This window comes from Bacillus rossius, chromosome 5 (genome assembly GCF_032445375.1).
Source record: "Bacillus rossius redtenbacheri isolate Brsri chromosome 5, Brsri_v3, whole genome shotgun sequence".
Classification (NCBI taxonomy): domain Eukaryota; kingdom Metazoa; phylum Arthropoda; class Insecta; order Phasmatodea; family Bacillidae; genus Bacillus; species Bacillus rossius.
Genome location: NC_086333.1, coordinates 56,620,356 through 56,755,607, shown reverse-complemented (window position 1 = coordinate 56,755,607; position 135,252 = coordinate 56,620,356). Strand labels below are relative to the sequence as shown.

At 38.4% G+C, this 135,252-nt stretch overlaps 2 protein-coding genes across 2 annotated transcripts; both read right to left on the bottom strand.

Moving 5' to 3' along the window:
• Window positions 1–7,959: 7,959 nt before the first annotated feature.
• Window positions 7,960–60,816, bottom strand: LOC134531824 (MFS-type transporter SLC18B1-like). The gene is made up of 11 exons (XM_063367785.1): window positions 60,703–60,816; window positions 45,019–45,114; window positions 39,563–39,636; window positions 37,250–37,397; window positions 34,742–34,810; window positions 31,711–31,828; window positions 29,654–29,775; window positions 21,732–21,922; window positions 19,208–19,303; window positions 16,343–16,511; window positions 7,960–12,309 (listed from the first exon to the last, which is right to left on the bottom strand). Exons 1-11 carry the CDS (start codon window positions 60,814–60,816, stop codon window positions 11,971–11,973), a joined length of 1,536 nt encoding a protein of 511 aa, XP_063223855.1. The 3' UTR covers window positions 7,960–11,970.
• A 28,359-nt stretch (window positions 60,817–89,175) lies between these two features.
• Window positions 89,176–130,069, bottom strand: LOC134532380 (uncharacterized). Its single transcript, XM_063368817.1, has 6 exons — window positions 129,982–130,069; window positions 109,877–109,969; window positions 104,654–104,801; window positions 99,989–100,122; window positions 95,374–95,523; window positions 89,176–94,297 (listed from the first exon to the last, which is right to left on the bottom strand). Exons 1-6 carry the CDS (start codon window positions 130,061–130,063, stop codon window positions 94,143–94,145), a joined length of 762 nt encoding a protein of 253 aa, XP_063224887.1. The 5' UTR covers window positions 130,064–130,069; the 3' UTR covers window positions 89,176–94,142.
• Window positions 130,070–135,252: the final 5,183 nt, after the last annotated feature.

Here is a 135,252-nt window from a genome sequence, read left to right as displayed (position 1 = left end):
TAGAGTGTATAAAATTCGTAAATGAAAAATAAAACTGCAGGAGAAAAAGTTTCTTTGTTAATACAACAGGTTGCGTTGGCGTCAGGGCTGTCAAGATGGAGTGAAAAAAAAAGGGCGGAGGGTCTGAATCCCTGGGACCTGGGCAACAGAAGATTCCCGGGGGGGGGGGGGGGTTGGTTAATATTCGAGATTTGTGATAATGTTTGGGTCTACTATGATAGGACAAAAATACAATTCAATTGTTTAAATAATTCATAGGAACCTTACAAATAATGCAATACATGCAAATCACTAACCTTTATAGTCTTTAGATTTCTTTTTAGGATCGTGGTTTTTGAAAAGTTGTACAATAAATAATAGAGATGGAGACAAAAATTTTTATTTTGCTCCTGATCCTTGGTTTTTCTCGACGGCCTGGCTTAGAGTCTAAATAATTTGGATATCTTTTCATGGCTAGTTTATCACTGAAAATTAAAGAAATTTTTTGTCAAAGCTTCATCTGTAAAGAACACATCCTTGCTGTTCGGAATCAACTCGTGTGTTCGAATCTGCACTGTAAAATATTTTCCGGTACTTTTTACAAGGGAAATCCTTGAAAACTCAGTTGCCAGCGATATCATTTGTAAAAATACAAGGCAGAGCTTTGTAAAATTGCAAATGATACAAAGTTCTGCCTTACAATTTTACGAGTAATATAGTTGGCAATTGAGTTTCTAAGTACTATTTTTGTGAAAGTACCAAAAAAAAATTAACCATGTGACCACTTTTAAGGGGGTGATTAGGTTTCGCACATGAATTTCCGAAGCACATTCTAGGCGAATGGCGTTAGCTCTTTCCATGTTTGTAATGCACTTCCAGTAACATAAACAATGTTTGAGTCACACATTTGCCTCTGAGCATAGAAGAGCAATAATTACAGGTAAAGTTGGTGATTAGACAAAGGAAACAAAAAAAAAAAAAAAAGCGGGAAACATTTACCCCAAAATCTTCTTCCGAAAACACTCGGCGGCTACCAGCGAATACCTTATGAATCTTTTATGACAACGAAACCGGTTCAGATTCAAGTCGTAGTAATTATACAAATTTCTCTAAAACTAGGCAATAACTGCGCGCAGGATGTTATTTTGTAGGGCAAAAATTACAGTCCCTCTCTGTTTCCGATGTCGATTTCCTAAGATATATATCATTTTAAATTGGTGGAAAGCGGAATGCAGACCCTATTTAATCGCGCTACTATTTTGAGTTGATTCTGTTGGTTCGCGCACGAGGTTAGAAAATAAGAAGGGACTTTACTTACTTTAAAAGAAAAATGTTAAAAAAACCTATATACTTTCAACTGATGTTTTAGCTGTTAAAATATCATTTTACGTAGTCTGTTTAATAGCTAAAAAATAACCATTAATCTTTTTTAATGGAAGCTTAATTCTGATAGGTCTAAAGAAATATACTCTTCGATACAAGGTAACATATGTCCACGTGAGTTTATCTCCCAAAATTGACTTTATTATATCAAAATTTCAAAATTTTTAGGTCTCATTTCTGAAAATGAACCTACAAACTTCGAGTTCAAAAGAATTATACAGTACGTAATATCTTAATGATCAATTATTTGAATAAGCCAAAGGTTTAGGAACAGAATAACTCATAAAATATGTAGTTCCTTTGAAATGACTGATCAAAATAGCTCGTGTTGAATTTTTATTTGTGTTAATTGTCGTAAGTTCTCACGTGATAATGAGACATGCTCCATCTCAAAATGAGGGGGTGGGAAAATGCCTGGAAGTATTAAATTTAATTTATTTTTTCTTTATTTTTTTTAAAGGTTGTGTGAAAATCATCAAAATTAGGCTATCGAATATATTCATGCACCCACACAGATATTTAGAATACCTGCAGTTGTGTGATATGTGTGTGTGTGTGTGTGTGTGTGAGTTCGCACGTGCGATTGCATTCAAGGATGAGGGAGTACAATTCTCGATCTCGCACCCCCGAGTTATTTCATTTCCTTGTCATTACTATTGTTTGAGGGATTTTCCTGCAAATAAATTCCCACAGCTCTCTTGCATTTTTGTCGGGGCACATCTTTCTCATCAGATATTTAATAAATTTTATTTTGAGCTGTAAAATGTCATGCTGTTGATATATCAACACTATTATACACAGAGTTGTTTTTATAAATGGAACATAAATATTTATGTAATATTAGAGGTATTTGTAAATTTGAACATTTACATGAAAACAACTGTGTTACTACAAAATATTTTTCACGGTAATACTGGGTTCGGATTCTTACCCGGGCATTTATGCTTTGTGTTGTCTCAGTACATCCAATATTTAAAGTTATTTGTAAACTTTTTCCCGAATAGTTTTCCAGTATTAACTGCGCACACAATCATGATACAACAAAATAAAGTACAATTATGGAATATTCGATTATCTTTAACTTGGTTTAAATATTTTTTTTGCTTGAATGAAACATCCGTTAAAATATGAAATAATACGAAAATTTTTGTAAGAAATACTCTGTATTATCTCGATAAACGTATTTAATATATGCAAAAAATAACCACAAACATGTGTTGTACAACGTTACAATATATTTATTGTAGTGTTGCAAACTATATCTTGGCAACTGTTATAAAAGTAAACACAATGTTTGTTTGTGTATGGTGTTTAATATACAAATCTTATATATATATAATATGACTTAATGTGTGACTGGGGCAGTGGCTGGCATAAAAAAAGGCAGTGCAATAATAACCCGACTTGGACTTTCAAACACGACTGTGGGCACTTGGGTTTATGACGAAGTTGAACCTATCTATCGTAATAATAGTTACAGGAAGAGCACTCCAATAACAGTGACGAGCAGAAATTCAAACAACGAACTCGGCGGGTGAGATCGAGCCTGGGCGAGGTAGCCACTGGTTGACTGGTTGAGAGGCTTCGCCGGTCCTTGACCCTAACTTATAGGCCCGAGTGCAGCTGTGCGGCGGCGATCTTCGTCGCGGGAGAGATGTCGGGCCATCTTTCCTCTGGGGCTTTCTTCCAGCCGCTATTCTCACTCCTCCTCCTCCTCCTCTACTTGGTTCCGTGGAAAGTCTTGGAACCGGTCGTCGAACACACAAACCTCCTTCAGCGCCGAGCAGGCTGGCGGGACCCCGTAGGCCTGCATTCAGCTCACACGCGCAGCATCCATTCCGTCCGCGTAGGAAGGAAAAAAAAAAAAAGGTGATGCGGGAAAATTGCTCGAAAGTGCTAAATTGCTCTTCGGCAGCTGCTGCAGGGAGAACAGAGAAGTAGCGCAAAGAAGGAAAAACTTAGCATTTTTTGCAATCGTAAGCGTAAAGTAAGGGGGCAAACGTCTTAACGAACTGTATGTGCGTGGGTAAAGAGCTTGAGATTTACGGGAGAAGTACCGTGCGTAATTTTGCTTCTGATGTTCAGGGAAGTAACTAGACTAAATTCCACCCGAGGCAAGATCTCATATTGGCAACACCCCTCCCCCATTTTTTTTTCTTAAACCAAACTAAACAAAACTTTTCCCGATTTCCCGACTAAACCTCATATCCCACAACATATTCATTTCCACTGTTCAATATTATATATTTGTGATTCAACTTAGATGGTATATGAGTAGTATTTATTTGCGGTCATTTTATTTTTAATGCATCGCAAGTTGGAAAGTACATGAAAAATACTAGTTTTAAAATATTTGACGATGTAAATGTATGTATCTTTCAATACAAATAATTCAGTTCATTTTCCCTTCCAACATTTTTTGTGTTCTAACACTAAGATATTCAGTAAATATCTATAGCAAAAATAACTTGACCAGTTTAGTTACCCACTAAATGCTACGCCCGAGGCACAAGCCCCTTCTACCCCCCCCCCCCCTTTTTATATTTACGTCCCTGCAAATGTTTCGTTATTTAGCACATATTTTTAAGTAACTTCAATACAACATTAAATGGCTTATAACGGCTTTTATTACTAAACAAGTCCTTATTTAATAGTTTTAGTAAGTACTTAGGGTAAATCTTTGTCAATGCTAGCATTTAATGAAAGCTTGAAAACACATAGTTTAAAATTTTGGATCAGACGTTTGCATGTGGCCTTAGTATAAAACTCTTTATATTTTAGTATATTATTTATAAATAGATAAAAAATTATCTATTCCACAAACCCGGATATACTCAGATTTCTATGGGTATTCATAACAAGCAAACATTAACAATTACCATTTTCTTGCACAAGCTATAATACAGCATCTGCTCCCAATTGAAATTCGTTACAATAATTGAAGCGTTACTAAACATACGTAAACTCTAAGAAAATCCCCACCTCTGGGTGGCTTTATTGTGCCCCCCCCCCCTCCAGAAGGGTAAAAAGAGGAAGGGTTGATTAGAGCGAACACTAGAACAGCATTGTGAGAAACACGGGAAAAGTTATTTTCGATTTTTACAAAGACAAATAAACGACCACTCATGGATTCTTGAAGATAAGTACAGGTGCATGCGATTATCGGGAGTACTCCACAAACCTTAACTATAAACAAAGAAATGTCAAAGTTAACAGAAAGTTTAGCTTTACAATGGATACAAAAACAATTATCGAACCAATTATAAAATTAAAACTTCTATTGGCTCTTCATCGTAAAAGTGAGACGATTGTTATTGCAACAGTGAAGCAAAAAACTCAAATAATACAATAGTAAAAAAATACAAGTTACCTATATAATGTCGTAATGGAGCCTTAAAGAAACTCGGTGAACATGGCTCTGAGACAAGTATTTACACTATAAAATTACTCATAAGACAAATACAATTAACCTAAATACAAAATTAATCATTTATGAAACATTAAAATCCTGCACTTTCATTACACCTAACACTTGTTATGATCCATCTTTAATCAAATTAGCTCGTATTAGATCTTTTTTGACGTGAAAACGAAAATGATACGAAGGTAAACCCATCGGGTCAGCGGGCGATGACTCGTTGGACACTCGTCTTAGAGATGGTTGAAAGTAAGGGTCCACTGCATGGCCTAACTGCAGCGAGTCGTCTCGTACTCACGGCGCCTGCCATGTAGCGCCCTCCTCCCCAACGACGTTCAACACGGAATTCGGCGGCACGGTCCAAGTGCGGAACACCAAATTCCAAAGATGACTTCCGCAGCCGGGTGAAAGAGCAAACACACCCCGCTCTCCACGAACTGTCGGCACTCGTGACCTATCACACTCGCAATGGAGAGTTGCCTCAGTGCAAACACCTACACATTTTTCCCGTCCCAAAGCTCCGACAGTGACATAAACTCGTCACACTTCACCAGTTTCAACTTCGTCGAAATCCCAAGTCCACAATAGTGTTTGAAAGTCAAAAATCGGGTTATTATTGCTCTGCGCTTTTAGGTCAACCACTGCCCCAGTCACACATTAAGTACTCTTTATAGCCTCCGGCGACACGTGCCCTTCTAGCATAAATAAACTCTTACGCTCGCTCACTCGAACTCGCTCGACGAGTAAAAAAAACGGCAATGTCGTCGGTAAGTATTTACGTACCTTGGTGGAATCTTGCCCTTACCCAAAAGTCGCAATTCCACCGAGTGGTTTTTCAGTAATAACTCACTCAGCGAGTAGCAACTCGCTCTGTGAGTCGCGTCGACGAGTCTCTGGACGAGTGACCATCAGGTACCGCCATTTCCTGTTGGCACTTCGACACTGATGGGCTGAGTGCGAACTCACTTGCAAAAAAAGTTGAAGTCCATCTCACATACTTCTGAGGCTAAGTCCAACATGCAGCTCTGTGTAGCGTCGGCCAGAGTGGCGTTCCTGGTTGACGTGGCGATGGGCAGTCTGACGGCAGGTTGACGTAGACGGGTATGAGAGCTTTCTCTTCCGTCGCTCCGAAGACTCTGAAGACTGCAGGCCAACCCTGGCCTTCACATACTCCTTTGGATGTTATCCACTTCGTTGTCGAACCATCCAGAAGCATGGAGTTACTTTCCCACCTCCAGCGGTGGAAGGAGGGGTGATGAGGTCAGGTGACAAATCACGTGGTTTCCCCTCCACCCACATGGCTCGGGCGAGCCTTGATGTAGCTGTAAACAATGCATGCCAGAGTGGTAGGCCACCAGAGATACCTCGCTGTTCTACCGGCAGTGTCACGTTCAGGGGCCTAACTTCCAAAACATCGTCAAAAAAAAGATTACGATGTGGACGGTGAAAAACATCCGCAACAATGGCTAAGAAAGAAAGTCTTTATGTATCTACCAGGATTGAGAGTTTATACTCTGACGAGAAATGAAAAGTCTACAAGAAACGAGTGCAACAGCAAAATTGCAACAGTCATAGAATACAGTTCATGATATATCTAAACACCAATAAAGTTACAAGCAGCTTAACAAATCACAAGAGACACTTACGGGTGGGAAAAATAATTTTTCATTCATTTAAAGTAAACTTACCTTATAAGAGAAGTACCAAAATATTTTGTTTGGAAGGTATTTTTATAATAATATTAATAATTAGCTCAAAGGGTTGAAAAAATAGGGGTTGAAGGACACAAAATATATAATTCCCTTAGTAAACCCGATATTAAATCTATTAAACATTACTGTGTCCCCTCTATTATCATGTAACATTTTTATCTTAAAAAAATCTTTGTACGATTAAAACTAGGTAACTAAACCAAAACTTAATCAACCCCTTAGCAGACACAATATTTACCCCGATCCAAATTGTTATAATCATTCTAAATATAATCTAAATATTATTCCTGAATCTTATTTATGATAACTGGAAGTGGCAGATAAATTTTTTAGTACTTAATTTAATGAGTTTGTTATTTTCATGGGAGTTTTCTAGCTGCAAAACACAAAACATATCTACCTGCACTGGCCTGTACGCTGATCAGATAAGGATTATTTTTAAATTTGTGTGGTGGATTTATTGCATATACTACTCTAACGATTTCGATTATATTTACAAAATACTTATTTTCGGGAGTAGGTAATCACATTATTTAGCCTACAGGTATAGGAAAAATCTGGTTTACTATACATTTACATATACGTTACAGTAAAAAATTTACAGATTAGTAATAATTATGTATATCTTGAAGACATTTAGATCAAAGAAAAACTAAAACTACACCATGGTCGTGCGAGTATAATGGATCTCACTTTAACCACAGCAACTATTGAAATATAGCTAATTTTCTCAGTGTAACCTTAAACATAGAGTAATTATTGAAATACAACTATATGTTTAAATGGAACATGTATTCACGTATGTAGTATTTATCATGGTGTAATATGTGTTTACTATTATTGATTGGTGAGAAAAATGCGTAAAGTTGTATGATGTAACAATATATCTATTTTTTATAAATAACATTATCATCTGAATAAAATCACCTGAAACCTTAATCGCCAAAGAAAATAATTTTCTGGTGTTTTCTCGTTTTTATTTTTTATTTTTATCGTCATCACACTAAAATAGTAAATGTCTCACACTCTTGATACAGATGCTTATTAACTTTCTCCTTATGAACAAAAAAACGTTTAAAATGTATACCTTATGTTTCAACGGGAGAAAATTTTACACTCGCTTAGTTTTTTTTATGTTACTACTACCTTTCACTCGTTTCGTAGGAATAAAACTCATAATACAGCCAAAACCAAACTGTCTTTACAAGCTAATGACAACTTACGGTGTTGGCACTTTTTAAGTTTATATTTACTTAAACAAGTTATGTTGGAACAAATAGTTCATTTACATGTACACTTGTAAAATAACAGTTAGTCTTAAATTCAGCTATACATTTTATTTATGTACATCGTATGTGATGTAGAAATATAATTCGGTTCTTCCACGCAAAACTAGATCATAAGATATTAATTAATATACTACAATTAGCTAGAGGAGTCGAAAAAGGTTAAGAAAAACGAATGCGGTAAAAAATAAACATTATAATTGAAAATATTTACAAAGGATTTTACAACATTATTCATAATTAAAAACAATCATTTACAATGAATCTGGCATTGAATAAAAAACCTACGTGTCTTAACAAACCTGCAAGGAATCCAAACTAGAATACCCACTCATATTAATATCGAAAGAGAACTAGCACTATATTTTTGTGTTATTAAGAAGCCAGTGTTTGTATGAATTCAGTAGGAATCGTGGCTTAGTTCCAACAAATTGTTTCCATTGTGTATTTACTTAGCCAGTCTGTAATATATTTTCAACGTTTTATTTAATTGGTGTTTCAATAATTTTTAGTAAAACAATTATTGACGGGACAAACATATTTCCCTGTAATAACATTTACTGTAATTGTACCATTTTAATTCGTGATATTTCAATTTCACATTTTTTTCACTTTGAAATGTGTTCTATAGTTCATTATATGAACATTGGTATGTCCGTTTTAAAATTATAATATAAGTTATGGAATACAATTATAATAAACAAAAATAAAAACTTAAAAGTTTGTAAACTTTAAAACTTTGTAAACTCTGTTACCTTGGTTTCGTAAATTTGCACCTATGCACCTTTTAAATTTATTTTTGCAAATATTCAAATTTTACTAAGAGTGAACAAATTCACGGACAATAAATGTTAATTTCTAAAAACAAGGGAGTTAATGTCATGTTGATGGAATGTTATTATTGAATATATATAAGTTGCATTTTCAATGCCAGGCTGAGCTGTGATTTTTTTAAGTGAAACTATTTTGCTGATGGGGCTACAATTTTCGAGCGTTACGAATATTCCTATCGCGCGAGGGGAATAGTTAGATACGTGGTGGGGAAATTGGTAGAGGAGGTTAATGCGTCAGCGACGACGCCACTCCAACGCACGCATTAGCAGTCGAATGGGAATACGTCAAGGGGAGGGGAGTTGGGTACGTAGCGTAGCATGCTGTATGCCAGTGGCATAGAACGGGAGACGGCAGGGGAGATGTAGAAATGACGCAGCAGTGATGCTACGGAATTCTCGTAACGCTGCTTGTGTTTGTCTACTCCTTAGTTTATGTAACGGCTAAAGATTGACACTACCATATTTCTTTTATTTAATTTAAAGTATCTAAATTTTATTTATTCGTCAGGAAAATAGTTACTGTTTTGTACAATTGGCTTTATAAGTATCATTCACTTTTAAGTGAATAGTATGGTTGAAAATGAAAATAATTTTTCTTTATTCATAACTAATATGCAAGAAGTTTCACTTCTTTCACGCGTGGGCTCCAAACACACCCATTTTTATATTGAGGCAGATGTAGTTTTAAAAATAACTGACTTGTTGTGCATCATCAGAAGAGGTTCTTAAGCAACAGCACAACATTTGTAGCTCACTTTTGCACACATTGAAAAACATTGTAACAGATTTTACTTGTTTCTTGAGAGGTTAAAAGGCACCATATAATGATGACTGCTATAGTCTTCCCTCTGTGGGAATGTAAATCAGTACGGAGAGTCCATTGCGATGCAATGAAGTATTTACGCAATGTTATTACTTCACCGCCACGTTGAAACATGTAACAAAGTTAAGGCCAGGACAGTCAAATTATTGTTTAAGATGTAGTCTAGATAGAATACTTAGTTGACCATTTGAAAATATTTGTGTGAAAATTAGGCGTAGATGTTTAGGCATATTCATTTTAAATCCAGGAAAAAAATAAATAATTTTTTTGGATAGTGACTACATACGAATGGTTGAAATTATGACACCAACTAAATTGTTCTAGAATGTGTTGATTGTAGGATTTTGTTATGTTGCGTGGCGAAAATAAGAGAGAGAATTAAAAAATATATATTTCTTAGCATATAGAATTAATTATTTCAGTAATGTATAAATGTGAAACAATTCAAAAATTAGTTTTGTAGAATGTTCAAGTTTCATGGGGATGTGGAAATATTACGGCAAGATAAACACGCGTGGAAAGTTATTTTACTTAATTTTATTTTACTTATTGGAATGATAACTAAAGGTACAATAATTTTGCGGATTAACTTCGTCGCAAGTAAGAATGCAAACCTGCATACTCTTACACAGTATTCATGATTGGGCCGCAGCTCAGGAGAACACCCATCAAAAACAGACTCAAAACAGCAACTGGAGACACTTCACCTGTGCATGGACAGCTAGATTTGGAGGTAAGAATCGGCATTGGACATTAGCATAGGCTTTTCTTGTTGCTGATATCACTGACTAGGTAATCCTAGGAGTGGACATCATGAATCTATACGGTTTCGTTATTGACATGGAAGGACATGGAAGGACAGGTACTGGACATTAAAGATGAAGAGGTGGCCTTTTTTAACCCCGACCAATTGGAAGCTCCTGTAATACAAGTGGTTGTTAACGAACCTGTTTCAATTCCAATAAAACATGAGAATATTATAGCGGCTTGGATAAGAGGAGACCCTAGGGTAAAAATGAACTATCTGATTAAGGTAGATATGACATTAGTATTAAATAAGTACCTGGTCACTCGAAACATTGGAAAGGTTTCTTTCTCAACAGGGCGTGGGCTGTTCTAGTTCACTGTGTTATCATTCGGGTTATTTAATGCTCCTGCAACGTTTGAGAGATTGATGGAACATTTTCTGCATGGCTTGACTTGGAAAACATGCCTAATATACCTGGATGACATAATTGTGGTGGAACATAAAGTGAAGGAACTTTTGCGAAATCTCCATTATGTGTTAGACAGACTTTGCCATACACAATTTAAGACCTAAGAAGTACTTCTTGTTCCAGCATGAGGTAACATTCCTGGGACATATTGTATCGCAGGATGGAGTGCAAACAGATCTTGAGAAGATCCTGTTTGTTAAGGAACGGCCTCAACCTTAGTATAAGCTTGATGTAAGGATATTCTTGGGACTCTGTGCCTAATATAAGTGGTTTCTGCCTGAGTTTTTAGCAGTCACAAAACCACTGCATCAGTTGACCGAGGACCAGAGACAATTTCTATGGACTTCAGCATTTGAAACTGCCTCGCAAGAACTCAAGTAATCCCTGTGCACTAGTTTCATACTTGCCTACCCCCGTCAACACTGAGAGTATATTCTCGACACAGATGCAAGCGGAGATGCTTTGCGTGCTGTGCTTTGCCAGGTGGGTTTGGATTCTTGTCTTATTTGTAAACCGTTCCCTGAATAGCTTCCCAGTATTAATTGCACACATTAATAAGCATAGTAAAACAAAACAAGATCAAATTTTCGAGTATTCAATTATCTTTTCCATAATTAAAAAAACATTATGCTTGAATGACACATCAATATAAAATATCCGCTAATTTTCGTAAGAAATACTCAGTAATATCTCGAAAAACCTATTTCATATATGCAGAAATAATCATAGCCATGTGTTGTACAAATTTGCAAGATCTCTTGTAGTATTACTAGAGACCTGAAAAATTCGCGGATTCATTTCGTGAAATGCTACAATTCAAATAATTATACCTTAGTGCTGCTTCTGCCGTTGGTTCACTATTAATCTGGAGTAAATAGGGCCAATTAGAGACTCTCACTCATGGAAGTGTTGAATCACAGGCTACCAAGTCGAGACGACTCACAAGTCAACAGCCAATGAAGAGTTGGCATTTGCCAGAGTGTGTAGAGGATAGTTGAGTCTATCCTGGAGGTCATTGAACCCGCGAATTTTTCCGGTCTCTAAGTATTACAAAACTATTTCTTGGAAAATTGTCTCCGAAACGTACAGAAAATATTTTTTTTTCTGTGTAGTCTCCACGCGTGCTGCTAGATGCGACAGGCTTGACCGGAGCTTGCAACAAGCATGAATCCAGCTCGACACGGTAACACTTTGCACAAAAAAAAGTCCTTATTCCAGTCTTTTTTTTTCCTTGAAGTTGACCGCGAGCCCAAAAGAGCTACGAGCAGCGCTAGCAGGTCGGTGGTGGTCCGGGGAAGACCCGACTGACGGAGCCGCCATCACGCCACCGTCTCCAGGAACCCGCGCGACTCCAGGCTGCCGTAGCTCGCGCTGTACGGCCCGATGACCACCGTGCCGCTGTCGCGCCGCCGCCACATGCCGTGCCGGTTTTTGTAGCTGGAGGCGGCGATGTAGCCGTTCGCGCCCGGGGGTCGCTCGGCGGCGGCGACGAGCACGGGGGCGGCGGCGGCGGCGGCGCGCCCGTTGGGGCGGACCCCCTGGAGGAACTCGGGCTGGTCGGAGGAGCCCGACACCCCGAGCAGGTACTCGTCGGCGCTGACCTCCTTGAAGGAGCGCGGTCGCCGCGCGAACAGCACGAACAGCAGCACCAGCGCCATCTGGGGACGAACAAACAACACAAGGTGCCAACTAGGGAAATGCCGGCACTTTCGATATGGTGAGAGAACTGGGATTTTAAAATCGATTCCCGGTTCTTCGATACTTTCCGGACTGGACATCGACAGCGTAAAATTTCGTTTTTGATTTCGCGCTAAGGTTGCTTTCATTTGGTGCTCTCCTCCGGCGCGACGATCGGTGCGGGCGGGGTGAGGGGACACCGTCACACGGTTTCCGGACTGCTGTGTGTGCCGGTGCCTGTGGTTGTTGCGCCAATATTCTTTAAATAGCCATATTTGTTTTTTAGTTTGTTATGAAAACAATAAATGTTATTTTAAGTTGAACATTCTGTGCTTTTTGCATGCGTTAAAACGATTATTTATTTAACTTTGGAAGGAAAAAAAAAATTAAAGATATAAGAGTAAGGCTGAGAATAAAGTTATTTTTTTCAAGTTAGTAGATAATTTTGGCAGTAAACAAAAATTTAACACAAATGTTTTTCTTTTTGCATTTGGTCTTTAAAACTTACTTAATCGTTCAAAACTAATTATTATAAATTTCTACCTCCAACTGCTGTACCATTAAAAAAAATTACCTAGTACTTAAAGTACCGGGATTTTTCGTTTCCGTTGAAGACTGGTATCGAAATCCCCGGTTCAGAAAATCGGTTCCGGTTCCGAATACCCTAGTAACAATCTTAAGGCATAATACACATCCTGATCGTAGGCTTTTGTGGCCAAAGTTTTAAGCTACTTATTTGGCTTCTTTTGGGTTAATATCACGTCCAATGACATAATAAAGTGCTTGTCGTCGTATTAACCCAAAATAAGCCAATAACTTGAATACAAGAGGGGATTGCCATAGTATATTTCCGTGAGCGAAGTTTGTATGATTTACCTATAAGTGATTTTTACTGACTTGTGACATTTAAACCCAGATCCATAGTGAAGTCACGAACTTATCAGTCAGTGACAACTTGTTGGCGTAATTATAAGTTGCTAGTACCTATAAGTTTTCACAGCCGACGAAAACCGGTCTATAACATATGTTTAGTCTGTGAAACACAGATGAATTTTAAACAATTCAGTGGACAAAGGTCATTGCTGTTTTTATACTCTACATCGTGGGAAAACCTCAAGAATGGTAACAAAAATTAAATACATAAACACACTGAGAATAAGCCAAAATCATCTGATGTCAAATATGTGTTGAGGTATTCATTTTTGTTAACCCATTCTAAAGGTGTTTCTATGACAATGCAAGAATCACTCAAAGGACCAGGGGGTGGCCATATCCACAATAGAAGTGAAGTAGTTTAAATCTCTTGCCACGAAAGCCTTCTATCAAGATTCAAAATATCCTAAAGCGGTAAGCATAGTCGCTGATCCCAGATAACTGGATAAACTGAGATTATGCTCAGCAGAATCCTGGTTGACCAGACCGCCGATCCCGGCTACTCACAGGGATCAATTACACCTCGGATGTAACTGGCCCTATATAAATATTTTACCAGAAGACCAGGTCTTCAGTTCTTCATAGTACTTAAGGATAGCTGCGTCATGGCAATTCAAAACGTTGGGCACTTAATTATTTCATCGGACGTGGTGTCAACCCGAAAGAAGCCAAGAAGTAGTTTAAAATAATACATCTATCACCATCTCTGGTTCGTTCTTTGCAGGCAGTTAGGGATTGCCTATAGACGGCGTTCTGCACCTTATTTGATGCCACACATTGACCTCGCCCTTGCCTTACTGTAAGGTCAAAAATATTGCGGATATGTTGCTTGTCCACTTCTGACGATGGTTAGTACGTAAGAATTAGAATATCCTTCGTTGATCGCGGTCACTTCCATTGAATGCAGTCATTTAAAACTGTTTCTGCAATGCAAACATTACACTTGAACCAATGTTTGGGGCGTCTAACCAACTTGGCGCAGGGCATGCGCTGATAAAGAAAAAGGCTTCACTTGGTTACCGAGTAATAATGCAGATGGCCACCCACGGGCTCTTAGAATGATTATTTCAACGGACAGACTTAACCATAGATGGTTATGGATACTAGGTTTATTTGCTTTAAACACAAACGAACAAGAATCATCTCGAAGTATTTAATAACACCTTCAAAAACTGTCAAATCTACAAAAAATCTCTCTTCTTCCGGAGATACAGTATTCTGGAACTACGAAAAACCCTTTGTTTATTTGAGGTTCACTCTTCATAAAATAGTTCTTAAATTTACTGTAATTTTTAACAGTGCACGGGGTTACGATATTTGAATGATAAGAGCACCAATTGACTATAAAATTACGTTTCATAAAGTCAGGAGTGCTTGACTAACCATGCGAGGTCTATTGTGTAGTGCTCGTTAAGAAGCAACATGGCTGTAACCATACTAAAGTAAAACCGTAAAATTACAGGAATAAAGTTTACCGTTGCGTGATGGCCTTTACTCGTCATAATTTTAGAGCCAGGTTTTTTTAACTATGAAAGAAGTGCAAGAAGGAACTAAGAGCTAGACGCAGAAAGTATAAAAAGGCATTTTAAAATAACCATTTATACATTACGCAGAATTCCAAGAACAAAGGCCAGCTATCAACTTTTTTTTTTTCGGTTTGCATTTACGCTTTCTATATCTGCAGAGAAGTGTTCCGAAAACTTTTAAAGATGGAGAGGTTTTTGTGTTATAGAAGGTTACGGTTTACTTTCTATCACATGCATCACGTTTTCAAGTATGTATTAAACTATCGCAAAGTGAAAACAAATGACGCTTAAAAGCAAGTTAAGAATTTCACACGTTTTCGTAAAAAATAGTAATGAAATGAATCCCAAAGAACTTTTTATCAGGTTGAAGGGTTGGTTATGTCTTGCATCATGAGTGTTTTTTTAAACTACTTCAGATTTATAGAGTTAGTTTCATGTTGCGTGTTTACGCTCTTTCGTTTCTTGCGAAGTTTATAAAACCAGCCTTTACCCTCCTAAGACCACCAAAACAATACATAAACGATGCCGCAAGTCGACTCTTGTTCTCTGCGTATAGAGCCATCATTGAGTCACGATTTCCCTACTAAGCCAATTCTTTAGCTCATTTATTACATGGATGTGTGCGGGGTGCAGGATCTCCATAAAAATCTATAATCAAATCTCCCTGACATTTTCCTGAATTTCACTTACCTAAATTTTAAATTTCCCGGATATTAAAAAAAATATATGTACCTATTTATCACTATTTTTAAGAAAAAATACAAAGAATTTCTACCTTCAACCATCTACATTGCTGACATAGTTATCTATCCACTTTTTAAATTTCAAACAGAACTATGCTACGTCATTTTTTAGTGTGTTTGACTATACAATAAAACACCACATGGGGAAAAATATTCTTTAAGAGTTTGGTTAATGCCATCCAGGTGCATACATTTCACCGTCAAATATTTATTACAGGGGAATTTCCATGATTTTTCCAGGAAAACAGGTAAATTCCCCAACTTTCCCTAGCCATTTCCCACTTCCCTGATTTTCCTAAGATTTTCACTGACTTTCTGGAATGTGGACATCCTGCTCATGAAGATAAAGATATCAAGAATGGGATGGGGGTGGAGGATGGAAGGGAAGAGGACAATAAGAAAGAGCGTGTGGGAAGGGGAGGTATTGCGCAGTGGTTAGGAGGAGAGAGAAAATGTTACAAGGGCCCGGGAAGGGAAGGGAGATACAGTTTACAGAGAGTGGGAGGTGAAGAGAAGAGACAGGGGTTGGGGAAGGGACAGGACAGGGTTTAGGAGGAGGGTTAGGCCGGGAAGGGGAGGGAGATACGGTTAAGAGAGAGAGAGGGAATGGTAAAGATAAAGAGCAGGGGATATGTACACTCAAGGCCTACAAGCCCTTGCTCCTGTAACTCCCTGGGTTCCTAATCCCGCTAGAGCACACCCGAAAAGGAAATGGATGGATCTCTGACATGTCCCAAGATTGGGAGAACCAAATGTTGGGCATGGGTTCCGAGAGCTGGGATAGAGAGCTGGAGGTGTAAATGGGGGCTCACCACCAAGGCGTTCAGCGCAACCACGAACATGGTGGCGTGCCGGAAGCCCACGGTGTCGAAGAGGATGCCGGCCATGGACGGCCCGATGAAGGCGCCCAGCGCGAAGGTGGACGTCCACAGGCCCGAGATAAGCCCGTACGTCTCCAGGTTGTTCGGGAAGCCGTAGTCTCTGCGAACACCGCAGCAGGAACCACCTCGCACTCGGACGCCTTGAATTTTCATGCCGTTTGTATTATTCGGGGCCCTTTCCCATTAATTCATCACGATAGCGCACTTGTATGTTACGTTTAGTCTCAAATTTTCTCGACAGATACTTACTAAATGTTACCTGAAAACAGTATACTACAGTAACGCAAGAGTTAACATTTAAGATCTCTTGCGTGACCTTTTACAGCTCCGAAATAACGTTCAAATAATAACTGGTGAGAACTTTTGTGACCCAGAAACATGTGCAAGGGAGCTATCGGAATAAATTTGCAGGAAAATTCCTAAGTCAATAGAAATGACAAGACAATGATATAGGCTAAGCAACTTTTCGCGTGAGATAGAGGCTTGCTAAACAGTTACTACAAAACAACTGTTATAGGTACTGCATCACCGTTTGTTTTCCACAATGGCTCGGTCTCACAAGCCGAGTTGATTATTTCATTTTGTAGTCTTTTTTATCTAGGAAAAATTTCTACGAACGTTGCATCATACAACCATTTGATCTTGTGATTTGAAAAAAAAAAAAAATTGTCGTCTTTTGCGTGCTAAATGTATCTGAGTGTTTGTTTACAAGTAAACCAGCTAATATGAAAATTTTAACCTTTTTCTTAATTCCGTCACGGTTTTTCACTTAAGGTTCGTTTCCGAAATTCGTAAAAAACAAAACTTATAAAAATAATTTTTTTAACATGGCGGGTGAAGTAGTTTTTAGAGCCTCGGCTGAGCGAAGATTCACGCGGTAAAACTTACCGACAGTTATTTATAAACGGAGAAAAAAAATATATGTCAAATTCCCGTTTTTAACATGTTTTTTTCTAGAAAATATGTCTTAATATTATGTTGTTTTATTTTCAGATAATTATTTTACCAATTATTAAAAAAAAAATAAAGGTGGATGCTTTCTTGCTTGAACTGAACATACGAGGGCTGTTTTTTAAACCTCCATGTGCAATAAAAAAAAAAAATACATTACATAAAAATTATACTACCAAAAGTTCAACATGGTCTTAATTATTTTTCTACATAATGCATAAATTTTCGCCAAAACGATCGAGACGTTTGTCATATCGTAACACAAGCTTCTCGATGCCTTCTTAGAAGGAGTTAGCCGCCAATGAATAAAGATACAAGGCCAGCGCTTGGATCCCCCTCTCCCTCACGACGCCGCTGTGAGGCGGGTGGACTAATCACGCGGCGCACTGGCTCCCAGTGAAGACTTACAGCAAGAGATTGGATTAATGGGGCAGAAGGCCAATCTTCAGCTTCATTTTGTGGGAAGGCAGAATACTACCGAGGAAAGAATTTACTGACGCACCAAACGATAGTGCATTACGTATTCAAGACGTCACCTATTGACAAAGTTCTAAACTAAACTGTTATTAGCACCTTTAAATCACTAGTAGCAGCGAGCTTCTCTAAGCGGATGGGTTTCGCCAAGGAGAAGGATAGGAAGTTGCCAGACTTTACTATATGACTGTAGCGAACATAGAGAAATAATACAAACTCACTGTTTGTGTATCTATTAACAACCTCCTATGATTTTCTATTATAAAACATAATTTACCCACTTTTTCACTCTTTGAGGTATCGTTTTTCATAATTATATGTAGTCTATTTCACTCCCCGGCTCATAAACTACCGATGTACATGAAAAGAACCATGTCGATCCGTTGCTTTGTTGCAGCGTGAAAGAAGTACAAACAGACAAAAACACTTTGACATTTATAACATTATTAGGGATTTTACATTCATGAATTTTTTCAATTACAAACAGCGCAAGCAAAACAGAAATGGCGCATGTCCGATAACTCATATAAAACTAGCTGCAAGTACCCGGCGTTTTCCTGGGCTGAACACAGGGTGATGTATCGTCCGCGAGGCAAAATGGATAGCGCTATTGGACATAGAGAAATGACAACACAATTACTGTTTGCATGTCCACGACACTCTGATTTATCTGTTTACCGATAGGCGATCGGTTTGAACGGTGCAGAAGCTGATGCGCAGCAGCGCCAGCTAGCGGTTGGGTTAGAAAAACAAAATGGATGGCATAAAAAACCTTCTCCATGAAAAAAAAAACACTTCGATGTGCCATCATTCACAGCGATCGGTCAAACGGTGTCGGAGTTTATCAACGTCATACATACCAACATAATTTATATATATATATAATATGTTGACATATATATTAAAGTCATCAGTCGGGAAACCATCGGTGCTATTCATTTTCTCTTCGGTACATTATACAGCATTGTAATAAATTTTCACTGAATTTTTTTTTTATTTGCCATTACTGTAAATGGGAGATGTGGCTTAATTTTTTTTTCCATTAGTATAGCCGTGCGAAGCCGGGTCGGGCAGCTAGTTGATTATATAATATAGCATATAGCCTTCCTCGATAAATGTACTATCCAACACTGAAAGGATTTTTCAAATCGGACCAGTGGTTCCTGAGATTAGCGCGTTCAAACAAACAAACAAACAAACAAACAAACTCTTTAGCTTTATAATATTAGTATAGATTAAAGTATCCAGTTTCCTCCACAGTGCAGTGCAGTGCAGGGACGGGTTCGTGGGCTGCGATGGACTCCGGCGAGGGAGGAGGGGGGGAGCGGGGATTGGCGTCGTGACGCACGGGGCGTCGCGTGGGGGACTCACATGGACGTCCTCAGGGCGTCGGTGAAGGACGCCACTAGCTGCGCCGCGATGCCCAGGCCGTGGCACACCAGTCCCGTGATCACCACCGACAGCTCTCTGCAACTCGCACGTCCGACGCAACATCATCTCTACGTTCCTTAAATGATTCGTGCAACGGAACAACCTGATCTAATACATTATTTTTTTTCTTGACATGCTTCATTGCAGTTTTTGCACTGTTTGTCATGGAAAAAAATTTCAAGGATTCAAAAATATGAATTGAAAAATTACTAAATTCCTTCCACTGAATTCTTTTGCTGTCTGATATTAAAAATTTTTAAATGTGTTTTTTTGTCCATGCTGTCGTCATTGTTTTGTATTTACTTCCTGTTTAGTTTCGTCATTAGGTACATCTGTTAGACATCAACTTGTTCTCTGTTAATTTATGTTTAATTTATTTTATTTCTTATTTTGTATTTTTGATTTTTTTTTGCCATGACTAACAGTGGAAAAATTGTATAAAATTAACTCTAATTTTGCTTGAAAAAAGGTTCGCTTAAAGTTTAAGACGTCCGACTTACAGGTTTGTTTTTATGTTAGTGAGGCGGGATGATAATGTCGACGCTAGCTGGTGCTTCTGGTGCGATGTCGCATCTATGCGCTAAGCCGTTAACGGGTACATAGGACAACTATGGAATTTGAGCAGTAATTTTTACATAATTATAATGGAGAAATGAAGACTCTCTTATGAATGTTTAATGCTTATCTAGTCTACTCTGGTAAATATCGAAAAGTTTGCAGGGCTCTACTGATTAGTAAAAGTAAAATTGCACTTTCACTTGCAAAAAACAAAATTAAGGATAAATAACGATTTTGTTGTCAACACAAAATATTTTACGGTACCTTCATACTGTCAAATTATTTTGTAGTGGCCGAAAAAGGTTCAAGATATTGGAATTTGCACAAATTTAGCACAAAGTTATTCACGTCATGCAAAAGAGTAAAGAATTTTATATTTTGTGGCCCACTGCAAATAGACATGTTTGATCCAATGGTAGTCAATATCTATGACTATTGGGTGACAAGTCTCGGGGGAATATTCTCCAGCTGGGTCAGGATCGTCTACTTTTGGGAAATTTCCTCCACGAGTTAAGGGAAAGATATAGGAATTCAGAGACGAAATTTTATTTTCAACAGTTTTTATGTCATGACATATTTTTATTAAATAATATCGAATTTTTGGCTTCGTTAAAGCACGTTACACAATTTTAAGCAATTCCTGAAGTAAAAAGTGGTTCAGTCAGTGTAATAAAAATATTTTTTCCCCCTGAAGACTAGGTTAAGTTAGGTTTGATCATCATAACTAACTTAAATGAAAGGTTGGTAAGGATTTATATATTTATTACGGTCGTAGGTTATTTTAAATAACGCTAAACTAATATAACCAACCTTTCATTTTAGTTATGATAATCTAACCTAATCTATTTTTTCGAAAAAAACAAACTATTATTTAATACAATGACCAAAACTAACCTAACCTAATCTTTTAGGAACTTCGGTAAACTTCGGAACTGTTAAAGGTTGGAGTGTGAACTGTAGGCTATCAGTCCGGCATTCAACTGTACGGTACAGTATGTCCATAAAAGAATGTCCCAGTATTAAATTTTAACACTATCAACTGTAAGCGTTTTAGAGTTTTGGTGCAAGATCAGAAGTAAAGAGCATCTCAAACAGTTTTAGATAAGCGCATGCGCGAGATCTGCTTTGTTTTTTTTTTTCTCGCTTGCAGCGCCACCAACTCAAAATGACTACTCCTGTGTTCTGCAATTCGCTAGGACTGAATACGCAATTTCAGTCCTCCCCATATGAATCTCTTTGCACGAGAATTGGTTTGAACGTCTAAGTCCCTGACCGTCGGATCGGTCGTAACGGTCGAGACGGCAGAAAGCTTTTTGTCGCCGATCTCCACATTCACCTGAAATAACGCCAAACGATATATATTTTATTCCTTTGGGTTTTTTTTATAAGAGATCGTGTCTACGCTCCGCCGCTTCCTAATGATTTGCCCGAGTTGAGATACGGAATTTGGCTTAAGGTTGGATGTGTTGTCGTATAACTAAAGGTGCGCATATTGGACATTTGTAAGAAAAAAACAGGTTAGTTTACATCTGTGGCGGACCCAAGGGGGGGGGGGGGGCACCAGGGGGAAGTGCCTCCCCCCTCCCTCCCGAAAAACCAGTTGTCTGATACATTAATATTGCCGACAAAAATTATTGTTTCTGAAACCAATAAAATATTTTAATATAATTAATGAATTTCTTGTAGAATCATAAAATCTGGTGGTTGGATGTCACGTGTAGTGTGAATAGATTAAACAAAAATTTAGTAATTTTAAGACATTTTTTTCTCTGGCTATTCTGAAATCCTAGAGTGCCCCCTCCGAGGTGAACCTCTGGATCCGCCACTGGTTTACACTCAATCTGATGTATGATCTGTGGTAGTAAGTATTACAAAACGGGACGTTGTTTTGACGGACAGCACTCACGGTTCGAAGGCGAGGAAGGGCGCCGGACCGACCAGGCTGAAGCCCAGGATGATGAGCACGCAGCCGGCGATGGTGACCAGCTTGGGGCGCACCTTGGAGTCGCACAGCCAGCCGAAGCAAGGCGCCGTCAGCGCGTACGTGCCGCCGTTCACGACGAACATGACTCCCAGCACCACCGGGCTCAGGTTGAACTGCGCAGCCGTGTTCCCCACCCGTCATGGCACTCGGCGGGAGTGGCAGCTTCGTGAAGGGAACGTACATGCGCAAAGGCGGGAACTCCTGCGCAGCACTGCTAAATTTCATACCGCCTTCCGCCGGAGTCATATCTGATGGCGCACGCTGGTACTCGAGTCACCGTATCTCGGTAACTGTTTGTCACAGAGCAGTGTGAGATACACCGTTTTAAAAGCTCAAATCTCAAGGAATTGATTTTGTTTAACTTATGTTTTGTTATATTTGCGGTACTTTTTAAACATATGGATAGTTTTTTTTTCTTCATAAATTCCATGATTTTCGGAGAATTGTCAATGTTCGATCTATAAAATTTTTACTTAAAGTATGTATTTTTTTTACTGTGTCTGCTTATATATAACATTGGTGTAGTCCAGTGGTTAATTTGAATCGATCCCTGTGGATGTCAGTTGATGCAAATAGTTTTCGGATGTACCTTTGTGTCCTTGTGTCATTTAGGGGCACTTACGACATTATTGCACGAAAAAAATTATGACGCCGACATGGGAAAGTAGGGGAATTTCAGTATGTTGTTCAGCAAGGTGTTTAGTATCAATGACCAAATTTTCAGATTTACCTTTTTTTTTTTCGAACTTTCTTTAAATATTAACCTAAAACTCCTGGGCTATAAGATGGATTGTGGTGGAACTGTTCGCCACGATGCGTCAGCTTTACGCGTGCGGCCACACCGCATTCGCACTCGAAACACGGTCGAAGCTCGGAGGAAAGTTTACTGTTCACATTTGGCAACACGAGAAACCGTCAGTACTTGAAAATATACGAGAAAGTTGGTTTCATCGTGTTGGAATGTACTCGGAATGCCTCGTCGTTAACGATTGGATCTTTAAAAAAAAACCTTCTATTGCCCTAATTTGGAAAATCAGTGTTTTTTGAACATTGCAGTAGAATATCTTTATCTTCAACTTATTTTAAAAATAAATAAAGCAACAACGAACCGCGCTCACTCGTCCTTTTAACCACCATGACAGGAAGATGACTGACGTTTTAAAAAATCATCTATGTGTCAGCCGTGCTGCGTCAGACGTTGCATATGAATCGCACCTTAACCACGGTGCTGCCATCTTTATTGGATAGCGCGAATATATGTTAACAAAACCAAAAGGAAACTTTATAGTATTAACTGTTTAATGAGTTGTAATAAGAGGGGCAGTATTTCAATAAAATTTCTTGTCGAAAATCAGGTCCAAAGCAAGGCGTTAGAATTTTTTTCAATTATCTTTTTAACTTTTACTGGGGCCGTTTCATTATATAGTTTAAAATTTTGGTCTGCTAATCATATGATTCAATAGCAACGAAGCTGCTCCAGCAGTGAATTCTAGCGGCGGGTGCGGAAACTACTTGAGATTTAGCGTTCAGAAATGTAGATGAAAACACAGTTTGCGTGAGTGGAGTGTCGCATCGCTGGAAATTTCGAGTTTAGTGGACGCATGTGAGAGTGCATCGCCATCCCTTGTGAGAATTCTGAAGCGAAGCAAAGATGGCCGCGTCTATTACGATGCACTTTTAGTGGCTCTCTGAGCTGAGGCATTTACTAGGCTAGCCTTCGGATTCAGCGATGGTTTAGCAAATTTTAAAACAAATATTTAATAATTTGATTAGCTACGTAATGAAACGGCTCCAATAAAAGCAAAGGCCTGAAAAAATTAATAAACCCCGTCTTTTAACCGGATTTTCGACAAGGAATTATTTATTAAAATGCTGTTCTTTTTGTCACAATTCATTGAACAGTTAAAAATATAGTTTCCCTTTGGCTTTGTGAACCCTGGTTCGCGCCATCAGCCACAGATGGCAGCACCGTGGATACACATGTCCGTTCTTTGACTACCGTCGCATTCACGAAATTACTCCCACCAAATGCTGTATACCGAGAGCTAAGAAAAAGACTAACTTAAGATTAGCATGCAAATAATTAATACAAATAATAAAATAATAATTATTGGAGTGACATTATAAATACGGTTGGTAAAGTATAAATTCTATCAAACTAAAAAAAAATTAAATAAATACTCAGTATTCAAAATTAATATAAACACATGTATAAATTTAATGATAAAATATTGTTTAATAATAGAGATAAATATGAATTATAAAGTAAAAATTACGAAATATGATGTATATTAGTTCTAATTTAATAGTTTTAAATATTAATTATATAATAATGTAATAGTTTATAGTTTAAAATGCAAATAAATTAACATACGAGAAAAAGTATATAATAATACTTCAAAATACACTTGAAAATGTTTATGAACACAATTTATATCCCTAATATTCACAATAAGTAAATGTTTTTAATTATATGGATCAGTATTCAGTATCAATCAATAAAGTACTATATGATTTCAAACACAAATATAATTTTTACATGTATGTATCTTATTTTCCTTCATCCTGTCAATTTTTTTTTTGTGTTGCATGCTGCGAGCGCATCTTAAAAATTCACTCTCATCAATTTTTCTTTCCATAACGCGCCTAAAGAAGTATAAGTTCCCTCTCCTTGAAGGGAAGAGGGAAAGAGCAGCTCGCCAATGCCGTGACTGTGGAAGGGAAGTGGGGGGTGGTGGCCAACTGACCGTCCTCCTGAGGTGAGCCTCCAAGGCGGCCTGCATGAAGCCTGTATCAGGACTGAGGGATGGTTGAGTGGCTGGTTGGCAGTGGGGGGAGGTGGCCAACTGACCGTCCTCCTGAGGTGAGCCTCCAAGGCGGCCTGCAGGAAGCCTGTATCAGGACTGAGGGATGGTTGAGTGGCTGGTTGGCAGTGGGGGGGAGGTGGCCAACTGACCGTCCTCCTGAGGTGAGCCTCCAAGGTGGCCTGCAGGAAGCCTAAATCAGGACTGAGGGATGGTTGAGTGGCTGGTTGGCAGTGGGGGGAGGTGGCCAACTGACCGTCCTCCTGAGGCGAGGCTCCAAGGTGGCCTGCAGGAAGCCTGTATCAGGACTGAGGGATGGTTGAGTGGCAGGTTGGCAGTGGGGGGAGGTGGCCAACTGACCGTCCTCCTGAGGTGAGGCTCCAGGGTGGCCTGCAGGAAGCCTGTATCAGGACTGAGGGCTGGTTGGGTGGCTGGTTGGTGGTGAGGGGAGGTGGCCAACTGACCGTCCTCCTGAGGTGAGGCTCCAAGGTGGCCTGCAGGAAGCCTGTATCAGGACTGAGGGCTGGTTGGGTGGCTGGTTGGTGGTGAGGGGAGGTGGCCAACTGACCGTCCTCCTGAGGTGAGGCCCCAAGGTGGCCTGCAGGAAGCCTGTATCAGGACTGAGGGCTGGTTGGGTGGCTGGTTGGTGGTGAGGGGAGGTGGCCAACTGACCGTCCTCCTGAGGTGAGGCCCCAAGGTGGCCTGCAGGAAGCCTGTATCAGGACTGAGGGCTGGTTGGGTGGCTGATTGGTGGTGAGGGGAAATGGCCAACTGTCCGTCCTCCTGAGGTGAGGCACCAAGGTGGCCTGCAGGAAGCCTGTATCAGGACTGAGGGCTGGTTGGGTGGCTGGTTGGTGGTGAGGGGAGGTGGCCAACTGACCGTCCTCCTGAGGTGAGGCTCCAAGGTGGCCTGCAGGAAGCCTGTATCAGGACTGAGGGATGGTTGAGTGGCTGGTTGGCAGTGGGGGGAGGTGGCCAACTGTCCGTCCTCCTGAGGTGAGGCCCCAAGGTGGCCTGCAGGAAGCCTGTATCAGGACTGAGGGCTGGTTGGGTGGCTGGTTGGTGGTGAGGGGAGGTGGCCAACTGACCGTCCTCCTGAGGTGAGGCCCCAAGGTGGCCTGCAGGAAGCCTGTATCAGGACTGAGGGCTGGTTGGGTGGCTGGTTGGTGGTGAGGGGAGGTGGCCAACTGACAGTCCACCTGAGGTGAGGCCCCAAGGTGGCCTGCAGGAAGCCTGTATCAGGACTGAGGGATGGTTGAGTGGCTGGTTGGCAGTGGGGGGAGGTGGCCAACTGTCCGTCCTCCTGAGGTGAGGCCCCAAGGTGGCCTGCAGGAAGCCTGTATCAGGACTGAGGGCTGGTTGGGTGTTTGGTTGGTGGTGAGGGGAGGTGGCCAACTGACCGTCCTCCTGAGGTGAGGCCCCAAGGTGGCCTGCAGGAAGCCTGTATCAGGACTGAGGGCTGGTTGGGTGGCTGGTTGGTGGTGAGGGGAGGTGGCCAACTGACCGTCCTCCTGAGGTGCGGCTCCAAGGTGGCCTGCAGGAAGCCGGTATCGGGACTGAGGGATGGTTGGGAGGCTGGTTGGTGGTGAGGGGAGGTGGCGAACTGTCCGTCCTCCTGAGGTGAGGCTCCAAGGTGGCCTGCAGGAAGCCTGTATCAGGACTGAGGGCTGGTTGGGTGGCTGGTTGGTGGTGAGGGGAGGTGGCCAACTGACCGTCCTTCTGAGGTGAGGCTCCAAGGTGGCCTGCAGGAAGCCTGTATCAGGACTGAGGGATGGTTGAGTGGCTGGTTGGCAGTGGGGGGAGGTGGCCAACTGTCCGTCCTCCTGAGGTGAGGCTCCAAGGTGGCCTGCAGGAAGCCTGTATCAGGACTGAGGGCTGGTTGGGTGGCTGGTTGGCAGGGGGGGGAGGTGGCCAACTGACCGTCCTCCTGAGGTGAGCCTCCAAGGCGGCCTGCAGGAAGCCTGTATCAGGACTGAGGGATGGTTGAGTGGCTGGTTGGCAGTGGGGGGAGGTGGCCAACTGTCCGTCCTCCTGAGGTGAGGCTCCAAGGTGGCCTGCAGGAAGCCTGTATCAGGACTGAGGGCTGGTTGGGTGGCTGGTTGGTGGTGAGGGGAGGTGGCCAACTGACCGTCCTCCTGAAGTGAGGCCCCAAGGTGGCCTGCAGGAAGCCTGTATCAGGACTGAGGGCTGGTTGGGTGGCTGGTTGGTGGTGAGGGGAGGTGGCCAACTGTCCGTCCTCCTGAGGTGAGGCTCCAAGGTGGCCTGCAGGAAGCCTGTATCAGGACTGAGGGATGGTTGAGTGGCTGGTTGGCAGTGGGGGGAGGTGGCGAACTGTCCGTCCTCCTGAGGTGAGGCTCCAAGGTGGCCTGCAGGAAGCCTGTATCAGGACTGAGGGCTGGTTGGGTGGCTGGTTGGTGGTGAGGGGAGGTGGCCAACTGACCGTCCTCCTGAGGTGAGGCCCCAAGGTGGCCTGCAGGAAGCCTGTATCAGGACTGAGGGCTGGTTGGGTGGCTGGTTGGTGGTGAGGGGAGGTGGCCAACTGACCGTCCTCCTGAGGTGAGGCTCCAAGGTGGCCTGCAGGAAGCCTGTATCAGGACTGAGGGATGGTTGGGAGGCTGGTTGGCAGTGGGGGGAGGTGGCCAACTGACCGTCCTCCTGAGGTGAGGCTCCAAGGTGGCCTGCAGGAAGCCTGTATCAGGACTGAGGGCTGGTTGGGTGGCTGGTTGGGGGTGAGGGGAGGTGGCCAACTGACCGTCCTCCTGAGGTGAGACTCCAAGGTGGCCTGCAGGAAGCCTGTATCAGGACTGAGGGCTGTTTGGGTGGCTGGTTGGTGGTGAGGGGAGGTGGCCAACTGACCGTCCTCCTGAGGTGAGGCTCCAAGGTGGCCTGCAGGAAGCCTGTATCAGGACTGAGGGATGGTTGGGAGGCTGGTTGGCAGTGGGGGGAGGTGGCCAACTGACCGTCCTCCTGAGGTGAGGCTCCAAGGTGGCCTGCAGGAAGCCTGTATCAGGACTGAGGGATGGTTGAGTGGCTGGTTGGCAGTGGGGGGAGGTGGCCAACTGACCGTCCTCCTGAGGTGAGGCTCCAAGGTGGCCTGCAGGAAGCCTGTATCAGGACTGAGGGATGGTTGAGTGGCTGGTTGGCAGTGGGGGGAGGTGGCCAACTGACCGTCCTCCTGAGGTGAGGCTCCAAGGTGGCCTGCAGGAAGCCTGTATCAGGACTGAGGGATGGTTGAGTGGCTGGTTGGCAGTGGGGGGAGGTGGCCAACTGACCGTCCTCCTGAGGTGAGGCTCCAAGGTGGCCTGCAGGAAGCCTGTATCAGGACTGAGGGCTGGTTGGGTGGCTGGTTGGTGGTGAGGGGAGGTGGCCAACTGACCGTCCACCTGAGGTGAGGCTCCAAGGTGGCCTGCAGGAAGCCTGTATCAGGACTGAGGGATGGTTGGGAGGCTGGTTGGTGGTGAGGGGAGGTGGCCAACTGACCGTCCTCCTGAGGTGAGGCTCCAAGGTGGCCTGCAGGAAGCCTGTATCAGGACTGAGGGATGGTTGGGAGGCTGGTTGGTGGTGAGGGGAGGTGGCCAACTGACCGTCCTCCTGAGGTGAGGCTCCAAGGTGGCCTGCAGGAAGCCTGTTTCAGGACTGAGGGATGGTTGGGAGGCTGGTTGGTGGTGAGGGGAGGTGGCCAACTGACCGTCCTCCTGAGGTGAGGCTCCAAGGTGGCCTGCAGGAAGCCGGTATCGGGACTGAGGGATGGTTGGGAGGCTGGTTGGTGGTGAGGGGAGGTGGCCAACTGACCGTCCTCCTGAGGTGAGGCTCCAAGGTGGCCTGCAGGAAGCCGGTATCGGGACTGAGGGATGGTTGGGAGGCTGGTTGGTGGTGAGGGGAGGTGGCCAACTGACCGTCCTCCTGAGGTGCGGCTCCAAGGTGGCCTGCAGGAAGCCGGTATCGGGACTGAGGGATGGTTGGGAGGCTGGTTGGTGGTGAGGGGAGGTGGCCAACTGACCGTCTTCCTGAGGTGAGGCTCCAAGGTGGCCTGCAGGAAGCCGGTATCGGGACTGAGGGATGGTTGGGAGGCTGGTTGGTGGTGAGGGGAGGTGGCCAACTGACCGTCCTCCTGAGGTGCGGCTCCAAGGTGGCCTGCAGGAAGCCGGTATCGGGACTGAGGGATGGTTGGGAGGCTGGTTGGTGGTGAGGGGAGGTGGCCAACTGACCGTCCTCCTGAGGTGAGGCTCCAGGGTGGCCTGCAGGAAGCCTGTATCAGGACTGAGGGATGGTTGGGAGGCTGGTTGGTGGTGAGGGGAGGTGGCCAACTGACCGTCCTCCTGAGGTGAGGCTCCAGGGTGGCCTGCAGGAAGCCTGTATCAGGACTGAGGGATGGTTGGGAGGCTGGTTGGTGGTGAGGGGAGGTGGCCAACTGTCCGTCCTCCTGAGGTGAGGCTCCAGGGTGGCCTCTAGGAAGCCTGTATCAGGACTGAGGGATGGTTGGGAGGCTGGTTGGTGGTGAGGGGAGGTGGCCAACTGACCGTCCTCCTGAGGTGAGGCTCCAGGGTGGCCTGCAGGAAGCCTGTATCAGGACTGAGGGATGGTTGGGAGGCTGGTTGGTGGTGAGGGGAGGTGGCCAACTGACCGTCCTCCTGAGGTGAGGCTCCAGGGTGGCCTGCAGGAAGCCTGTATCAGGACTGAGGGATGGTTGGGAGGCTGGTTGGTGGTGAGGGGAGGTGGCCAACTGACCGTCCTCCTGAGGTGAGGCTCCAGGGTGGCCTGCAGGAAGCCTGTATCAGGACTGAGGGATGGTTGGGAGGCTGGTTGGTGGTGAGGGGAGGTGGCCAACTGACCGTCCTCCTGAGGTGAGGCTCCAGGGTGGCCTGCAGGAAGCCTGTATCAGGACTGAGGGATGGTTGGGAGGCTGGTTGGTGGTGAGGGGAGGTGGCCAACTGACCATCCTCCTGAGGTGAGGCTCCAAGGTGGCCTGCAGGAAGCCTGTATCAGGAATGAGGGATGGTTGGGAGGCTGGTTGGTGGTGGGGGGAGGTGGCCAACTGACCGTCCTCCTGAGGTGAGGCTCCAAGGTGGCCTGCAGGAAGCCGATGCTCGTGGACGTGACGATGATGCTGGCGGCGGCCAGCAGCACTCCCGGGATCCTCAGCACCTGCAGAAGGCTGGAGGCTGCGTGAACAGACATCGACACGCGCATGCAGTTGGCTGTCATTCATGAAATAAATTACAGATGTTCGTCAGTTTGTACACTTTCTTAAAAATACGGGATTCGTATTCTTAACCCGCTCGTTTATGCCTTGTGTTGTCCCAGCACCTCCAAATTGTTAAAAGTTCTTTGCAAACTGTCCCCTTAATAACTTTCCAGGTTTGACAATATAAAGTCCCATTATCTTTCCTATGGTAAAAAAATTATGCTTAAAAGAAGTATTAAATAAAATATAAATTTAGGCTCCAATTTGTTTAAAATAAATGATCAATATTGCATCTAAACACGTTTTTTCATAAATGCAAACCATAGCCATATGTCGTGCAAAGTTACACTATGTTTCTCGTGGTATTACGAACTATTTATTTGCAAATGGTTATCAAAGACAATGGAATCATAATTCGTCTTCTTATGAAGCCATCATTTTTTTCTATTTGATAACATAAGTGTCAAGTTGAGCCTATTTAGAAACTTACACATACGACTGTTGTTACCATGTTGGTAACTGCTTAAACCGTGTGTTATTACTTACTAGTCACTATATCTAATTGTTCTATATTTAATTAATTTCTTTTTATATTTAATTAATTTTCTTTTCTTTTTGGTACTTAATTGGTAAATTTAATTCCTTGAACTATTCTGAAATTGCACTGTCGAGCTAGCAAGTGTTAAGTTGGTACACTATACTGCACGCTTTCGGTAATGTTCGGGCCGAGCCGAAGATTTCCGAGTGGAATGCTCCGAGTGAAGGCCGCGAGGTGCGAGGACAGCTCGATGTGACGCCGGAGTGGAGGGACCGCAAGGGACGAGTGCCTGCGCTGAACGAGCGTGGAGGTTTGGCCGGCCGGGGCGCGTTGGAGAGACGCGAGGCGATGGACATCGCTGGTGCCCCGGGGTGGTCAAGTGCCGCGGCAGCGGCGGACTTGCTGCGACTCTGAAAGTAAGACTAGAGACCCTTATTTATTTTCTGGTGATGGTTTGCCTGGACGGAAGGTGGAGAAAAAAAAAATCACAATTTGACTTATTGCTACGTGAAACGATCGTGACGTGACGTGACGATCTAATCATGTGCTAACGTGATTAATACTATCAACAACTTATAATTACTTCTGAATAAACGTGCTTGATATAGCTCGATATATTAGTGCAAAAACAATATGGAAAATACCGTTTGGTAAAAATGGCCATGTAGACTTTTTGTTAGAATTTTCATAATAATAGTTTCTCTTTTTAGTAAATCCAAGCGCATGGTGCTGTTGCTATTATATACCCTGTATGACTTATTAATTTTTCATGTCAGTGCTAAATGTATGTCATCGTTGTACGGCGTCATCACTCGCGGTGATAGTATAGCATTAAATTCATACACCGTACTTCTGTGTGCGCCTTACTTTACGTAGAGAGACCCATCGAACCCCCTTCAATTTGTTTCTTATAGAATTTTTTTTTGAATCCCATACACACAAGACGGGGAAAGGGAACATATAAGTAATTTTGCTCCTTTTTTTTTTTACTTCCCTGCGGCGGTGTGTGTGGGAAGTTTTTTTTGTAGACTCCGGTAGCGATCAAGGTCATTTAAGATTGCTGAAGGCTGGGGTTAGACTGTATACATTTGGTATTCAAGCACACCAGAGCTTTAGCTCAAATCATCAAACGTACAACGGAATTTAAATTTTTTGTTTACTAGACACGAAGTGTCGAAAATTTTTCCACATTAACATTATGACGTGAAAAATTGTTAGAATATTTTTATTTTATTTTTAAACTACGATAATTTGCCAACTGGTCGTGCCGGGACACGTGTTAATAAAAATTTACATTGGCGATGAAGTTTCATTCAGTGGCAAAATCAGGGAGGCACACGCGGGTGCCGAGAACCCGAGGAGAAGCCGACTCACTTCCTTGGTGGGCGATCTCGTCCGCCTGGTCGTGCGAGGGCAGCACGAAGGCCGTCATCACCGCGGACAGGAACAGGATCGAGCCCATGATGGCGAACGGCGTGGTGTAACCGCCGAGCTGGAAGCAAAACGGCCCGCCGAGAATGAAACGAGTGAACAAACTTCGTTGTTATCCCTACTAATATTATAAATTGTGAATGTAAGTTTGTTTGTTACGCTTTCACGCGAAAAAATACTTAACCGATCATCATGAAACTTTGTACACATTTTCTTGGAGGCATTAGAAGTAACAAAGGATACTTTTTATTGAAAAAAAAATAATATTTTTTTACGAAAGATAAAAAAACCCTACTATATAATGTTATAAATGTGAATGTAAGTTTGTTTGTTACGCTTTCACGTGAAAAACTACTTAACCGATCATCATGAAACTTTGTTCACATTTTCTTGGAGGTATACTTTTTATTTTTAAAAAATAATTTTTTTTACGAAAGATAAAAAAAATGTTTGTCAAAAAATCTCAAAAATCTAGCTACTTTAACGCCATCTAGCATTCCAGTTATGAAGTTCCAACCCTGAGTACCTACTGTAATACCGTTGCACTGTATTATCGACGGTCAAAATTCGAAATACAAGATTATTCATTTTTGTTACAGAGAAATATATTTTATTGATTCATTTCTATTGTAATGATCTCTGATACTTATTTAATGGATTCAATGCGAGCGAAGCCGCGGGTAAAAGCTAGTATACAAGTGTGGTTGGAACATTCGCCTTCCACCAAGGTGACCGGGGTTCGATTACCCGGCTGGTTTCAGACACGCTTTTTCGTAAGTAGGAAACGGTGGCCGCGGTCAGTGGGTTTTCTCTGGGTACTCCCTTTTCCCCCACCAATTCATTCCGTAGCTGCTCCACACCCCATCTCATCTCCCCTCACGCATTCTCCCCCGGGTAGGGCAGCCGGCTCCTGTGAGTGTCAGCCCCGATCCATCCATGCAGACCCTGCCTCAGGCGGGAAACTACATGTAGATATATATATATATTTAATATGTATATAAAAGGAAGGCTATTCATAAACTAAGCTCCATTTGGTCATTAAAAAAAAATGAACTTGCGAGACAGTTTTAGTTACTACAGAACTACTTTACATTTTCACGTCAGTTCCAAGCACTTTCCGCAACGCTGCACCAGTTTTTTTTTAAACTCTCTGAAATTTAAGTTTGTCGCCTGGAAGTTAAAACAGTTGACAATCGTAATTTTGTAATTTTTTTCTGAAATTGTATACCCACGTTTAACATTTAACCAACCAAAATGACGCCAAACGGCGGCTATCTTTTTTTAGAACTCGAATACGGAGATTGCTTAAATGTTTTCCGGAGATGTTTACTAAGCGCCTGTACTTAGGCTACACGCATTGCGTATTCGAAGTCCATGATGCCTATGGCCAAGGCGTCCTTTCCATTTTCAAGCGGCGAGATTTTGTGCAAAGGGGGTCAAAGAAACTGGTGCAGCGTTATGAAAAGTGTTTGGAACAGAATGGCCATTATGTGAAAATGTGAAGTAATTATGTAGTAAACTAAAACTGTGAATTTTTTCTCACCAGTATACTTTTTAATGACCAAACGGAGCGTACTTAACGAATAGCCTTCGTATGCATAAATCAATATATTATAAATATATAAAAATGGATTAAATTAAAAAAAACTTAAAAAAGGGCAGAAGTGAACAGATACGAACCAAAATAAGTCATCTTGGTTGGATAAGTTTTTTCTTCCATAACAATTCTACGTCGTTGGATTTTCAGAACTTGGATTGTTAAACCACAATTAAGAAAATTGTGACCGGCTGATATACATAGTTTTCCATTAAATTTATGACAAAAATTAATTTTGAATGGTCGTGTAGTTGAATATAGGCAGGAGTTGTAATAAAACAATAATAAATAAATGTTACGTGAAAATGAGCCGTAAGTTTCAGATTTGGAAACATATTTGCCCCGGAACCCCCAACCCCCCCAAAAAAAAATTGGTTGCCCTAAAGAATTTTGTACCTGCTTAGATATACACACACATACACATATATACACACACATCGGTGCTCGAAATATGCAGAGAAAACATTGAAAATATAATTGTGTACTTCCACTTTCCTAATGACCGATTCAAAACGGTTTTTATCTATTTTACAATTTGTTTTAGTTAACGTTGGTCCCTTTAATTTACAGCACGATTCATCGTTGTAAGTTAAGAACCAGTTTGTAAAAGTATTTTCCAATCACAAGAAATAGAAATAAGTTTATTAACATCATCCTGGATTCAACAGGTTAAGGGCACATAAGTAAGGTTACGTACATTAGTATTATATTTATTTTTATAATTAAATGCTTATTTTATGACTTTTCTGCTGCACCTAACATTTCGACACCCTTATACGTCCAGATAACCAGTACCGATTATACCGTGAATGCCAAAAAGTGGCCTACCCATCAGGCGCGACTTGTATAGGTACCGGATATTTTATATTTTACTACAGGCAACAAAAAATAATAAAATGTTACTTTAAATAGTTGTGCACTTGCATAAGAATACATTTTTTAAAAAGTTTTATGCTCTTAGGGCTATTTAAGAAACACCTTGTTCAGTTGAGTGATGGGTAATGAAATTTAAAATGACTCAAATCACACATTTTATTAAATATTATAAATATTTAACGTATTTCTTTGGTGAACGTTTATTCAAGTCTATTGTACTTATTGGTCTAGTACATGAGTGATGCTACAGGATAGGTGAAATTTAAACAAATATGTAAATAAATAAACGAATTCTTGGTGGACGGCTGTGGCTATCGAATCTCTCTAGACAAACTCGAACCTCATTAAGTAAGCTGAGTTTTTTTATTCATTGGAACGTACAGAGTACGTACAGAGAGCTACAAAATACATTGGTAAATGGTGACTTGAAAGGATGGGGATGTGAGAAATATTTATACCCACAATGAGAGTATGAGGTGTATAGATAACAGCTATGAGTACCTCATACAGCGCTCCTCCTACAGTCGGACCGACTATGAGTCCAAGCCCGAAAAACGTCTCCAAAGAAGCCTGAAACACATGACCATATACCAGCGGGAACAAGACATAAACTATCAGTATAACGAGTACACACATATTCTTTAAAATAATTATGTTTATCAAATTTTGCAGCTGTTTCGTGTAATTGTTTCACAAAAATCACGCATTCATCTACTTGTGTTAAATATTTAAAAAATAAATAATATTCTCAAACTTATCTAAGAAAATTAATTTAAATGGTCAATGCGTATCATTCAAAGCTGCAGAATATTCTTATTCAAGAAGTTATGTGTTACGCGTTATTTTTCTTTCTTTGTACGAAAAAAAGTCAGCTCAAAATTATATTTTTTGAGAGATTATGTGGTAATTTTACAATTCTAAAAAAAAAGACCACGAAAATGTTTGGAGGTGTATACTATAACTGATTCAGTAACATGTAACATATGAAATGTCTCAAAACATACATAACACACAAACATACTTTACATAGTTTTAATTTTTGCTCCACACGTCCAGTGTATAGTAGTCAAGTGATTATCTGAAGTTCTGAAGTTTAAGACTGCAAATTCGACCGAAAAGTGGGAGACTAATCATTAAACATTGACGTCGAAATAATCTACAAGTGAAGCAATTCAATCGGTGGCTGCAAATGCATGCGAAATCTTATTAAATATAATTTACATTAATGTTATGTACAATTATCTAAGCAAGATAAATTATAATCATATTTAATTGAAAACTAGGTTGTTGAATTTACATCCATAGTATGGACTTACTATTTATTTTTATTTGCATATTCCTATTTTCTGTACATATGTCATAAAACTACGTAGGTACCATTTTGTAAATTCTGTGACATACAAAGCAAGCGTGGAAATTGAGTGGCCAGTGTGCTTAGCAGCTAAATTGTCTTATGAATACGGCACTCTGCTGTATCATTATCTGAATATTATACTCACGCCAGAAAATTTACTTCAAATTCATGAAAAGTTCATTGATTTGGACGTGAATATATTATTCATTGGCGATTCAAGATACGGGAAATCACTGAGTGATGGAAATTGCTGTCTGATAACATACGAAAATAATTTATTTATGCATTCACTTCTCGCAAACACAGATCACGCACACGGTATCCGTAGTTCATGAACTTTACTCTGGTGGGTTTGATCAAAGTTCAACAAGTTATCTTTTTAAATAATTGAAAACATATATCAAGCTAAGTTCTTGTGGTTTATAGGTTACAGTAGCTACGTTACAACTTACTGAGGAATTCAAGCGTGTAGTTTTTAGTATGTAAGTATACAAGTTTAATGCAGAATTTATAAACTACGCAAGGAACATAACGATTTAACACGCAAGCAACGTAAGGTGATCACAGTCGTTTAAAAGCACGTGTCTCCAGATGTCATTGACAAACACAGGTGAAAACAAAAGTCTACCCCGGATGTCTTTTGATAATTCAAATTTTTCATGAAAAATAAATAAATTTTCAATAATTCGATTTAAAATGGTTAATTTATTTCACTGTGTGAAAGTTTAACAAGTGTAAACATGATGCATATGATAAAAAGAAACAGTGGGCCTTTATGCACTAAACGTCTGAGTATTTAACAGTTTTCAGAACACTTCTCTTCAAATATGGCCGTCGGAAACGCAAGCCAAACCGCATGAAAGTTGGAAGTTAACAATACTTACGTTGCGTAGTTCATGAACCGAAAGTTAACAATAATTGCGTCTCGCCTATAAAATGTGATTGCTGAACATTTTGCGTTCTGCTACAGGCTGTCCGGTATTATGGTATCCAGTGTGTTCGAACGAGCTGTCTTGTCTTGCCCGAGGTACGTTCCCGGACCACGGTGGTTCCAAATCCCAAAATGGCTGGCCAAAAATCGAAAAAAATGAAATTTAAACTTAAGAAATTCTAACTTTGGACCGGGTAGAGTGGTATTTCTGGCGTCCCTTCCAAGGGAAATAATAATAAAAAAATTAACCAAATTTCGTAGCGATTGATTAAAGTTTGTAGGAAATGGTAAACGGTTTTTTTAGGCCGCCATCTTGATTTTATAAAATTGGATCTCAGATTCGTTTTCAGCGACCTCAGAAACCCCCCGAGTACCAACTTTCTTAGCGATCGGCAGAGACCTGCAAAATTTCCCGGATTCATTCGGTGATGGGCTAGAATTCAAACACATATACTTCTTAGATAATTTTGCTATTGGCTTACCGTTCGTCTGGACGAATCTCAACCAGTTATAAACCCTCGACCGAAGAAGGATTCTAATCACAGACAAAACCAGCTGGGACGACTTACAAGTCGGCGGCCCATGAACTTGCGTTATTCGCCCCGAGTGTACATGGGGTGTGTGCAGTCTATCCCGAAGGCCATCGAAACCGCGAATTTTGCAGGTCTCTAGCGGTTGGGATTCGGAGCCACCTCGCGCAGCTCCGCGGGAGGCCTCCACTCACGAACGTGGTCGCCACGTTGTCCGGGAACTCCTTGGCTATCATGGCGAAGCTGGCGGTGAGGAAGGCCGCGTTGCCCATGGCCTCTACGATCCTGATGAGGAAGGACAGCGCTATGAAGGGGTAGTGCTCGTTCACCCTGTCCAGCAACCTGCGGGGGAGAACAGACAGCGGCGGTGTGGGATCACCTCTCCCTTTTCGCTAGGAGCACGATACATCGATATATATATATATGTGACAACATCGATACTTTCGAATAGATATTTTCAATAATGTTTAGAGCCACGGAATTTTCGCGCGTTCATTTAGTCGCAAGCTAGAATGCAAACCTCCACACTGTCGCGCTGTGTTCATGATTGGACCGCAGTTATCTGGACACGCCCCCTCTACGACCGTGAGCCAACGATGTCCAGCTAGGAGAGAAGTAAGCGAATCAGGTAGTGCCAAATAACAAGGATAAAAATGTTCTCGCTAGGAAATCAACCAATGGGAAAGTTAACATGGGTCGAGCATACCTATAACTTTGAATTCTATCCTGAGGCCAGAGGAATCCGCGAAATTCCGGGACTCTAATAATGTTATTCTGTCCCAATAATATCGAACTGATATAAAATAATATTTTCACCATACAATATATATATAATCACATGTTGATTGTACACCATTACTAGTAGTATAAGTACTCCATAATAAGACCCGATAATGACATATTAACTCAAGTCTCAAGAGCATCTTTTAAGAATTTTTGTTTACTTTTTTTTTACCTTTCATTGCTATAACTATTTGGTAAATTTTGGCAGGTAAAAACCAACTTGGCTTTTGCAAGAATGGGTTAAATATTTATTTTTTTAGGTATTTTCATTTTAAATGTTCAGATATGCCAAGAACTAAATGTTAATCTACTGATACATTAATTTTAATTTCATAATAAGCAAATCAAGGGCAAAAGTTTGGATTTTAGAATCCGTGATTTATCGATATCATCCTGAAGATATATCGAAAGACCGATATATAGATATGAGTAAAAATTTCGCCGTTCATACTCCGGGCACTCTTTCTTATAAGCGATAGAGAGACCAGTGTTGCCAACAACATTCTGTGAATTTCCCGCATTTAAAATGTAAAATTTCCTTACCGACTCCAAAATTTCCGTACATTCACACCTTAAGTTGGACACATTACACGAACTGTCAATGTACATGAAAATTGTTATCTCTGCTATATTTTTTGCAAGCTTACTTCACTTATTAAAATTTAAGTTAATAATAATTGTTTTAGTGGCAATATTTCCACGATTAAAACTAAGCAAGAAGATCAAGTGCCTGTAAAACTGTCTTAACAGAAAACGAAAATGTAAAGAAGTGGCTAAAATAAAACAAACCGTGTGAACCAACTAAAGAAATTTTTATTTATTTCATTAATACTGCCAAACTGATAGTTACAAGATGATACACACTTCCCATTGAAGGTGTTCACCAATCACTCATTATAATTGTAAACGACATTTTTTTTTAAATTTTTTTTTAACAGAGCAACAGATGGAAGGGAGGAAACAACACTTGAGAGAAATGACAGAAAAAAAAGAAAAAAAAGGTGAGTGTGTCTTTTAGTACTAGCCAGAGATGTGTAACATAATCACGGTTACGAGCAAAATCATACGTCTTTATGTTTGAAAGCTCATGTTGCAAATAAGTTTATAATACGAAACTAGGGACACAAAATTTAACGTAGAATTCTTAAAAAATAATACAGAGATTATAAATATACACAAATTGTGTTTTTAAATAAATTTTTAACGCGAATCAAACGCAGGTTCCACACCTGCTGGACCTAAATTTTTAACTTTATAACCAAACGGCTCCGATAAAAGCGAAAAAGACATGAAAAAAAAACAAATTCTTGCTTTGGACCTGAACTTTCCACAAATAATTTTATTAAAATACTGCCCATTTTGTAAAAATTCATTACACCGTTAATATTATAAAGTTTACATTTAGCTTTTTAACTTTGTTTTCCACCATCCGCCACAGATGGCAGCACCGTGGTTGCACTTTTCCGTTCCATGCGACAGAAGTTACATTCATAAATTTACTTCTACCAAATGACGTGTGCAAGGGGATAAGATGTTTAACACCAAAAACAACATGGCGCTTGAGTGCGAGTTTCAAAGCAAAAACTAGTTCGATTATAAGTCAATCTGCAAAGCCTACTGCAAACCGAAATGCTGCACGGGAAAAGAGCACATTTTTATGGGATGATCAAAAATGAAAACCCTCCAACCAGACAATGCACGTTAGTAAAGTGGACCACGCTTACCCAAAGAGTATGGCGCAAGTCCCGACTGTGAATATCCCAGCGTTGAAGAGGAACTTCGGCCCGAGCCTGTTCAGCTGGAAATGAAGAACAAACATCGTTATGGACAATACTGAGATAACAACTGTGCAAGCACGTCTACGGACAATACAGCGCCCGCTGGTCACAAAGCCACGAGGTTTTCACCTTCTTCCTCTACTGGAGTGGGCGAGCACACAGTTGATCATTCCCTCGGTGACAGTTCGAACCCCGACAGGAATGAAAATTTCAACTTATTCTAAATTTTGCTTGAAAAAATCTTATTATTCTTCCTTAATCTTTCAGTTAGTTTACTATTTATTTTTCATTCCGATTTTTAATGTCACTGGACTTATTTAAAAGAAAAATTGATTGAACAATTACAGATGATAAGCTAACAGAAAAAAAAAAAATAATGTGAGCGACTCATTCAGTACATGCCAGAAATCTGTAAAATATAACCTCGGTAACGAGCAAATTAATGGCTTCTCACGTTGCAAATACACTTATACTTATTACGAAATTCGGGCACGAAGTTTAATGTAGAGTTATTAAAAACTAGCTGTGCCCGCGACTTCGTCCGCGTGGAATAATGTCTTTGGGTAGCATTTTTAATTATTTAAGCTTATTATTTTACAAATAAGACACACACGTATAAATACTTTAATGAGCTATTTTCAGTGTTTCACTGCAAAGAGCTTATTAAATTATTTAAGTATATAAGTACATAAGGTATGCTGCTTTTAAGGGAAACTGCACTCTTTTAAATTGAAATGGCAAATCAGTCAAAATTATTGGAATACGGGGTGTCAACACATTTTCTCCTTTTGCGTTTTCTAGGCATATTAGAATAAAAACAACGTAATTAAACATAAAAAATCTGCTATCTAACGTACACGAATAAAAATGTTAACATCTTGATTAGAAAAGTATTATTATTAATACAAATTAACAATATACCTATAACTATTTACACTTTATTTCACTTTTGTCCGTAAACACAGAAAACAAAAGTTCCTATTACGAAAATTACTTATTTACATTTATTCAATTTTATAAGAACCTAAATTATATTTAAGAACCTAAATGAATTAGTATTCAACTACTTTTATTGACCCAAATAAACAAAACCTCTATACTATAACTTTTTACACTTAACGTAAGAACATAATCAAAGCAAAATAAACCTACTTATTTTTTTTAAGAACATAAAGAACGCAAAAGATTATGAAAAATTCGTAATACGAAAATACATAAGCAAACCAACTACAAATTTAATGACAACAATGGTATTTTATGTATGATTCACAAAAACCAACAAAAATCTTATGAAAAAAAAATTGTACTGAGATTGTTCGTTATTACAAAATAAACGAAAGGAGTTACCGTTCTCAGGTACCTAGCGAATATCCAAATATACAACAAATAATAATGACGTAATAACATCTAACTAAAATCGAAAGTAATCTACTTTTGACGAATTAAATAAACAAAACAATGACCCAACTAAAGAAAAAAAAATATTTAATAACCTAACCCAAAAACTTAAAGTTATTTGTATTTCACGACGAACATTAATTAAATAAACAAAAAATCCTGTAAGCAAATCGAATTGTAATCAATTTGCAGTGGATAATAATGACTATGCACCGGAAAAAATCAGTATTCGCATGCGTGTGGCACAGTAGTCTGCCCTCACGTGTTTGCCCGTTCGGGTAAGCACACTAAGGCATATTTCCCCACCTACACCGCGCCGTACCACGCCGCGCTCGCCCCCCCCCCCCACCCCCCCGCGTGGACGCAACAGCGCTCATTGTGTACGGCGTGGTGCTTGGCAAGTTTATTACTCGCGTTAACTTCAGTTTCACGTTTTGTAATGACTCCGTAAATGTTACATCAGAATAGCTCTAATATTTTGTCTCTTGTCGCAAACTTATAAAACATTCACATAAACCATACATATTTCCATACAAACTTTCATCCCCTATTCCCTATTGTTATTTTACACCCTTCATGGTAAAACTTTTACAAACTTTGATGTCATATTTATTTATATCGAATCAACAGCCTAAAAAATAAGTTTCAAGCTTCTAGCTCTCTAAAAATGACGATACTTCCATCCTTTCCACCCCTTACAACCGTTTTTTCGCATTAAAAAGTAGCCTATGTCCTTTCTCAGGCTCTAGACTATCTGTGTACCAAATTTCATTTAAATCGGTTCAGTAGTTTTGGCGTGAAAGCGCGACAGAGAGACAGACAGAGTTACTTTCGCATTTATAATATTAGTGAGGATAATACCGAGTGTGATACATAATACGTTAATTGTTTCAACTACATTCATGTAGGCGAATCACACGTAGAATCCGTTGCCGGCGCAGCTACGTCGACTATCGAATCATTCGATTTAGAGAGCAAAATTTTAAATTATATAATTAATCTTTGGTTCGTGCCATCGGCCACAGATGGCAGCACCGTGATAACACATTTCCGTTCCATGCGACTTTTTTTTTAAGACTTCCGTTACGTTCACGAAATTACTCATAACAAATGCCGTACACCGAGAGCTAAGATGTTTGCACATAAAACATCTGCACGTCAGTTCGTTTCATACTTTGTGTGTGAAAGCAGAACAGTCGTATGTATGATGCAAGATTCTGTGTCACCCGTAGAACGTCGCTGCTAACTACGAGAGGTGACTCGAGGTTAAAAAAGTACACTTTTCATTTGAGAAAGGGCGGTTTTGTTCTATTGTTTCACAAAAGCAAATACCTGAACAATTAACAGAAAAAAAGCAATTAGTTTTCGCGCTCAAAGCACCAAAATATTTAAATAGAAACGTTTGTTACCATTTAAATAATTGTTTTATGCTTACTAGGTTTTAATTCGTTGGCAATAAAATCTAAAAGAAAAAAAACCTAAAAAATTACAATTTCTCGGTTTTTGTAATTTACAAATATAAATACATACTAAAATGCCTGCTTAAATTAACATTTCGACTGAAATATATTTCTTCAATATATTTGTATATACGACTGAATATTCTAATATTTGTAATCAAAAATGTTATAGTAAACTGTAGACACATAGGCAATAAAAAGGAATACAGAGTTAGAGTATATTTAATATTTTTTTGTTACTAATCGTAAGTTTAATTAGCCAACTGTAAAAAGTAAGCAAATAAATACACATAAATTTAATAAAAATTGAATACTAATAGGTAAATCTAATACTTTCTAGCAGTGGGTGTGGAAACTACGTGTGATTCGCGTTCAGAAATTTACTTGAAAACCAAATTTTCGTATATATATATATTTATTATCTGAAAGAATTATACGTTAAATTTTATGTCAAAGTTTCGTATTATAAGTGTATTTGCAACATTCAAAACACATAAATTTGCTCGTTACCGAGGTTATATGCTACACATTCTGGCGAATACTAAAAGACTCGAATCATTTTTTTTTGTTTCACGCCTTCTTCTGATTGACTAGTCCTAGGTTATCGCAAGAGACATGGTTTGGGGTTAACGGAATTAGAGATGTCCGTAGTACTGCGTCACCGACAGTCAGAAAAGCAATTGGCCTTTGCTTTCTGTCGTCGCCGTTTCTGTTCCGAGGCGCCGGGAGTGGACCTTGAGCAGATAAAAGATGCCTTATTTTTAGTTACCAGCCGCTAAGCGATACGATAAAAAAGTTAATTATAATCTGCGTAGAGTATTATTTTCTCACGTAACACCCAGATAAATTTTAATACATTGAATAATTTTCAACATTAAAATCAATTGAATTGATATTTTAAAAAAGAAAACAGATGTATTATACAGTATGTAGAATACAATTTTTGTATGTAGTATTCCTCCATATTTTTTTAATTTTTAATATACCTTTCTTCTCCGCCTGTCGACAACAATAAACTGAAACTACAGTAGTTATGTTTATCCAGCGGAGAAAGCGGATTTTTTAAAAATAGACTGTTGTACCCGTGTTGAGACACAGATACACGCCCCAGCATCGTCCAGATGATCTATGTTTATAGGACAGTGGGTTTGTAACCGGGCCGTGTAGCGCCCCTGCCTACTGGGGGAGGGTCAGTGAGACATACGAGCTCCTAGTAGCATAGCCTTTGCCAGTAGAGACCTGCAAAATTCGCGGATTCATTGACCTCTAGGATAGACTCCACAGTCCTTTAAATACTCGCGGAAATGACACCTGTTCATTGGCTACTGACGCGTGAGATGTCTTAACTAGGCTGTCCGTAATTCGGCACTTTCTTGGTTTAGTGTTTCCCGTTGGCTCACAGTTCCCCGGATAAAATGTGGGCCAATCGCGGAAGCGGTACGAAGGTATAGTTGTTTTGACGCTAGCCTATCGCTAAATGAATCAGCGAATTTTGCATGTCTCTAGATAGGGGAAGCTGAGCTTGGCGCCGTGCAACGAGAGAGCCATGTAGCTGGAGGACTGGGTCCATGTCTGTCAGGAAGAGATGGTCCGTGAATTACCCTCGTCCTGGTACCGATGTCTTACAACACACAAATGCGCAAGCTTTCGACGTTTTGCCGGGAACTGCCCGCCTGAAAAAAACTCACATTCATATGGCTTTGGGAAAACCATAATTTTTTTATCAGTTTGTGAATTATATTATTTAAAAAACATAATAACACGAAGGGTACGTCCCTGCGGTTAATCTAAAATTGCATGGTTTCATGCTTTCATTACATGTTAGGACCGACTTTTAATAATTTGGCATTGTTCATATAAAAAACCATTAAATAAGGATTTATTTAGTAGGTAAAAGCCTTTTATAAACAATTACAAATGGTTATATAATGTTTTATTAAATTATGAGCTAAAACACGATATTTTAGAAGCATAGTTAATAAGTATACTAAAGACTTAAGGGGAATCAGGCCCGTCCATCTTGCTATTATTATTTTGACGTTTGCATTTAAGCTTCCGCGATAAAAAAATATATATTTTGGTCTGATATGACATGGGACTTAGCTTCGGCTACATGTTGAAGTAAATACGTGTGAACTGGTGTGATTATCATGACGGCTAATAAGTTATTTCCTCGCGGCGTTTACAGACTATAAGAGCCTGTTGATAAATATGTGGTTGCAACCAGGTACCTATAGAAGGTCTGGGAGATATGAGTTATGCCTCGAAATGCCAAAAAAAAAATTGGGATAAATATTTGAAAATTAGAATTGTGTGGTAAAAAAAGATGAAAAAAAAAATCCAAGGTGGCGGGGCACAATCTCCCTTAAGTTCATATAAAAAAAAACTTTCAAAAACCACTTATTTAGCTGAAAAAACCTTTGATGTAAATAAAATATGGTTTAATTTATTAAAATTTATGAGCAGAATCATGAAATCTAACAAGCAGAATAATTTAGTTAGGGGGTAGTTAGGGGGTAGTTAGGGGGTGGCGGCGGTACTCACGTGCTGGCCGTACAGCGGGCTGACGAGGAACACCACGAGCTCGAACACCCCGAACACCAGGCCGTACTCCGTCGCCTTGGCGCCCTTGCTCTCCGCCTGTCCAACACAGCCACAGCGCGGTCCAGAGCACCTGTGAGTACACCAGTGCGCCACCGTCCACGAGCCAGCTGGCCTTCCGGGCACCACCTTTGAATATATATACTGTATAGAAGTCGCGAGTGGATAGGATTTACTCTACGTTTTTCAGAAGCGTATGATGAGCAGCTTGGGAACTTCACCGCTGCAGTGCGCTGCCGTAACGCCCTGTATCGTCTTAGTTGTTATTTACACGTTAGAGCGCAGAACTGTCGCCCGCTGTCATTCCCCGCACCCCCCACCTATCATTAACTGCAGCTCAAGGTTGTTCAACGGGAGGGGGAAGGGGTGTTTGAAGAGTTCGACACTTGTCCGCTAGGGACCACCACAAGTCGATGCCCTAGAGATGGTGGCGATTGCGGCGGTGAATTAACCAACTACCTCAAAACCGTATTAGAAATTTTAACTTGGGCTGGCGACTTCTATACAGTATACATATTCAAAGGCACCACGGACTTCTCCAGGGGATGTGTCGTGGAGAGTGATTCATGCACTGTTACAACACGGAGTTTCAAATTACAGTCAAAGTTTAACTACGTAGCTCTGTAGTTGTTTTGTGCAATTATTGTTTTTTGACGTGACCACGTCTAATAAATCGATGAACGCCAGCTGCACGCACGAAAAAAGTGTCCCGTTACGCACATCGTCCCGTATAGCGGTGTACCGTTACGCTCATGGTACGCTTGCGCCGCATCTATCTCTCTTCCACTCGATTGGAACAACCATCGATTTGAATTTTTTCGAGGCACATTAAACTTTGAAACACTCCCATTCGTTTCCTACTTTTCCTATCATCGTCCTATACTTAACAGAATAACACAGATTGGAAGAAGTTAAATAGCAAATATGTATAAAAGTTATAGTTAAAATAATCTCTTCGTTTAAGTAATAAACATATTTGAATTAATGAATGCAAATAAAAGTAAATTTATCAATAATTAAATTGTAGATTTCATTTCACTCCTGACGTTGTCACGTTAAACTATCGTCCGTAAACCGACTTTACAGACAACCAATTTTTTTGCATTGGAAGTTTATTCTTAACCCTCAATCAGAGAGAACATATCGAATCAATTTCATGAGTAAATTAAATTTGATATTTGATTTAAATACATATACTTGTTAGTAATTTGTATTTCCAATGAGTTGCATGCGATGCTTGAATAATTTGACGGACTTCGCGTCACAATAATTACGATTTAGAATTGAACGCCGATTAAGTACTAGGAGATTGAAAACTGTGCTATATTGTCTCTTCTAATACGAAAAATTCTTGAATGAGGTTCACTTTCGGTGAGGTTGCGGAGTGGAGAATATATATTCTTCTGAGAGGCTTCAATAGTAAACTACATTTTATTTTTGTCTGCTGAGCAACGAACTGAGGTCTAGTACTTGGAGATGTTATTTCTTCCCAAATTCTGGAAATGAAATTGTTGCTGTGATACTCCTGAAAAAGATGGATCATATACAATAGGTGTTTTTTGTACTAAACATTCTAACTGATCTGCATCTAGGTCCATACTGAGGAAAACTCAATTAAAATACTTTGTAAGTGAATATTTACTCAAATAAAGTAATAATGAATAAGTCTTTAACTAGTAAGCTACAAACATACTACAGCATGTTTTTTTTGACAATTTTTTTTACACTCGCGCATGCGCAGAACACTGAAGCCATCGTGAGACCTAAGATGCACATAAAGTTCTGCCATTCCCGATTACACCCGAACAATTCACCTTCGGCCAACTTCGGGATTTGTTTTATTTTTGCGCAGGAAAAATTAATTCAATTATTAAAAGTGGTCGGTTAGGTTAGCTACATTAAAACACTTTAAAACACTATGGACGGTTAGTTAGGTTAGTATAGCTACATTAAAATAAACAGAGAAATATAAATATATATAAATAAACCCGAGGTTGGCCGAAGGTGAATACTCGGGCGTGTTCGGACAGGGACAGAACTTGATGGACATCTTAGGCTTCCCGAAGCCATCAGACAGTTTTCTCGCGACGAAGTCGGAGCAGACATTCGAAGTTGTCGCCTCGTGTCTGATCGCGATAAGTACGATCCTGTGGGCATTTCAACTACTTATGTGAGAACACGGTAGGCAACAAATTGTCGCGTCGGTTCGTTTCGTGTCTCATTCCGCGCGTGCCCGGCCTTAGGCCCGTTCTGCAATGACACGTAAACGGAGACTGATCTCAAGTAACGGAGTTTCTGCGACAGCACGGACTAGCTCGGCAATGCTAATGTAAGCTCCAACCGTTTACGTTACTCCGTGCGACCGATAGAAGCCGAGTACATACATGGCTGCGGTGGTAGACATGTTGGTTAATGTTCTAAATATGTTAAAAATTCTTTGAAGCAGAATATTACCTAGTGTTCTATTATTACTTTGTCGTTAATTTTTTATTATAAAGGAAAATTTTATCCGTTATAAGTAGAGACCCGGAAATTTCGCGGATTCTTGTGGTCTCAGGATAGAATTCTAAGTTATTGGTGTGCTCGACCCATGTTTACTTCCCCATTGGTTGATTTCTTAGCGAGAACATTTTTATCCTTGTTATTTGGCACTAAGTGATTCGCTTACTTCTCTTCTAGCTGGACATCATTGGCTCACGGCCGTACAGGGGCGTGTCCAGATAACTGCGGTCCAATCATGAACACAGTGCGACAGTGTGGAGGTTTGCATTCTAGCTTGCGACTAAATGAATCCGCGAAATTTCTGGGTCTCTAGTTATAAGAACTCCAAGCTTAATATATATATATATATATATTTAAAATTTTGATGAATATTTCGTAACGTTGAAATGCAATGGAAGTAGTCGCCATTTGCCACTGTTTCCGTGCGCTGTGAGAGCAGCAGGCGCGACTGCAGGCCGGGCCTTGGGGCGCCCGACAGACGGCACGAGGCTCAAGGCCAGGGGACGACTCCGCCGCAGTCGGTCAAGGCTCGGGGTAGCCGGTGACCCGTGCCTATCTCCCCGATGCACCTACCACTCACCCCGAAGAATCTGCGTTTAGCATATATTCGGACTTTTTTTTTTCAAGCCACGTGTCCTTAGTTACACCGAGGGGGAAAATTTTTGACGTGACAACGTCTAATAAATCGATGAACGCCGGCTACACGCACGAAAAAGGATGACTCATTGTCCCGTTACGCTTTGTCCCGTTACGCTCATTGTACGCTTGCGCCGCATCGATCTCTCTTACACTCGATTGGAAAAAACCATCGATTTGACTTTTCCGAGGCACATTAAACTTGAAACACTCCCATTCGTTTCCTACTTTTCCTATCATCGTCCTATCCTTAACAGAAGAACAATTATTGGAATAAGTTAAATAGCAAACATGTATAGAAGTTATAGTTAAAATAATCTCTTCGTTAAAGTAATAAACATATTTGAATTAATGAGTGCAAATAAAAGTAAATTTATCAATTAAATTGTAAATTTCATTTCACTCCTTCTTTGTATCCATACAAAATAGTGATAATTCAATAAAAATGATTTAATTTGTTTCATAAAACTATGCAATAATTTCATCAATGTTTTGTTATGACGTCACGTTAAACTATCGTCCGTAAACCGACTTTACAGACAACTAATTTTTTGTAGTGTATGTGTTCTTGGTAACAATGCTAGAAGTAAACTTAGATTTACACGGTTCAACTTAGAATTTTCGTAGTTTGTTGGGTAAAGTCCGAAAAATCACTGAAATAAATTTGGATTCGGCGTTTATCCGTTTACTCTTAGGTCTATCCAACGCTGACTCGTCAATGTTAGAAAACCCAAATGTTTTTTTAACTTCAGTTTCATTAAATGAATTTAACTTTTGATAACTTAACTTAACATGCCTATTTAAATTATTTCGAGTGAGAAAATTCGTAGTGAAATGTAATCGAAATTGTAATTATGACAATACCTTGTTAATTGCAAATGCTCTTCGTTATTTAAGTAAAGTAAATTCGATACATTCACAGGCAATAACTTTGGAAAAGTTTTATGATAACGCTGACGGAACACCGCAAGTGCTCTCTATTCGGCCGCCATTCTGTCCCTGAGCGGCGCGGGGAAGGTCGGCGTTCGCGCGTTCCATGCCACGTGCTCAGGAATGACGCAACACCTAACATTACTCAGTCAACGTTGGATGGACCAAGGTGTACACGGGTAGACGCCGAATCCAAAGTGATCTTAGTAACTTTTCGGACTTTACCCAACAAACTTAGAATGCTAAGTTAACCCGGTTAAACCTAGGTTTACTTCTTCTTCTAGCATTACCCGTAACATACATATGCACGAAATTCGCGCGCACCATGCAGTGGAAATCTAATGAATAAATTCCAGAGAGCAATGCGCGTTACGTCCAGTTGTGTTTAAAAGCAAGATATACAACGTAGCTAGTGGTTTATTAAAAAAAATTAAAAAAATTAAATTAATGTAAAACCAGTTGAAAAACGCATGTGCATTGATTTTTTTTTTATTTATCTAATAACTCGGAGCATGTATTTTACACAAAAAAGATTTCGAAACTAGCTGAGAGTCAAAACACTGCAGCATCGTCTGTACTTCATGATTTGTCAAATTTATTTCAGGTACATTTCTCCTGTCAGTACACCAATCGCAATAATTCGGCGCGGGAGGAAACACTTTCTGAATGGTCCGGTCAAATAAGGCAACGTCTCCTCTTGTAGACGTTCACCAGTTACAAGGAAGTAACCGTTGGTGCGGAAATTATCATAAGCAGTCTATTTGGAGGTTCAGATTTTTTTCGCGAAAAATCCCTACCTCTAGAGCCACAGCTAATAGTACATTTTATTTTAAATGCTGAAACCAGTGAACACAGTTTCTGCTTTCGGTTTTCTTCGGGTTATTTCTACTTAATTCATTAGCAGATAAAATTGTGTTAGAACATACATGGCGTTGGTTATATTTACCATTTTGTTAGTTCTCGTTAACACGACGAACGCTGCGCTACATCTTTTTTTTTTATAATAACTGAAGGCTTTGTTTACTAAGGCCAAATACGTCACAAGGACATGCCCGTCCTTAAATTCCTTGTTGTAAAATAAAACGTTTGGTCAGGTCCTGTCAGTTACATAATAAAGCTTAAAATCATTATTAAAGTATGAAAATAATTATTTTTAAAGTTATACTTCTTTGGGAGCGTGGAAGGTGAAATTTAAATATGCAATGATTTGCGCCGGTGCCATTTCACGCAAGTTAAACTGGTAAGAGTCTAATGCGCATGCGTGTTTCTGCTATACCCATAAATCGAACGCGTGTGGCAGCATTAACCTGTATATATTCTCTTTCTTCAACATGGGATAACGTACCAAGCGTATCCGTGTGACAAATCTTTGTGATAGCAAATATACCCTGGTATACATTACATAAAATTTAATAGAAATAAAAATAAACAAAAAATGCGACTTTGAAATTACGTTGTAATCCTGGAATCACTTCATTTATAATTCTTAATTCATCACCATTTAACTTTTTTTCTCACTTTAACTGAGTGGCTAATTGTATATTAATGCATGTCTAAGTTCTTTGTATTATTTGTTGGTTCTTTCACCAATTGCTATAATAACTTTTAATTCATAGCTCAACCCATTGGCTTTGTTATTTGAAACTAGTTAGGCATAGAAACATTAAATTTTTATAGTAAAAAATCGTATTTACACAATCGAAGAAATTGCCTATATACTTACATTTATACTACCTACATAATATAAGTTAGTGTTAAGGCGTGTTGGTTTTTTTATAATAATCTACAGTTTCATTCCAAGCTGGATGAACATTTGCGTACTTGGGATGGCATTAGCTAAATATTAAGTTACCTATATATATATATATATAAAACTTTGAGCACATCCTCAGGAGAAGGTAGATTACGAAGTACCTATTTATTCTGCAACATTCAAGAAACTTCTGGAACTATATGTTCGTCAATATTCCAAAATGACTGATTAAACATTTACTCATATTCCATGCAGTGAAATAGTTTCAAACGTTTCTATATCATTACATTCAGCATTGGAAAACTTAGAACTAATTACACACCACTTCTACTAAGGTAGGTAGTTATAAATATTAGTTTTGACTTTAAAACATTATATTACACGCCTTGCACTAATACGCCGTCGTGTGAAAATTCGTTTTGGACCAAGGTTGAAGATAATCTTCAGAAGTCTCGATGTAACCTTTCGGACATACGCCATTGCTTAGCACATGTATGTCTGTTAAAGAAAACTAAAAAATACCCAAAAGACAAAAACACAAATTAAGCAAAAAATTGTTGTTTTCAACAGGATATAAACACCACATAATAAATATTCCATATTCTACAGACATACACGCGCTTAGCAATGACGTATGTCCAAAAGCTTACATCAAGTCATGCACTCCCATTGCGCAAATCTTTCAAAGATGATAATCTTCAGAAGGTTTTAAAAGGTTCAGAATCAGAAGGTTTGGAGTCGGCCGTGGGTCCGGGTCGGTTGTGGAGGCGCGGACCAGTCTCGGGGCGTAGTAAACAAGGCTGCGATAAGCGGCAAGCGTTATCAGCGCTCTGGAGGCTTCCATCGAGCAGACGGGCGTCTAGAGGGATGGATACAAAGTCTCTCTCTCCCTCCCCCCTCCCCCTCCCCCTCACCGGCACCGGCGACGGGCGGTTAACGACGCCGGAGAAGCGAACGAGACGGCGCTGAGGTACGGCGTGAAAACTACTCTGCATTCAGCGAGCGGGTCAGGGTTATCACCAGATCTTCCTTTCTCTCTCTCTCACTCTATTCCTCCCCTCGGCAATACACAGGGAAAAAATATCTGTACATTTACAAAAAATTCCTTTTGTAAACCAGGTGCCCATAAATAGTTTGTAACGCTACAAGAAAAATAATGTTCTCTATACAAACAACTTACGGCTGTTGGTTATGTTTGCCTATATAAAATAATTTTTTTTTTGAAATCATATTGAATATTCCTTACAAAATTTGGCACAGAATTTTATATTTTAATCAATTTTTCATTCAAGCATATTTTTTTTTTTAAACCATGGAAAATGTGCTCAGTTCTTGAATTTTTATATATTTTTGCTATAATTCTCATTTTGAACTATTTATCCTTATTTTTGGCATGTCAAGGCATAAAAACTATATCCCAGACTTTATATACCTTGTTTCAATCACATATTTACTAACAGCTATAGTCTCATAGCGCCGCGAGGAAATAACTTATTTTTCACGCGGGTGACTTCAACTGTCATGATAAGCACACCGGTTCACAAGTGTTGGACTTAATCAAGTAGTCGAAGATAAGTCCTATGCCATGTGAAACAAAAAAAAAAATAGCACGGAAGCTTTATTGCAAGACGTATCAAAATATTTGAAATTGATAAATGGAGAAGCATAATCCTTCTTAATACTGGAAAGATATTCAGGAAACGGTTTACAAATAACTACTATAACTATTGGAGGTACTGGGAAAACACAAAGCGTAATGCGTAAATGCCCGGGTAATAATCTGAACCCAGTTATATTGCGAACACTATTTTGAATTGATACAGTTGTTTTCATGTTAATTTACAAATATACAAATATCTGTAATATTACATGAATATTACTACTCCAACTACAAAATAAAATTACAGTGCACGTTAGTTTTATTTAAAGCATGTTTACCTTGTGAGACTGGACTATAGTTAATCCAAAGTACTGTGAGCCGACCGAGAAACCCTCAGGCAAAGAAGCATCGGATCACAGACACGTCGTGTGAGTCAACAGCCAATAAACATGTGGCACATGACAGAGCACGCAACGTGTTCTGGAGTAGCATGGAGTAAGGTAGTCGTATTCCGGATCTGAAATCACTAGAGACTGGAAACATTCGCGGTTCCAATGACCTCTAGGATAGACCTCACGATCCTCTATACACTTGCACAAATTACACCTGATAATTGGCTACTGAACCGTGATACCAGTCACTTTAATTTTTTGTGATGCGATACTTTTTATTGTCGATAGTTTTCCATTGGCTTAGGGCTGTATTCCAAGACTTTCGGGTAAACACTGCCATGCTGGGGACACAACCGTAACTTAACTCGTGCATCTTATTCCAGAATGTATCCAAACCGAATCCTAGTTATGGAACAGATAGGCAGCCATTTTAATAAACGGTGTCCTAAACAGAGGCTTGAAACATTTGCACATCGCGGATCGAGCACACTACTTCTTGTATTTGCAGATCATTTAAAACGGAAAAAAATATTAAACGGCATAAAATATATAAAATTAATAATTCATCCAAATATATATATATATATATATATATATATATCCCGATGTGCGACTGACTGACTGACTGACTGACATTTTCATAGGAGGTAGATCTAGACCGGCAACCAAAGGAAAAATTCCAAATATTTGATTTGTTTATTATTTTAAACCCCTCGAAAAAACTAAAAAAACTAAGAAAACTATAAAAATCTACAAAGCTAGGTCATTGCAGTATTGTTATAGAAGACTCGTCGGGGCAACACCATTGTTAGAGATAATGGAAAATCGTCTGAACGATATAGCCACAAATAATTGCTACAAGCACATTTATTGACGACAACACGCTATGAATACTTTTATTGTTGACAAAACTCTATAATACCATTCACCAGAGATTCTTCGTGACACCATTTTTCACGCTTGTTTTTACGATGGGACCAATTTTTGTTTATTTGTTAGTCATGACTATAAGCTACAATAACTTTTGAACACCGAAAAAAGGTCGCTCTTTTCTGTGAGCGATATATTGTGATATATTGTTTTCTGCGGAAAGATATAGGAAAAATAATGGCGGCCTCAACGATCCAAGGTGAATATTTTGTGTGTGTGCCATGTATCACACATACAACATGCTTTTTTCTATGATGTTTACGTTGCTCCTGCTGGAGTGCATGAAATTAGGTTAAAGTAAATGTTACAAGTTAGGAATGACTTGTATTGTCGGATATTGGCTATGGGGTGGAATTGGTCTAAATCAATGATGTGTCTGGTTTCCAATGAGTGTTATGCTAAATCTGATCGTGGATTTTCATGTTTATAGTCACTGATGTGTTCTTTAACCCTTGTGATTATCCGTATGCCAGTTTGTCCTATATATACCTTGCCACAAGAACATGGAATATTGTACACGCCAGCTAGTTTTTCGACTGGAGTTCTGTCTTTCATAGATGTCAGAGACCCCTTAATCATGTTTATAGGTTTAAGAATGGTATGAATTTCATGCTTCCTAATAATTCTTGCCACTTTGGAATTTTTTGACGTAAGTAAGGCTTTATTAGGAAGATGCTTTTTATTTTGCTGTTGAGGTGGCTTCGTGGTTTTCCTAATTTATGATTTTGAATAACCATCTGCTTGAAGAGCACTCGTTAGTTTTTGTGTTTTTTTACCCCTTCAAAATTTTTTCCCTTCCTTTTCGGCATCTAAAATCATCAAATTTAGCCAATTTTAAGCAGTTGGGATGCGCATATTCCTGCCAAATAGATCTGTATACAAACGTGTAAATTAATTTTATTTATTTGAGTAAATATGTTAAAAACCCACAAAAAAATGTTTCTCCCTAAATATACAGCTACAGTTTTCAGACTTATATATTTACAATCCCTTGTGGGGGTTTCGGGACGAAGCCCTCAACAAGTGCAAGCGAGTGTATACTAACGTATACACAAACTAGAACTTATTTTGTGTTTATATGTTTTATTTTTATATTATAGTAAAAACTAAAGGGCTTAGAGCTACCTAAATGAAATAACAAAACCATCGGACCAGCTATGTTTTAGAAGTTACCATAGCAATTATTCATAGGCTAATCTATATAGATAAAAATTAACCCCTATTTCTCCTGGTCATGCTATAACTTGAGAACGGCTTTACCGATTTCATTCATATTTTTTTTAAATGTTTTCTAATACTTCGTAGAAGGTTCTTACATAAAAAAATTAAGAAAATTGCGCAGAAACTTAGAAAATTTAAGAAAACTCGAGATGGTTTTCCCAAAAATTGCTGAAAATTACAAAAATCATGTTTGGTTAAGTGAACGTGTTATATTGGCTGCAAAAAACGTCGATGTCAACAAAATGAATTTTCAAATTCTAAGTAAGATAGCTGGCGAATTGATGACATACAAATCGGTTGATTCCGTTACTAACCAAGATGATGTTGTCAACTATCCAACGGAATTTTTAAATTCCCTGGAATTGCCCGGATTACCACCTCATAATCTGCAACTAAAAGGTTACGAAACATTAACCAGCCACGTCTGTGTAATGGCACTCGGCTTGCGGTGAATAAATTAATGAACAACGTCATCAAAGCCACAATTTTAAAAGGTAAGTATAAAGGCGAAGACGTTTTGATTCCACGCATCCCTATGATTCCGAACGACATGCCATTCGACTTTAAACGGTTACAATTTCCAGTGCGGCTTGCATTTGCAATGCCAATTGATAAATCGCAAGGCCAGTCGTTAAGTGTTTCTGGCATTAATCTTGAAAATCCATGTTTTTCACATGGCCAACTGTATGTCGCCTGTTCCCGTGTTGGAAAACCATCAGCATTATTTATTTACGCGCCAGGAAATAAAACTAACAATTTTGTGTACCAACAAGCATTGCAATAAACAATATGTTATAGAGATAAGAAAAAATTGCAAACATATACAATATCAAAATATTGTATATGTTTTTATTATTGTATATGTTATTATTATTATTAGTATAGTATTCCAGTTTGAATTGAATGACAGGACAACGTCTGTCTGGTCAGCTAGTAATGCAATAAATATAAATAACTTTATAAAGGTCCTTGCTTCCGAGTTTTGAACTACCTACTATCCATACTTTTGGTCATGTGTACCTTCAACTAACCAGTTCAGAAATAGCAGGATTGGAGAAGAAAATATGAGTATTCAAATGAAAAGAATTACGGTGATGGTTGTTATCCGCAGTGACACTCTGTACACAGTGTGTATATAGCTTTTATGTTACCTCTTTTCATCAATTTAAAAACAATATTATAATATGTGTAATAAGAAAAATACAATAAACTGAGGATAGTAAAACAATAACACCATGACTTTGTGAGGGTGGGTGAAGAACACACACTGACAACAAAAATTGTGCTGAAAAATAAATGCCAGATTTTAGTTACTGTTAGTTCAAAATAATCACTGAATTATGACAAAGACCAATATATTATTTCTCTGAGAAAATAAGAAGGCTAAGACAAATAAGAAATAAGCAAAAAAATATAATCATCTCAGAAAAGATTGGGCACAGATAACTACCAAACGTTTATGTTTCACTTTAAAGTTCACTATTTTCAAATAAATAAATATATCAGTGTAATTTTAAAGTTCCAGGCTATTTCGAGATTTGTTTTTATACAAAACGGCACACTCTCGACTACTGACCTTGGATGTTCAGGTTGGTCTGCATATGTATATATATATTAATACCATTGATAGTAAAGCCACGGGGCATAAAACATTGTTTACACTTAATAAAGTCCACTATTGGCCGTGTAATGAATAACAAATCACACTGTTACTGTGAGTGCAATTGGGCCTAAAATGCGTTGGCGTCACTAGGATTTGCGACAACGGAACTTACTAACATGGCCCATACCTGGTGCTTTCTATGGATCAGTTACAGATCAGTTCGCTGTAGGCGTTTGCGGAGGTAGAATTTCGCTACTAAATTTACCACAAAATGTTCGTGGGGGTGTCGTGGTTCGACACAATACCGCGATCGCGTCCGCACACGCGAATTACACTTTAAATTATCCTTGACGGGCAGTCTCACTGGACCAGGTGGTGGAAAACGTTCGATTACCCATCATCCTCGGCGCCAGGCGCTTCGCTACAGGCTCCGGCAAGCCTCAGCCAATCACGAAGCACCATCCGAGAAATAAAAAATAAACGGAACTTAACGACTTAAAATGTTCATAAAATTACAATTTAAATACAATTTATGGTGTCTACGTCTCTAAAAAGTCATTAAAACGGTTTTAAAAACAAAACGCATTTTGTAAACAAACATCATGAGACTGTCAATTAAGCAAATATGACGTTGTAGCTGGGTGACGGTAATGCAAAACGTAAACGAACTTAATCAGCACTGTTACAAACGTGAAAAAACTTAATCACAACGCTGATATTCTAATTATATCAAGTATTTTTTTAAGCTGCGATTATTTATTTTTATGGACATGAAAGTGTACAAATTGTATTGCAGAATAGTTTCGCTATCATAAAGTTACATTTGTCACACCAATACGTTTCGTACGTATCCGATTTGCATGAAAGTGAATACACACACACACACACGATTTAATGGCACAAAACGCGGGTACGCCATCTGACAAAAAAACCGACAAAGTGAGCTCTGCGTATGCACAGTAGTGTGGGAGTCAGCTAGGTCACGGATACAACAACAAAATCAGTCCCTTAAAATTAAGGGACTGGCCGTGACCTATCAAAGTGTTTGGGAGCGGTAAAGTGCACTATAAATGCGGTCAGGGCACAGGTGTAGTATATTCATCACCTAAACCCTTATTTTGGTGTCTTGGAATTCCAACATTAGGTCAACTGTGGCTCAACGAATAGGGGCTGGAAGAAATCAAAGGGTTCACCGACTTCCAGTATAGACTCCACGATCCTCTGCATACTTGCGTAAACGTCTCATGTTTATTGGCTGCTGACGCGTGAGTCGTCTCAACTTGTTAACCTTGTGATTCGTTACTTCTTTTATTGAGAATATATAATTGGCCAAGATTCTTCCAGATTAACAGCGAACCAATCGCAGAAGCAGCACAAATGTATTTGAATTGTAGCACATCACGATATTCATATGGGAATTTTTTTTTAGCTCTATACCAATCACTAAGGACCGGGAAAATGCGCGGATTCATTGACTTCCAGGATAGTCTCCACAGTCCTCTACACACCCGGGCAAATTTCCCTTGTTCACTGGTTGCTGATCTGTGAGACGTCTCAACTGTAAGAATGTGATTCTATACTTCTTTGGCCGAGGGTCCAGGATCCTCATGATGAAATGTGTGCTAATACAAAGAGCAGCACAAAAATATAAATAGTTGAATTTTACCATTTGCGAAATAAATACGCGAATTTTTCCAGTCTCTACCAATCACTGAAGCTGCATGAAGATGAACGAGTTTTTGATTATAGCCTATCGATAGAGACCGGAAAAATTCGCGAATTCATTTCGCGATAGGCTAAAATACAAATCGTTATACCTCAGTGCTGCCTCTGCTATTGGCTCACAACTCTCTGGATGAGTCTGGACCAATGAGAAACACCTAACCAAAGCTTTATCGAATCACAGGCTGCTTCGCTGGAACGTCTCACAAGACAGCAGCCAATGAGTGGGTGACATTTGACCGAGTTTACGTAGAACTATGGAGTTCATCCTACAGGTCATTGAACCCGCGAATTTTTCCGGTCTCTATAAATCCACGCTTGGGCCATCGTTATCTCGGTTTTCCACGGTACTTCAAGTCACTCCAGGCAAATGCTGGGAATGTTCCTTAATGTATGTCAAGGTCGATTCCTCTCCTAACACATCTGTTCAGTTTCATTTAGTCATTGTTAGGGCCATGCATTTTTCGCGGATAGATTCCGAGTTTGCTGGAAGTTGAAACACTAGCATCGTCTGTGTTTCGTGATTGGACGAGGTTCTTTCAGATACATGTATATTGCTACAACACCAATCACAGTAATTAAATGTGGAAGCACTGAGTGGCTCGGTCAAAAAAAGGCAACGACTTCTCTCGCAAACGGTCGCCAATCTCAAAGAATAAACCGCTGGTGCGGGTATAGCTAGTTGCAGTCTAATACGCGTTCAGATTTTTCCGCGAAAGATGTCTGCCCCTAGTTACTGTATGTAATGAATAGAGACCCGGAAAATTCGCGGGTTCAAAAACTCCAGGATAGACTTCAATATCCTCTACACACTCGGGCAAATGCCAACTGTTCGTTGGCTGCTGACTTGTGAGTCGTCTCGACTGGGTGGCCTGTGATTCGACACTGCTATGAGTGAGGGTCTCTAATTGGCCCTCAGTCCTCCAGATTAACAGTGAACCAATGACAGAAGCAGCACTATGGTATAATTATTTGAATTTTAGCATAACACGAAATGAACCCGCGAATTTTCCGGGTCTCTAGTAATGACCTGGCTCACGAGACATTAAGACCAACAAAAGAAGAAAAAAATTGAGATTCTAGTCTAGATGTATCAGTATCAACGCATTTGTCAAGCCTCTGCCTGTAGAAAGGAACACGATGTTGTTTTAATTTAAATTGTATTATTTATGATAATTATAGAATATAACTTGATATTGGTGTTAAAAAGTTATTGTGTGTCGGTAAACGCTTGCGAATGAATGTTTGATATGAATAAATGGTATGGTGGTAGTAGAAGTAAACTATGTTAAATAAGTTAAAAGTTTGATAGGAACAATAATTTTATATGTAATGATATTAGTTTACAGTAGTTTTTATGCTAAGAGTATTTGGAAACTTAATATTTTCATTTTTAATAATTATGAGTGTTTCTAATTTTTTAAATTATATCCTTTTTAAAGATAATTTTTGGTATTGTGTGAATATGCACACCTGATAATCATAATATTTGTATTTAGTTGTGTATATATTATAAAGAAAAAAAAGTAAGTAAAAGAAAAATGAAGAATACTATTGCAAAATGAACAACTGAGGTCATTAAATAATAAATATAGTAAAAAATAATAATTTAAAACCAAGAAATTAAAGTAAACGAGGTGGCTAGTTCTTCAAGCAGCAGCCACCATGTCGCCCCCGTGGTAACTGGGCATCTGTACTTGAAGCCCAGGCCAAATGCCATCCCTGTCTTGGGCTGGGGACCCCTCAGGAACCACGTCATTACGTAACTCAGGATATCTCCCAGCCCTGTTCAGCATAGTTATCCAATTAACTTTTCAAGTTGACCAAAATGATTTACAAATAGCACACTAAAGCTTTCAGATAAATATTATTCACTTAAAATATTTGACGTGATTAATTATTAAATATTAGTAGTACAAGCGCTATAAAATATTTAATATTTCATAAGCCGGGGAAGGCCTATGGCCAAGAGGGGCGAAGTGTTGATCATTATTATGTAGCAAGGAACAGGGGTGCGAATCTGTAGGATTCGCAACAGGGGTGGCCCGCGGAAATCCGCAGGGGAGCCTAGAGCTGTGCGCGTGGGTTCTAACCGACACGAGTCATCTCTGGACATGGAGCTTGTCTGTTCCGCACTGAATTATTGCGATTGGTGTTCTGACAGTATAGACATGTAACTGAAATAAATTTGACAAATCGCGAAGAACAGACGATGCTACAGTGTTTTGCTAGCTTAGAAATCTTTTCGTGAAAAAAAAAAAAAAAAAAAAAAAAAAACATGTTACCTAACACAATGAGCGTTCAGAATTTTATTATTTATATCTGGTTGGTCGCTCACCTCGTGCGGGTAGAAGGGCGCCTGCAGCGACACGCAGATGGCGTTGCAGAAGTCCGCCACGCCGAACACCACCAGCGTGAGCCACTGCCGCTTGGTGAAGCTGGGCAGCTTCATGGCCGGCGGTGGAGGGGGAGCGCGCCCGATCAGCTCCGCGGACCTGGCGGCGCGCGAGACTGTCGGCCCCTCGCCGCCGTCGTCGGCCACCCCTTGGGGCAGACGCGACTCCCCTCCACCCGGGGCGCGGCGGCCCGCCATTGGTCGCGTCGCCTGGGCGTGCGAGCCTCCCCCTTCCCCCGCCCGCCCACCAACCTTTTTTCGGGAATTATTTCGCGGAGACGATCTTCGGACCCATCCCGGCGCTGATAAGGCCCCTGTTACACGATGCGACCAGTGGAGCAAGGGCGGCTCCAGGGCCGAGCAATCGCCCAGGACGCCCGCTACTAGCAGGGCCTCTCGCCGGCCCTATTATTACCAACGATCTTCAATTTATTATGTTCATCATTCAAATAAAGACTCTAATTTATAATGTAACTCGAACTTAATTTATTAAAATTTTATACGGGGAACAAAAGTTTTTTAAGCATTGATTACCAAAACCCGTAATCGAAATTTACGTTTTAGGTGGACTTACAAAGTTGTTTTAAAGAGGTTTGTTTATTTTTCAACCCCCTCTTTTTCTCTGGGGCCTATTCCGTATCCACTCCCCTCACCCTTTTTTTAGTTAGGCCGTCCCACCAAAATATTTTTGGGCCCCGCAAAAGTATATGGCCCAATGCAACTCCCTCTGCTTTCTTTCCTAACAGAGAGAGGCGCGCGATGTCGTCAGGAGTGGACCTAGACTCCCCTGCGGGCAAGGGTCGTGTTGGGCGCGCGCACTCCGTCCTTCCACTCCGAAGCTTGCCAGATGTCGCTTTCGCGCAGACACCGTTTCAAATAATAACATTAGCATGTATCGCTATTTTGTTACGGGACGTAAAGGATATTACGAGTTCAGGTAGTATTTGGTTTTTCAGAAAGAAAAATAAAAGGACCGGTTGACTATGGCTGCTAAAAATCCCTCGAGCTGATTTCCAACCATCAGATTCTCCCAGGATTGGTTAATGGTTTTTTTTTTTTTGAAAAAATATTAGTACTTTACAAGTTCAGTGGAATAATAATTCAAACCACGTAATCGTCGTATACAGGAAATAAAATTTCAATCGTTCTTTTTAATTTTTTTTTCCAATTATTTAAAAATGTTGTATGCTTTACACATAAAAACTACAGATTTTTCACCACTGCATTTGTTATTACACAAGTTATTTCGTTAATTATGTCATATACGAAAAATACTCTTGATTGCTTCCCGATTAGTATACAACTATATACCTATATAAAAAAACATGAAATTTAACCAACAATAAATCTTTAAAAAATTATATATTTTCAACTTAAGCTGTATATTTATGCCCAGATTTCTAAGACTTATACTAATGATATTTTATTGTAGTGTACTACAGATATTGGAATAGGAGTTAAATATTAATCTCGGCTTGTCAACATGATCGCAGCACAAACAACAGCAGGTAAAGTATGAAACACATTAAACACTAATGAAATTCTTTATCTTGAAAACAATTATCGTTTTAAATTTCTTTTTTGAAGGAATATAGAGTAAATACAACAATTATTAAAATACCCGATTGAAAATAATAATTTATTTTAATATGAAAACATTTTGACATGTGCATATATACTCTAATGGCCTTTTTGTAAATATACATGAACATTTTAATGCATGGTGCAAGAGAAATAGTGTTTTATTTGCTTTTTAACGCTAAAACTTTATATGTAATGGCCAATGGGATGAATAGTGCTTAAAACTCACAGTTGTCATGGTTACTCACAACCTCGCTTTTGTGGCCCGTGATACCGTACGTTTTCTCTGCAAATGGATTTTCATGGCAATTTCTTAAGTTTTGATTTACTGCATGAAGAGCGCTCTATGTTTAAATCCAATACTCTTCTAAGCAATTAAAAAAATTTATGATAATGATTCGTTAATAAATACGTGATGAAGTAAAAAGACACCGAAACACCAATACGTTTACACTTTACACTATAGTAGGATGATGCTTATCAAGTACTTCCAGTATATTACGTACTACTCAATTAGATATATTATTTATTTACGAGAAGCCACAGACTTAGAGGTCAAATTCGAAAAATGAAAATTATTAACGCAACTCTCTGTTCATGCCATTCATGCTTGATTTATTATATTCGCATATAGTATATGCTTAACAAATAATAATTATGTGTGAAACTAATTTACCCCATTTTTACACCCTTAGGAATGTAACTTCAGAAAACAGTAAAGTGATTTTTATAAATTTTGTGTGTTTATTATTCATAACATAAGTTTCAACATCAGCTTGAACATCAGAAAGTGATAAGAAACGTTTGATGTTAAGTGCATTTTTCATGCTCATTATTTTAATTCCATTATTATTAAATTCGGAGATATAATTTCATGTTATATAAACAGATTACTACCTTTTTACATATTTTTTCTGTCAAATATAGAGACAATGGATAAGACAGGAAGTAACTCTTTGCGAGTTTCTTAATTTTCATAAAAAGATTCGATACTATGAAATTATCTTTATAGATCAAAACGTATCCTATTTTATCCCTCTTAGGGATGGCATTTCTTAATGACGTACAGCTTGAGGGTTAATCCAGTAAAGGGGCTACTTATGTTTTAAATTGTATTTAAATCGATTCTATAGCAAGGTTGTGATTCAGTAAGAAACATTCAAAATCAAAAAAACTTTCATCTTCATGTTAATAGGAAGTTGGACAAGAGTTATTAAAATCCGTTTAAAAAGTATGTAAAGTATTAAGGTAAAACAAAATACTGGCGAATCATCATGTGCTTCTTCGCAGTGGTACTGTACGTGAGTCAGCCAAAGATTTTGAGCACAGACATTATCAGTTCAGACCTATTAATGTATAATTATAAAATTCAGAGGACTGTGGCATACATCCTTGGGAGCTCTGGACCCGCGCTCTAAGAATTAATTGAACTACATTGATTAGCATAAAAACAGGTGAGCGAGTCTTTCAGTAATCGCCAGTGATGTGTAAACATCTAACCTCAGTAACGAACAAATTCATGTGTTCTAATGTTGCAAATAAACTTTGAATATGAAACTCGGACACCTAATTTAACGAAGAATTTTTTCAGTAAATAATGCTGAACATGATAAATAGTCCAAAAGTATTTACTTTAGGTAAAAACGTTAGAAATTTTCCAATTTTAAAAATCTATCTCTATTTTTGTTTAACAAGACGGTACTATTGATTTCTCAGAATTATCGAAACTATATTGGAATTCATTTTGTAACCTTGAATAGACATAAAAAATATTATAGCAACTTTAAAATACCTATATATAATTTATTAGCCAAGAAAATTTTGTCAGGAAGAACATGGAATCAGAAATATTTAACATTTGATTAGTTCTCTAAACTATTAAAAACATGGCGCTATCTTTCAGGTGTTTTTTTTTTTTTCAATTAAGAGTTGCATTTCTAAAAGATCCCCCCTTTGACTTGATTTTCGAAAAGAAATTTTATTAAAATAACGCCCATATTGTTAACACATCATAAACAGTTAATACTTTAAATTTTTCGCCCCACATTATAGGTTGAACTTCTTTAGCATTACTAAAATATTAAATTACTAAAATATTGCAAACTAAGTTAGTTTTTGTAATTTTTTTGGCATAAACGACTAAAATCATGCTGTGAATACTTCCTACAAAAACATTTATCTTATTGCGCTGATTAAAAATTAATATTATTTAATATTATATTATTAAAATGAAAAATAAATAAATTCATAGTATGCGATAATTGAACCTCGTCCCTTCAATGTAACAAGCGCGCGTTATACCACTAAGTTAACGGGACAATCTGCTCCCGTATTTTGAAACTTTTGATTCCTAATTACTATGACCATTGCAACTGCGTGATTAGCCACAGTAGCGCGTCCGCTTAGGCACCTGCATGGGTAACATCCAGTTGCCAGCATTCTAGAAGGAGTTTTATTTTTACGTTAAAATCAAAATAGAAGTAATGATACTTTAGTTGGATTTTGTATATACTATCATTATATCTTCGGCACCGTTTGAGATATCACAATTGAATAGATAATAAATTGGTGCTAGTATTACTATCTAAAACTTATTTCAAATTGAAGTCAATGGCCTCAGCAGTTTTAGAGCTAAGCATTTTCAAGTAGTCATAACTATAGTCAGACAAAAATGTTTGTTTGGATTAGGGGTCTAATAACCTAACAGGGAAAAAAATATTTTGTATGCAATGATTTAAAAATCACCGACAGATACTTTCAAATTTCTTTATTTGAATTGTTTGCCTGATTGATTTTTGACCAAGCAGCGTAAAATTAAATTTTGTAAAAATGCAGCAAAAGTTATGACATTATATTTAGCGTGAAAATAAGGCCAACCACGTAACAGCCAATATCTATAGTTTTGAATTACGCACCTAAATGTATAGGTATATGTAGCCTACATTCAATGTATTTGAAACAATTTTTGGTATCTAAAATGATGCACCGACGATTTCTGATGCGTTTATTCCTAAATACAAACAGTGGGAAGTGGTGTTGGTGTTTTCCGTATAAAATTGTGCTTACATTAAACTCTCTTCTGGTGTAAAACATTTCTGACCGAATTTAAGCATCTCTCTATAACGTAACGTGTCATCCATCCAAACGTGTCATGAAAGTCCAGGACACAAAGATGCACAAAATCTGCGGTGTCAAGTTAAACAAAAGAACGAGGGGACCTCTTTGGCCGTGATAGCTAAGGTGATGTTTCATAGCATTCTCGCTCATGTAAATTAACAATCGATGATTTCTCTAACGAGTATAAAAATTTAACAGTATTGCAAAAAAAATATTTCAAATGCAAAATTTTGGTTTGTAAATAAGAATATTATACAATGATTCAATCGAATGTACTTTTTTACCTGCATGCAACTGTTCGCTCGTAATCAGATAAATGTAAATTTTTATTCACTGTTTCGTCGTAAGAGAGGGAGAGAGACAGAGAGAGACAGAGAGAGAGAAGTCGCTTCCTCCTCCACAACTTACCAGTATTTTTTTTTCCTAACGAACCAGGAACATAGTGGAACATTCTCAAAGATAGAGACGCTTCCCATTCCTGCCTTCCTCCCCACAACCTCTTACCCTGCCGGAGAATTCCGCAAGGAATGACATTCACCAAATTTATTAACGATTCGGAGCCCACTATGATCATGGAAGTCTGTGCTTAGCAGAGCGATGCAATACCACATAACACATACGACTTGCATACAAATGGCTTAGGAGTACTTAAATAATTTTGTACTTTAAATTGGTAGAAGTAAGATAATTTTTTAAACACCAAATTTTTTTGCTAAAATTGTCTGTTGAAAAGAAAAAAATGTAATACACTAGAAGTATTTTGTTGCACAAAACCTTTAAGTTAAGCTAACTGAGGTATGGCTTGAGCAAACTTAGAAGAAACACAAAATAAAACTATTTTGTGAATTGTAGTGATATTAACTTTATTAAAACAAATTATAGCCCACTACATTTAAAGTTAATTTCTTCATTTTCATTTTCTTCCACGCATCTATAACATAAATAATCTTGCAAAAATTGCCCGGGGGGGGGGGGGGGAGATAAGGTCCAAAGTAGTCATGTAGGAACCCTCTCATTCATTTCTATTATGTATTACGTATATTTACAGCGACCGGTATGAATTCAACTTTAATTTGCACACCACTATTTCTGTAGAGCCAGTTTTTTTATATATATATGTGCGGGGAAAACCTACAGTTACACGTTCGTGCGACACTTTTCAATAGCGGTTTCTTTTTTTTTTTAATTTTTTTCATCGCTCAGATAACCGCTTGATCCTCTCCGTGGTGGGTGCGTGTTGTAGGTTAGTGTTCTCGGCAGAGCGCTGATAACACTCAACCAATGTGCGTCGCTCCGCAGTTCTGTGGCGAGTTCTTTCTGACGAAATACTCACCCATTCTTACAATTCATCTTTGGAGACTTCACAACTAAGCATACACCGCAAATAAACGAAGATTTTTTTATTCGTAGTTCCAGATGAAACAAAATGTTCGTAGAAACTATAAAGTAGTCCGCAATACGACTTCTGACATACTCTGTTTCAAGCAGGAAAAATAGGCCCTTGGAAGCAAATAAGATTAAAATAAAGATTAAAATATTTTAAATCTTTTTTTTTTCACTCCAAGATGAATTTTGCGATTTCGGGCTCAAATTAAGTAAACTGAGCCATCCTTGAATTTATGAACATACCGGCGAATTCGCGAAGATTTCAGGCTATTTCGTAAACTAATGTTACTTATGTTAGACCAAGTAAATATAGGCACATGTTAAAAAATATTTGTGGCAGAGCAACAAATACAAGGAAGCTATCGAGTTAAAAATTATAGAAATAGCCCTTAATAAAAGAAATAAAATATTAACATGGCGTGTGAGAGCGAGGCTTAAGGGTATATATCCCCTTCCAAGACATTATTTTATATTTACGTTCCTCACGGTTAAACTTTCCCATTTTTTTGAGTGGCTGAACTCTCACAAAATGAAATATACATCGCACACTTTTAGCATAATTATCTGGCAAATATGCATTTCTATCGTTTCTGTGCAGTATGGATAAGGAAAATGTAATGAAAAATAAAACTGGAACTTTTTAGGTTTAAAGTAAATTTTACTGGCTACTATGTGATATGATTAAAATTTTATCAGTAAAAAAAGTATTTAATTATAACTAACTATTGAAAATCCTTTCAATTTTTTAAGAGTTAGGAAAGGAAAAATAAAATTAAATATAATTTTTGAAAGAAATTTTAACCATTCCACGCAGTAGCCACCAGCATCGCCTTTAAACCCAAAAATAAATTTATCAGTTATTTATTCCATTTTGTTCTCCTTATATATACTGCATACACATGTTAAAAATTCATCTTGGACAGCTAATCATGCAAGAAGTATGCAATACGAATGCACTTTATGGATACATTTTTTCATGTTTGTTGAAGTTTGGGCACTAAAAACGTCTAAAACGGGTAACCGTGTTAAACGTGAAAATGAACCGGACACGCACCCCACTTAAGAGCGTGGTGTGCGAAGAGCTGGGTTGCCGGGGCTACTCTGCTAGACTCGGGGTCCGAGGAGACAGCTCGGAGCTCACTGACCCTCGCCGAGCGCCACGCGTTGTCAGCGTGGGGAGGGGGCAGGGGTCACCGAGATGACCCCCCTCCACCCGCCCCCCCCCAACCAGTCCAACACATCGCCCCTCCCCCCCCCCCCGGGTGACCCACACTCTGTTCTTCCACAAAATATTCCTATGGGAACCGGTTCTTAAGAATTAGTTTGTAATGCCACAAAGACAGAAATCGTAATTTTGTACAAAAACGTGGCTGTGGTTATTTTTTGCATATATGAAAAACGTTTCTAGAGCTAATACCTACTGAGTATTTCTTACGATGATTGGCGTATAATTTTATATTTCAAATTATATTTAATCCAAGCAATTCCATTGAAAAGATAAATGAACATTTAACAATTTGGCTTTATTTTGTTTTAAAATGTTTATTAATGTGCGCAGTTAAGGGGCCGGCTTAGTCATGGACGTTGGTGAGTTAAGTGAGGCGGTATCGCCTCTAAGCTCAAAGGCTCTGAACTGGCGCACAGTCTTCTCGTCGTCGTAGGACAACTTTGAAATTTGAGCGGTGAACGTAACATTTTATGGAGGAGAAATTAAGATAAAGGTGTAATGCATGTCCCTTCAATGCATTCAAGAATCTGTAACGTTTATTTTACGCCTAAAATTACTTAAAAAACACGTATTTTAGCCATTTTTACTTTTTATAAAAACACATGTTAAAAACTTAATCCGAAATCAAAAGTACTTTTCGGCCCTCAGTGAATTCTTAAAATATTAAATGCTGTTTTTTTGGACATGCGCCATTGCAGTTTTGCACTGTTTGTCATAGAAAAATTCTTAAAATAAAAAAAGTTAAATTATGAAGAAAAAAATCACAGAAAACAAGACTGAATCAGCTGATGTCAGACAAACGGAACAAACGATGAAACTAAACAAGTATTATGGACAACATAAAGTCAACAGCACGGACAAAAAATTTCAACAATTAAATATTAGAAAGCACAAGAAACCATCGAAGGATCTTAGTCACGAAAAATAATATAACACAGTCGAACACAGTGGGCTAACAACGAGACAGAATAAATGCAGGCTGACAAAAAACCTAGAAAACGCTGAAAACATATAAATACAACGATGAAGATAAATAAGTTCTAAGGACAATACAACTATGATAGCACTGACGAGCACAGAATATTTACAATGTCAACAGTTCAGTTGCGACGTTTCGGGAACTTACATCTGTTTCCGTCATCAGGCATCAACATGTTGATATTGGACATTGGTTTTTTTTCCTAGCCTAAGTTAATCTAAGTGTGTATATGTCTGTGTGTGTGTGTGGGGGGGGGGCGGTTGTTCCCGAAGCCTATACACTCTACCATGCGGGGTATTAACCATGCAGAACAAGCGTGCATGCATCGTGTGCTAATTGGGGTTTATTGCCATCCAAACTCAGTCGGTGAGATGGGAAACAAAACTATCAAATATGATGTAAGAAAATACGTATTTTTAGTATTTATTTTTAACTATATATTGCATACTAATACCAATAACTAGAGACCTGCAAGATTCGCGGATTAAATGAATTCCAGGATAGACTCTACTACACTCTACACACTCGGGCAAATGCCACCTGTTCATTGGCTGCTGACTTGTGAGTCGTCTCGACCGAGTGTCTGTGATTCGACACTTCTATGAGCGAGGGTCTCTAATTGGCCATCATTACTCCAGATTAACAGTGAACCAATTGCAGAAGCAGCGCTAAGGTATAATTATTTGAATTTTAGCATATCACGAAATGAATCCGCGAATTTTGCAGGTCTCTACCAATAACATATATATTGTTACGATTTATAATGTGGAGAGAACTGGGTTCGTAAGGAATAGCCCAATTAAATTTATTACAATCTTATTAATTAATAATATTTACAGTAATGATAAATAATTGTACTTATAAAGGTCCGATCACAAATCACTGGCACATAAAAATGTTTATTCTCAAGTCACTTAATGTACCTCCACTCTCGCCGATGTCTCACTTCCCTTCGCCCTCGGAACTCGCTCGGAACTCGGCACTCCTCGCGGAACTCTCGCGGAGGCCGGCGTCGCTGCTTAAGTACTTGGGGCGCCCTTCTCGAACCGACGAGAGCGTGTGTGTAGTGTCGCGTCATCCCGGTCCGAACAGTCCAGAATAGTGGCGTCAATTCACGCTGCTCCGCGCGGCGGCCCGTGGTATTCCCAAGGCCGCTCAGCGATAGATAACCGTGACGAGGTAGGACTTTGCGGGGGAAGGGGGTGCGGAGGGGAAGGGGGTAGTGACGACCCATGTAATCCGGCCAGGCCCGCGTTGCTTGCCTTACGTCAATGGACGGCGCGTGACGTCAGTGGCCGTGCAGGGCCGCCAGCCAGCTCCGAACCGGGTACGCCTTACCGTCCTACCTGCGTTCGTAAAGATATTCATGTTAATCGTTTAATATATTCTTTTTGTCAAAATACATTTTATAAATTTTTTTTTACGGTCATGCAATGTGGCATCTTCGTTGATTATTTTTCTTACATATGCTGGTATTTTCCCGTCAATAGTCTATCGTTTGGGGGAAGGTTTTGTTTATAACACATAACACTTAACATCGTTTCTCTTTTTTTCGATTTTTCTAAACGAATTCAATTAGAATATCAAGTTATCTTTCAACAAAAAACCACTAACGTATACACTTGCGTTAACACTACAAAACATCTGCCACAGAAATAAAATCATGTGTAACAATGTGACCACCCTTTCGAATAGATTTATTAATATCCACAATAAAGATCATAATTTTGATGCACTAAATTTAAATAGTTTTATAACCGTTAACAATTTAACTATACAAAATACTATTTTTTTTTTTGGCTTGTCGACAAACAATTTTACCATCGCTCGAATACAAAGCATACATCTAAGTCATACCGGTTAAAGATTTTTTTTTCGGAGGTTGGTAATAGCATAGGGACCAACTTATGATAAGAGCTCCGAAGCCCGTGTCTGGTGCAAGGGGCCCCTGCTACCAGCGCTGTCTCTCTCGCCAGATGTGGTCCACGGTCAGCGTGTTTGTGTTTGCCCGGGTTTCCAAGTCACTTGGTGGTGCGCCGGCCACTTGATAGCGGCACCCCAACGCCTGAGTCACTCCCGGAGACCAGTTCCTGACTACCCTTGGGCGACCCACAGCAGTGCAACTACACTGCATTTCTTATTTCAGAAACATTCATGTAAGGTTACAGATATTTTGTAAATTTGTACACTTAGGCTACACGAAAACAACTTTTATCACTACAAAATACGGTTCGCAGTAACACTGGGTTAGTTTTTTTTTTCCCGGGGCATTTATGCTTTGGTGTTGTCCCAGTACCTCAAATACATGAAGTTATTTGTAGAGCCACGGAAATTTCGCGGATTCATTTAGTCGCAAGCTAGAATGCAAACCTCCACACTGTCGCACTGTGTTCATGATTGGACCGCAGTTATCTGGACACGCCCCTCTACGACCGTGAGCCAACGATGTCCAGCTAGGAGAGAAGTAAGTGAATCAGGTAGTGCCAAATATCAAGGATAAAAATGTTCTCGCTAAGAAATCAACCAATGGGAAAGTAAACATAGGTCGAGCACACCTATAACTTTGAATTCTATCCCGAAGCCATAGGAATCCGCGAAATTTCCGGGACTCTAATTGTAAACCGTCCCCTGAATAGCTTTCCAGCACTAACTGCGCATGATAAAACACAATGAAGTTAAATTATTAAATATTATATTACATTTTCCATGGTTTGAAAAAAATTATGCGTGAATTAATCTGAAATAAAAACATGAAATTGGTTGACGATTTCCGTAAAAAAAATTACTGAGTATCATCTTGAAAAACGTATTTCATGTATGGAAAAAAAAATATCCATGTGTTGTAGTATTACAAACTATTTATTTGCAACTGGTTTCCAAAGGAATCTTTTGTAAAGGTACATAATAATTTTCTGAGCAAGAAATGGAAATATTCATGGGTTCAATGACATCTAGGATAGTCTCCACAGTCCTCTGCACACCCGAAAAAACGTCTGCTGCTCACTGGCTGCTGGCCTGTGAGACGTCTCAACTGGAAGAATGTGATTATATACTTCTTTGGCCGACGGTGTCTTACTGGCCCAGTGGCCTCATGATAAAATGTGGGCCAATGGCAGAAGCATCACAAATATATTAATATTTGAATATTAACCTACCGTGAAATGAATCCGCGAATTTTTCCAATCTATAACTGTAATGTTGTATACCCACGATTAGGAATCTTTTTGTTTTGCGAAAAATGATTTCGGGACGAGCGAGACACTGTAGCATAAGTTGTGTATCGTTACTGGTCAGATTTGGTTCAGGCACCCACGAGTGTGTCTGCTGTCACCAAACCAATCGCAATAATCCAGTGCAGAGGCATACAACTGGCGCAGGCATGCCATGTTGCAGTCTAATGGGCGTTCAGATTTTTTTTACTAGCAAAAAATTCCTTCCTCTACCCTGATCATTACAAAACTTGAATGCTACAGGGGTTTCTTTCCCCCCCTCAAAGTAAAGCATTAGTCCTTCATAGAAAGTCAGCAGTCGTATATCACAACATTTAAACCATGATGATTAGTAGAGACTTGCAAAATTCGTGGATTTATTCGGTGATAGGCTAGAATTCAAACACATATACCTCTTAGATAATTTTGCTATTGGCTTACTGTTCATCTGGACGAATATCAACCAGTTATAAACCCTCAACCAAAGAAGGATCGAATCACAGACAAACCAGCTGAGACGACTTACAAGTCTTACAAGTCGGCAGCCAATGAACTTGCGTTATTTGCCCGAGTGTACAGGGGTATGTGCAGTCTATCCTGAAGGCCATCGAAACCGCGAATTTTGCAGGTCTCTAATGATTAGTGAACTGGAAAAAATGTGCAGGTTCATTGAGTGACCTATAGGTAGAGACCGGAAAATTTCGCGAATTCATTTTGCGATAGGCTAAAATACAAATAGTTAAACCTCAGTGCTGCTTCTGCTATTGGCTCACAGCTGACCTGGATGACGCTGGGACAATGAGAAACACCCGACCAAAGCTTTATCGAATCACAGTCTGCTACTTTGGGACGTCTCACAAGACAGCAGCCAATGAGTGGGTGATATTTGACAGAGTGTACGTAAAACTATGGAGTTCATTCTGGAGGTCATTGAACCCGCGAATTTTTACGGTCCCTAGATCTGCAAAATTCGCGGTTTCGATGGCCTTCAGGATAGACTGCACATACCCCTGTACACTCGGGAAAATATCACAAGTTCATTGGCTACCGACTTGTAAGTCGTCTCAGCTGGTTTGTCTGTGATTCGATCCTTCTTTGTTTGAGGGTTTTATAACTGGTTGAGATTCGTCCAGATGAACAGTAAGCCAATAGAAAAATTATCTAAGAGGTATATGTGTTTGAATTCTAGCCTATCACCGAATGAATCCGTGAATTTTGCAGGTCTCTACCTATAGGATGTGCTTCTTAATCCTGTGCATAATCAGACGTGTCACGTGTTTATTGGCTGCATGCTGGTGAGATGTCTGAACTGGGTAGCCTGTGATTCGGTTATTCTTTGGTTAAGGGTTTCTCATTGGCTTAAAGTCTTCCTGATGAACTGTGAGCCAATAGCGGAAACAGCTTGCTACAAAGGAATGTCATACCGCGGTCTGAATATTTGTGGATTTAGCATTAACAGGGGCAGATGTTCTTCGTGAAAAGATATGAACGTTTTCTAGACTGCAACAAGGTATGTCCGGGTCAGCGGTTTCTTCCTCGTGGCTGGAGGCCGTCGCAAGATAATACAACACCTTTTGGCCGAGCCATTCAGAACGCGTTTGCTTCCGTACAGAATATCTTTGATTGGTGTGTCGACAGCCGAAGAAATATTCTGGGCTGATACTCCACGTGCTAACGATAAAAATTCATTTTCCCATACACATTCCATACTTAAAGCACAAGTACATAAAATTATATAATCTAGACTCCTTATTTATTGATGAAACTTAATTAATTAACCAACGATACGTTTATCATATTTTAAAAGCATGGCAAATTCGCTCCAATGTTAGATATTTTTGTTCCGATTTTGTATATAAACTACGAAGGGATAAAAAAAAATTCAAAAGTTAAAGTAACACTAAGTGTCCACACTGTGAAGGGCCTTCAGTCTGAAATTCTATGGTTCAGCACATTGTGCAAACAAACCAACATTAATCGAGCAACTCGCTTCACAGTGTTTCCTGCGGGCTGACTACGAGCTCCTCTCGGAGATTTGCTGTACTCTCCACGCTCCACCAAAACACGTATCACATTCGGTGATTACGAACCAACACCCAGCGTGTTTCGAGGTCCGCGAGACTTGTGAGCCACGGTATAAACCAGTGACGTCACTGAATAGATAGCGTGTTTGTTAAATAAATTAATGTGTCGGTGAATTATTTAAAAAAAAATCACTAATAAATTAAATATTCTTTCTTTCAGATTTATTTTTATTTCAGGCTGTGATTTGTTTGAAAATTATTTAATTTAAAGATAGAATAAGATAAATTTGTGCCATCGATGTTGCAGTTCCTGCGTATTGCCTTAGCCACGGTCATATAGATAGGTCTGGCAACTTCCTGTCCTTTGTCTTCGCGTGTCTCGTCCGCTTAGTGAAGTTCGCGGCGGCCTGCAAACTAACGGCGCTAGTAGTAGTATATACCACTATTAATATTGTGTTAAATGAGAGCTTCGTATAAAATATGATATAATTCGTAGTTCCGTCTTAATGTTTGAAAATTTTTCTCAGATTAATATGTATTTTTCTTTTTCTTTTGGGTGCTTGGAAAATGCCTAATATGTACCAATGCCTTAAATTGTTTCCACAATTGTTAATTAATTTGAAGTGGTGAGAGAGAATGCCTCGCTCTTGTATTGCGCCTGGATGTAATATAGTTTACGGCTTAAAACAGTCAATTAATTAATTAATTTATGTTTTTATATTTACCTAACAACCCGGTTAAAAGAAAAAGTTCCTAGTCAATTGAAAACTTTTTTTATTATTTTTATAAGTAAGTGGCCTGCCAATTTAAAAAATAATTACAGAAGTTTAAAATATTTAAACAGTTTAATTAAATAATTGGTCGAGGTTTTGATAAAAAAAATTACGGAAATTCTGGCAAGTAAATATCTACTCTGCTTTTTATTATTTATCAAAATAAACATTAATTTGTTTCCATTAAAAAAATATATTTTTCATTAAAAATCGCTGCAGATACGCAGCCAGACGCTGTTCACAACTGTACCGACTGTTATAGTAATGGCCAACTATTGGGGATTTGAAACAGCTGCCAGAGCTATGTGCTCTGAAGGCACGAAATAAATAAATAAAAATGTTTAAATGGGGATATAACGACAACAAAACGTTACAATTGAAGGCCAAAACTTTAAATCACAAAACACGCTCGAAAGTTATTACAATTCCAAAATGTATTATTTAAAATATTTCCTATTTAAATATATATTAACTAACTATATCAAAGAGAACTTAAAAAATGGAATATATTAATTTTTAATAAATACATTTAACTGTTTAAATATATTTAATTTTTCTAAATAATTGTTTAATATTGCGAGAAATATAAATGAAAATGTAAAGAAAAATTTCATTCCAGTGAAAATCGAACCCAAGCGGGCAGATGTCAGACGACGCGTCTAACCACTAGACCACACAACTAGCTCATCAAATAAGTGAAAAAATTATCTTTTATATTGTACTTTAAAATATTTTAAGATTTTTTTTCTCGCTTTATAGGGCCCACACAGGTGAGATATTTCGGGACTTGGAAAGGGACACCTATCTGCTTCTACTCTAACAGTTTAAGACAAATCGGCGAGCCCCGACTCCGACACTTAGATCAAAATAATTGATAAAATTAAAATCTTATTGAAAAAATGTAACTTGCTTGAAGATTAAGATGTATAGCAAACGAATATATTTTTTTTATTTAAATAATTATTTATCATTTAAAATGGTCTTTCTTATTGGAGAACAGCATTCTCAACACTCCAGCTTTTAACTGACAATTGCGGCAAAGTTACAAGTTATTGCTATGCATACAATATCCAAAAAGCTCCCAAATAAATATTTTAAAAACCTAAACTTTACCCGATGTTTAAAACGAAACAGAGTTAAATATATATATATTTCTACTTTTATACTAAACTTCCATTTAACACAAAGTTGATGATGGTCTCACCTACTACTAACGCGGTTAATTCGCAGGCCACCGCGAGCTTCACTAAGCTAATGGAGAATGAAGCTAAATTGTCAGACCTATCTATATTACAATGGCCTTAGCAAACATAAAACCATAGATAAACAACCTAACGTAACAGTTCATAACCTTAAACATTGTTTACGTTAAACTTCATTGTAAATAGGTTTGGCTCCTTAACAGTCTTTGCTATGATAAAAACAAAATCGTGCCACTAAAAATTCACATTATTTAATATTTATTACAGTTAAATTACATCGCTTACCTCTTATTCATTTCACACCGCCAACTGATACACACGTGTTATATAAAGTATCACCGTAGCGATAAAAAAAACCTTTCGAAATATGTGTTCATACTCAAAAATTACGTTAGATACCGACAGAACGTCATCAATGGTCGGAGTTTAAAGAAAATTGTTGTGTGCATATTAACGTAGCCTCTTCCTGTGGTAATTTCCACAATCTTTAATGTTAACGGTGCCATGTATCGCAGAATGTGTGTTCATTATCAGCCCGCTGTTTTCAAGTGTGTTACATATTACTTTTTACGGAGACATTTCGGTAATAATTTTTTTTCCTTTAAAGAAGACAACACTCAATGTTTTTTCTATCTCTATACATCAACTTATATTTTGTTTTAAACATCATTGAACTGTTTATTAATTTAATTTTCGTAGTGAGTTATTGTATGTGGCTAAGTTAACCAATTTAGCCACATTAATTCTTTGGAAAGCACATGCAAATTGATTATAAAACACAACCTATAAAATTAAGTTAACCTAAATAAAAACAATAACCAAGTAAGCAAATAAAATATAAAAATTACTAGAAATAAAAAAAATATTAAAACATATTTCGCGAAAAGACTTTGAGAGTAGCTAAAAGTTAAAATTCTGTACCATCGTCTGTGTTACGTGATGGGTGAGTTTCTTCCATGTTCACGTCGATTACAACAGCACCAAACACAGTTATTCAGTGCGGAAGCAAACGTGTCCCGAATTCTCTCGCAGACGGTCACCAATCACAAGGAAGTGTGGGTATACATGGTTGCATTTTAATAGGCATTCCAGATTTTATTTTCTCGCCGAAAATACCTGCTCCTTCCTATAAGAAATCAATAAGAGTATAAAAAATAAATCAATTGGCATTATAATGACAAGTTATTTTTTTTTGTGTCCAGCTGCCGTTGAAACTACGATGTGGTCGCAGCCGGACACCGTAACGGGGTTCGATCACCGAGCGAATGTGTTCCGTTGCCAAGTTTAAGGGATCGGTACCCCAGAGAAGAAACTGGAAGTCTCTAATCTATTCCTCACTTTGATTAACTAACTACAGGACATCTACTTGGCACGTCTGCCTTCTTCCAGACCCAGAACCTAACCTCGCCCAGCTTCCTTCCTGACGACCGCTCGCAACCAATCAAAGTCCAGAGGGTCGCCTCCAGCCACAGGGGCCGGCATCGTCTCGAGGCTGCCAAGGTTCCACTGGAACACAAGCAGATCCACCCGTCCGTTTGCGCGGGGGCGTCGAGCAAGTACACATGTTTATTGACACGGCTGCTGAGGCGTGGTTCCTTTGACGTCAGCACACTCTGAGCCATGTTCGTACAAACATCTTCTGCGCACCAGCCCGCCGAATAGAGCGTGTGCTTGTCCACATGAATCACCACAAACAACGTTTTATAACTTGAATTTACGAAACTATAATACGTCATATAATCTTACAATAAAACAGATAGTAAAGTGGTTTCCTATTCCCTAGTACACGCACCAGGGTTCGAGCAGCTACTCACGGTCACAATAGATTCATCATTTGTAAAGTCTAAAATCTACCAAGTGCTATAATATTCTTGTCACTGACTTTCTAATATCCGATAAAATCACTAATACGCAGAGACCTGAAAAATTCGCGAATTCATTTCGTGAAATGCTACATTTCAAGTAATTATACCTGAGTGCTGCTTCTGCCGTTGATTCACTATTAATCTGGAGTAATGAGGGCCAATTAGAGATCCGCACTCGTAGAAGTGTCGAATCACAGGCCACCCAGTCGAGACGACTCACAAGTCAACAGCCAATGAGTAGTTGACATTTGCCCGAGTGTGTACAGTATAGTGGAGTCTATCCTGGAGGTCGTTGAACCCGCGAATTTGTCCGGTCTCTACTAATACGTAGAGGCACGGACATTTCGCGAATTCATTTGCTAGCAAGCTATAATGCAAAACTCTCGCACCGTGTTCATGATTGGACCGCAGTTATATGGACACGCCCCTCTACGACCGTGATTAAACGATGCCCAGCTAGTATAAAAGAAAGGGAATCAGGTAGTGCCGACTAACGAGAAATTAAAATGTTCTCGCTAAGGAATCAGCCAATGTAAAAGCGAACTTTGGTAGAACAAACGTAATGCTTTTAATTTTAGCCTTACGCCAAACGAATTTGAAAAATTTCGTGTCTCTACCACAAAGCAAGTAAATTTAAAGAGTAATAAATCAATGCTATAGCTAACACTCTTATTTTCTTTGAAAATCCGTGAACTGTGCGATATTTAGAGGCAACCCAACAATCTAAAAGTTGTTATTTTTTTGAAAGTAAGTGTTGGCAACATTGATTTATTTGTTCTCGTTTGTTACTGGGAATATTAATAATATTATGTTAAAAATTATATATTCTAAAATAAGGAACAACCAAGAAACGATATCAAAATGCTTCAGATTTTGTTTCAAAAAAAAAGAAAAGCTCCATAGCTGGAAAGTACGAATGTTGAAAATCATAACATCAATTTTCTATTGCAAAAAAATGCACACGTTCACACGTGCATAAATGTGCTAACCTTACTTTTCACACATAATTAAATTTTATGGTACAGGAACAACTTTCAAACACAAATTATGTGCAAACATATTTAATTTTTTGATACACACTTGTTTCGTGTTTCATAACCAACAAAATAGTTAAAACAAGGTCGAAAATGATTCCAAAACATAATGTTTTGCCATCATACACTATACGTCACTACACGATTCCTTAAATTATGAATGTTTTTAAAATTGCTTTTTTTTTTTAAAGTATCATGTTTAACAAATTTCTATATTTGCCTCATATGTGAAACGTAATTATAGATGTTGTCATCTCTCAACCACGCTGTTCTTTAGTGAGGATGTCCTGCCTGGTCTACGGCGTGGACGTGGTGCCGAGAGTGGCACAGCTCTCACAGTTCTCACAGCACTGCGGTCACTCCGAGGGCTGGACAGCGCTGCGCTTATCGGCCGACTGGCGCCGGACAGCTGGCTCGGACCGCGCAGGTCAGTGACTGCACCGCGGCCGGGCTGACCCCTCGCGCCCCGCGGCGCTAGATGGAGGCCGCGAAGTAACTGGCGTGGGGGAGGGACTCTAATCGCCGATACTGAGACCTAGATTTTTTTTAAAAAGTAGTTTTGGGCCCACCCACTAGATAGTAGCTTTCGTAATGTTGTCACGAACTCAGACAGGACCACGACGCGCGCCAGGTTCGTAGCTGGTTGGTGTCACGCGCCGTCTATTGACGTAAGATATGCCAGCGTGCATGGCCGAATTACAAGGGTACACGCTAACCTCTTCTCCCTCCACTTCACTCGCAACGTCACGCCTCGGGCTATTATCACCTTTAGCGGCCTCAGAATTTCGGGCTTTCAGAAGATGCCGCGTGGAGTGGCGTGAATAAGCACCGCCATTCTTGATGTCTCGGGCGTCGCGTCGGCCTTGGATGACGCGACACTTCACAGCGGCTCTCGTCGGTTCGAGAAGGGCGCCGCAGGTACTTAAGCAACGACGCCAGCCTCCGCTAGAGATCCGCGAGAGTTTCGAGCGATTTCGAGAGTTCCGCGAGTGAAGGGAAGTGCATCAGCGAAGAGGGAGAGCGACCCCCCCCCCCCTCGAGAGTGGCGCGAGGCTGTGTGTGTGGACAGACGCGAGGTAAGGGGTGAGCCACTCTTGAGCCTAGCTCCGGCGAGAAGTGCGAACTGTGGATTTTGACAGATATTGAGTGACTGGCGAATAAACATTTTTAAGTGCCAGTGATTGGTGATCGGACATTTTTAAGTACAATTATTTATTAGTAATGTAAATGTTAGTAATTAATAAAACTGCAATAAAACTTAATTGGGCTATCCCTTACGAACCCGGTAGTTCTCCCCATTATAAACCAAAATAAATATGTATTACTAACATAGCTACATTGATTGTGAGAAGTAATGCTTAAGATACCAGGCAAACAAACCAGTAATAATTAAGTTAATCTATTCTGGTAGTCACGTATTTTATGGTGTGGCATACCAGAAATTTTGCATCTGCTACTAATTTATGTAGAACATGCTTTTCTTAAAATTACTAAAAAGCATTAAGTTTTTATCGCACAGTTCAAATCTCTGTGAGAGGAGAGAGCATACGTACCGGAAGAGGAGTATCTTCAGGAGCACATTCGTGATTGGCTGTTGTTAGCACTCCAGAGTGCTGCACAGCCAACCAAGGCTAAGAAAGGCACCTGTGTGCTTCGCGCGCACAGGAAGGTTAAGTTGTTTGAGCTGCAATAGATATTGTATCGATGACCAAAGAGGTTGGCTACACCCGGGGAGCTACAGCCCCTTTAGCCTAGCCACGACCCCGGCTATATTGTTTATTCTACGCTCGCTTTTACACGCTGAGTTGGTTGTTTCATTTTTTCGACATTACTTTTGATTAAGTGATGTTATTGTTTTTTTCTTCTGAAAGCTGTCTTTAAATGTTACTGTTTCTCAAATTATCTCACCAGATATGTACAAGACATTATTTTATGACTATAAAAACACGAAAATGGTCATAATTATGGACAAATGCATGTTATTTTATCACGTTTACATAGTTTGTCCATAAATAATGACCCAGTTGTAAACGTGGTAGAGGTTTGGTTTAAAGTCACAACTAAAGAGTATCTCACGCGCGAGTTCTGATTGTATTTTTTTTTTCTCGCTTGCAGTACCACCTACGTAAAATGGCGACTATTGAGTGTAAAACATTTTGTGTTATGCAATTGACGAAGAGTGAATCTGTAATTTCATCCCTCCCCATATGAATCTCTTTGTACGAGAGTGGTTGAACGTTGAAGTCCCTGAACGTTTGATTGATCTTAATGGTCGAGACGACAGAGCTAATTTTCGCTGGCCTCCACGTTCATCTGACATAACTCCATGCGTTCTTCTCTCTTTGGGGCTTCATAAAAGAATGTGTCTACATTCCACCGCTACCTAATGATTTGCCATAGTTGGTACACATAACCGAGGAAGCTATTTATTCTATTACTCCAGACGTGTTAACCAAATTGTGGGAAGAACTGGAGTTTAGGTTTGGATGTGTACCGTATAACTAAAGGTGCACATATTGAGTATTTGTACGGTGAAATGTAATGTGAAGATTTAAACGAATAACATCAAAACTGTTCGAGCCAGTGAACCACGACACACTTTTGCCTTTTGATTGTTACCTTCCACCTGTTTCAAGCTGTTTGTACGAGCTTACAAACCGACACCGGTCAGTGTAGACATTCCTAGCTCGTGTTCGATAAAAGAGAACAATGTTAGGCTCGCTATCAGGTTGGCCTTGATACTTGAAGCTGTGATCAACTGTCTTCTTTAAATTGGTTTGGTGCCGACAGAGGGGAGACAGAATATCCACAAGAAAAAAACACGAAGCAATACACAAAAACTGTGTTCACTGATAACAGCTTTCGAAACCACCGAACATTACAAGAATCAAGAGTTATGGTGAGGCATAGGAGGATTAGGAACTATTCCAACTTAGTGAGATTATTTAGCAATACCATTGAGTGAATTGGCATTTCCAATCACTTAATTTGTTTAACCACCAATAACAGGTAATAAATAATAAGTTTTTAATTCACATTTTTAAAATGAGTTGATGAATAATATATTGTTTTAACACAAATCATTACCAAACTGCTTGAATAGAAAAGCGATTAACTTTTTTTTAAATTTTATCGTGTGGAATAATTTGCGGTGAGGAAAAAAAAAATTATTATATGACATGCCTAAAAGTCGTAAGTCTTACTCACAAAACAGAAGATATTTGAGAAATTGATAGGTATATTTTTAAAATTATTGCAAACCTTGTTATAATTAAAAATAAATATTTGAAAAATTGGCACTATATCAGAACTCTTTGCAGAATTAAAATTCCTCAAAATTTATAAAACAAACTAAAATGTTTTCGGTTTTTATTTTTAATTTTACTTCTTGATCAAAATCTTATAAAACAAAATTGTGTAATCATGAAAAAATTTAAGGTCTGATATTCACAATTTGTTTTATGCGTGGGAGAAAAAATTTTGTTGCCCCACCATACATTTGGTTTCTTATGTGATCGAGAGACCCCAAAGTGACCAGGGTGACCCCGCCCCCTCCGCCTAGAGCTCGGACCATATCTTTGAACGCGTACCTATATTTATAATATTATCCATAATTTCACGTCACTGCGTCTACCTTCAGCTTGTATCTTAAACTTATACACGAAGCTTCCTTGCAAACAGCTGGACTTGATACTGTCCCGACAAGACAGCCATTTCTGTTCACTCCGGTGTTCAGATTTACGATTCCTTGAAAACAGTAACACAATTCTAAACGACAAGCGGCATACCAACCCCATTCCATCTATACTAAAAATGAAACTGTTCGGATTAAATGATATAAAATACTTTTATATTATTGAGAACACAAAAATATAGTTTTAATATTTTTTGCCTGTTTGTCTGTTTGTCTGTTATTCGAGCATGAGCGTCAATCGAAAACAATTTAACGGATTTTGATCAATTTTTCAATTAGAAATGTCTTTGGCTAACCTAAAAAACTAGGATAAGACATCAAACCAAATTTTTTTAATTTGGCTAAAATCAAACCCTTAGGGGTGAAAAAGGGGTAAGTATGTTTAGAAGATGAATAATAATTTCTACAAATATATTCAAGAGTAATAATTGTTATTGAGTACAAATAATAAACATACATATATAAACCACCACAACTTTTATATTTTGAAAAATTCAAACTCTCGGGGGTGATAAAAGGTAAGTAATTTTTATACTAATAATTGTATTTACGAATTTAATTAAGTGTAATTAATGATATTGTGTACCAATAAGTAAACATACGAAAACTAACAACAACAATTTTTATATTTTGCAAAATCCCACACCTAAGGGATGAAAAAAGGTAAGTATACTTTTATGAATAACAATAATATAACCAAGCGAATAAATGATATTCGGTACAATAATAAACAAACGAATACAAACAACCACAATTTTTATATTGTTACGATTTATAATGTGAGGAGAACTGGGTTCGCAAGGGATAGCCCAAGTAAGTTTTGTTACCGTTTCATTGATTACTAATATTTACATTAATAATGAATAATTGTAGGTACTAAAATGTCCGATCACAAACCACTGGCACTTAAACATGTTTATTCTCAAGTCACTCAATGTCTGTCAAGTTCCGCAGTTCGCACTCCTCACTGGAGCCAGGCTCAACAGTGGTTCGCCCCTTACCACGCGCCTGTCCACACACACAGCATCGCGCCACTCAGACGCCTCACTCTCACGATATAGTCGAACTCCGCGTCGCGCCGATCTCTGGGGCAGGAGGGGTCTCTCACCCTCTTCGCCGATGTCGCACTTCCCTTCGCTCGGGATCCGCTCGGAACTCCCGCCGCACTGTCGCGGGACTCGTCACTGAACTCCTCGTGGAAGCCAGGGTCGCTGCTTAAGTAATAGGGACGCCCTTATCGAACCGACGAGAGCGGCAGTGACCAGTCGCGTCATCCCGGGCCGACCCGACGCCCGAAAATTAAAAAAAGGCTTCGTTTATTATATAAAAAAATGTTAATGAAATTAAATTTCGTAAAATACATCCGCAGAATTACCTGGGGTGATTTTTTGGGTAAGCAGGGAGAAAATTAATTGTATCGGAATTTCATCCCGGGTAATCCCTAGTCTAGTGTGAGCCGATTGTTTGAGGGAGTGGAAATGAATGAACCGACATGTGGTTTCCCGCCTGAGGCAGGGTCTGCATGGATGGATTGGAGCTGACACCCACAGGAGCCGGGGCGTCGGCATTTTACGGTATTTAATTATTTTTTGTAAATTTGAGGTTTGAAACGTTTTACTTTAAGTCAAAGGGTAAGCTTATGGCAAAATTATTTTCTCCCGAGCCCTTGTGGTTTCTTTTCCAGTTGTGGCCATCAGAAGGGTTGGGAGGGATATTGGAATGATATTCCCTCCCCTCCGTTATTATGATTTTTTTTTTCAAAATATCAGTGAAGACATTATGCTATTTTGGATGATACAAGCTGTTACAAAATTCCTTAAATTTCAGTTGCGTGAGAAGCCACGCCGCCGACGGCTACTATCGTAGGCCCATATGTCAGCGCATTGGTGTCAATAATAATGTTGTAAGTTTGTTTTGATACTCGTGAAATTCCGGTGTCCATCACTATTTTTTTTCTCGATGGTACTGGGCGTGAGTAGAAATGACTTCAGTCTAAAGATAATTTATCGACGTGACAAGGTCTAATAAATCGATGAACGCCGGGTGCACACACGAAAATGTCCCGTTACGCACATTTTCCCGTTAAGCTGTGTCCCGTTACGCTCATTGTACGCTTGCGCCGCATCTATCTCTCTTCCACTGGATTGGAACAACCATTGATTTGACTTTTTCGAGGCACATTAAACTTGAAACACTCCCATTCGTTTCCTACTTTTCCTATCATCGTCCTATCCTTAATAGAATAACACAGATTGGAAGAAGTTAAATAGCAAACATGTATAAAAGTTATAGTTAAAATAATCTCTTTATTTAAAGTAATAAACATTTTTGAATTAATGAGTGCAAACAAAATTAAATTTATCAATTAAATTGTAGATTTCATTTCACTCCTTCTTTGTATCCATACAAAATAGTGATAATTCAATAAAAATGATTCAATTTTTTTTCATAAAAGTATGCAATCATTTCATCAGTGTTTTGTTATGACGTTGTCACGTTAAACTATCGTCCGTAAACCGACTTTACAGACAAAAATTTTTTTTTTTTATAATTTTTTTCTCGTCGTCGGGGGAAAAGCACCGGCCTTTGCCGAAGCGACAGACAAAGGAACGCGGGACACTCTCTCCTGCGAAGTGCATGAGTGTGTGCTGTGAGGCGTCCGTGACGGCGCAGCGGCGGCGGCGTCGCCGATAAGGCTTGACCCGTGCCCGGGAGGGGGAGGGGGGGTCAGAGTTCGCGCGTCGCGTCGCGTCGCGTCGCCCCGGCCGACTGCGAGCCCTATACTCCCCGCGCTCCGCCCAGGCGCGTGCCGGCATTCGGCGGTCGCGGACCGACGTGCGACGCGTGTTTCGACGTGTGAGCCACGGTATGGATCAGCGACGGCACTAAATAATTAACGCGTGAAATATTGTTACTAAAACATGAAAAAAAAATTGGTTGTCTGTAATGTTGGTTTACGGACGATAGTTTAACGTGACAACGTCATAACAAGACATTGATGAAATGATTGCATACTTTATGAATAAAATTGAATCATTTTTTTATTTTAATAATAAAAGAATAAATACTTGAAATTATACTAGTAATCAGATTTTTAAAATGCAAGAACAATTAATATTTATTGCCGAAATTGTTGTTGTAATAAGCAATGAAAACCACATTAACTTTTCACTTCACTTTATAAACAGTCGAGTGGAAGAGAGATAGATGCGGCGCAAGCGTACAATGAGCATAACGGGACATAGCGTAACGGAACAATGTGCGTAACAGTACACAGCGTAACGGAACAATGTGCGTAACGGGACACAGCATAACGGAACAATGTGCGTAACGGGACACTTTTTCGTGCATGCAGCCGGCGTTCAACGATTTATTAGACGTTGTCATGTCAAGAAATTACTCTCACTAGTAAATCAAATAAACTTTTGTTGTAAACGTTTGTGTAAAATAAACTACGGCGTCAGTGAAATATGAAAAATATGTTTACCTACCATATATTAAAATTATTTTTTAGAATTTATTTAATGTATTAAAACTGTGGGTGATTTGTTTGATAGTTATGGAGTAAATTAAATTTGTGTCGTCAATGTTGCAATACCTGTGTATTGCGATACCAAACATTACACCATGGATAAAATTACTACCGAAACAGTTCCTAACCTCAAATATCGTTGACGTTCAACTTCATTGTGATAAAAACAAAATCATGCCACTAAAATTTCACTATTCGTTTCACACCACCAACTGATACCCACGTGGTATATAACGTAGCACCAGTGCGTTGAATACCGTCCGAAATGTGTACTCATACTCAAAGCTTACAGTGAATACCGACAGAACGTCATCAATGGTCGAAGAATAACGAGGGAAAAAAATGTTGTGTTTGCAAACACGCAACTTCTTCCTGAGGCGATCTCCACAACCTTCGATGTTTACTGCGTCTTGCGTCGCCGACCGTGTGTTCACAATGAGCCCGCATGTCACACATCAGGTGTGTACAACGTAGGGGGGAAAGCCAGGCGACTTAAAAACTGCTCAAGATATTATAGTGGTGTCTGTTTTAGAAAATATTCTAAGAATTATAGTTCTGCTTTCGTATTTATTTTTTCTAGCTGTATTTATAGAAGAATCGAAATGTTAAAATACGGGTTTACAGAATAATTTTAACTCCCGAAACATCTGGTACAGATTTTCGAAAGCAATGTAGGAACTTATACTACACCTGTCTCTACCATATGATATTATGGTTGCCGTTCAAATCTCATAGTTGCTCCATGAACGACAATAAGATAACGCACCAGTTCAGAGCCTTGAGTTTAGAGGCGATACCGTGCTAGAAGCACCAGTGAGCGTCGCACTTATGATCCCGCCTCACTATCACAAATACTCCTATGACTATGGTTATTTTTTATATATTAAATTCGTTTTTGAGATAAAACTGACTATTTATTACGAAAATTGGCAAATAATTTAATATTTCAATTAATTTTTCATTCAAGCATAATATTTTTTAAACCATGGAAAAAAAATCAAATATTTGACAATTTAAATTTATTTTTCCATACCGCGCTTATAAATATGCGCTATTAATACTGTAAAACTATTCAGGGAACGGTTTAAAAAATAATATTAACTATTGGAGGTACTGGGACAACACAAAGCATAAATGTTCGTGTAAGAATCCGAACCCATCATTACTGCAAACATTATTTTGTAAATGGTTGATGCAGTTGTTTTCAATTAAATGTACAAATTTACAAATATCTGTAATTTTACAAGCAAGTTTCAGCTCCATTCGAAAAGATGAATTACAGTTTTGGTAGCAATAAAAACGGCTGATGGCTGCTTGTGTTTCACATATCCGTCACTGGGCCAGTGCTTGTCGGATTTCGGCTGCAGGATCGCTGACAGGTGAGTTGAGCTGAGTGGTTTGGGAGGGGGTGTTGCCCTCGGATCTGACCACGCGACACAAGAATTACAACTGATCATGCCAGTTCTTGATACCGCAACTAAGGCATTGCATTATTGAAAGTAGCTCAACAATTAATAAAAGACTGGGGAACTTCGAATGTTCTGTTAACCTTCAGGAGAGGTTAAACTGACATCTGCATACTCGAGAAAATGTCACCTGTTCATTAACTATTGATTCGATACATTTTTTTTTGGTTCAGTGTCTTTCATTGGCCCAAAGTCCTCCAGATAAATCTGTGGGCAAACAGTATTAGCAGAACTGAGGTATACATATTTGCATTTTAGCCGGCCTATATTAATTAATGAACACTTTCTGGCTGGATTTCCCTATGTATTCCTTCGTCGTCGACGTCGATGAACCGTTGAATCTTCATTAATTATTTAATTCATTATGCCTGGTTTCCTAATACCACATGAGTCAATTTTTATTCTATTCCACATGCTTTAATCACCATATGTATAAAATATTCACAACAAAAATAACTTTTGAAAAACCAATCTGTTTTTCTGCATCATAATAAAAAAAAATTGTACACAATTCATGTTTATTTTATTTCTACTTTACCGTAATTTTAGATTTATTAAATATAAATAGATACTCTTTATATATAAGGTATGTGTATTTATATCTAATGCCTATTCTGAATATATATATAATATTGCAGTGCATTACTTAATTAAAATCACGTCTTTAAAGTTTTGCGATATGCCACTCAAAGTTCGCGTATGATCCACATCAACATTTCAAACCACGCGAAATAGAGCGTCAACTGCGCTGATTAATGCTTCAGTAGCGCTGTGATTGAAAGCTCGTAATCGTCTTATCGTTGGGGAAGTGTAACCTACTCTTGGGTCGCTGAGTGCCAGCCATCTCGCCAAAATACAACACGCGTTGTTTTGGGCCAAGGTTTCTGGGGGAAAAATTAAACACGTAAGTCTAAAAAATATAAAACATATTTTTTTTATATTTGCATTGGATTAATAGCTGCTCCAGTAAATGGTAATTTTCTTTGGGGGGGGGGGAGATGTATAGTTTGCATGCTTAATTATGCCAAATCTTACATTTAAAAAACACCAAATACATCCATGTCTTACCCTTTATCCGAACCCAGAACACCTCGCATTGATGTTGCTCTTCAATCAACAGCGTCTATAAAGTAGACTGGAAATAATACAAATAATGCAGTAAATGTGAGTACGAGTTAAAGTATACGCATACGTATGTACATGTATGAATGTATGTAGGTTCGGATGTGTTAACAATACTGTTGTTTTAGAACAGAATTAATTAAACAAAATTAAATTATTAAAAAAATATATAGGGAAGTTTCAAACAAATAAAAACACCACAAGTCATAAAGCCTCATTTATTATAAAAAATACAATATGATTTATTATTTCTAAATAAAACAAACTTACTCTTAGATAGTCAAGAATAGTAAAATATTTTGGCCACAATTCAATGCGTGCCCAAATAAAAAACATGAAATACTGGAAAACTTGATAAGCGTAAAGTTGATACTATTTAATTAAACAACCAGAGACTCTTGTATCTCCTTTAATGGCAGTCTCGTGAAAAGAATTATATAAGAAACCTTTAAAAACAACGCTTTGTCTGAATCCGCTAACACGAGAATAGAAAATTTATATTCTTCTTTGTATAGTTTATTTTTAACTCCAAAGCTATTGGTTTTTTTATGTAAACTTGCTAGTAAACAAGTCAAATAATTGTAAATAACAGATTGTAAGTGCTCTAAATTCCTATTGAAAATTTTATTTAGAGAAAAATATTGATGTTTTATCATAAAAAATGTAAAATAATTAATAAGATTTTAAGAGTTGTATTGATGTTTGTTTATAATGATTACCAGAACAAATACTGTATAGAGATAGATATTTAAACTAAAGTGTAAATTTATAAAATTAAATATTATTATGTGATTATGCCTGCAAAACTGTAATTCAATATATATATAGAGAGATTGTATGATTTTTACTCAGTTTTAAATTTTACTTTATTGTAAGCTTTTCAAAATTGACATTTTTAAAAGTTTTTTTTTTGAGAGTTTAAGAGAAAAATACTTTGGACCTATAAATTATTTTAAGTCTCCTCCTTATCGCAATATAGAAAAGTGTTTCTACTAAACAGCCAAACATCTTGATTTAGAGTAGACGTTCGAGACAAGTCTCCAACATGTTTTGCGCTATGTACGGACATATTCCGTTGGATCACCCAGATGCACGGATTTACATCCTACGTAGTCTTAATTACACTTTTATCTTACACAACAATCGGAATGAAGTCTGAAGAACGAATATAGCATTTAATTATGTCAAAACTGCATTAAAATGCCAGTTATTAAGTCAGCAAGATGACACAGGAAAATTATTTGAAAACTTTGACGACAGACCAAGATGCTTAAAGAACGTCACGAAGTGGTACATATGGGAGACAATACGTTCAGTACAGTATGCTGAAACACGAACCTACATCTTTCATTCTTGTTTGCAAGATGCTTAATTCAAAGCAGGATAGCTGTTACGTGCAAATGCACTTACGTAAAAAAGTGGAAAACGACGAATGAAAACAGACCATAATAATTTTGCGATATATTTTAATACAAGCCTGGATCCATATACTCGGGGAGAGGTAACACGTTACTTTTCTGCAGTTTGTGTCAGAAGCCATCACAAGGAATTAAAAAAAAAAATCACGATGTCAGCGACCTCTAGGCTAAACGTAGGTAACAGTCTTCAGCGCACGTCACCTGTTAGTTGGCCGCCGTCTAGTGAGACGTCTCGGGTAGTGTGAGATTCGGCTTTGTTTTTTTGGCAAAGGGTTACTCAGAGACCAAGGTTCTTCCTGAATAAATTGTGTGCCAATAGCGGAAGTAACTTGAACGTAAAATGTACGAATTATAGCCTTTCACGAAATAAATACTCGCATTTTCCCGGTTGTCATAAGCGTCTTGCACTGACCTTCTCGGGGTCGGCTCACGTGAGGAATAAATATTTACCACTAGTTCGGGGTTTCGTATGGCGTCTCCAAAAAAAATAATTGTTAAGTCAATTTTTTTTTTCGCAAAAATATTTTGAGGCTGTTTGTGAAAACACTAGCATAATGTATGCTTGTTGATTGGCTGAGTTTCCTTCAAATTACATGGGAAATGTCAACCCACGAATCACATAATTTCTTTGCGGAAGCAAACGCATCCCGGATGGCCCAGTCAAATAAGGGAATTGCTTCTCTTGCAAACGGTATCCAATTACAGAGAAGAAACCGCTGGCATGGTCATACCTTGTTGCAGTTAAAAGATGCGTCGATTTGATTCGCGGAAAATTCTTAGGCCTGGTAATGGTTCAATCACACGTAATGATGAAACGCACGTGAGTCTGAACGGAAGATTTAGGTAAAATATAATAATAAACTGTAACGCATATATCTACACAGTGGCGGCGAATGGACGTTTGCGAAGTGTGCTGACTCAAGGGAGTAAAATACTAAATTATTTTGCTTTTAATATTTCATGTTTTTGCACAATATATTTTCTTTATATAATCATACTTAGTTTTTTTATAACCTTTTTGGTTAAACAAGACCTTTATTTATTTTCTATGAACTTAAAGGCAAATTTTTGTTTCAGTATTAGTATGTACTGAAAGCATGAAATTAGGTGAATTACAGTTTTGGATTAATCGTTCGTGAAGAGTTTGGCCTGTTTGTCTACACTTACAATACCAAAATTTTAGTCTCCTCAGAGATAAAAATCCACGTAAACCTGACCATATAAGGCAATAATTTTGAGAACATTTCCTTCTTCAAATACTTGAGCAATGTGCTGAATGAGCAGTGCGATTGCAAGAGAGAGATGAATTCTAGAATAGAACACGCCAGGAGACAATATCAATAAACTCGTTATAAGATGGGATTTTAGTCTGCAAATTTTAGAATGTGAATGACTCGTTGCTACATGTTCTCCATTTTTTTACACTATGAACGCGAAGGCTGGAACCTCGGCCAAAATCGAGAGAAAATAAGGGCTGCTTTTGAAATTTATCTATATCGCTGTCTCTTACGCATACCTTCGGCGCTGAAAATTTCAAACGACGAAGTCTTTCATCGGATGAAGAAGCAAAAAGAACTAATGCTCACTATAAAGCTAAATATCCCGGGCACATCATGAGAGACAAGTGATACCAGCTATTACAATTAAGCATTGACAGGAAGATACAAGGGAAATGGTCTGTTGGGAGGAGTAGGAATTCGTGTTTGAAGGACCTTCGAATATGGTACAATTTCACGCCATAAAAAGATTTCCATGGTGCAACATTACGTTCAGAGCTGGCTATGTGGGCCGCCAACCATCGTTAGGAGAAGGTACCTAAAGAATAAGCTGTGGCCTTCGTATTGAAAATATTTATTTTTTGGAAATCATTCATATATTAATAAAAATCTAGGTTTTATCCAAACTAAAGATACCGGAGTTAATACAAGTTTTTTTAAGGAAAAAAATTTATTTTTATATTCTTCGAATTATATTCTAAACATAAATACATGTAAAAAGAATGCTACATTCGAACGGTTAACCCAGATACCACATGATTTCATGTTTTTAGTACATGCTTGGACTGACGACATTATTCGCCTTTAAGTTCATTGAAACCATTAAATAAGTACGTGTGTAGTAGAAAAAAACCCTATACAAACAATTAATAATGATATTGTTAAAAATCTATCTTAAATCATGTGAAGAAAAAAACATGAAATATTCTAAGCAAAAAAATTGAGGTTACAACCCCTGTAACAGCCAGTTGAACGCAGCTCTTGATCTGGTTTGCGCGCCATTCACTCGCGATTGCTCGGCGTGCTTCCAGCATTGCTGTCGCCACTGTCGGACGTGGTGATCCGAGGACGCACAGTAGGCTCCGCCAGCCACAAGAGCCTCCTTCTAATACAAGAAGTGGTAGATCGAGGTAGACGCCAGCAGTACTGTGCCCGTAGGCACACAGCTGAGTAAGCTAGGTGGTACCTGGTTGTGACGATGCTGGGATTGGTTGCCTTAACCTCTCGTCAAAGCTGGGTCTCTAACAGCTTTCCCGATTGTGATTGGATGGTGAGATATCATCTACATCCTATATTGTTCCGGATGATGCTGGGACCTGGAGACCTGGGAGGGGGCAGACAGCCCGTAAGGGCCAATAAAATGGGTTTGTGTTGACTGGAGGTTTGGTCAGCCGAAGGTTCAGCATTGTTTCCATTATGAACGCCCAGCAGGGCACTCTTGACTTCAAGGAAGGATGACCCCAGTGCCTGACTGGTTATGCCGGTACTCGATATCGTAAAAAGCTTTGGACTGTTAAACTGACTGTTTTTAACGGAGATTCTACCTGATGGCGGACATACTGCTATCCAGTTCTGTAATCACATTGGGCGAAGACAGCCTGATAACATGTCACAAGAGACATGGTTTATACTGGAAAGGCGCCTTGCGGTACTCTTAGGTTGTGGCTCTCCTCTGAGTCAACCCGAGATTAGCTGAATGGGTCGAGGAGGGTTTTGGGTTTTAACGATGCCTCTCGTTGTAGCCCTTGCTCAAACAAACTCCAGTCGCGATGAAAAGTCGTATTCATTTCCCATTGCGAGTTGGACAAACCAAACCACTTCTACCCCTCATGGGGTACAGTTACAGGTCCCGAAAGTGAATCAACTAGGCGTTCAATAAATTGCACATGGGTTACTGCGTGCAGAATCTGTCACTGGAAACTGAAACATCGGCGAATGACAAGAATCTAAACTATTACTCGTGAGTACTGCCTTCACAATTGAAATTAAAAAAAAATATTTTGACACAGAATCCTCGGTGGTGGTGATCGATTACAATCCGCACAAATGCGATGGGTATAGTGGGGTTCGATACCAACCCCAGCATTAGTCGAGAACCCAAGTGGTAAGGAGATCACAACTACAATCTTGGAGGTCCCATTGCCGTAAGCTTCCGCGCACGACCGTGCTATGTGAAGCATTGTACAAAAAAAAATCAGAAACTCTCTTCTGAAACCCTGAGCCGATAGAAAACGAGAAAGGAAAATGAAAAAAAAAAAAAAACACAAGCAGGTCGAGTCACGAGCAATATAGTTGAAGTTAAAATTGTCTTTTCACGAAGTCAGTGGTCGAATCACAGCACTGTCTTGGATGTCCGCACAGGAACGTTCAGTCTAGGGACGCAGGTCGACGGAACCCCCACTCGCGCACTGTCCTATCTGGGGGGCTCCCCTGGGAACTGCAGAGAGGGGAAAGGGGGGGGGGAGATGTCCCCACGTCACGCGTCGTGCAGCCACACGTCGATGGGCACCTTGAGGAAGGCGGTGTTCATGAAGTCCTTGAAGTGGCTGCTGATGCTGCGCGAAGCCGCGGGCTTCATCTCCTCGATGATCACATCGGAATTCTGGTTCAGGAAGTGGTTCATCGCCTGCCCTGCACGCACACGACAACACACACACACATCAATACATGGCACTGGATCGCTATGATTGTTGTGATGACAGAAACACATACAATGCTAAACAATGTTTTAACACACAATTGCTCTAAAATCTTTTAATGAAAATTACATGGCCATATTTATTACTATTTTAAGATTAAAACCTTTTATTGCCACCATTGTCTTTAAATTGACTGTACGTTAGAGAAGGAAAAGTACCCACATAATCCTTAATTTTTTTTTAATTTCTATTGTAGTTGGTACCTCTGCAAGTTTACGAGCAACACCTCACTGAATCTGTGGTTCAAGCCGAGGACAAGTTTGGCTGATTCGTTCCACTGCAAGACGCCAGACTGTCGAGACTGGTGCATCGTCGAGTACACGGCGAACGAATTCAGCGAATTCAAAGTTAATTAGTAGCTTGAAGTGCCAGGTAAGAAAAAAATGTTTTTAAAACTATCTTCTACAACTTACAATTTTACTTGTTAATGTGTTTCAAGCCTTCTGAAGCCAACATGCACTCTGTCAACACTCAAATATTTGGAAGGGTTTGTTGTGTGAAGGGGGGGGGGGGAGTTGTGGAGTTTATGATCAGAGGGTTTTGGATGGTGTGCGTGAAATATCTCCTAGTTAAATGGGAATTCATAAATTACAGAAAAATAATAGCCCCTAAGGCTGATGCCCTGAAAATAAATTTTTTATTTCTTAAATTATTTTTTTTGGTAACAGGGTTATAAGGGATATAGTTGAGAGACAGGGGAGGGGTCACCTCTCTGCTAATGACACTGAGAAACATAGTGGTAACTGGAAGAAAATGAAAGCTGGTAAATAACAATCAGGCGAAAAAGTACTTACAAAAATCTATAACAGGCACGAAAATATTTCAGGATTAATTGTGTGTTAAGACCCTTTAGCATCGTCTGTTTCTTTCAGGAAACTTGTAAACTGCCCGCCGCAGATGGCAACACCGTGTTTTCCGTCCACTGGCTTCCGTCGCTCCTACCGAATGCCGCTCGCCGAGGGATTGAGAGGGAGAGGGCGGGCGGGGGGGGGGGGGGGGGGCACTCACCCAGCACGTTGTTGTGGTTGAGGTGGTCGCGCACCCTGAAGCGGGAACGGCCCACGCTGAAGTCGCTCAGCAGCTTGTCCACCTTCATGTACTTCCTGCCGCCCGCCTCCACCTCCTTGCCGCGCAGCTTCACCACGGCGGCGACGTCGTCTGCGGAAACACAACCCCTCGTGCAGTGGGGTGGCCCAACGCACCAGCTCACCATTCAATCAACCACACGACGACTGTTTCCTTTTTTTCAACCTCCCATGAGCTATATAAAAAAATTGGTTGTCTGTAAAGTCGGTTTACGGACGATAGTTTAACGTGACAACGTCATAACAAAACATTGATGAAATGACTGCATACTTTTATGAATAAAATTGAATAATTTTTATTGAATTATCACTATTTTGTATGGATACAAAGAAGGAGTGAAATGAAATCTACATTTTTAATTGATAAATTTAATTTTATTTGCACTCATTAATTCAAATATGTTTATTACTTTAACGAACAGATTATTTTTACTATAACTTTTATGCATGTTTGCTATTTAACGTCTTCCAATCTGTGATATTCTGTTAAGGATAGGACGATTATAGGAAAAGGTAGGAAACGAATGGGAGTGTTTCAAGTTTAATGTGCCTCGAAAATGTCAAATCGATGGTTGTTCCAATCGAGTGGAAGAGAGATCAATGCGGCGCAAGCGTACAATGAGCGTAACGGGACACAGAGTAACGGGACAATGTGCGTTACGGGACACTTTTTCGTGCGTGCAGCCGGCGTTCATCGATTTATTAGACGTTGTCATGTCAAAAAAATTATACAACACTACAAATTTACTACCAAACGTTCAGCCGTGTCCTACTTATTTTTTTTCTACATAATCTTCAAAACGATCGTGACACAAGTTTCTCGATGCCTTCTTCGGAGAAGTTAGCCGCCAGTGAATAGAGATACAGGGCCAGCGCCTGGATCTCCCTCTCCCTCACGACGCCGCTGTGAGGCGGGTGGACTAATCGCACGGCGCACTGTCTCCCGGATCAAGACGTATCGCAAAATTTTGCGAGTAGTTGGGGCAGAATGCGCCGCATCATTATAATGTTATGTTAATTTGTATTTCTTTATAGCTCATCGGAGAATTAAAAAAAGCAATCCTCGTTTATACGTGTAACAATCTTAGGAAATACAAATTAAGTTAATTTACACAAAAAATTTATTCTCGCTTTGTAAGTTATAGGAGCTGAGTGGCAGCCGGGTGGGTGAAAAGAGCTCAGTCGCCCGCCACCAGGGCGCATGCGCCCCTGGTTATACCCAATCCAGACGCGGGTACAAACCTCGTGCCCAAGCACCCAAACAACGCCTGTAAAACACTTTTCTGCCTAGCCAAACTCTTCTCTTAACGTGCACTCTTTAATACATGCCATGTTGCACGCGCGCATGACTGAGCCCGGGATCTTCCCTGTGTCTGTGCAGGTTTTACCTGGGCCCACCTTAACTAGTTATAGTCTAGAGTTAAGATAGAGGAGTTAGTCATGGCATCAATCGCTGCCATGGCTGGCCATACCTCAATTAAAGCACACGATGCATGCTACCCTTCCAGCATGGTTGAAAATCCCCATGAAAAGACGCATAGGCTTCGGCCTGAGACACACTTAGAGTATTTCCTAACTCGGACCCCTCCCAACCCAGTACACTTAGAATAAAAGTAAGGTTAGGGGAAAACATCTTGCGTGTGTGACCCCCTCTCTAAAACCAGATTTATTGTCAATAATAATACTACTCACTGACCAGCCCAAAATGAAACAAGTATTCCACTGAATATGCAAACTGGGAGTAAAATCGTAATCAGTGGAACTTATTTTCATAAGTGAAAATCTTTAGCTAGTAAATTAAGATTTTGAAAAAGCACTGAAGGGTCATCAGATAGCCTGAAAAAATAGTTTTCAAGTCATATTTATATTCTTCCCTGGTGGATATTCCGTAACTCTCAGACCCCATCAGAACCAGGCTATCCAAAAAAAATAATATATATTCTTATAGTTTGCTTGGGCACTCCTCTCCCACAATCCTGGCTCCGCCCATGCTACAACGAGAGTGGTCGGACAGGGAAGGCACAGAGAACTCCATACTCAGCCATTTCTTCCTGACTTGACTCAAGGAGGAGACAAGGCACGCTACCCTGGGGATTAAACCTGGGACCGCTACAAGATTTATTATGGGTGAAAACCTGATGATGTTATCACGCCAATCTGATAGACCGTAGCCAGTATTTTGAGAAAAGGGGGGGGGGGGTTGAGTGTCTAGTTTAAACATTATATAATTTTTTATGGGAGAGTTAGCTTTAAAATGGAAAATTAAAAGAATATTTACTTTCGCACTTAAATCTCAGGGAATAGTATATTTTTAGAACTCCATCCCATATAAATTAAAGTAATGAATTTGCTGAAGAAAAGAAAACATAACTTTTCAAAATTAGGATTTACATAATTTTTATAACATATTATTCTTCATCCAAATGATTCATGATTTCTTTCAAACAAGACATAAATACACGTTCGTATGAAAGACATGCTTACAGTAACATACGAGCGAACCGATATTAAGTGTAAGCTACTTGAAAAAAAAAAAAAAACAATGAATTCCTGCTGCTTCTGTGCATGAAGCATGTCGGGCTGTAGTGGGGAGGAAACACATCATTGTAACCGACAGAAGTCATCTATTGATACGGTGCTTGTATGTTGTATACTGCACATATTTTGGCCTATATGCATAAGATAAGCAGAACGTTTTTAAATGTGCAGAAAGTATTCCATAAAACGTAGTTTTAACGTTTACGTTTACCAACCTCTTTTCACAGTCACGATTTTGAAAGTGAGGAGCTTCTTAATACCAGGGAGAGGGCTAGGCTCCCATTACCCCCCCCCCCGTCCCCATGGGATCTAAGCCCATGGTGCGCGCCATTTACTCCGTGCTGCAAACTAAGAGTGAAACGCTCTATACGTGGAATAATGCCATCCACTAACACATGACACATCCCTGACTCCAAGGCAGACGAGATGTCCATCTAGAGAGCGGAATGCACACGGGACTGGAGTACGGGCCTGCAGAAGCATCATAAACACCGTGAGTCAGAGAGCGACTCTTTCCCCGGTTAAGGGTTTGTTTATAATCCCGTCCAGCGGACAAACAGACAGCTGATGACGCGATGCCCAGATGCGCTCGTTTGTCTGGTCTGGCTTGTTTCTGCACGAAATATATTACCATAGTACACTTTGAAAACCACGAATACCTTGCCCTTTCTTCACCCTGACAATAATAACTTGGTAACTGCTACCAAAAGTATTTACGCTGGTTTAAACATGAAATATAAAGAATGGATGATCAAAATCCTAATTAGTCAATACTTGAACAATATTAACAGATAATCAGTTTTACAGTTTTTTTTATTTATTTGCTATATTGTAATCTTTTGTTTTTTTTGGGAAAATCACAACTACTAACACTTGTTTAAAGTCAGTTTTTAAAATTTTCGCTTTCTGGACGACATAGGTTTGGTTGGCAAATTAATTTTGTGAAGATTTTATAAAAAACACTTGATAGTATGATGCATTTAATCACTCATGAAAATCATGACTCCCAGTGATTTTTGAAGGGGGGAAAATATTATTTAACACTGAAATAAAAAAGATAAACAACTTCACGGCTGGCACAAAAAAAAAATTTGTCAGCTTGGAACCGCTATAAAATACTCTTTGCTGGCAGCCAAATAATTATGAAGCCTAAAAAAAAACTACCTATAGGTGAAAAAAATATTTTCTCTCACTAACTACCCACATAGTGGACGTTATAATTTTTTTTGCTGTTGGCATCACCAAATATTTGATAGATCTCTGTTGACAAGAATATTTTGTAGCGAACACAGATCTTATTTTTTTTAAGTTATGTTTGTACATAGGAACTGCTTCAAAAATGAACTATGTCTTGAAAACATGCTTATCACGCAGAGTGGTGCGAGAAGTGTCTGTTTCAGAGGTGGACCAGTTCCAACTCGGTCTACAGTATTGTAAACAACATTGAATCAACTGAATTTTAAACAAAGAATGCACTGAAAACTAAGCGTAAATCGCATCTTCGTAAAAAAACAACGCTTTGTTTCGAATACAATGTTATGTGTTCCATTGTAAACAGATGCAAGAAACAGGAAGAAGAGAATTTTGCTGACAAATTTATTAATGTTTTGTCTAGTTAAAAATAAATTAAAAATACTATATTTGTGTGTTTTTTCTTTTATGTTAATTTATTAGAACCCTTAGGATAGTGTTACACCCACCGGAAACGCAATACAGAGAGTGGGAACTCGATGATTAGGCAGATGCCAGTACAGAAATATCGTCCAGAAATCTATTTTAAAACACATCTTGCGTATATTTATCACGCTCGGCATTATTTCAAAAAATTCTACGTTTTAAAATTCGAGTCCGAGTTTCGTATTGCAAGTGTATTTGCAACCACGGGAACACGCGAATTTTGCTCCTTAACCGAGGTCAGATGTACTGAAAGAAATGTCGCGAGTACTGAAATAAATGTTGATTAATTTGAGCGCGTAAGCTGAGGAGCGGCCGGTACTCACGGAACACGGCCCAGAAGTCCCCCTGGCTGCGCACCGGGAACAGCAACACGTTCCCGGTCACCTCGTAGTTCCCTGCGGACTCGAGGCGCGGGATCTGCAGTCCCATGTCGATCCAGTAGTTCTGCACGTCCGCTCTGCGAACAACAACAATCATTGCAATGACCAGAGACCGGCAACATTGTTGTTCGGTCAAAGTCAAGAATAAAAAATTAGTTGTCTGTAAAGTCGGTTTACGGACGATAGTTTAACGTGACAACGTCATAACAAAACATCGATGAAATGATTGCATACTTTTATGAATAAAATTGAATCATTTTTATTGAATTATCACTATATTTGTATGGATACAAAGAAAGAGTGAAATGAAATTTACAATTTAATTGATAAATTTACTTTTATTTGCACTCATTAATTCAAATATGTTTATTACTTTAACGAAGAGATTATTTTAACTATAACTTGTATACATGTTTGCTATTTAACTTCTTCCAATCTGTGTTTTTTTGTTAAGGATAGGACGATGATAGGAAAAGTAGGAAACGAATGGGAGTGTTTCAAGTTTAATGTGCCTCGAAAAAGTCAAATCGATGATTGTTCCAATCGAGTGGAAGAGAGATAGATGCGGCGCAAGCGTACAATGAGCGTAACGGGACACATCGTAACGGGACAATGTGCGTAATGGGACACTTTTTCGTGCGTGCAGCCGGCGTTCATCGATTTATTAGACGTTTCACGTCAAAAAAAAAAAAGATTCACACAGTCGAACATCTCTGGTAATTCGATCACACACCGTAAACATTCATTTCTTGTAAATTACAGACATTCGTAATTTTGTACATGCATCAATACTGCGTTCGGATTCTTACCCTGGCATTTAAGCTTTAAGTGTTTTCCCAGTACGTCCAACAGTTAAAGTTATTTGTAAACCATTAGCTGAATAGCTTTACAGTATCAACTGCGCACATTAAAAAATACAATAAACCGAGTAAAGTAAAATAATTTAATATTCAATTATCTTTGCCGTAGTTAAAAAAATGTTTGAATGATTCAACAACTAAAAATAAAATGACGTGCCAATTTTTTTTGTAAGGAACATTCATTATTATTTCAAAAGAACGTATTTCATCTATGCAAAAATAACCATAGCCATGAGTTGTACAAAGTACATTATCTTTATTGCTGTGTTACAAACTATTTATTGCCAACTGGTTTACAAAGGAATCTTTTGTGAAAGTTAAAAAACATTTCTGACGGAGTCATATGTGACCCGAAGAGAAGGTAAAATGATGCTGCAGCCAGTGAAATCATGTTATTCTCTTGTAAATATTACATATTTTGGCTTCTGGGTTCGAGCCACGTCCTTGAAAATTATAATGTGCCCAACATTTCAGCATACTGTGTTGCAGACATCTTCAAAGACTGGTGTCTAATGCGCTGCATTGATCCAGGGCCCATTTATGCCATGATTAGAGGAGGATAAGCCCAATCACAGCTTGGCTATGAATATCCCTCAATAAATACTTTCCCAGAACACCAGGCCTTTAGTTGTTGATTGCCGTTGAAGATAGCTGATGTAAGGTGTTCCAAAACACCAGTCACAACATGATTTATACGGACGTGTTCTAAACCAAAAGTCAAGAAGAAGTTGCACTCTGGCCACGAAAGTATACGATCAGAAATTGTCAATTTTACACAGAAAGTATTTGTGGTATAATTTAAACTTTTCCACCTACGTCAATATATTTTAACACTTTCAGCGATCGTACTCTTTTAAAACAGTATTTAAATAAATAATATCATCAAGAGTGTAGATGATAGTTTTCAATAGAGTGCTTTTGATTAAGTACTTAATATGATTAAGTATATACGAGTGTTTTGGCTTTAATATACAGTAATAAACCATTTTATTTCATTTACTAAGTCATACTTAAATCGAAACTGGGCTAAAACTTACGAGAAAAATTATTTATGTAATTTGGTATCTTTTTCAATTGTGTTATGTAAATATACAAATAGAATATGTAGAGCCAGTTAATTTGAACTACAATATTTAGTAAATTAAATTTGTACATCTTCCAAAATTTTCAAGTTTCTGTCTTAAACCTCTTTATCCACGATGTGTGATATAAAGTTATACTCTTTTTATCACTATGTAATAAATAAAAATCACTACTATTAATTGAGTTATTTTATGTAGTATCGCTCCCACTACTTGTGGATTGTTTGTATAAAGTCTTAACCTTTCCACCATAATACCTACACACTATTTAATAATAAAATGATTAAAAGAGTACTATCATAACGACAGGTTCATAACTGCTGTATAAATAGTAAAAAAATTTAAATCTCAATGAGATGACTTCAAGGGGCATACAATGTTTGTGCTATATACACATTGGGAATTTATTTTGTTTAGAAATAATTTTGTTTATTATTACGTACAGATCCAAATGTTTAATTTAACACATTATCTTGGTAATTTAAGGCATAAATTCGTGTAACTTATCTTAACCAAGAACTACACTATTTATTTTTTTAATTTTACCCAACCTATTTTATATTGCGTTCATGAACTAAAAAAATAACTTGCTCCTTATATTTTTATTTTTTTATGTCTTGAAAACCAATTTTGGATTTTAATTGTTTTTATATATTGTGCCGTTCGCATAAATAACATAACAGTTTTAAGACCGAAGTTGGGCGGTTTATGTTTTAAATATTAAGGGGCCTTGCTATTCAGGGGTGTATCTGTGTAAGTTATGAATGCTGATATGCGTGATGCTCGCTGGTGTTTATAGAGCTGTATCCTCTCTAAACGCAAGGCTCTGAACTGGCGCGCAGTTTTTTGTTTTTTCATCGTGCGAGAGGCAACTTTGAAATCTGAGCGGTAATCGTAACAGTAGATGGAGGAGAAATGAAGATAAAGATTTATTCAAGGCCCTTGAGGTCTTTCAAGAATCTGTACCAAACATTCATGTCTAAAAAATAACTCTGAAAACACGCGTTATATCCCATCCGCCCTCAACGCATTCTTAATTGCTTTTCGTGAACAGACACCACTCGTATATTTTGAGTGGTTATCAAATCGCGTGGTTTATTTTGAAGCTCTGCACACTGTTTGTGTGTCCGGGTAGGCGTACCCCTTAAAATGTTTCAACATTACATGAACTGGGACCTTCAATATTCACAATGTATCCGAGCCGCATGCGCACTACCTCGTCACACATTTCCCAGTCTTGCCAGTGATTAGTCTCTGAAACATTAAAGGTGACATCTCATTGCCACGTAACTACTGTACACCGCAGCCAAGGTGACGTGACACGTGCGATGAATCTACCAAGGCTACTTTACACGAGGTCTGTTTCATTTAATAAGCTACGTTTCATCATTAATAAAACAAACTCGTTAAGTTGTAAGCAATTTTTGTAAAGCTGCACCAGTTTCTTTTAACCCCTCCACATTGAAGATTTCCGCCTGGGAACTAAACTAGCCTGGAAGCACGGCTACTCGCAGTGCAGACGAGCGAAGCGGGAAGCCCGCACACAGGGGCAGTTATCGTAGCACCCCAGGCCCCGTGACGATCAAGCTGAAGGCATCTTCGCGAGGCACACGCTTGGCAGTTGTGGCTAGGCAACCCCAGGTGACAAGGAGAGCCAGGTCAGACGCGTGAGGACGCGCGCCGGGATTAGATTCACCTGCTCCTGTGTAATGCCCCTGTGTGTGGACTTCCCGCGTCACTCTTCTGCACTGCCAGTAGCCGCGCTTCCTGGCGCGTGACTCGCCTGCTAGCTTCTGCGGTCCGAGTGTCTGGCTGCTGTTGCTGCTGTTTGCGGCTTGCTGGACTGTTTTTGTGTTGCCGCGGTTGCTTTGTGGGTGACTACGAACGGTCCGTCGTCAAGCTGACTACGAATAACCTAAGACTGCCTTCTCAACTGGTTTAATTACCAGGCGGCGAACTTCAATGCAGATGTGTCAAAGAAACTGGCGCAGCTTTATGAATACTGCTTAGAACTGAATGTCGATTATTTGTAAAAATATAGTAGATATATTGTAAACTATAACTGCCAATAAAAACCTTTACTGACTAATTTATTTTTTAATGACCACTCGGGCCTTATTAAAATACAACTTTAAAAAACATTCCTTGCTACAATACATGATTTGTTGCGACAAAACATATTGAGTATAAATATGAGTAAATGCTAAGTTATGTTGCTGCAAACGAAATATATGGTTGAAATATATATTTGCAAATAAAGTAAAACAGTGCAATAACTTCCTTGCTTTTAAAAATGATACATATGCTATTGCAATAAGAAAAAAAAAAGTGCTGTACAAGAAAAATTCTTTGGACTATAATACTAATGTCCAAAATAATCAGTTTATAATAAAAAAAATATTGCCAATATTAGAATGATTTGATGTTACTATCGTTGAATTTATTTTGTATTAAGAAAGTTTGAAGAATGTGGTTTATTCCATGTGTAAAAATAAAAGTGAGCGGCAAAAAAATTAGGATAAACACTAGGTGATCGAAAATTTAAAAATATTCACGACTCTCGCCCCACACGAGAGAGTGACGTAAATTTAAAGACCGGCCCCCAGGCGGCGTGGGGAGCAGTGTGGGAGAGATTACTGTAGCGCCTGCAACGCCAGGCCACCCACTTGACGCTCGTGACGGTGTAGTTGCTGCCTCCCCGGGTGGTGATGTTGCCGAACACCGCCCGCACCCTGACGGCGCCGTTGCCGTTCTCCATGGACAGCCGCGGCATGAGCAGCGGGTCTATGGGCGGCACGCTGATCTCCGGGATGCCTGCCGACACACAGCCATAGACTAGCGGTGCTGCAGAACTGCATTATCATAGACTAGCGATTACATAGACATGCATGCAACCATAGAGTCACTATGGCCATGGGCGTCGCAAGGATATATATTTTTTTTGGGGGGGGGGACTTCAATTGATTTAGTGTTGAGGAATATCCATCCCCTGGAAAAAAAAAGCGGTGGGGTCCGGGGGTCCTCCCCCGGAAAAATGTTGGGTTTGAAGGTACAAAAAGGTGGTTTTTAGGCATTTTTCTTTCATAAATATTCTAATTATAGTTGGTTGCAATATATAATTTATTTTTTATAAAAAATATTTTCAGAGAACATATTTGTAAAAACACAGTTAACATATCTGTATTCGGTATCGGACCTGATTTTGATTTTACACAAAGATCGAATTAAAAAGTGCTCACATTGCCACGATTGGACTAAATGCACAATGCGCAACAAATGGGTTATATCACAGAAATCATATTTTTAATATAACTATGAAACTAAATATATTATTGGAGGGGACGAAATTGAAGACTTTTATTATTGGAGGGGACGTGTCCCCCCCGTCCCCCCCCGGTTGCGACGCCCATGCTATGGCATAGACATACCACCACACATGCAGACCAACACAGTACTATATACTAGTTATGATATAGACACATATGGTACCCTGAAGTGATAATGACGTAGACAGACAACCAAACTATGATGTTACAAATCGACACACTGCCACAGTAATAGTTATGATGTAAACTAACAAAAATACATGCAATCATGGAGTAATAATAATCCCCGAATGGACGACTTTAAATTAATAATACATATGTGTATTCAACATCAGAAAAGAAACCATAATACAGGCTGATATACAACTAGACTAGTAGCATAATGTTAGTGACATACACAGATAAATAGCGTATAATAATATAGGCGGATATAAAGCCGTTTAATGATGATGATACGTACCAATAGGCAACCACTGTCCAATAATATGTTAATAAAAGTTGAATATTAAAAATAATGTATACTAATAGCCAGAAATAGACAAGTGACGAAACAAATCTACAGTACAGACCAATATAGATTATTAATGATACAGACAGAAAAATATTTCCAGTAATGATATATAAATGCAACTGTGAACTAATGTAAGAAAGTCATAAAGTCAACCATAAAATAATAATTATTTGGGATGACAGACAACCATAGAGCACTGAAGATAAAACCGATAGCCAAACAATATACTCATAATGATACAGACATTACTATTATAATCGTATGAATGAAAAAAAGAGAACAGTTATTCTTTATCTGAGGACGTTTAGAAAGAAGGTGATTATATTATACAGGAAGATGTCTAACTCAATTTAAGGGATACTCTTGATCAAAAGCTAAGAGGATAGCTAGAAAAATAAAATAAATGGAAATGAAAGTCACAAAGGGCACGTTCGTAGTTATAAGCACAGGCAGAGTAAATAAAAATAAATATAGTTTAAAAAACTAAAGAAACATGCTTTTAAAGATTATCAAACTAAAAAGTAAAAAATAATTTTAAAATTTAATTTATGACAATAGTATATAAGCAATACTAGTATAAATGAGAAAAAAGCTTGAGGCGCTTTGTGCCATATTTTTTGTATATTAAGCGCCCCATGCTTTTTTCACATTTATACTAGTATTGCTTATATACTATTGTCATAAATTAAATTTTAATATTATTTTTTACTTTTTAGTTTGATAATCTTTAAAAGCATGTTTCTTTAGTTTTTTAAACTATATTTATTTTTAACTTTTTAGTTTGATATTCTTTAAAAGCATGTTTTTTTTAGTTTTTTAAACTATATTTATGTATAATTATCATAGGGAAATGAGGTACCGACACTACCTATTACCATCTGAGATAACTATTTGGAGTTGCAACGTCACAAAGAAATGGTAAAGTCTCTCCGAATCATTTACAGTTAGATGTATGAATATAATCTTAGAATTTACCGAAAAAAAAAAATTTCGGCGTGGCCGGGAGTAGAATTCGTGATCGCTGAATCCGAAAGCTGACGTCACAGAAGTCGCGCGCCTTAGACCGCTCGGCTAACGAACGTAATGAAATTTGTGGGATATTTTACAGTGATGAGCCACTCACTCTTAGTCGAAAGAGTTACAGACGGACAGACAAACATACAGGTGAAGCTAATATAAAGCATGTAATAATGAGGTCATGCGTGTTGCCATGCAGTGTCGCCATTGAGGATCCGTGGCGTGTCGTCACGCGAGCGAAGAAAGGAGAACTGAGTGTCGCGAGTTCAAGTGTACCCACGCAAGAGTCGTGAGTTTCGCAACGAGAGTTTTGGAGAGAGACAGATAGCGAAGGAGGAGGAACGGTGGGAAGATAAGAGTTCGACGGATGCCGCAGTCAGGAACCATGTATGGTGATGTCTCAGGAATATCATGGCTGTGAAAACTTACAAGCTTATAACGGGAGTTAGCTAATAACATTCAATGTAGGCCTATTTAAAGATTATTACTTTGTGGGGAAAAAATACCTTTATTAAGTAATAAACATCTAGACAATGATCAAAAGTTTTTGATGAGTTCATTATTCGCCTGGATTTATTACAATTTGTCTGACCGTTTTATACAATGAAAGAGGTTATTTTTTATTAATGTTGCAGGAATACGATTCGTCATTATTTTAATGAATTGTAAAAAACTTCGTTGTATAGTAGTAGTTGAATTGTTGTTTTATATTTGCTAATAAAGTAAGTATCTTGAAGTATTTTCCCTTGCGATAGCTAAAAATTTTAAGGTTTTATGTAGATTATTTTTTTGAAAATGGTTATACTTTATATTTTATTATGTGAATATATTTACTATTGACACTATTTGTAGTACAAAGTGTAGTTATTTATGTAAGTTTTATTTCAATTAATATTATCTTTAAGTTTTTTATTAATTTCAATGTTAAAGTTATTGCTCTATCGTTAAAATATAAGAGACGTTTAATGTCTTAACTTTACCACAATTAAAAAACAAAATAAATTAGAATAAAAATATATCTAACAATAATTATAAAATGAAATTAACAGAATTAAAATGATGTCAACATTATGCGGGAATTTCTTTACCTTTCATTTACTTAACACAGCATGGGCAGATAGCAGTTCATATAATGCATACATTATATTCGTCACTTTTTTGTTAGGAGTATCGGAATTAAAATCCCTTTGGTCTGTGATAATGCCTTCATACATCGAGAATGTTCGTGAACATTCGGCACTTACCGCGTCTTATAAAGTACAATGTAATATTTTTTTTGGAACTCTACAAAACCGAACCGCTATAAATCAGTGTTATTTTTGAAAGTATAGGCCTTTTTAACGTAAAACTTAAAGTTAAAATGGTGTATGTATGTACAGCAGTATTTTCATTAGAGCAGGAAATTATGCGGGCTATCAAAATATATTTAGCATTGAAAGCGATGAGGGGGAAAAGTTTTGGGTCTTAAAGTTTATTTTTATTAATACACCAGTGCTATGTAAAAAAGTTTTGTATGAAGCAGTAAGCATTTTCAGGGTGTTTATAACATATGAGAGAAAATTAAAATGCCTGTGGCTTCATAATGCAAGTCAATGTGTTATACATAAGTTGACTGTTAGTTGCAAATAAAGTTTTAAACGTCTATAGTCTGTGTTACTTAACTTGTCTGAAAATGGACAGTTCTAAAAAGTATCAACAGTAGCCTATGTATCCACTGTCGTTCTGTTAACAGCATTTGTGAACAACTTCACGAGAGCTTCAGTGCTCGCAAACAAATGAAAATTGATTATTTGTAAAATGGGTAACACTGGTACTACTTTTGAGGACTGTATACATTTTTATACCGATACAACAAATAAAATGGTGGACGCAGGGAGGTAGGGATATGGATCGTGTATCACCAATGTACATCCTGAATGTATAACAATTATCCGAGATCTCGGTGAAGGCAGTATGTTATTTTGGGTGATGCAAGGGGATATGTTTCAACACTTTGAGCTACAAGCATGTTCCGAATATAAATGTAAATTAGAATTTTTTTTTGTTAGTGGAACAAAGATATTCATGTAAAATTACAGATACTTGTATTTTATACATTTACACGATAAAAAATATTATTCACATTGATACTGAATTCGGATTATTAACCGGGCATTTATGCTTTGTGTTGTTCCAGCACCTCCAATATTAAATAATCATTTTTAAACTGTTCCCTGAAAAAAAGCTTTCCAGTATTAACTGCGCACACAAACGAACATAGTAAAACAAAATGAATGATACAACAATTAAAATACAAAATCATGGAAACATGGGCCAATTTTCGTAAGAAATCCTGAGTAATATCTCGAAAAAAGTATTTCACATGTGTTGCACAATGTAACAACTTATTTCTTGTAGTATTGCAGTATATTTGTTGGCAAACTGGTTTCCAAAAATATTGTTTTTTTTTTGTAAAAGTACAGTAAAGATTTTTTTATGTGTAGCTAACTGTTTTGACCCCACGTTGACGTAATTATTTTTTTACGAAACCCTTCCCTTAATAAATTCATGTGTCCGCGACTGACGATGCAGACTGTGAGAGGTAGGGACAGGAAAAATTCGCGTGTTCAATGACCTGTAGGATGAACTCCATAGTCCTACGCACACTCGGACAAATGTCACCCACTCATTGGCTGCTGTCTTGTGAGACGTCCCAACGTTGCAGCCTGTGATTCGATAAAGCTTTGGTTGCGGGTGGTTCTCGTTGGCCCAGAGTCATCCAGGTGTGAGTTGTGAGCCAATAGCAGAGGCAACACTGAGGTGTAACTATTTGTATTTTAGCCTATCGCCAGATGAATTCGCGTTTTTTTTCCCGGTCTCTAGTGAGAGGGGATCCCGCTTGGTGAGTGCTTGTCCCCCAGTATACGGGGCGCCGACGAAGGGAGAGATCCTGGGGAGTGCGTCGCGCCTTGTTGCGCAGTGTCCCCCGGAGAGATAGGCCCTCGCGTGAGGCGGCGGGGGGCGTAACTGCAGGGAGAGAGAGCGCCGTGGCTCACCGACGCGCAGGTACGGCCTCAGGTGGTTGAAGGCCCTCTTCACGCACGAGTTGATGTCCGGGTCCCGCCGCTTGCACGGCAGGATGTACTCGGCTGCAAGGACAAAAAACAAGCACACTCCTCGTCACATCATTCAAACAATCCCACACTCCATCATCACTACTACGTCTCACACGACATGTTGATAGGTACTGGAAAAATTCGCGATTTCAATGACCACTAGGATATACTCCACGATTCTCTATGTACTCGGGCAACTATCACCTGGTCATTGGCTACCGACTCGGGACACCTGTTTACTGCGATTCCTATGATTCGATACTTCTTTTGTTGAGTGTTTGCCATTGGCTCAGAGTCCTTCAGGTAAACTGCGGTCCAATCACTGACGCAGCATTAAGCTAAACGAGTTTGGATTACAGCCTGTCTCGAAAGGAATACGCGAATTTTTCCGGTCTCTAAATATTGATTTTCTTTTAAAATTATTTTTAATTTTCTCTTAAGGACTATTTATAAAATTTTCACTCGATACATCATGCGACACATAGTATAAATTGTGAAAAAAAGGGGGGGTTATATTCAACCCTTACAAACAACCATCCCCCCAGGTATACGTTCCTATTTTCAACATGAGTGTAAAAAGACGCACTAGTCTTCATAATGATTATCACATGCACGACTTTTTACAACCACGATATTACACTAAGTGAATATCCGCTGAAAGTATTTGTGACAGAACAAACAAGCGCTAAGGAAGTATCGAATTGTAATTTCAGAAAAAAAAATTCTTAAATAAAAACTTGGAGAGCCTGCGAAGTTATTATGGCCGGACACTCTGTGACATAAGACACGATAAACAACGAAGGTCGCGGCGATTACCGCAGAAAGAAGCTGCGTCATTACGAACACAACACTTTGCGTTAGACGTCGACGTTGTGTAAGTATGAACACAGAGTTTGGATGGTATTTATCGCACGGGTGCTACGTTACGTACCACGCGTGTATCAGTTGGTGATGTGAAGCGAATAAAAAATAAAATGTCAGTACTCGCCAGAGTTGTGTAACATGTAACCTCGGAAACAAGCAAATTAAAGCTTCCTATTTTAAAAATGCATTTAAAATTCGAAACTCGGATACGCAATTTAACGTAGAATTCCTTAAAATAATGCTGAACCTGATAAATTTACAAAAAAAATACTGTTTTCAACACATTCCTTGATGGGAATCACACGTAGTTTCCGCACCCACCGCTAGAATTCTCTGACGGAGCAGCTATGTCTACTATTAAGTCATTTGAATAGCAGAACGAAATTTTAAACAATACATGAAACTTTTATTTCAAAGAGTAATGAGGTACAATGGTAATTAAGATTTTAATTTCCTTCCAGATAACTATTTTATTAGTCTATGATATGTAGCAGAGAATTTTATACAAATTCAGTTAAGTAATTAAATCAACAGCTTTGCACTTTCTTAAATTAAGTATAGAACATATTATCTATTTGGCAAACAGTTGCATTTTAAAGAATTTAGCAAGATTTTTCTTTAGAGCTTTCATTTAGAAGGTTTATGACTACCAACAGAGCTAGTTGTATAGATAAGCCTCAAGCGTAAGTTTTATTGAGAAATGGCTAGAATAATTTATATGTTGACTAGAGAGAAGGAGTATACAGATAATACAGTCAAATGGTAGTTTCACGTTGCAAAAAATATAGTAGTCAGTTTCATTATCATTACCTATGTTTGGGGTGCTGAACCCGCATCTGGAGTTATCCAACAAAAATTGCTAGTCCATTTTGAAAAATCCGCGAAACACAGCGAAATTTCCGCACGTTTTTGGGGTTTATGCTTATAATTTCAATAGTATATGTGGTAGCAAAAACCTTACTCGTAACGATTTTACAGTATACTATATTTTCCATAATTTGAGCTTAACCCGAGCTCAGTAATTCCTATAGTTTCTAAAACACAGCAGTTCAAATATTGGTAATTTTTAAAAAAAGGAACATTTTAAGTTTTGGGTCAAAATTCGAGTCAAATTTTGGGAAACAAACTATTCCTACGAGGAAAATTGTTAGGTGTGAAGTTGTAGAAAATCTATTTAACTTTAATTTAACCACATAACGACAAATGTATACCAAACGGTTGACTCAGTTAACAATAAACAAAAAAAAAGAAGAAAAAATTACACGTGGCTCATGTATACTGCGTTGTTTTTTTACTAGATCCATGTAGCAGGAACGTGGTCTTCGCCTGACTATTTCATCATTAAGAGACGACATTCCTAGTTATGGGTTTATTTCTGTTGGTGAGGCGCAATGAGAAGTACGAGGCTCGCTGGTGCTTACTTCGCGATATTGGCTCGGAACTGGCGCGCAGTGGTCTCGTCGTGGTAACTATGACATTAGATGGTGAGGTAATGGAGATAACGTTTTAATTGCAAATCCCTTGAGCGCTTTCAAGAATCTATACTGGGTGCTTCATGCCTAGAAATATTCTGAAACTTACGTTTTAGCCATTATCACTCTTATAGAATTAAATTTCAAAACCAAATCCAGAAATAGGTTTTCTGCGTATTCTTAAATTCTTTCCGTAAACAGACACCACTCTGAAGTCTCTAGCAGTTTTCAAGTGAAACCTCATTGGACGCGATGAGAGAAAAAATTTCAAGGCTAAATTTTAATGCAAAAATTTCGTGAAACATTATTGTGAAAAGGACAGAGAATAGGTACGTGGCCCAAGAGATATAAAAGAGAGCACTATGCTAAATACGTTTCTGGGCTCGTTTTCGTTCTCATCTTTGTGCGATGATTCGTCCCCAGCTCAAAAATAACAGAACGGAGAGGGAGAGAGAGAGAGAGAGATGGACGAAAGACTAAGACAGAGAGTTTGCGCATGCGCTTGTTTCAGAAAATAGATACAGGTATTCAATAAAGTCAGCTGTGAATTCCTTGAATTTTATATTTGCTACCAGCATGCTCGCGTTCCGCCTTGTTCCATCAGCGGCGTAGAGAGCCATGTTGAGACAGTCCCTGCATTTCCCGCATATATAGCGCTACCTGATTTGGATTTCGTATTGCGTTCAGAGATTTTGAGTGTTCCAAGTAGCAGAATTGTTTAAAAAAAAAACAGACGCACAGTTTTTTAATGGTATTTCAAAGGTGATACATATTTATTGTTAATCATTATTAAAACCTTGCCTTATTTCTATCTCTCTCTCTCTCTCTCTCTCTGCCATTTTACCCCTTATGATATACTTACGAGTCGAGGTTTGAATTTCCAAAGAAGTTTCACTTCTATCACGCATTCGAAGAAATACTACCTACTGCAGCCGGTACCATGGTGCGACTTCAGGAAAATCTTTATATAGTTTTTATTTTCATGGTCCATAGACCCCAAAATCATCGTTAACTAAAAAGTATATATATATATCACAATTTTGTAGATATAACAGCCGCAATTTTTCACAAATCATTTACAAACAGGTAGATGAAATCTAATAGTGGAAAATCTCGGTCGAGTTCGTTAATGGGCAATATACTTACTCCCATAATATGAAAAAATGACCACATTCGTTTTAACGTATTATAACTCGTAGGAATAATACCAAAAACTTTTGTCTAAAAACATTTTTGATATGACCACCATAGCTGCAAGGGGTTAAAAAACAAGTGTTAAAGGATAAAAAATATCATATCTCCATTCGTAGGCACAACAACGAATTCGTACAAATTTTTATAAATCTTTAATATTCACCCAAAACTTTTGAACGAAACAATTTTTTTAGATGAACCATTTTGGCAAGGGATTAAAAAATAGAGGGGTAAAATTTTACAAAATCATAACTCCTTTAGTAGGAACACCATCAATACCGTTCAAATTGTTTGTATATCATATAAGTATCTAAAACTTTAGTCCGAAACATTTTGGATAATACAAACCTTACTGCAAGGGGTTGAAATACCTGGGGTGGAAATAAGAAAATAAATAATAATTCCCTGCCATTTACTCTACCGAATTAATGTTTTTTCTTTAACTTTTTAAATATTGCAAAACTTTTTGTATAAAGTAAATTTTATGTAACAAATCATTACTGAATGGTGTGAAAAAAAGCAGGGGTAGAAAGACAAAAAAGTCATTACTTTTTTAATATATATACTATCAAAAATATATAATTAGTTGTAAAATTCTTATAATTAATCTAAAACCTTTGGCTGAAACCTTTTTTATGAAACAAACTATAACCGTAAAAACAGGGGTTGAAATTTAAAAAAAATTAACTCTTTTGTTTTATTTGAATTTATTTTTAACAATCTTATATTATCTTAAACCTTTGATAAAAAAATTTATACGACCAAATATTAGTGCAAGGATTGAAAAATAGTCTTTGAAGGTCAACAATAATTGCAAACTACCTTAGTAGGCATAATATGAAATTCGTTAAGACATTAAATGCTGGATACATTGAGTTAAAGATACTCTCAATATTTTCACTGCATGGAATATGAGAAAATGTATAACTTTTTTTTAAATATTAGCGAAAATAAAGAATATAATGTACATTGATTTCTAAAATGTTCCAAGTGTTTATATAATTTTCCAAAACATTTACAAAAGCTATAGGCACTTACAAATGTACCTACGTCTGTAGTCTGTGCCAAGATGTTTATTTTTTTAAATAGTATGATATTTTAAAAAACTATACACACCTTTATGTTCCCGGGTAGGCGGGGCCCCTTGACACATGGCACTTAGGCGCCGTCTGGTCGGGGTTTATGTGTGTTAGTGAGGCGGGATGATAAGCGCGACTTTCGCTGGTATTTCTAGCGCGGTGTCGCCTCTAAGCGCAAGGCTCTGAACTGGCGCGCAGTCTTCTCGTCATCCATAGGACAACTGTGGAATTTGAGCGGTGACCGTATCATTATATGGCGGATAAATGAAGATAAAGGTGTAATACAAGTCCCTTAAGTGCTTTCATGAAACTTTACCGGTTGTTTTACGCCTACAATTTACTCCGAAAACACGCATTTTAGCCATTTTCTCTATTCTAAATACACAGTTTAAAAACTTAATCCGGAATCAAAAGTACTTTTCGGCCTTCAGAAAATTCTTAAATGTTTTTCGTAAACCGATCTCCCTCGGATATCTTAGTAGTTCTGAAATCGCTTTGTTTTTCATGAAGCTCTGCGCAACGTGTGTGTGCCCGGGTAGGCAGGGGCCTTAACATCGAGTACTTGCATGGTGCTTGAATATTAGTTCCTGCGGACGGTCGAGCAACGAGGTTTGCTTGACTCGCCGTAAGTTCCCCATGGGGCGGACAGAGGGAGGGTCAAAGAAGGCTGCCCTGTAAACTTTTATTTTAAAATAAAAATAATTATCCATGTAAAATTACACATATTTGAAAATTTGAATATTTGCATGAAAACAAATGTATCACTAAAAATAGAGTGATATTTGTTTAAGGTTTTTACCCGGGCAATTATGCTTTGTGTTGTCCCAGTACCTCCAACAGTTCAAGTTATTTGTAAACCGTTCTCTTTATAGCTTTCCAGTATTAACTGCACACATTAATAAGCACGATAAAAAAAGTCAAATCATTGAATATTCTATTATCTTTAACACGAATTAAAAAAAATGCTCAAATGAAACAAAACATAAAATTTAAACGCCAATTTTTGTAAGAAATACTCAGTTTTATCTCGATAAAAGTATTTCATAAATGCAAATATAACTATACCCATGTGTTGCACAAAGTTACGGTGTCTTTATTGTGGTATTAAAAAATATTTTTTTTGGCAACTGGTTTCCAAATGATTTTTGACGTGGCAACGTCTAATAATTCGATGAACGCCGGCTGCTCGCACAAAAAAGGATGACTCATTGTTCCGTTACGCACATTGTCCCGTTACGCTCATTGTACGCTTGCGCCGCATCTATCTCTCTTCCACTCGATTGGAACAACCATCGATTTGATTTTTTCGAGGCACATTAAACTTGAAACACTCCCATTCGTTTCCTACTTTTCCTATCATCGTCCTATCCTTAACAGAATTACACAGATTGGAAGAAGTTAAGTTAGCAAACATGTATAAAAGTTATAGTTAAAATAATCTGTTCGTCAAAGCAATAAACATATTTGAATTAATGAGTGCAAATATAAAAGTAAATTTATCAATTAAATTGTAGATTTCATTTCACTCCTTCTTTGTATCCATACAAAATAGTGATAATTCAATAAAATGGATTCAATTTTATTCATAAAAGTATGCAATCATTTCATCAATGTTTTGTTATGACGTTGTAACGTTAAACTATCGTCCGTAAACCGACTTTACAGACAACCAATTTTTTTGTGTGTGGTCACGCCGCGAGTGCCGATGGACGGCCGTGTCGATGACCGACTCTGCTTCTCGAGGGGCGGGTGGAGAAAGCTTCCCTCGCCCCAGGCAGCTGTTCCCGGCGATGCGAGAGCGATCTTGCCCGTCCGCCGACCGACAGGGTCGCAGGAGCAGTTACTTTTCTGAACGTGTGTTTCTTATGGCGTCCAGACATTCAGGGATGTATTTTGCCAGCGAGGCGTTATTATCAAGTGCGACTCTCGCTGGTGCTTCCAGCGTGGTATCGCCTCAAAACGTAACTGGCTTGCGTGCATAAGCCCAAGGTCGTAACCAGTATTTGGTAAAGGAGTTAAGTAGCCTTTATAATGGAATTTCAAAATTAAAACTGTTCTCACTAAAATCTCAAGTAAAAGTAGAATTTTAGTAGGCTACTCCCACGTTTAGTAATAATTTTTCTTGAGATACGAAAAACTAAACATATTATTTTTTGTTGATTTTTTAATTGTCTTATTACTTCGTTCTTAAGTCAATTGTTTGCTTTCGTTAAGAAAAGTCATAAATACAATTATGTTAATGTTAGTAATTACATGAAACACACATGTAAAGTTTTTTTGGAAGGCATACTTACACATGTGCAAACTAGCATGAAATATGGACTGTACTTGGAAATATAATTCATGCCGTTTCTCTGTATGAGGGCTGTAATACTCGTGTGGAGGAAATACACTAATTTTGTCCACTAAGGATTACAATAATATTTCCAAAATGATATCTTTGTAACCTTATGTAGCTAAATTGCTGCTTTATTCTAATTATGTTTTTACATGTTTTATTTTTATTCTTTTAAATTCCTGAAGGGAGGGGTTTGAACCCAGGATCTTCCCCCTGCGTCCTGTGACCCTGATTAGGCATAACATTACATGGCGGATAAATGAAGATAAAGATGTATTGAAAGTATTTTGCGTGCATTCAATCATTTATATCGGATGTTTTATGCCTAAAATATATTCTGGAAACATGCATTTTTAGCTATTTTCACTTTTATAAAAATACACTAAAAAAATTAAAAAAAGGAGAACATAACTTCTCACCCGTCATCATCGTGTTAGTAAAAGCTTTTCGTAACCAGACCCAAATAAGATATCTGGGTTAGTTTTTTAATCTTGTGCTTTCTTCTGAAGCTTTGTGCACCATACTACATGTTCCCTGGTAGGCGTGACCCTTAATAAGCGTCTAGTTCTTTACAGTGGAGACAGTTTAAAGTAGGCGTCTTACCGTATCTACAATACTATCAAATATTGCTTACAACATAAATAAGAAAAAAATATGATCTTAAATTATATTAATATGTTACTAATTGCAAGAGAGTTCAAAATATCTCGCATGAATAACATAGACTACATGAAAATTGCTTAAAACATTTTAAAAAATGACCTAGAATGAAACCATGAAATTAGTGCAAATAGTTTTTTTTTAAAATCTTTTTGATATTGGTGATGTATATTTGTGATGGTTTCATGAGGGAGTTGAAGTTTGCTAAACATTTATAAGCTTTTGGTGTGTAATCGGTTTGCGTGTTCCGTTGGTGCGTATCGTGATAAAAAAAGACATTCGCTCTTAATTCCCGACAGGGAAGAGGTATAGAGAAAAACGGAGTTCACTATCGGACTTTTCAAAATACTGGCTGGATGTAAATAAGTGACTAAGTCCAATATCGAGGTCGAGTGTTCAGGATGTCTGAATGACGGGAAAAACGTCTCAGGTTCATTTCTCGGCTCCACTTTAGGCAGGACCTGGATGCGGACGGAAATCGCGAATCAATTTAAATTGAATAAAGATTTAGTTAAAACGAAAGAACCATAATATTAAAAAACCTTGGTTTGAGTTTACAACTCTGTAATCGTAAGCAATATCATTTAAACAAGGATAACTTATTATCTAGCTACACCTTTCCTAGACCCAGTCGCTACATTCCGATTGGTTCAGCCAAGAGAGAAACAAGTATATTTCGCAATTCAGAGCCAGTAATGAAACAAGTGCCACTAATAAACATAAGAGAGTATTGAACTGAAATTCATTATAAACTAATAGGTTATCTACCTAAATGTTTAAGAATATACTGTAACGTTAGAGATTACAGGGCCATGGCTAGTATTATATTTTATTGTATTGGAGATAAAAGGGATTATTATACCTACAATTATTGCTACTTCTACTTCAGCATAATGTAAAGTTGAACTGGTGACTTTTGTATTTAAAGTTTTTTGGTAATAAATTTAATGTTGGACTGTAGGTCACATTGTTACTCAGTTAGGGCAGCGGAACATCCGTTATTATAGCAGGGCTCCGAATCATCTGTGTACCAACTCATTATTCATTAGCAGATGCCTGAATAATTTGTGTTAATAATACGTGACAGTCTATAATGCAAATGTTTGCATGCTATACTGGCGCTGGCCTCTGGATTGTGGGTTATTTGACGCGCTACAAAGGACTAATAACCAATTTAGAACACATGTAATCTCTGGCCAAATCATGTGCGACCTGGGGAGCAGTTTATGATCAGATGACATCGATTTATTTATGTACGAATTTGTGGAGTCCAGCCCGCGCCATAAAACAACGCGAACTCCGCTTGTATCTAGTCTTGAAGACAGGACTCGTCACACGAGCGCATCACTCGGGACTGCAGATCTCGATGGACCGTTAGGATGAACTCTGAAGTCCGGCGTGCACACTGTTAGTAATAACAGTATATTTACGGATTTTACAACAAAGATTCTCCTCGAATAAACGAATAGTTCTTCATAACTTCAGATAACTGGATGTTCTCAGAACTACGCCGTACTTCAACTTCAGAATATATATTTTTTGTTTAGACAGGGTAAACGCACACGTGGAAGAAATGAGCGTCTTTTCGCATGAATTTTTTTGCTAATATTCTCAGGTGTTCATGTTTAAAGAAGGTGAACTTAGTACCCGTGACTTTACGAAGATAACGATAAATTTATGAAGATCCCCGGATAATTTGCATCCACTGTGTTTCGTACATTCAAGGTGACAGTTTTTAACAGTGTACTCGGGTCGATTTCTCATGCCCGTTGGCTGTTAGGTTCCTGAGTGAGTCGAGTAGATATGCTTGGTGATTCGGCACTTCGTATGGTGAAAGGGCTAGCAACCGGCGCGCCGTGGTCATTACGTGAACTGTTGGTGAATGGCAGATGCAGCAAACAGGTTGAGTGTAAGAGTTGGAAATTTATACCGTCGGGCAACGAACCCGAGAATTTTTTTTTTCTTCAGCTATCTAAAGCGATCTTGGTTAGAACCCTGTTAATTCCAAACCGACCTTCTTTCAAGCGCTTAGACTTGAGGAATGTGTGTTGATGGCCAGGAGATAAGCAAAGGTTTGGTAGTAATTAGAGCCACGGAAATTTCGCGGATTCATTTAGTCGCAAGCTAGAATGCAAACCTCCACACTGTCGCACTGTGTTCATGATTGGACCGCAGTTATTTGGACACGCCCCTATACGACCGTGAGCCAACGATGTCCAGCTAGGAGAGAAGTAAGCGAATCAGGTAGTGCCAAATAATGTTCTCGCTAAGAAATCAACCAATGGGAAAGTAAACATGGGTCAAGCACACCTACATATAACTTTGAATTCTATCCAGAGGCCAGAGGAATCCGCGACATTTCCGGGACTCTAGTAGTAACTAAGCGTGGGATATATCCCCCCCCCCCCCGAGAAACCTAGAAGTATATCATTGCCACCAACAAATAGAAAGAATTTGAAAGCAAACGGCGGGCACACGGTACTAAACGCTCCCACCCTGAGTTGAAAGTCTACTTACGATCCTAATGAAGACTAACAAGAACAAATTTTCTCTCGTGCTCATTATGATCATTAGTTTTTACGTTCCAACGAGACAAGTTATGCAACTCGGAACTGGAAGGAAACGGGGCCGAAAGGATTTACGAGGTCCGTGGGAGGCGCGCCAGCGGGGTGGAAGCAGGAAGCGCTCCAAGTGTTAGAGGGTGGTGGGGGGGGGGGAGGGTGAAAGCACGGGCGTTGCGTAATCCCAGGCGGGGCGCCAGTTGGCCAGTTACCTCACGACAAGTCGTGACGGCCCACTGACCTTCAGAGCGCGTCCCCCCCTCCCCGCTACGCCGCGTCCCTGCGCCGTCGCACTGCAGAGCGCCGCGCCAATTTGCACACGTCTTTGAACACGCATTTTTATGCAATTTAACATTCACTTCGTTTGATTTATTTCTTTTTGGAATAAATAATTATTTAGGCCCGTTTAGGGAGAAATTTAATGCATAGGGACATGTATTTTTCGCGGAAAGATTTCTAGACGAGCTTTGTGTTAAAACACTGTGGCATCGGCTGTGCTCCGTGACTGGTTGAGTTTATTTCCGCTGCATGTTCACTGTCGGCCCACAAATCACAGTCGTTCATTTTGCGGAAGCCAACACGTTCTGACTGGCCCGGCCAAACGACGCAATGGATTCTCTCGCAGACGGCAGCCAATCGCAAGGAAAAAATCGCTAACGCGGACATAACTTCTTGCAGTCTAATAAGCGAACAGATTTATTCGCGGAAAATACCTGCCCCTAGTAATGCAAAAATAAATGTAATGAAATGCGCTCGCATCACACAATGCAAATTTGACAGCTCGAAAGTCCAATGCGCATGTATGCAGAAACTACTATATAGTCACGAGCCGAAGTCGTGTGGAAACATGCACCCGTAGGCATTAACTTTCGCGAACATTGTGTGCTTAGTGAAAATTTGTGATAGTGAAACTACCCTGGAACACATTTTGCAAACTAAAATAGCAATAACAAAAATAGACACTTAAAATTACGTATAATTGTGTTGGTAATATTCGTGTATTCTCTACAACTTTATATTCGGTATATTTCTAAAAACTAAATGTTATAACCTTTTTTTATCTTCTTACGCCATCAGATAAGTACAAGTAAGAATTTTTTTTACAAATGTTAACGTAATTGTTAAATTATTTCTGTTCACAGAAATTCAAGAATTTCACGCTCGATTAAAACTTAATTTGTTATTAGGCGTAAAGACATTTTAATCGGCAGCATGATATAATAACGATTAGGGGTGTGTATTTCTCGCGAAAAGAATTCGAGTTTAGCTGTGTGCAATGACACGGTAGTGCCGTCTGTTCTTTTGTGTCGTGTCCACTGTCAACACACCACGTACTGTATGGCCCAACCTAATGAGGCGAAGTCTTGTCTTGGGGTCGGCTGGCGCGGACATACATGACCTATTGCAGTCTAGTGAGCGTTCAGATCTTCCCGCGAGAAAAAAATTACTCAGTGATCGGAAAGTCGTGCACATGAACGTGAAGTGTGTCATTTGTGGTATAGTAAGTTGTGTTAGTTGTAACGTCCGTCGCAATGTACCTAATACTGCAAGCGTATAAACAACGAACAGACGTATCTACCACACTTTGGGTGATCGACGTCCGCAGTGTACACAGAAAAATACATGTAAAATTACAGATATTTTTTAATTTGTACATTTGCATGACAACAACTGTATTGCTACAAAATAGTGTTCGCAGCAATACTGGGTTCGGATTCTTACCCGGGCATTTAAGCTGTGTGTTGTCCCAGTACCTTAAATGGTTACAATTATTTGTAAACCATTCTCTGAACGGCTTTCCAATATTAACTGCGCACGTTAATAAACATAAAAAATAAAATAAAGTTCAATAAATGAATATTCGATTATCTATTCAAATGGTTTTAAAAATTGTGCTTGAATAAAACATAAATTAAAATATAAAATTATGCGCCAATTTTCGTAAGAAATATTCGTTATTAAAAATAAGTATTTCATATTGTTAAAAATAACCATAGCCAATTGTTGTATAAAGTTATAATATTTTTCTTGTAGTGATACAATTATTTCTTAGCAACTGGATTCCAAAGGAATCATTTAAAAGGACAGAAAACGTTTCTCAGCGTACCTTTGTTTCTTGCCTAGCAGACAGACATGTTATCCCAAGAGCAGCACGCGTTCATTGTTTAACATTATTTCACCGTTCGGTCGTGTGCACGTGTGGCTGACGAGTTTCGACAGACATCACCAACATCTATGTGCGTCCACTCCAGAAAGTGGCCACACATACGAACGGTGAAACGGGCTCGCGTATGCATAACTGCAAAGGGGCAGCCATTTCGAGCATATGTTGCAAAGATTTCTTTTCTTCGGTTTTCATCAGTGTGTTGGTCATGTATGTATGTACATGAGTCATATCTTGCGTTATTAAACACACTGTTTCGATTTTATGTGCGTGACTTTCCGATCACTGTGTACCTGATGCTACATTTTATTGAGCGTACGAATATTAAAAACGGAATCAGGAACCAATATATATTAAATCGATAGCAGCGCACTAAATTATGCTCGAATAAAATCAACGGTTAACCTCTCGTCGAAGAGTTCACTAGAGACAACAAAGGGCAGCGAGTTGAGAAGGAGCATTGATGTAATTAATTAGCCCGGGAAATGAGAGCACCCCGAGAAAGTTCACCCGCTCACGGAAATTTCCGCACTGTTAAAATTTTTTTACCTTCATTCTAAGAAGAACTCTGGTCACAAATCATCGAGGGGTATTCGTTGATTTACGTCTATCTTCGTAAATTTACAGTCGTTGAGTTCTCTTACTTTTAACATGCATTCAAAAGAATATTCTCGCTATGTTAACAAAACATAAAAAAAAATTGGGTGTCTGTAAAGTCGGTTTACGGACGATAGTTTAACGTGACAACGTCATAACAAAACATTGATAAAATGATTGCATACATTTATAAATAAAATTGAATAATTTTTATTTTAATAATAAAAGAATAAATACTTTAAATTATACTAGTAATCAGATTTTTAAAATGCAATAATAATTAAACTTTATTGCCGAAATTTTTGTTGTAATAAGCAATGAAAATCACATTAACTTTTCACTTCACTTTATAAACAGTTGGCGAAACAGTTCACGTGTAGATGACTTTTAATTAATTTTAAAAACTTTCGTTTAGCTATAAAGTTTAAATATAATTATGAACAAGTTTTCATATAAATAAACTATTATCAAATATATATAATCAATTATATGAATCACCATAATTTTTTAGTCAATTGTAACATAACCAATTATTACTTCACACGCCGACAGCGTAACGGAACACAGCGTAACGGAACAATGAGCGTAATGGGACACAGCGTAACGGAACGATGTACGTAACGGGACACTTTTTCGTGCGTGCAGCCGGCGTTCATCGATTTATTAGACGTTGTCACGTCAAAAAGAGATAGAGAGAGAGAGAGAGAGAGAGAGAGAGAGAGAGAGAGAAAGAAAGAGGCGGTGGAGCAAAATTTTCGGGAGATCTTTAGGATCGTGAAAACAGGCTGTCCGTCACCAGTAAACCATAACGCCCACACCAAGAGTGTTGGCTGCATCTAGAGGAAGTTATTATGGCGAGTAAATCGTGACAGCACTCTTGATCACTGGCTGCAGTATCAGCACCTTAGGTCACTTCTTTACTACAACACTATACTGATGCTTCGGCTCTCAATTATTCATTTAAACATATTAATTTCGGTGCGAGTGGCTCCAGGCAAGGCATGCGTGAGAATTTATAATTGTCAAAAATTTTCACTAACTTTCCAAATACTTTAAAAAAGTTCAACTATAAGTTAAGTAATTTAAGGAGGATGGTTGGTTGGTAATGAATATCACCAGCCAGCCAAACATTTATAAGAAAAACAAAAGTTGATTAGAACTTTTGGATGGTCAGCCAAAGGTCGCAGATTTGATGCCGGCTGGCTGGAGGATTTTTCAACTCTGGAAAATAGGTCCAGGAATACCACAGCACGAAACGTAATGGCGAATCATCGCAGAATCACCCCGCCACGAGAAACTCAGGCACACCGTAGCTTACAAGACGCGGAGTAAACTGGGACAACTACACTCATAAATGAGCACCAGGACTTATCATTAATTTACTATAGTCAGGAACATTTTGTAATTTATTATTTTATTTGTATCTAGAGTTTTATATGATTATATGTTAGACCTTTCAGTTTTGTACATCAAAATAATTTTTATACATTAAAATATGAACTTCTTTATGTCTTCATGGCTAAATTTCAATTCCCAACGAATTAGGTATTTATTTATCGTAAAACAAACTACGTTAATTTCACTAAAATATTTAAGATTCAGCTCATTAAATATGATTTAGTGCTACTGTAAAATGATAAAAAAATTTAAAAACAGCTGTAGTCCATTGAATAAATAATAAAAAAGGAGGTTGGTTTTTCAAGACGAACGCTATTTCACATAATTAGAACAAGAGACGAGGGAGCAACTCCTGTTAGTTAAGGCGATAGTATTGAAAAAGATTCTGGTCCATAAAAAAGTAGCACACTTTCACTTGTTATCCTCAGAAGCGGGCGCACACCGACTGTTCGCTGGGAGCTGGTGGTACGAGCGCCTGACGTGTGTTAGTCGAGCCAATAGGTGGAGGATGGATTGCGTAAGGCATATAAACCCACAGAGCGGAACATGAGACACGCCGTTACTTGCAACAGGCAAACTTCTACGGCGTCCCGATTCTTACGTAAGCGAAATAGGTATCTCGCACAGTCAGAAAAAAAATTAAATTAAAAAAAAACAAACAGAAATCTAGAGGTAATTATTTTGTATTAACCTGACCTGAAAATAAGTGATACTAACAAACAATTTTTTTTCTTCAAATTTTGACCACAATCAAACAATCCAAAATTGCTCAATCTGTAGCTTCATTTGAAGTAGTTCCGGCATGTATTTAACAAATAATTGTAAAACAGATTATCATGGTGCTTATATGTCCTCAAATTTAACTTTAGACCATAAGAAGTTTGTTGTCCTCCTCAAGTTGCATGCCGAAATCACCACTTAACATTATTTTTAACCTGGAATTTAGAATAATTTTTTATAACGATGGACAGAGAATGAGTGCGCAAACAGCACTCTAAGAAGGTGTAGCTCTGAAATTGAACTGCTTTTTAGCCATCAGAGATGTCAAAAAAAAGTGCTTGGCACATTGTTATGGACAAAGAACGTCATAGACCTTTTATGTCCGAGTTAACCACAATTAGTGAATTGATATATATTTAGCGATTGGTGCATAAAAAATGCACTACGATCAAATATTAAATCATATTTTATATATTTTTAAACAAAAACTCTTTTGTTTAAAAATAATTGAATATATTAATAACAATTGAATATAGTATCTCCGTTAGTGTACTATTTCTAAAAAAATTAACTTTTAAATCAGCTTATCCAGTGTTGGTATTCGACTCGCAAGTACAAATTCAGATACCAGCCGACGCGAACAATGACAAAAAAGTTTTGCTTACGAACGGATCTCGAAAAGACAAACGGATTATTCTTAAAAAATATTAAATAAAGAGTCATGGTTGGTAACCCAAACATTTTAATTTTTAAGTAATTAAATACTAAATGCCCATTCAGACGGATAAATTACTATGAGATATTTGTGACTTCAAAATAGCGCTACCTTCGTGCGCAATGGCGCTCGTCATCGATACTCATGATGGAATGAAAGGCGTTCGACTTCGGTGCGGTCAATGTGTCATCATTAGTCTGCGGTTACGTCAGTTACTTCCGCGGGATCTAGAAGGATCTTGCCGAGGGCCTGGAGGGTATGGAACAGCCCCCAGAAAGAAAATAAGATATATTAACTCTTAAAATCAACTTTTTTTTTTTTTAGCTAATCAGGAACTTAAATTTCAAAGATGATTTTAATAATTATTTTTTTGCATAATATAAATAATAAGAACAACAAAGATGATTTCAGCCTCGTTAAAATTCAACTAAATCACGTTTACGTAATTATAACGAATAGTATTTAACCATTCAATGACAAACATCTCACCATGCAGGTGCATCGGGGTGATGAAAGTAGCGACACTGTTGGTTGATCACCAGTATACCTTGTAAACCTATTGCGGAGTTGGTTCTGTTGCCTTAAGTCTACTTATTATTATTATTATTAGAGAAACTTTCACTTCTGGTGAGCCTCATGATTATCAGAAGTGAGAACAACAGTGTGGTCGTCTTACAATCACTTTAATAGCAAGTAACCTACATTATTTGAATGATTACACCAACATGAGGAAAATTTTATTTGACCTAGTGTCTTGGAAAAAGCCTACGCCATTTATGATTTTCGCTGGTTTTTACAGAAAAAAAACCACTCAGGAAATAACAACAATTATTAATACATAAACACACGCAGAACACGCTAATCAAATCTTACATGTTTGGACTGCAATGAGAATTATTCTGTAGAAGGAATTCAGTCACAAAAAAAAAAAAAACTCACTGCGCAGACGAACAAAGAGGGCTGACACAGACGAGACTGTTGCAACAATAACAGTAAATAACGAATGAAAATTAAATAATAGCTCCGAGCAAAACCATCCAAACCTAGCGATGAAACTAAACTTTATGATCTCGACGACACAACAAGGATAGCACAAGTGTACACAGCATGCTTTGTATCCTAACTGTGTGGTCCGGAGTTGTTATTTGTCTGTGTTAACTGTTCTTGTTGCAACTGTCTCGTCATTGTCACACTAATATGCTCGTACTGTGCTGTCATTTTGAGCTGACAAAATCACTTTCTCGGAATTATATTTGCTGTCTAAGTATGAAACATTTTACATCAGCTGACATTGGCTGTTCTCCACGTTTTTGTGTATTCATTTTCGTTGTTTATCCCTGAGGTTTTTTTTCTAAAACTGCTTAAACCAGCAATTACAAATGTCCCAGACATTACGTTTGATCACTTTAATACTAATGTTGATATGGCTATGAATATTTTCGCAAATCAAATGTAGTATTCCTTGAACTGTGGTTAATCCAAGATAGCTTACTATTTTCTTTCAAGAAGATTTTTACACAATTTTCAGTCATTTTCAAAATTACCAGTTGGGAAATTAAAATTCAGCAGGTTAGGCCATAGTTTTATTTTTAACCAATATACATGTCCGAAACGGGTATTGGAATTTGTTCAGTTTAAAATGTCTCACCAGTAAGTTTCACTCGAGACGTGGGTAAGCAGAGGCGTTATTTTCTAAGTTTAGAGCTCAACCAATCTCGACCTCGAATACCACAGAACACTTCTAAGTCTCGGCTTCATCCGAGAAGTTGGGTTATTGCATTTTCACGTCATTATTTGCTTATCTAGTAAAATCCATACGCATTTATCAATATAAATGCACCGCAGCTGTTTCTGTAGTTAAAATTTTGGTCACCAGATATAGGCTACACGTTATCTTTTATCTGTAAGTACTCAGGAAAATATTCGCGACAAAAAATATATATTTTCGGACTAGTTTCAAAGAGCTCATTGGCTGGAATAACATTTTCTGTGTTTTTAGAGCTGGAGCTGAGTAACACATAAACATTTTTTTAAAACCTAATTATTTGAAAAGGTTTTCATGAAACGCTTGGTATTAGCGAATAATCATAAATTAAAAATGGCAAGTAAAGCGAAGTCTTACAGGATGTCCAGAAAATCCAACAAACAGAATTTCTGCCTTTTTCCTTGTTTTTACCCTGTGTTTTTATTATTTTTCAATGAAAAAAACATGATATTACCATAGGATAATAACTGTTATAACATTTCTCGCTTATTCTTAACATTGATTTAGCAACAACGTACTTACTGATTCTGCACTGTCGTGACACATCAGAAATATTCCACAGCCTTGTGCCCCCCCCCCCCTCAAAAAAATAAAAGCTCAAAAATAATTTGCACACAAGCATCGCAACAAATACAATATCCGTGGTCCAGTTGATGGACGAGACACAGAATTAGAATTAACATTTGAATTCCCTGATCGAACACATATAATTAAGGGTCACAGGCTTTCGCAGCCGTTGTCTGAATTTGGCTTGGCTTGCGGGTTTCTAGCGCCGTCGAAGACGAAGTGTTCAACGACGTTTCGGTCGACACTGCAGCCGGCATCTTCGCAGTAGCAGGAGGCTGCTGCCCCAAGGCTGCAGTGTCAATCAAAACACTGGCCAGAACTCTCTCAAGCCAAGCGACATACACTCCCAGAAAAACCCATGGCTTCCCATGACTCTGGGAGCCTTGCAGTTAAGAGGATAGGAAAGTTCGCGCCGTGCATGAGTGACGAGAATACATATAAAACAAAAAAATAATAATTGAACGTCTTGAGGTTAGTTTTGTCAGCTAGATATTTTCATTACGGAGACCTAAATGTACACGATATGGTCAAAACACTGTATAGTTAAAAAAAAATGCAAACAATTTTTATTTATAAAATAAAAGCTTGAAACAAAAAAATACAAAATTGAATATAAAATTATTAAACACATAAAAAAACTTTATATGATAACCATATCTTAGAACGATAAATATATGTATTTTCAAATCATTTAAATATTCGTTTTAAGATTTGGTTATTAAAGAGGTTTTTTTATATGTGCTTTTAATAATTTTTAAGTTGTACACTGTATTGAGATATTCTGTACATTTAGGTCTCCGTAGTGAAAATATCTAGCTAACATAAGAAAATCCCCATCAAATAATTCTGTCCAGTTATTGTTTTTGACGTGACAACGTCTAATAAATCGATGAACGCCGGCTGCACGCACGAAAAAGTGTCCCGTTACGCACATTGTCCCGTTACGCGCATTGTCCCGTTACACTCATTGTACGCTTGCGCCGCATCTATCTCTCTTCCACTCGATTGGAACAACCATCGATATACACTTTTTCGAGGCACATCAAACTTGAAACACTCCCATTCGTTTCCTACCTTTTCCTATCGGGTAGCAGTCACTAGGCCGAAAGTCATTTGGCCGAAATTTCGGCCTAGTGCCTTTCGGCCTAGTGCCTGTCGACCTAATGCCTTTCGGCCAATTGCCTGTCGGCCTAGTGCCTTTCGGCCTAGTGCCTGTCGGCCTAGTGCCTGTTGCCAGAGTTAAGACATATTCCCAGTGATATAAATATTAGAATTTTCGGCCTACTGCCTGTCGGCCTAGTGCCTGTTGGCCTAGTGCCTGTTGCCAGAGTTAAGTCATATTTCCAGCGAGATAAATTTTCAATTTTTCGGCCTAGTGCCTGTCGGCATAGTGCCTGTCGGCCTAGTGCCTTTCGGCCTAGTGCCTTTCGGCCTACTGCCTTTCGGCCTACTGCCTGTCGGCCTAGTGCCTTTCGGCCTAGTGCCTGTCGGCCTAGTGCCTTTCGGCCGAGTGCCTTCGGCCTAGTGCCTTTCGGCCTAGTGATTTTCGGCCTACTGCCGCGGCCCCTTCCTATCATCGTCCTATCCTTAACAGAATAACACAGATTGGAAGAAGTCAAATAGCAAACATGTATAAAAGTTATAGTTACGATTAATCTGTTCGTTAAAGTAATAAAAATATTTGAATTAATGAGTGCAAATGAAAGTAAATTTATCAATTACAAATGTGGATTTCATTTCACTTCTTTTTTTATCCATGCAAAATAGTGATGATACAATAAAAAATGATTTCAATTTTATTCATAAAATTATATGCAAAAAAATTTAATCGATGTTTTGTCATGACGTTGTCACGTTGAACTATCGTCCGTAAACCGACTTTACAGACAACCAATTTTTTTTTTCCCCACACTGTCTCGTCATCGGCACGCACGACGTGACGCGAACTCACGTGTGTCGGCGTCTGCGCGCGCGCCGCCCCACAGCGCCGCGGCGGCCAATAGCAGCGTAGACGTCCAGGCGAGGGGCTGCATCGCGACGACTGCGCGCGGACCTGCGCCGACCCGCGGGGGAAGCCTCCCGCCCCTCCCGTCCCTCCCATCCCTTCCTCCCCCCACCCACCGGATAGGGGGGAGAGTCTGCGCTGGTGGGGGGGGGGGGAGGGGGCGAGGCGACAGTCGCCTTCATGTACCACACACTCTCAAACAACTTTTTTTTATTTGTCATTTCACCTCAACAACAACAAAAATATATATATATATTTGTTTGTACATACACAGAAAAAAAATATTTTTTTATAAAGTGAAACTTCTAATGCGACTTCCAACAAGGTTGCGTTAAACGTTCAATGCTACCATGGGGAGGAGGAATATAAAGAGACGGAGCGAGAGTAGGGAACTAAGTAGAGAGTAAGATAAAAAAAAATAAATAAAGATCGCGACAGATTTTTATAGTGTCGCCATATTTGTTTCAAATTTTCAATACCCTTTTTTTTGTATTATTACAATTTAAATTGCAGAAAAAAAAATCATGTTTCTCTATGTCCACGAGGTCTCGCCGCGTCAATTTTCTCCTTGGGGCGAAACCGTCCGCTTGATTAAATAAACAGCTTTTATCGTTGAATGATTTCATGATTTATTTTTTTTAGTTTGATTTGATACAATATGATTTCACTAAAAATCAATTTCTGCCCCTTCCTATTTTCATTTCCACATTACGAAGTTTCACTTCTTCTGCGCGGAGGGACTCCACGCACTATTTTTTTTTTTCCTGGAACTTTTACGAAAGATTCCTTTTCGAACACGACTGCCAACAAAATGTTCGTAGTACCACAAGAAATATATTGTAACTTCGTACAAAACATGGCTATGATTATATATACATAGTTTCATGCGTATGAAACAAGTTGTTTTGGAGATTTAGCCCAGTTTGTCTGTGAAGGTACACTTCGCCGGGTCATTGATTGGTAGTTGCGTTGTCACTTCACCACCATACTGCGGTAGGGACTGGCGAAGCTTGGCAGATTCGTTCCGCGTCGAGAACCTCAAGCTTCTCGGCGGCTTCTACGCTGTTTTAAATTTTTTTTCACCTTAAATTAACGAAGAAAATTTTTTTTTTATAAATTATCCAGGGATCTTCGTAAATTTAAGGGACGAGGGTTCACTCATTTAGAACAAGAATAAAAAAAAAATCTTGGATATTCTAAATAAAAAAAAACATTAAAAAAACATTAATTCAATAGCAAGAACATTATTTTTTTTACCACGCGTGTGTTTACCTATGTTAAGAACGAAACGTACAACTCGAAAGTCGAAATAATGCGTAGTTTCTACGAAGATTCAGTTATTTTAAATTACGAAGAACTCTTCGTATATTTGAGGTAAAATTTTCGTTAGAAAGTCCGTCGTGACGTGGCGTCAAGACATTCGGAGTCGATTAACGAGGTACTCGAAATTATAGGGACTGGAATAATTCACTATTCCAGTTGCCCACAGCATAAATTCCACAGTCCTTTACACACTCGGGCGAATTTCACCTGATCATTGGCTGCCTGGCGATGAGACGCCTCAACTGGGTAGCATGTGAGTAGGTACCTTTTTTTTTGGTCGAGGTTTCCTCATTGGCCAGTAGGTAATCTTCTTGATGAACTGGGTGCATATAGCGTAAGCAGCTTAAAATGTGAAAGCAAACACACTAAATACTAGTACTGAACATCCACAAGATTTGTGTGTGAAAACCTGTCTAAGTTTTCAAGCCATTCCGATAGATGGCAAACGGATGCCCGGTATGAATAACGTTTAATTTTTAATACAAATGGTAACAACTTAATGACAGCGAAAGTAACTTTTTTTTCTCTTAGAAAAAATGTTTTTTCATCATTATACCGATTTATGGGGGAACATTAAACTTATAGTTTTCTAATTTTATTAAAAAAAGTCATCATATTTGCCAGTAAAAAATATAATATGCCATTCAACAATTTTTCCTGAAAATATTTTTTAAGTATCACCTCTTGCCGCTAGGTTATTTTTTACACTCTGGCCTTTGTTGTTAGTATAGAACTAGGTATATGGCATAAGTCTCTAGTGTATTTGGTACAAGTGAGCATATTTCATTTTTTTTGCATATCATGAAATTAATTCGCGAAATTTTCTAGTCTCCGCTTACAATTCATCGCCAGAAGTGAATCGAGAAGCAAATGGAAAATAAGCGGAAGAGAGTGGACATGAGTTTGGTAGTTTTCATAAGAAATTACGTGTATTTTTTCGAGAAAAAAAGGGTCTCGAGACTAGATGTTTTCGCGTTTCGTGATAGGTTTAGTTTCTTTCAGGTACACGTCTACTATCGGCACACGAACCACAGTCCGTTCAGCGCGGAAGCAAACGAGTCCTGAATGGCCCGGCTAAATGCGGCAACGGCTTCCTTTGCAGACGGCCGCCAATCACAAGGAGTGAACCTGGCGCGTGACATGCCTTGTTGCAGTCTGAAGGGCGCTCGGATTTCAAAAACACCTTCCCTTTTTGGCAGGGCCATCGTGGGCAACAAAGGGACTGGGGGAAATTTATTTTCGCGGGCCATTTTTATATTAATTTATGTACTACTTATCAAACACCAAAATTAAAAATATATATTTAAAGTCTTTAAATATAGTAATATTTAAAAATAATAATATTTAAATAAATAGCTGAAAATGTGATTTGTAAGTTTCAAATTACTTAGAAAAAAAATTCTGTACCTTTACAGAAGATTTCTTTGGAAACCAGTTGCCGAAAAATAGATTTTACTACTACACAAAATATATAAAAAATAAATATGTTTGTAAAACACATGGCTATGGTTATTTTTGCATATATGAAATACGTTTTTTGAACTAATACTGAGTATTTATTATGAAAATTGGTACATAATTCTATATTTTAACTGATGTTTCATTCAAGCAATATTTTTTTCAAAGTTGAAAAGATAATTGAATATTCAACAATTTGACTTTTGGTTTTACCGTGTTTATTAACTATTGGAAGTACTGGGAAGACAGTATTACTGCGAACATTATTTTGTAGTGATACAATTGTTTGCATGTAAATGTACAAATTTACCAATATATGTAATTTTACATGAATATTTCTGTTCTATTTACAAAAAAAAATCATTTCGTCATATTAATTAACTAAAGACTTGTGATTTTCGTCCTTTCAGTGTTAATCCAAGCATTATATAATCCTGGAAACTCAAACCCAACCCCCTTTTCCCCCTGGTTCATGGACCACGGGTATCTATCTCTCTCTCTCTTCCCCATCTTTGTCACTCTATCTCGAGGTACAGCTTATTGATAATTAAGAAAGGAGAAAGGGTTGCTTCAGCTTCTCAAGGCCTCCTCCCCCCTTGATCAAACTTAGCGTACATCTCGTCGTGTACGAGAACATCACAACCAGACACACACTACACAACCAATACGGCTGAGGAAGAAATTACATCTTGTCATGTAGTGATTTAAATAGATCAAAAAATCCGAGAACAGAATAACTGAATCGGGAACGCGCACAATTTATTTAATTGGTGTTCAATAAGTGTTTTACTCATCTCTGTTCAAATTATAATCCATACTTAAATAAAACGTAAACTCTAAAACTACTGGACATATTAAAAATATTATTTCTTTTTAATATAGCTACATAATTCCAGATAAACATTTGCAAATTTCTTAATTAAAATACTTTTGTTTCCATAAGAAATGGCAACATTTGTAAATATCACGGGAAAAAACCAAACAAATTGACTGCTTTCTTGGCTTACAATGAGTAAATCGCTACAGATTAACGAAACCAATGTTATTAAAGTGATAGATATATGGATGAGCAAACTGTCAATGTTTTACGTACCTACGAACCTATTGTATTACTATTTTTCTTTAAACACTAGCTAATGCCTGGCATGGGTTTCAATGCCTCTTTGTAATTTTTTTAAGTTTGTTAATATATACGAAGCCGTTTTGGATTTTTGGTATTTAGCTAATGACTTATATTCGTGTAGAAATAGGTAGTTCGTAAATAGAGTGAAAAATACAGTTTTGTGTATTACCAAGCTTTCCAAACACGGAAAATGAACTTGTAGTGTTAGTTAAACTACGAAAAGAATTTGACTTCTTACTAATAACACATAACTTGTTCCGTAATACCCTGAAAAAATTTGCAGTAAAACCATATTGAACGCTTATGTAATAAAAATCCGTAGGAATTAGTTAAAAAAAAATAAAGACCTAAAATTCAACAATCAAAGAAAGGTTGAGCCTTATAGCTTTGGATACTCCAGTGCTTATATGGCGTTCGTCTGTTTTCTTGAATGAAAATTAATACTATTTAATGTTCATCGGTCAAATTACAATGCCCCTTATATATATATATATAAAACCATTGGTGATGTTTATAACGGTTGCTGATGTAAACAAATGTCACGTACACAACTATACTGATTAATGTTTCCAAAAAATACATTTACTACATAAATTATTAACCATTAGGACCTAACATTCAATAGTTATAAAGAATAGCTAACCCAAACTCTTTGAGTATATTTGCGAAAGGATTATTTGTTCAACACAGTAACTTAAACTTAGCCTAAGATACATTTAATAAATTTTGAAACATATTGTGACAAGCCCTTTTAGAATTTAAACGAATTAAAACAATATGAATGATTTAAAAACAGATTTTAGCCGTCAGTTCACCATTTAGACTTCAAAAAAAAACTAGGTTTGTACTCATTCTAATGTGAATTGTACAATATAACTATATGTAAATAACCAGTTAACTTAAAAAAAAAGGGAATTTCACTTGACGTTGAATAACGTTCATTATGGAAGTAATTTTTTTAACAAAATAATAATTTTGAGTGTTTATTCAGCGGTAATAATTAAAGTACTCTGTTATAAATTACAGTTAAACACTACGATGGATTTCGTATTAATAGTTTTGAAGTCTATTGAAAACATGTTAAATAAGCATTTGGGAGGAATAAGAGTGGTCTTACTGCAGACTTAACATAGTTGTAGTAAATATTTTTATCATTCTCATTTCTTTTGAGTTCATGTTCAAATTTATTAAAATAAGCATTCGTAGATATACGAAGAGCCCTGGAAAATTCGTGATTTGATGTTGATAATTTTTAACAGGTTACTGAAATATGAGAGCATATTTTCTTTGCACTTTTTTTTTGTTTCAAAGTC

Coding starts and splice junctions, on each gene's coding strand:
- LOC134531824 (XM_063367785.1), bottom strand. CDS start 60,816: ATGAAGCTGCCCAGCTTCACCAAGCGGCAGTGGCTCACGCTGGTGGTG. Junction 29,776..31,710: donor CGAGATCGCCCACCAAGGAA/GTGAGTCGGCTT, acceptor CTGTTCACGCAG/CCTCCAGCCTTCTGCAGGTG. Junction 19,304..21,731: donor CCCTTCCTCGCCTTCGAACC/GTGAGTGCTGTC, acceptor TGCGAGTTGCAG/AGAGCTGTCGGTGGTGATCA.
- LOC134532380 (XM_063368817.1), bottom strand. CDS start 130,063: ATGCAGCCCCTCGCCTGGACGTCTACGCTGCTATTGGCCGCCGCGGCG. Junction 100,123..104,653: donor TACACCGTCACGAGCGTCAA/GTGGGTGGCCTG, acceptor TGTTGTTCGCAG/AGCGGACGTGCAGAACTACT. Junction 94,298..95,373: donor CAACCACAACAACGTGCTGG/GTGAGTGCCCCC, acceptor GTGTGCGTGCAG/GGCAGGCGATGAACCACTTC.